At 40.4% G+C, this 115,544-nt stretch overlaps 3 protein-coding genes across 14 annotated transcripts in view; 1 reads left to right on the top strand and 2 right to left on the bottom strand.

Moving 5' to 3' along the window:
• Positions 1–15,108, bottom strand: part of LOC115030650 — a 575,682-nt gene extending 560,574 nt beyond the window's left edge. For all 5 annotated transcript variants that reach the window (XM_029475596.1, XM_029475597.1, XM_029475599.1 and 2 more), the window contains exon 1: positions 14,820–15,108. In XM_029475596.1, the coding sequence (XP_029331456.1) occupies positions 14,820–14,940 (121 nt within the window). In that variant the 5' untranslated portion in view covers positions 14,941–15,108. The remainder of the gene's footprint in view (positions 1–14,819) is intronic.
• Positions 15,109–38,409: 23,301 nt separating this feature from the next.
• Positions 38,410–42,434, top strand: Dnajc19 (DnaJ heat shock protein family (Hsp40) member C19). 3 transcript variants are annotated; one of them, XM_021158387.1, is made up of 6 exons: positions 38,410–38,578; positions 39,475–39,526; positions 39,603–39,676; positions 40,465–40,544; positions 40,955–41,025; positions 42,261–42,434. In XM_021158387.1, the coding sequence occupies exons 1-6, from the start codon at positions 38,576–38,578 to the stop codon at positions 42,329–42,331; spliced, it is 351 nt and encodes a 116-aa protein (XP_021014046.1). In that variant the 5' UTR covers positions 38,410–38,575; the 3' UTR covers positions 42,332–42,434. The 3 variants fall into 3 exon arrangements, with proteins under 3 accessions (XP_021014046.1, XP_021014045.1, XP_021014047.1); XM_021158386.2 differs by having other exon boundaries at positions 40,955–42,434; XM_021158388.2 differs by lacking the exon at positions 39,475–39,526 and having other exon boundaries at positions 38,416–38,578.
• A 6,662-nt stretch (positions 42,435–49,096) lies between these two features.
• Fxr1 (FMR1 autosomal homolog 1) lies at positions 49,097–99,741 on the bottom strand. Of its 6 annotated transcripts, XM_021157373.2 has the most exons (18): positions 99,636–99,740; positions 80,517–80,569; positions 78,944–79,037; positions 73,781–73,852; positions 73,301–73,449; positions 72,831–72,924; positions 72,143–72,259; positions 70,600–70,770; positions 69,778–69,856; positions 65,623–65,732; positions 62,631–62,717; positions 61,116–61,173; positions 60,966–61,028; positions 57,015–57,218; positions 54,738–54,938; positions 54,006–54,086; positions 50,827–50,918; positions 49,097–50,167 (listed from the first exon to the last, which is right to left on the bottom strand). In XM_021157373.2, exons 1-18 carry the CDS (start codon positions 99,684–99,686, stop codon positions 49,997–49,999), a joined length of 1,947 nt encoding a protein of 648 aa, XP_021013032.1. In that variant the 5' UTR covers positions 99,687–99,740; the 3' UTR covers positions 49,097–49,996. The 6 variants fall into 6 exon arrangements, with proteins under 6 accessions (XP_021013032.1, XP_021013030.1, XP_021013033.1 ...); XM_021157371.2 differs by having other exon boundaries at positions 60,966–61,173; positions 99,636–99,741; XM_021157374.2 differs by lacking the exon at positions 54,006–54,086.
• Positions 99,742–115,544: the final 15,803 nt, after the last annotated feature.

Here is a 115,544-nt window from a genome sequence, read left to right as displayed (position 1 = left end):
TAAGCCAGGATTCTTTTGTATTAGTTTCTTTTGTATTATATTGAGTTTAGATTTTGAAGAAATGAAGCATCGAAGCAGAACTCTATCCTCCCCAGGCTGCCATCTGGCAGTCTACAACAGCGCTTTTCTAACTGACACACACACTACATGGAACTTGCCATTCTGTGTATGTGAAAGCACTCGGTAGGAAGGGCTAGCTGAAAATGCCCAGGTCGTAAGAGCTCTTAAAAATCAGAAATCGATAGTTTCTTGGCCGTTGCCTAAATCCCAAGTTGTTAGAGACCTGAGTAGGAGACATTTTCATCTCCTGTGCATTGACAATTTCATACTTCTGAAAAAAACAAACACAAACAAAAGCTTACTTATATACCCACACCCTCCGGGTTTGCCATAAAGACCTAACTCTTGAAAAATTACACAAAGAAATTTAAAAACACAGTTCTGGGGAGACTTGGGAGCACTGCAAGCCCACACATCCGCCTATGTTCTTGATCAACCCTCTGCTAATAACCCCCTGTTGTTTTGTCTATGACGTAGCCTTGCCTTTTAGACACACACAAAAAGTTAAATCAGAAAAATCCAGTTTCACTGGAAAATTCAGATACTTTTGCAATTCTGCCATTCCTGTATCCCTGAAGGAATAACCCAACTGAGGCAGGGGGATGTCTGCCCTTTTCCCAAGTTGGCATGATGATACCCGTGTTGGTGTGGTGGTGACTGCCATTTGTCCATCAATCGAGACTGACACAAACTCCAGGCTTTATAGGATTAACAAAGCTGTCCATGGAGCCTGCCAGCTAGTCTGTGCCTGGACTGTTTCACAACTGACATTTGACAATTTAATAGTTTTTGAGACAGCCCAGACATATTGCAAGCTACCTCTGTCCAGTTATCAGAGCTAAGCGCTTCCTCATGCTTCATGGGGCAGAGATTCTCTGCATCATTCTTGCAAACCGACTCCCAACCACCAGCTCAGAGTGGTTCTCAACCTATGGATTGCCCCTTGGCAAATCTCTGTCTCCAAAAATGTTTATGTTACAATTCATAGCAATAGCAAAATTACAGTTATGAAGTAGCGACAAAAATAATTTTATGACTGGAGGTCACAGATTATCACATAAGAAACTGTATTAAAGTGTCCCAGCATTAAGGGGGTTGAGAACTACTGCCCCTCGCTTGTCCTCAGCATTCCAATGTCTGTTAAAAACCAGTTAACTCAGGGTGTTTTCTGCCATGTTTCTTCATGCATTTGAATTTCTGACCTCTTCTGATAAAGCACTTTCTATTTATCTCACTAACATGTGTGCTGGTTAGATTTATGCCAACTTGATACTATCTAGAATCATTTTGGAAAAGGGAAAATCAATTGAGAAAATCATGCCACCAAAGTGTCTTATGGGGATGCCTGTGGTACATTTTATTGATTGCTAGCTGATGTGGAAGTACCCAGTGCATTGTGAGTGGTATCACCTCTGGGCAGGTGGTCCTGGTGCTATAAGAAAGCAGGCTGAGCAAGCTATGGAGAGGAATCCAGTTAGCAGCACCCCTCTGTGGCCTCTGCATCAGTTCCTGCCTCCAGGTTCCTGCCTTGAGTTCCTGCCCTGACTTCCCCAGAAGTGTAAGATGAAAATAAACTCTTTCCTCCCCAAGTTGATTTTGCTGGTATTTTATCACAGCAATAGAAAAGAAATCCCAGAGCAAGATGTATTGTACATCCACTGAATTTGTATTTGGAGAGCCTGACAACAGCTCACTGTATAGTCCTGTCTGGCATGGAAGATACTACGTATGCCAAACTAGGCTGGAACTTACAGAGATCTGCTTGCTTCTGCCTTCTGGGTTAGATGATCAAAGGCATGCACTCAGGAGACACTAAGTTATAAATAAGTATGGAAAGTTAAATAGCTGACCCCAGAGCATGTCAGTGGGGGCAGCAGAAACTGAAGTACTCATGGTGATGATTCAGGGTGATTAGAGCTGAGTCCCCTGTCATGGATTCAAGTAGGGCTGTCCAATGATATTCCAATAGTGTGAGACCATATTTAATTTATTATTTAATTCTATAATAGTCATGTTGAGGGGATTTTAACATAAAATTGATCTAACAATATGATCTAGGTTAAGTAATATAACCGAATTAGTCCTTTACCACAAAATCAATAATGAGACATTTATAATCTGTACTAAGTCTTTAAACCAGTTTCTTACACGGGCAGAATGCTTCAACTTGGCTGCCCACAGTTCAAATGTTCAAGGTCCATACGACTAGTGGCAACAGGAAAATAGAGACCTAAAAGGTTCTAAAAGTCCCAGTGGTGACAGATGCTAAATAAAGCTTGAAGGCTAAAGAATCATTATGATAGATAGATAGGTAGATAGATAGATAGATAGAAAGAAAGAAAGAAAGAAAGAAAGAAAGAAAGAAAGAAAGAAAGATAGAAAGAAAGAAAGAAAGAAAGAAAGATAGATAGATAGATAGATAGATAGATAGATAGATAGATAGATAGATAGATAGATAGAAAGAAAGATAGATAGATAGATAGATAGATAGATAGATAGATAGATAGATAGATAGATAGATAGATAGATAGATAGATAGATAGATAGATGTGGATCCGTTGAGTTGGGCTGGCTAGAAAGCCAGGGGCATACCTTGATGGGGCCTGGCCTTCTCTGATTTGGGAAGCTAAGCAGGGCTAGGCTTGGTGAGTATCTGGATGGTGGGAAAACCACATATAATAGGATGAAGAAAAATAAAGTGGAATGCATGTTTATAGGATGGAACAAGAAGCAGGTGGAAGAAATGAAATTTCTCTAAAAGCGATGTTTGAACAAACTTATCAAGGACACTGGAAGAGTCTCCCCTCTGGGCAGCAGGTAGGCAGTGAAAATTTCGATCGAGAAAGCGCTTTATCAGATCCCTCCTTAAGATGGATAGTTTACAAGGCTGTAACTAAAATGAAATTAGTCAGGTTTGAACTCATGCAGATAGAGTTAGGACACAAAGACAGAGTCTCGAGAAAGCTGATGTCAGCCCCACACCAAGAGCACTTTTGTGAATTGTCAGTATTGCCCAAAGCACCGTGTGCTTGCTGGGAGACTGAAAATCCGACCATGGGAATGTAGACGTAGATGCCAGATAACTGCTGTCAGGAATCAGGCAGGGTAGCGGGAGCTCTTTTGTCCTCTGCAGCGCACAGATAGCACCCCGTGCCCGGTTCCTTTTGAGCAAGCTGTAACGTCTCAGCTTCGACTCCCATTCAACAGCATATTGGAATGCAAGGGAGAGAGACAGGGCTATTATTACCAAGATAACCTTGAGCCTGTTCTAATTTATTTTTTTAAAAGAAAATAAATCACTCTCAACCTCTGTTGCTTTATTATTAGGGGGTGGTTAGAAGAACACTTTATTCCCTTAGTAGCTAGCGTAAGAATCTGTTCTAGTGAGAGAATTGCCTTCTCCGGGAAAATGCTTTAGCAGGCTAGCTTGGGGTAGGTGAATGCTTTGGAGCAGGAGTGTCACAAGAGGCCAAGGATTCAGGGGACAAGACAGACCCACAGGGCAGGCAAGGAGGATGTGTGCAAGCCCTCGATGACAAAGTTCTGGTTTCACGTAAGGAAAGGCTCTGGGTTCTGCAGCCATGTGGACAGCCAAGAAAACTCCTGCATAAAACGATGTAACAGAGGACACCAAAAGACTGACCAACGCTGACCACAGAGAAAAGCCACAGGGAGCCCTGCAGCAGAGACTCAAGTCAGGCAACACAGTCCTTTTAGCAGCACGTGGTACTGTGTTACTCCCAATAGAGCTCACAAACACTGACACATAGGGGAACAAGACCCTCATCAAGGCAACCACAAAGGGCAGCCATACTGGACATCTTAGGGGTGACATCTCATCACCTTGACAAAATACAGCTTAAGGAAGACCACGGCTTAAGAACTCGGCAACAGGAAGGCATGGTAGCCAGTAGTGTCTCACCTCAGGAAGCAGAGAGGCAGATGAATGTTGCTGCTGGCTTATTTTTTTCTTTTTATGCAATCCAGGACCTGAGGTCATGGAACGATGCAGCCTACATCCAAAGTAGGCCTTGCCATCCAGGGGCCTCCCCACGCAGACCCAGGCACGTCTCCTGGATGGTTCTACATCGAGTACAGTTGACTCTGGAGAGGAACCAGCACCAGGTTGAATCGCCTCCCTTGGCAGGTCCTCCCATCCATCCCAGACCTGGATGTCAGGATAAGTATTTTAAGTGACCATGGCTTGAATATTCTGAACCTTGTCGGTTTGTCTCATCAGATGCTCTCTAAGTGAAAGGTGCAGAGATGCTGAATTGACAGGTCCTTGGGACTTCAGAAAATAATGTCATACTCCTGTGTAGGCTTTAACTAGGTAGGAAATGATTGGTACCTTGCCATACTTGAGTAATTATAAGTTATGTGATTGTTGTTGTTTGTGTGCGTACATGGGTGTGTATGGAGGTCAGAGGACAAAGTTGGCTGCCATTCCTCAGGTGAAGTCCATAGTTTTTGAGACAGAGTCTCTCAGAGGCCTCAAGCTCATGGATTTGGCTAGACTGGCTGGCCAGCAAGTCTATGGGATTCAGTTTCTGCCTCCCTGGTGATGGAATTACAAGGGCATACTAACACATACCCAACTCTTTCAAACATATGGCTTCTGGGAATAAACTCAGTTCTTCATGCTTGCAAGGCTAGCCCTTCACTGACTGAGCTCGCTCTCTCTCTCTCTCTCTCTCTCTCTCTCTCTCTCTCTCTCTCTCTCTCTCTCTCTCTCTCTCTCCCTCTCTCGCCAACTCAGACTATTAGTTTGTTAGACTATTAAAATAAGCATTCATGGTAAAACCTGGAGATTTGGATGAATGGTAAGCGCTGGTCATTCTGGTCAGTCTGCGCCACCAGACTGCAGGCTCACGCCGTTGCTGTCAGTCATAGAAAACCTTCCACGGACAATTTCAAGTTGCCTGGTCTAAAGTACACCAAAGGGCTTCCCACAGCTAGGCCCTGAAAATCAATTGCCACATGCACCTGTTTGTAAGCTGTCTTCCACTCTGTGCCATAGTTCCCAAACAGCCTTGGGGACTCACCTGGTGAACACCACATTACCTTCACTACCATTGCAATGTACCATTTAAAGGCTCTCAAATGCAGGCTAGATAAGCATAGATGTGACTGTGATGTGCAATCTCAGGCTTGCACTACCACATCGCATAGCTATGGAGTCAGAAAAATGTCTGCATGACGCTTTCCATGCTCTGACATGTCTTGGTTCTATTTCTATGAAGAGACCATGGAAACTCTTATAAAGAAAAGCATTTGGTTGGGGCTGTCTTACAGTTTCAGAGGTTTAGTCCATTCTCATCACTGCGGGAAGCATGGCAGCATGCAGGCCGACTCGGTGCTGGAGAAGGAGCTGAAAGTTCTACATCTGATCCACAGGCACCAGAAGCAAGTTAGTTCCACACTAGGTAGAGCTTGAGCATGTGGGACCTCAAAGCCCACTCCCACAGTGACACACTTCCTCCAACTAAGCCACACCTACTCCAACTAGGACACAACTCCTAATAGTGCCACTCATTATTGGCCAAACATTCAAACACACAAGTCTGTGGGAGGTCATTCCTACTCAGGACAGTTTTAGGGAAAGTTAGAAGATGCTAGCTGTCAAGCATTTACCCAAGGAACGTGCCCTATAACTAATATCCCCTTCTCCTTTCTCTTTCCCTACCTCCTCTTCTCTCTTTTCTCTTTCCTCTCTTCCTTCTCTCCTCTCTTCTTCCTTCTCAAATAGCTTAGCAATACACATATCCCTGAATACTGCAAATAGCTATGGGCACACACATGAGCGAACCTCATGACTAGAAATGGCCAGTCACATCAGAGAGCCTGTGGTTACGTGGAGGCAGCTGGGCACAACATTTAGAAAATACTGACCTGAATGACCTAGTCCCACTCATCCTTACAGGTTCTGCATGTTGTAGCAAATATTCAGCGTAAGCTACCCCGCCACAGGAGATAGATTATCAATAAGAAAGTGGGCAGAAGCAATAGGAAAGGTATTTGAGGAAGGTGGGGAGATGCAGAGAGGATTTCAGGAGAGTTTGAGGAAGGGATCGGGACGGGGAGACATCAGAGAAGTGTAGAGAAAGAAGGGAAATGAAAGATGTGTTTGTTGAACACTCCAGTTCAGCTGGTGTTAAAGGAACTTCAAACAACAACAGCAACAACAAAACAAAACAAAACAAAATAACCTATCCTTGACCTTGATTATCTTTCCCAAGTTCCTGGGTCAAGAGAAAATCCAGAGGTAAACCAACTCCAGAATGCCTCTACCTGACCCTATCTGTTGGGAAGGACTCAATTCAGAGACACCCTCTCTGGAAGGCCTTTCTTGCCCTTGCCACTGACTACAAAGGGACACCCTACTCTGTGCAGCTCTGGCAACCCCAACTTGCCACAAATTACCCTGCTTCGCCATCACTCACTCACTGGAGTAACTCCCCTCACATTTTGAACTTTTTGGTTAATTAATAATCAGGAATGAAGTCAAAATTCCATCAAATTGCAAAGCACGGAGTTTGAAGCAATGCCACATTTGTCTTGTGAGCAGACTCTGTAACCCATCTCCAGCTGAGGCTGTTTACTAATTACCATCTGATGGATCATGCAGTCAATGACGTTTCATCAAATACAGCCAGCACTCTGCACACGTCTGTAGTTTCAGCATCAGGAGGCCAAGGCCAGAGAATGACAAGTTCAGAGGAAAGCCAGGCTACACAGTGAGCCTAGGCTGCATAGTGAGACCCTGTCTCAGTAAAACCAAAGGGGAGATGGGAAAGGACAAGAGGAAATGGGGATGGCAGGGAGAGAGGGCGGGCAGAGGAAGGGGGGGGGCAGCTTCTGTTAGCACATGACTCAGATCTTGGATGTGCCTCACTCCATTCACAGACTTTAAACCACCTGGATCCCAACTCCATCGATCCTAGGGAATCCTTACAGGTGCAGAGTCCTCTTATTATTAAAAAGGGCAACTGAACGATTAACTCAGTACAGCATGGGGCTACAAGGAGGCAGGTAAGCATAGATCAACATATCTGAATACACTAAGAAGATGGATGCTGGGCATATGGCACACCCCTTTGATCCTAGGACTCCAGAGACAGGATTGCAAATCTCTGTTTGAAGCAATCCTGGTCTACATAGCAAGTTCCAGGCCATTAATGAATACAAAAGGTTTAACCCACACACACACACACACACACACACACACACACACAAAGTCACAGGTGCTGGGCTAATAAGATCACTCAAAGAATGAAGATGCCAGCTACCAAGCCTGAGGACCTGAGTTAGATTCTCCAGAACCCACATGCTGAAAAGATACAACTGCTTCTTGCCAATTGCCCTCTGACCCTACACATGCCATGCTGTAGTATATGTGCATACATATAAACATAAATAGATTAGACAGATACATACATACATACATACATACATACATACATACATAGAAAGAGAGAGAAAGAGAGAGAGAGAGAGAGAGAGAGAGGGAGGGAGGGAGGGAGCCCAGCTATCAAAAACAATGACTTCATGAAATTTGTGGGCAAATGGATGGAACTTGAAAATATCATCCACTCACTGATAAGTGGATATTAGTCCAAAAGTGTGAATACACAAGGCACAATTCACAGACCATATGAAGCTTAAGAAGAAGGAAGACCAAAGTGTAGATGCATCAGTCCTTCTTAGAAGGGGGAACAAAATACTCACAGAAGGAAATATGGAGACAAAGTGTGGAGCAGAGACTGAAGGAAAGGCCATCCAGAGACTGGCCCACCTGGGGAATCCATTCCACATACAGACACCAACCCAGATGCTATTGCAGATGCCTGGAAGTGCTTGCTGACAGGAGCCTGATATGGCTGTCTCCTGAGAGGCTCTGCCAGTGCCTGACAAATACAGAGGTGGGTGCTTGCAACCAACCATTGGACTGAGCTTGGAGTCCCCAACAGAAGAGCTGGAGAAGGGACTGAAGGAGCTGAGGGAGTTTGCAGCCCCATGCGGGGAACAACAGTGTCAACTGGCCAGACCCCACCCCCAGCTCCCAGGGACTGGACCACCAACCAAAGGGTACACATGGAGGGACCCATCACATATGTGGCAGAGGATGGCCTTGGACATCAGTGGGAGGAGCAGCCCTTGGTCCTGAAGGGGTTCGATGTTCCAGTGTAGGGGAATGCCAAGGCGGGAAGGGTGGAAGTGGGTGGGTAGGTAAGGGAGCACCCTCATAGAGGCAAGGGGAGGGGGGTGGGAGGGGGGTTTCCAGAGGAGAGACCTGGAAAAGGGACAATAATTGAAATGTAAATAAAGAAAATATCCAATAAAAAATTGAAAAAAGAAAGAAAGAAAGATAGATAGATAGATAGATAGATAGATACCATACATACCATACATACATACGTACGTACATACATAGAAAGAAGGAAAGGAAGGAAGAGAGAGAAAGAAAGAAAAAAGAAAGAAAGAAAGAGAGAGAAAGAAAGAAGGAAAGAGAGAGAGAGAGAAAGAAAGAAAGAAAGAAAGAAAGAAAGAAAGAAAGAAAGAAAGAAAGAAAGGAAGAAAGGAAGAAAGGAAGAGAAAGAAAGAAAGAAAGAAAGGAAGAAAGAAAGAAAGGAAGGAAGAAAGAAAGGAAGAAAGGAAGAGAAAGAAAGGATAGATAGAGATAGATGTACCTTTTTTTAAAAGTCATGAATGTATGAAGTTTTTTTCTGCCCTGCTTATTGGGGGATTTTTTAATTGTTAAGAAATAAATAACATAAAATTTACAATGTTGACCTTTTAAAATATATATATTTATTTTACTCAGTGTGTGATTTGCACACATGAATGCAGGTGCCCATGGGGTGCAGGGGAGGGTGCTCAGCCCCTAGAGCAGTGCACACTCTTAGCTGTTGAGCCATCTCTCCAGCCCCAGTGACAGTAGTTTTTCACCAAGTGTTCGACTAGTGTCACTAATTACATTCCTATTATTACCTGGCCTTCAACACTACCTATTTTCTTCATTTTCTTCATCTTTTTCAAGAAGAATTCTGCCCTAGCCAGAGGTCCTCTGGCTTCCTGGGCAGCCTCTGGCAGCCATTGTTCCCCTCCTATCCCTGTGAAGAACATATTTGCTTTCCTTAATACTTCATAAAATGTTGTTGCTGTTTTCAGACAGGATCTCACTGTGTAGCCCTGCCTGGGCTGGAACTTGTTATGCAGAGGAGGCTAGTTTTGAACTTGGGGTGCTCTTCATGTCTCTGCCTTCCAAGTGGAATTATAGGCAACTGCCACCACACCCAGCTTGTTCCTCATGCAGTTATCACCATACATGTTTGCCCTTTCGTCCAGCTTACTACACTCAATATGTTTTCATTGGTCATGCAGATTGGAATATGTTCACATCTGCTTCCTGTTTACGGCTGAGTAATATACTATTGATTCACAGATCGAATGTTGTCATCCATTCGGGATGCCGTTTGTAATGCTGCTGTGAGCACCAGTGTTCACACCATAAGCCTGCAAATCCCTCCCACAAAGCCTTTCAGCTAGTTACATATCTACAGATGAAGCTGCTGGGTCGCCGCACAGTGACTCTGACATTTGAGGAGATCTCCAGCTTCTCACAGTGGTTGCAACATTTCACATTCTGACTAGACGCCCCCACCCACCCCGGGGAGTGTGCTGACACCTCTAAATAAGAGGCAAGGTCCGGAAGCAACCTAAGCATCCAATAGCAACTGCTTCCATGATTTGTGGAGCATCCTCGGGGAAATCCATAAACACAGAACAGTGAGTCCTTTTCATTTATTTACCAACTCCTATGAAGAAGAACAGTTTCATTTATTACTTGAGAAAGCAAGGTGCCAGGGAGTAGACATGTTATGTCACCATTTACATAAAGGAGAAGAAAATATTTTATATATAGGGTTTGGCGAGTAACATGTCTGCCTCTTGAGCAGAAGGGCCTGAGCTGAGATCTCAGCACCCGCCTAAGTGCCAGATGTGCTAGTGTGTACCTGCAACCCCGGCTTGGCTGAGTTGAGATCTCAGCACCCACCTAAGTGCCAGATGTGCTAGTGTGTACCTGCAACCCCGGCTTGGCTGAGTTGAGATCTCAGCACCCGCCTAAGCGCCAGATGTGCTAGTGTGTACCTGCAACCCCAGCTTGGCTGAGTTGAGATCTCAGCACCCGCCTAAGTGCCAGATATGCTAGTGTGTACCTGCAACCCCAGCTTGGTTGGATTCTTGAAGATCATTGGACAGCCAGACTGACAGACTAACAGAGCCTATGAGCTCCGGATTCAGTGAGAGTCTCTGTTTCAAAACCGAGATGGAGAATGACTGAGGAAGAGATGGTGCTGACCTCTGGCCTCAAGGCATACACATGTGTAAGCACACTAATATTATATATATTATACACAGCACACATCACCCAAGGTTAAAATGTATTAATACAAATAAGTGTATCTGGTAACATCGAAACTTGGAAACTAGGAAACAGCCCTAAACCATCACAGGGGTTCATTAAGGCAAATACAAAGTTTACCATAGTTGGTATTTCTTTAGTGTCCCCCAGCACTTTGAAGGACAAAGAGTTTTATAATTTGAAGAATCTAATCTACTTGGTAATTAAAATGAAATAAAATTCACTGGGTTTCTGAGCATTGTACACGTGAGCCCTCTTCACTTTGGCTATGACTACAAGGTGGTCACCTTCAGGGATGTAGAAAGTCTTTCCCCTCTGTACCTCAGAAACCTCCTGAAAAGGTGTTCTCTCTTTCACTTATCCACATATATTCCCTTCTTCCTGTTTTCCAAAGCAAATACCAGAGGACGTTTCCCTCTCCACAGTGAGGCATAGCTTTATGAAGCCCAAACCCCACTCCAAGCCTCCCACCATAACTGTCTCCCCAAAGCCATGACATGAGCTAAAATATATCAACCAAACACACAGAAAATAATCACCTCTCCTAACACCATAAACTCACAGCACGGAAGCAGAGGCCCAAGAACAAGCCTTCTCGTATCCCTAACAGATCTTGCAGGCTGTGGCCCTGCCCAGGTAGCACTCAGACTAGGAACTGAGACGAATACTTTACTCATTATCTTTGGACAAACACAGAGACGCACAGTAGCTCATCCCCATAGAAAAGGCCACAATGTTGCCAAGGAACAAATGCCAAATGTGTGCCTTGGCTTCCCTACCTAGACCAGAGAATTCTGCAGACACAAACATTAAATGATCGCTTCCCACAGTTCTGCTGAGTCCTTAGTGAAACCCTAACTTCTGCTCCTTGCCGCCGCAGGTCCTGAGTGACATGGACTTCTCATCAGTCTGGGCTGCTTTCTTGAGAACCCACAGTTGATCATCACATGATTCCAGCAGAGGCAAAATATTATCAGTATTTTTAAGCACCATTTAGGCAAAAACATTCCTTAGGGACATACACACTGGTGAGTCATGGACTGTAGAGGCTATTTTGAGCTTTTCTTCCACTGTAGCCCAGTCACGTCTGGTCGCTTGTCAAGATAGTAGCTCATTAGAAGGACACTCAGCACTGGCTTCCAAAGCCATTGCCCTAGCCCAAGCCTCCCCTCCTCCCTTAGAGCACACAGAAGCAGGGAGAAACAGCAGCAGGGACACCAATGTGGAAAGCGCGTGTTCTCAGCACCCAAAGCAAGGTCCTGGGTATTCATCTCTTTAGTGAATCCAATCCATAGGAAATGTTATGCAGTCTTTAAAAATCTATAGATTTAATTTTTTTTTAATGTGATGCTCCAAGTTTTCAAGATGAAGGAAAGTGGTGACACTGAGGGGAAGGGAGAGAATGGAATGGTTTTTTGAAACAAGAAATGTACAATCAGGGTCTGCCCTGCTGGCCTGTGTGCCAGGGTCCCTGCTGATCGATCTACTCGGCAGCTGTGTAGCTTAACTTGCCCTGAGCAAGCACCTGACAGCAGAAATCTACATTTCTGTTCCTCCCCAGCATCTCCCTGCTCCTCAAACGCTGGACATCCCTGCAGGCTGAGGACCTTCTGTATCAGGCACACCATCGGTGAATGAGGCAACAGCGGTGTGCTCTGTGCCGCAATTCAGACCACTTCGCCTGTTCTCCGTCCCATAATTTTCATACTGAATCGTGTGTCATGTAATCAAACCTTGTTTTTAAATAAAAATGTAATTCAAATCATAATTTTAAATTGGTCGTTAAAATGAAATGTAAATGAACATGAGCCGTCATTTATAATTAATTTGACTCCCCTACAGCCATTCAGTTCAGTGCTTGGCATTTTACTGCCAAATGTTCAAAATTAAATCTCATGAATTACAATTAAAAGAAGCCAAATATTATAATAAGAGGGTTTTTTTTTTCTTTTTTAGAAAAATAATGATAGAATCAAAGTGTTGCTAACAGCAAGCATTGGTAAGGAGCTGGGAGAAAGCACATTCGTGCCTGTGGCGCTTCAGGTGGGCTGTACTTTATCATCAGAATATCCTCTCGGAGCATACACTGGATCCGCGGTTGGAACTCACTGCCTTAACCCTGATAGCGGGTGAGAAAAGTTTCTAGGCATTTTGAAGTAGTCAATATGAAACTTGTTTTTTAAGCATAAATGTTTATAGATCACCAGCATGCTCTAAAGAAAACAATAAGTAAAGCCAAAGTAACCAGAACCTCGGTTTGATTTCGGATTTGCTGAAAATGACATATTCACAGGTGAGGTGACAGGCCATCTCTTGTTTTGTGTTAATCAAAAGTCAAACTGGGAAAGGCGAGCAGAGCAGGAAAAGCCAGGGCTGGCAGAACAAGTCGTCTTAAATTTGCATAAGCAAATCACCTTTCCCCGTAGCAGGCAGACAACTTCAGCAACACCACAGCAGTTCACTCGTCAGAGAGTAAACACACTCCTTCAAAAGAGCAGAGGCACGGCCAGCTGCACGCTAAATAACTTACAATACAAATACATATCAAAGACAACTGCGCATTTGAAGTGGAAAAGAAAGATACGTTCAAGAATGAAACCTCGCAGTTGTCAGTGGAGGTTGAAGGTCGCTGTCATCATTTTATAGGAGCTGTGGGTGCTCTTTACTTCCTGGTTTCTTTGGTTTTGTTTGCTTGCTATTATTATTTATTTCTGGCCAGAGAATTAGTACTTGATCACTACGGTATCTCTCACCCGGGAGGGGGGGGGGAATACCTTTTTATAGAAACATCCTTCTCCCCAGAAACACCAGCATGCTTAATTCCTACCAAACCATAACAACCAGTGTGCTTAAACTGTATAGGTAATATGAGAGACAAATTACATTTTACACAGGCATACGAGACAGCTGCATATATACATTTACATCACTACCATACACTTGATCCCAGGTGGAGAACTCCACTTGAAACACACAAAGCCTGGGTGGTGATTGTAGACCACACTTAGGGAAGGGCAAATTGTTACAAAGACTGCTACCCTTATGGAATATGCCTGTCACATTTTTAACTTCTTAAATCATCAAACTGTGTTACTTCCATTTAAAAATTCATAATTTTTAATGTAGCTTGATGTTTTCTGTATAAAGTTTAATAATTTAGTATTGACAGCCAAACACATTTCCCTATATCCTACAGAAGGCTAAGTTTGAACCCTGACTTAAACAGTCCTTATTAAACACTGCATTGAACACACTCTTTACGCTAATCAGAGGAAAGGCAAATGGCACAGTAAGACTTATTGGGAGTTTGCCTCCCTTCAGTGGAGCCTGTTACTTAAGAAATTTGCTTATTAAAAGGGGAAATCTTACAAGGTGGAAAAAAATGTAAGCTCTATTCCTAACATTCAATTATTGCCCCAATCGGGTTTTTTTGAGTGGTACAAACTATTAATTTACAAATATGGAGCCTTTCTCAGTGGCACGCTTCCAAAAGGCACCAGGTGTCTGATTGTATTCAAAATCACAACCCAGGGAACACTTAGTACAGTAAATACACAAAGGAAAAGCCTACTGAATTCCAATGTTGTTTCAAACCCATCTGCAATCAAGTATTTTCGCAACCGAACATAAATTGCACCTACAAACGGGGAAAGGTTCTATGTGCATATAAGACACGCAACAGGCAACAGCCCTCGGAGGGAACCCACTCCTCTCCATACTGTCAAGACCTGGGGTGGAAAGGCAAAGTTACAGAGTAGAGATTTCAGTTCTTATTATTTTCCAGTTTTTCTGTGTAAGCAGCAGACTCTAAGAGGATCAGCCCTATTCCGTGCCATCAGCGTTTTCCGAGTGCCATGTTTAAGTACTTCTCTGAAGATGCGTGAGTGTGCATGAAGATGAAAGGCTTATGAATATCAATAAATCCAAGAGTCCAACTGCAAGCCTTATCATTTTCTAAAATGCATTCTGTTAAACACAGCTAAAGGATACTGGAATTTGGCTTTCTGGGTTCATACTCTCAAGGTACAAATAGCAAAATATGCATTAAAGACTTTAGCATGCGATAGGCTAAAGAAGAGGAAAATCAATAAGTAGCCCCAATTCAAAATAACAAAAAGGTCACTTTGCACTGCAGCCTACCTAACTGGATGGCTTCAACCCTCAAAACAAAAGTCATCACTATCAACCTTGGTTTCTGACTAGGAAGAGATCTAGGAAGCTCAACTGCTGAACACCCAGCAAGCCTAAACTTTCAAGACTGAGGTCTGGCTGCCCTTGAGGGTTCACCTTTATCTCCCCTGAAAAAAATGCCAATATAAAAATTCTAAAATACCTTCATAAGCCCCAAGGAAAGCCTGTGGACAGAGAGATGATGTGATAGACTCCTTCCTTCCTCTCCTCAGCCGCTTCTCCTCTGTGCGGCTGCGAGCGAGAGCATGGAGAGTCAGCCGCATATTTAATTAGAAGCAAGCTGCTTCGCTATCAGTGTGAGGATCTACCTCTCCAATCTCTTGTGAGTCAATCTTTCCCATCTCTGATTTTCTTTTATATTTATGCTAGAATATTTAATTGTAGACAAAAGGTTACTCTGGCTGTATTCACTGCACAGAGGCACAATAATCTGCTTTAAAAGGCTTGACATTTCAGGCTTTTCAAAAAGGCTGAAAAAATTATATCCCTGCTTTTGTTAATCAATGAAGTAGAACTCTCCTGAACAAAAGAATTAAATTGCTTGGTTGGTTTAATAAAACCAACAGAAATAGCTGCTTCCTTTGGGCTTTATTGTGTAGGCATGGCACACGCACCCAGCACTGTAATTCCATATGATTCAGGGCAAAACTCTAATTTCTGCACACAGTTGGGTTTTTAAATCCTATTCAGACCCTATCCATTCTGGCTGGCTCTCTAAGGCCAGATTTATCATTAAACTTGACTCTTTTTCTGAAGTGTGGCAACCATATAGCAATTTTAATTTTGTTCCCATGCCTGTAACCCTCCAAAAAACTGTCCATTAAAAATATATTAATCTAAATATTACCTTTTTGTTCTGTTTAGTCTGGAGCTAATGGTTTTACACATCTTTCCAGTTATTTAATTAGGAAAAAAAAAAGGATTGGAGGGAGTGAAAATGTGGCAGGAGCTTAGTTGTGAACCTATAACATAGTGCCTTTTTACAAAAAACACCCCACGATCAAACCAGAAAATAACAATTTTGTTAAATTCCTATTTGCAGCCTAGGTTTGCAAGTGATACTGGGTATTTATTGGCAAAAGACCTCAGAATTTCCAGGTTAACCAAGCTGATTGCAAAAGATGATGCAGATGACCACTGTTTTATCTAATCACAGGCAGGTCTCAGTTTTACTGAGAACACAAAACTGTCTAGGGAGGTGGCCCTTTCTCAAGAGCTTTCAGATGGGCCCTTTTGTTCTGTTTGTGTCAAACACGCGGAGAAAGGAACATGTTCTTCCAGGTTTCTATGTGGAAGGAGCTAAGAGTTCAGAGGGTTCAGGACACACTCTCGAGGATGTGGAAGAAGATCAGGGAAGTGGGGCATTGGTTGGATCAACCATTACCACCCAACCCCAAGCTTTACACATTGAGAGCTACAGAGAGCATTTTTCCAAGATAATGATGGAGATAAGCACCAACAGACATATTTATGCCAGACACTGCCTAATGCTGCTTCTGACCTAATCCTGGAGCTGAAGGTCACAAAGAGGTCATCCAATCCCTATAGGTTTTGTCAGCCCCCACCCCCCGTGGAGATAATGAATGGCTCAAACAAATCTAGCCATAGTAAGTGCTCAATAAATGGAGACTACCATTGTGCTTACAACTCCTGTCTAATCCATTTCACATTGGCAGGGATTCGCAATAGCTGGGCCTCATTACCAATCATATGCCAGTAGCTCAACTGGAGACCCTGATTTTCTCTAACAAAGACATGCCTTGCTGCAAACATGGGGTGGGAGATTACATTGTTGCCAACGTGGAGTAGGCAAGTGTGGGGAGGTGTCAGGGATATCCTAGCTCAGACATATAAAACTGCATCTCCTCACACTTTCCATTCTCTGTCACAACAGATGAGCTTTAGGCTACTTGTTAGGTTACTGCAAAGCGCCAGCTTTCTTCCTGAGAGCCTCTCCTCCTCCCCCTCCCCCTCCCCCCTTCCCCTCCCCCAACCAAGCATTCTGACGGACACTCAGATGCTCCTCTGGTTTCTTTCCTCTTTTAAATGAGTCCTGAGTTCTGAATGAGTTTAAGGTTCCAAAGGGTTGATTTTAACATTTGTCAGTGTAGACATTGCTCTTATAGTAAAGTGAGTTTTTAGAGTTTTCTGGAGAGCAGGCTGCCATTTCCTCAATGTGTTAAACACAAGCCTACCACACAAATGAGAAGTATGTTCCTATGCCATACATAAGAGAAACAAAAACCTAATCCATGACAAAAAAAAAAATGAGCACAGTTGTTCACAGCAACAGCATCTTTAAAAGTCCCTAAATCCCATATGTGTCTTTGTTGAGGAGTGGCAAAGAAAGAGAGACAGAGAGAGGGAGGGGGGAGGAAGAAAGGATGGAAGGAAGAGAAGAGAGGAGAAGAAAAAGAGAAAGAAAAGGAAAAAGAAAGAAGGAAAACCATGTGGCACACTCACGCAATAGATAATTATAAAACAATAAGAAGGAAGTTTTGAGCTGTGTTACAGCATGGTGGTCCTTAGAAACACTTCACTAAGAAGCAAGTCGCTGAACACCATGAGTTCAAATGACATCATTCATCTAAAATGCACAGAATATACAAAAATAAAGAGAAAGTACATTAGTGACTCCCTAAGGCTGGGGGGGGGGAGGGGCAATAAGTGAGTAGAAGCTAAATGGTGTGTCCTGTTCTGTCACAGTCCTATTGCTGTGAGGAGACACCATGACCAAGGCAGCTCTTACAAAAGAAAGCACTAAATTGGGGGCTGGTTCAAAGGGCAAGTCCATGAGCTATGGCGGGAATGAGACAGGCATGGTGCCAGAGCGGAAGCTGGGAGCTTTACATCTGGATCCATAGGCAGCAGGCAGAGAATGAGATACTGGTGTGAGCCCACCCCAGCAACACACCTCCTCCAGCTTAGACTTCCACACAGTTCATCAACTTGGGACTAAGCATGCAAACATGTAAGCCTTTGGGGCAGGGGACCTTCACATTCAAACCACCACAGGTGCATGGCTTCTTCTGGGGCTGGATATGGACAATGTTCTAGTATGAGACTGGTAATGGTTGAGTTGATGAAACCTGTGAAACTGGGCTTCTAAAGAGAGGGCTAAGGTGTGCCAGGTGGATTCCATCTCAGTAAAACTGCCCTCTTCTGGTGTGTGTGTGTGTGTGTGTGTGTGTGTGTGTGTGTGTGTGTGTGTGTGTGTGATCCTTTTTGCCTTTTGTCCAGGGATCTCTATATCTTTCACTCTAGTTCAGAGCCTTGGCTATAAAGATGGAGGAGTTCAGCTCTACCTCCAAATTCAGCCCACATCAGGATACTGCTCTTCCTCTGGAATAAAATCTAAAGGCAAGTCCTGTTCTCAGGCAAAGACTCATCACAAACTCAGGGTGGAAGGAACATGAAAGAAATGATGGTCAAGACTGTGATGAGAAACACTGATGGGAGCCAGTCAGTATCTATCCTTCTTGGAGCCTTCCATCATGTCCAAGGAAGGCCCACAAAGGAGCAGTGGACTGGCCTGTCTGCTCTCAGGCCTGGAACATGCAGATTGGATCCATTTGTTAAGTTGGTCATCTGAGAAGAATTTGTTGAAACTCTAGCTCTTATATATGCTTTTTCTGAAATTTTATTTTATTTTTAATTATGTATTTGCATGCTTGTCTGCTGGGAATTTGTGCATGTCGGTGCAGTGCCTACATAGGCCAGAAGAGAGCTTCAGAGCCCCTGGAGCTGGAATTACAGGCAGTTGTGAGCCACCTGATATAAGTGCTGGGAACCAAATTCAGGGCCTCTGCAAAAACTAAGTATCTTCTCACCCACTGAGCCATCACTCCAGACCCAACAGTTATATTCTTATTAGCTTTAGGGGAGTGTGTGGTGTGGTGTGGTGTGTGTGTGTGTGTACGCGTGTTTGTGTACAGTCCACAGGTCAGGCTCAAGGGTCATTTCTCAGGTGCCATGTGTCATCCACATTTTTTTTTTTATTCACAGATTTATTTGGCCACAAATGCATTGAGAACACTGAAGAAATTCAGATGAAATAATATCAAGTAACATGTGTCTCTTAAATTGCTGACCACTTTTTTCTTCCTTTTTTAAATTAGATATTTCATTTACATTTCAAATTGTATCTGCTTTCCTCATTTCCCCTCCAAAACCCCCTATCCCATCCCTTCTTCTCCTGCTCACTAACCCACCCACTCCTGCTTCCCTGTCCTTGACATTCTCCTACACTGGAGAATTGAGCCTTCACAGGACCAAGGGCCTCTCCTCTTATTGATGTCCGACAAGGCCATCCTCTGCTACATATACAGTTAAAGCCTTGAGTCCTATCATGTGTACTCTTTGATTGGTGGTTTAGTCCCTGGGAGCTCTGGGGGTATTGGTTAGTTCATATTGTTGTTCCTCCTATGGGGCTGCAGGCCCCTTCAGCTCTTTGGATCCTTTCTCTAGCTCCTCATTTTTGAGGCAGGGTCTCTTACTGTGTCCTGGAGCTTGCAGTAAACTGACCAGTAAACCTATTAGCCTGATTATCTCCACTGTCCCACTGCTGGAATTAAAGACACATGTCACCAAGACTAGCTCTTTACATGGATTCTAATGGGTCCTAGAGACAGAACCCAGGTCCTCAGGCTTGTATGGCAAACACCTTACCAAATTAGCTGACTCCCTAACTCTGGGAGTTGGGTGTTTTACAATCCCAAGTCTTTCTTCTCAAACCACACCATGGTTAAAATAAGTTCGTGATTAGTTTTTCTTTCTTTTTTATTCAAATTAAAGTTCTTTTCCACATTGATTGATTGATTAATGATTGGTTGACTGACTGACTTAATATGAGGGGTGTGGGAACTGCAGTCTGTGCGTGGCCATCAAGAGACAACTTGCAAGAGTCAGTTCTCTCCCACCTCCATGTAGGTTCATGGAACTGAACTCAAGTCGTCAGGCTCCACAGCACGGAGCCATCTCTCCTGCCCCTAGCAGAGTTCCTTGCTCCTGCCCCTGCTCCTGCCCCTAGCAGAGGTCCTTGCTCCTGCCCCTGCTCCTGCCCCTAGCAGAGCTCCCTGCTCCTGAGTTCACACATTTACTATGACCTTGGCTCTTTGACTTTATGAAAGCCATTTTGTGAAGTGTGTAGTGCCAGCTCACTGTCAAGTGGGACAGTAGTCACACTGTCAGCAAGCCATAAGCCCAGCAGAAGCCCGTCCCACCCTGTAGGTTTTATGGGTCCTTTTATATCTTAAGTTACTTTCTTGGTCATCCTTGTGTTTCCACCAAGATCCTTGAGTGTATGTGTGAAACCTATAATTGCAATTTCAGGTCCTGTCTACTGATATTTATTTTTATCATTTCCGGCCATATTGGTTGATTTTCTTCCTCCGATGGCTCTTGTTTATCTGAGGGTTTTCCTACATCTGGTGATGATGTGAGATGTCGTGGCTTTACCATCTTGAAACATAGTTTTGTGACATGCTAGATTTTGCCATCTACCTTTAAAGAGAGCTGGCTTCATGTCAAGGCTCAGTGATGCCCCTCAGGGATAACCTGTCTTGAGGACCATTCAAAGAGGTCTTTCTTCTAGAGGCCTCATTCAGTACTGGGGCATTCTGAGAACTCTCTGTGAGACTCGGTGTATGATTTGCATGCATATGATGGAAATGAGGTCCAGGCTTTGAGGACTCAAGAAAGTGTTAGGCTGGCTCTTTCTGGGTCTTCTTTTCCCTGGTCTCAGAGAAGTGCCCCTCTGTGATACCCCTGTGTGAGCCTCTTAGCATAGCCCCTCTAATTTTCTGTCCCACAGACTTCAGGAGCCTTGGTCTTCCAGAGCTGTGACTGGCCCTTCAACACAAGAAAGCCTCCAGGTTGCCTTGGTTTCCCCTCCCAGCCCTGGGCTACTCCTCCAGGAAGAACTGCCAGTCAATCACCCTCAACTCTTTTCTGTCTGTCACAGACCACAGTCTTATTCTTCTTTTTAAGCAGCTTTCAGGGCTGGAGAGATGGTTCAGCTGGTTAGAGCCCTGGCTGCTGTCCTAGAGAACCTCGGCTTGACTCTCCGCACCCACATGGTAGCTCATAATCATCTGTAACTCCAGTGCCAGGGAATCTGATGGGTTTTATTTTGATTTTGTTGAATCTCTGAAGATAGTTGCTTGATTTCCCAGTAATATGCAACGTAAAGAAAGTTTTCACAGCTGTTAATTCTTATGGAAGGAAGTCAATCTATTTTACCAATAGATTTAATGACAAATCATAATTACATGCCCATTTGGTGTTATGTCTAGCACAGTTTAAAGGGGGACCTCTCTAGGGTGAAGAAAGTACAATCACATATAGATACCCAAACAAAAGCAGGTATCATGTTGACTGGGCTCTCAGGTGGAAAAACTGCAGCACCCTGAGATCTCAGAGGATTTATTACATAGGGGAGCACAGAGAGTGGCGCTATTGTATACAAGGAAGCTGGGTGTATCATGGAGACAGGTTTTGTTCATCTTAGTAGTAGCAGTCTCTGCAGGAGAGCAGTCTTTCAGCTATAAACATCCAGGGAAGCAAAAACAATGGTGGACATTTACTTCACACACCATCAGCTTCCACATAGGGCTCAAAGGAAGGCTTTGTCAATTCTCTCTGAGCCTCACCTCCAGGCTTGCCATTACTCCATGGATCTGAGGATCCAGTGTCTTTGACATTGGTGACTCCTGTTGACACACAATCACTCAGGACTGCACTCACTCTGGCTTTTCTCTGCTTCCTTGTATATATGCAGGTACACATGCAGGCATGTGCAGATGCCAAAGGCCACCCTATTTTTGAGAATGCGTCTCTCAGTGGTATCTGTGCCATGACTAATTCAGTTGGGCTTGGTGGCCACCAAATTCCAGGGATCTCTAACTCTGCCTTCGCATGTCAGAAACACGTGCTTCTAATGTCTAGCTATCTTTTCTCTTCTTCCTTCCTTCTTTCCTTCTTTTTTTTTCTTTCCTTTCATTGGCTTTTGTTTGTTTGGTTGGTTGATTTAGTTTGGTTTTATGTTTTGTTTCTTTTGGGGGAGTGTTTTTTTTAGACAGTCTCTCTACAGCTCTGGGTGTCCTGGAACTCACCATATAAAACAGGCTGGCCTTGAACTCACAGAGATCTGCCTGCCTCTGCCTCCCAAATGCTGGCATTAATGGCATTTGCCTCTAAGCCTGGCTCACTAGGTTCAAATAATTAAATAGGTCTTTATGCTTGCATGGCAAATTCTTTACTACTGGCTGAGCCATCTCACCTGCTCACTGATGCATGTTTAATAGCAGGTAGACTTCTCAGTCTTGTCTCCAGCTTTTCTCCATTTGGAGCCAGTCCACAAACATTCAGGATTCTGCCTGAGGCACTCTGGCAGACCTTGCCCTCCTATTCCTACCCAACTCAGGTGGCATCCCCTGCTCTATGTCCATCCTAGCTGGATTCTTTTGTGTCTCCAGTTCCTGTTTTCCAGGTCTCTCCTCCTCAGATTGGTATTTGATAATACTGCATCTTTGATAATACTCTATCCCAGGAACTGTTGAGTAGCAGTTTCCTCTGGAATTAAAACTTGCTATCTTGGAGGCAAGCTTGTTGAAGCACTGCATGTTAAAGGTGAGGTGAAATTGCAGGATGTTCTAAGGGATGGCAAAATTCTTCATCCTGTAGGGAAATCCAATAGAATGAGGAAGTAAATAATTCAATGGCTTCAGACAAGCCCTAAAAATGGCCAGATTCACTAGGTCCCTCCCTTCCCAAGCTTACATAAGCTGCTGAAAGACACTCTCAGACAATCTGAGCTGCCTGGAAGAAGCAGACAGCAACTGAGGTGCCTAGAAGAGACTCAGACCAACAAAGCTACCTGGAAGGATGCTCTCCAACATGTTGAGCTGTCTGCAGGTTGTTCGGTGAACTCCAGGTTTTCAGCCTTTATGGGCTGTCACTCGGGTGGGTGGGCTTTGAGGATGTGGTATCTTTGAGCCATTTCTGCTCCTGTAATTCTTCACCCTTGTTCCTTTAAGAAACCTCAATAAAACTCACGGGTTTACAAAGTTGGGCTTTGTGGTAACCATACTTTGGTCTGTCATTGGCTCACTACCTGAGGTGAGTAGACATGTTCATTCCAGAAATAGTGACACATAATATAAATGATGCCTGAACATGGAAAACAGAACTGTTGATGAGTTGGGGTGGTGATTGCAAAATTCTGGTTATGACTACAAACTCAGGAAACTGAGGCAGAACAGCCTTGGGGTGAGTCATTTATGAGGTGGAGCTGCCTTGTCTTGCATTGTTTGGTCCTGAAAACCTGATGGCAACAATGGAATGAAGAAAGGGCAGACACATGTATAGAAAGCTAAGATGAGGTGATGAGCTGTGGTCCCTCTGAAGAGCCACACCAGCTGTGAAACAACCCAGGACCTCATTTTGTGCATCATGTACTGTACAGGGAGGAGGAGTGAGCTAGCCTCAGTAGGAGGACCACTCTCAAGCTGTAGAGATAAGGGAGGAGGAAGTTGCAGTGGCTGTTTTTTGCACACACATAGATCAGATGTCTTAGCCTTTTTCCTGAACCTGACTCTAGGTAGGCTTTGTCAACTCCCAAAGGTCTGAGACATTGGTCTGTCAATAGTACCCATTCCCTTGGGATATCATCCACTGCAGTCTTCCTCAGCTCCCAATAAGGTTCCTGAAATGGCTACTTGCTATGAGATGGTGTGCATGCTTGTTACATTAGCAGTTGCATGGGTGCTGAGACGTGCAACTAAGGCTGAGTTCTCCATGTGAAGGAAAAGTCCAGGTGGGGAGACCATGAGGAAAATACCAGAGAAACTATTTTCTTCTATGTGGTGCACGGTGGCTGTCTGCTTAATGAGTAGTACTCAGTGTGTGAATACAGATGCCTGGGTCTGAGGCCAAGAAGGCTACTCAGTGTGTCCAATGCTATATGTACCATGATCATGTGTCTAAGGCCAAGATGTCAGCTCTGTGTGGCCACTGTTGTGTCCAGTGGACATGTGTCTAAGGCCAAGATGGCTGCTCTATATGGCCTTTGCTTGTGCTCAGTGGACATGTGTAATAGATATGTGTCTAAGGCCAGAATATGTCAAAGGCTCAGTGGGGATTTGCTTGTGTAAGAGGATGAAATGAAGATAATGCCATGCTGTGGTGGCTTGAATATGTATGGTTCCCATAGACTCATGTGTTTAAATGCTTGGCCCACGGAGTAGCACTATTAGAAGGTGTGGCCTTGTTGGAGGAAGTGTATCACTATGGAGTCAGGTTTTGAGGTCTCAGAAGCTCAAGTCTGGCCAGTGTGGCACAGTCTCTTCCTGCTGCCTGCAAATCCAGATGTAGAACTCGTAGCTACCTCCCCAGCACCATGCCTGCCTACATGCTGCCATGCTTCCCACCATGATAATAATGGACTAAACTTCTGTAAAACACCCCTAATGAAATGTTTTCTTTATAAGAGTTTCTGTGGTTCTGGTGTCTCTTCACAGCAATAAACCAATAATTAAAGCACATGCTGAGTCTTAGAGGATACAAGAAAAATTACCAGTTAAATCTGTACTAAAGAGCTCTTCCTGAATCCAAAACTTAGAGCCCATGGAAAGAGTTTGATAGTAAAGAGAGAGAGAAAAAATAAATAAAGATAATAATAAAAACAAAACATAAGAAGGTGTTTGAGGCTCAGTTCACAGTGTCAGAGAAGACTTCATCCATACAAGAGTTGAGAAAGGCGAATTTATCAGGGACCTTGGGACAAGAAAGGAGTGTTAATTGCTTTGTTGGGTCCCATGGTTTTTGAAAAGTGAGATAGCTTTCTGCAGACCAGAATTGCCTAGGTCAATATATAAACAGCTCTAGCTACTTTTTACGGAGTAGACAGGACAGGAGTTTACTTGGTGCTAAAACAAGTAAAAATGATAAAAAGAAAAAAGCCAAACATGTCACTTAGAGACTAACATGGACAGATTTTCAGCAAACTAGAGTCCCTAGGAAATAAGCATATAACATACCAAATTTGGTGCTGGTGGGTCTTTAGAAGACCTTCAGGACTAACAGTTGACTGTAGTTGTAAAAAGCAAAAGCCTGAAATTGCAGGTGATTTCTACTCTACCTCCCCATAGAGCAGGGAGTCTCAGCCTTCCTAATGCTGTGATCCTTTAATACAGTTCCCTCTTACTATGGTGATCCCAACCATAAAATTATCTCATTGCTATTTCATAACTGTAATTTTGTTACTGTTATGAATCAAAACATAAATATCTGATATGCAGGATATTTGATGTGTGATTCATCTGATAGGGTCATTCGACCCCAAAGGGGTCACAACCCATAGGTTGAGAACTGATACCATAGAGAAAGGAGGTCTCCACTGGTGAGAACCTTCCCAACTCCTTCTCTAACAGTGACCGGGGGCAGTAGAGGACCATGAAGGGTGACTGAATGCCCCAGGTTACGTTGTAGATATACTGATCTTCAGTTAATGTTAAAAAATATTTAGTGGCTGGAGAGACTGCTCGGTGGTTAAACACTTGCTGCTCTTGCATAGAATCTAGGGGTTCAGTTCCCAGCACCCACGTGGAAGCTCACTATCATCCAAAACTCCAGTTCCAATAGATGCAGTGCCTTCTTCTGAACCCCATGGATATCATACACCCACATGGTACAAACATGTACAAACATAAAAGAAAAAAATGAGCCGGGCATGGTGGCGCACGCCTTTAATCCCAGCACTCGGGAGGCAGAGGCAGGCGGATTTCTGAGTTCGAGGCCAGCCTGGTCTACAAAGTGAGTGCCAGGACAGCCAGGGCTACACAGAGAAACCCTGTCTCGAAAAACCAAAAAAAAAAAAAAAAAAAAAGAAAAAAATGGATTCCGTTGATGCTAGAAGCAGGCATTCCTTACATTCTGGGGCCCTCAAAAGTATCAAAGACAATAAGCATTGGTTAGTAAACATCTATGTAAAATAATACAGGCAAAAGAGATTAAGCGTGAGAAGGGACAGACAGCTGTTTCTTCCAGTAAACTATGTATATTTCTCTTCTGGGAACTTACACTGCTCCTCCAGCCAAGGAGACGGAGATGGGTGACTATTCCTCCATTGACCTAGGCTAGACTAAGCAACTAGTGTCTGCTACGTTAAGTTCATCAGGGTAAAGGAAAAACAGAGGCCCTACATATATACTCTAGGCTAAAACAGCCAGATAATTAACATTAATAAGCAAAATATGTTTATGCTGCACTAGACATTGCTAACAATTTAGTATCTTCTTGGTAAACTTCTATAATGACCTGATGCTTGCTCAGAACAGGTGACAAAAAGCTGAAAAAGGTGTTCCATCAAACTTATCTCCATAATCCTACCACAGTTCCTTATATGATGGTGGTTCAGGACTTTGCATCATTGTCCTATTCACTCTGTAAAAAGATGTCTACATTTTATCCAATCCAGGGCCCCCTGCCCAGAGACTGGCACTGCCTGAAGTTTCCATGAGTCTTCCCACATCAATTAGCATAATCAAGATAATCCCCACAGGGATACCAGACATCTTACTTAGAGTTTTTTATTGCTGTGATTAAAAAAAAAAAAAAATCATCACCAAAAGCAACTTGTGGGACAAAGAGTTTACTTCAGCTCATAGCTTGTAGTCCACCATCCAGGGAAGTCAGGACAACAACTCAGGCAAGAACCTGGAGACAGGTACTTGGCCATGAAGGAAGAAAGGTGCTTAACTGGCTTACTCCCAATAGCTTGCTCAGACTAATTTCTTATAACACCCAGTACCACAGTCCCAGGAGTGGTACTGCCCACAAAGTTCTGGGCACTCTCATATCAACTACTAATGAAGAAAATGCCCCCACAGGCTTGCCTACAGGCCAATCTTGTGGGAACATTTTTCCAATTGAAGTTCTCTCTTCTCAAATGATGCTAGCCTATGTCAAGTTGACATAAAAATTAGGCAGCACACCCAGAAGGCCTTTCTCAGTCCTCTCTGGTGATTCTAGGTTCTGTCGAGCTGACTCTTAACTCTAAGCATCACATTGAACACTGCTGCTCTGAGCTCTCTCAGCTTTATTTTCTGAAATCCAAAGTCTATTGTATATAACTCAAGTCAGGTCCCATTCCAAACAAGCATTCATGGGTCCAACATATTTAGAAGGAGAATAAAATAAATAATATATTGGAAATAAATATATTGTGTGGCCTTATTTCTCCATATGAACTAAATATATTTACAACATGCTATATATCCACATGTCCCCAAAATTACAGTTCAAATACTTATACCAAAATTTAAGTATTTTCACACCAGTTTTACCTCTTATGGGGTATGCCATTTTATATTTATAAATAAACTAAAGGAGATTAGTTAAACCACTAAATGATGATATTGCACAAGGGTATGCCACAATAGAAAGTGGGTGTATGATATATATACCCCGTATCTAAGTCAAAAGCAAATGCAACTTCCAATAGGCTTCAATTCAGCTTCAACAATATTACCTTCTTTCTTAAACTGAGTTACACGTATATTGATTTCTTCTGCATGATATTTTCCTGGTTTTACACTTTTATATTTAAATAGTTTTCCATTAATAAAAAGCCAACATCAAAACTCTAGGACTGGAGGTGCTGGCTGAGCACATACAAGGTCCTGGGTTATATCCTCAGCTCTGCCCAACTCAAAATTCAAATATAGTTGTGTAAGTGTATATCAAGTAGTTAAATTTCTTTAAAGATTTACTGTGTGACTCTGCATTTATTTGATAAGTGATGTCTAACATATTTAAAGATTTGATGCTTTCCTTCTAGTCTGCTTCCCCATCTGGGTCAGACCAGAGGACCAATAACCTCCCAAATCTTACAGCCTGCTTGCCTCCCAGGAGGTCTGCAGTAATCAAAGACACTGGTGAGAATCTCGCCCAAATACCCACACCAGCTGGGGCACCCACTGAGCCCAGCTAAAAGCTAGAAGACCCTGGACAGATGTTACCCAGACCCTAAGAGAACACAAATGCCAGCCCAGGCTACTATATGCAGCAAAACTCTCAATCACCATAGATGGAGAAACTAAGATATTCCATGATAAAATCAAATTTAAACTATAACTTTCTACTACTCCAGCCCTACAGAGAATACAGGAAGAAAATTTCAAACAAAGGGAGGGTAACTATATCCAAGAAAACACAAGAAATTAACATTTCATAACAAACCCAAAAGAAGAGAATCATACACACATAATGCCACCTCCATCAATAAAAATAACAGGAACTAACAACCATCTGTCTTTAATAACTCTCAACACCAATGGACTCAATTCCCCAATAAAAAGACACAGGCTAACAGACTGGATACATAAACAGGACCCAACATTTTCCTGCATACAAGAAACATACCTCAGTGACAAAGACAGACACTATCTCAGAGGAGTAAAAGACTGGAAAAAAGTTTTCTAAGCAAACAGCCCCAAGAAACAAGCTGGAGTTGCCATTCTAATATCCAATAAAATAGAATTCCAACCAAAAATTATCAAATAAGATGACACTTCATATTCATCAAAGGGAAATTCCACCAAGAGTAAGTCTCAGTCCTGAACATCTATGCCCCAAGTGCAAGGGTACCCACATTCGTAAAAGAAACTTTATTAAAGCTCAAAACTCACATTGAACCTCACACAATAATAGTGGGCGACTTCAACACCCCACTCTCACCAATGGACAGGTCATCGAAACAGAAATTAAAGAGAGACATGGTAAAACTAACAGAAATTATGAACCAAATGTATTTAACAGGTATCTGTAGAACACTGCACCTCAAAACAAGAGAATATACCTTTTTCTCAGCACTTCATAGAACTTTCTCCAAAACTGACCATATAATGAAGCCTCAAAAGATACAAGAAGATTGGAATAATCCCATGAATTCATCTGTGGTGGTCTGACCACAGATGAAGGCAGGGCTTCAATAGCAACAAAAACAACAAAAAGGCCACATACTAATGGAAACTGAAAAATTCTCTGCTCAATGATAATTTGATCAGGGAAGAAATAAAGAAAGAAATCAAACACTTTATAGAATTCAATGAAAATGAAGACACATCATACTGAAACTTATGAGACACAATGAAAGCAGTGTTAAGAGGAAAATTTATAGCACTAAGTGCCTTCATAAAGAAATTGAAGAGATGCTAGAGAAGCAACTTAACAGCACAACTGAGAGCTCTAGAACATAAAGAAGCAAATACACCCAAGAGGAGTAGATAGCAGGAAATAGTCAAACTCAGGGCTGAAATCAACCAGTTAGAAACAGAACGATTCAAGAAAAAGACATGCACAGTATGTACCCACAGACTGAAAGGCCCAAGTGAGGATGCTTCAATCCTACTTAGAAGGGGGAAGAATCATGGGAGGCAGAGGGAGAGAGCTGGGTGGGAGAGGAGAGTGGGAGGGGAAAAGTGGAACAGAATCAGGTATGGGGGTGGGGAGCAAGAGAGAAGCCCAGAGGGCCGGGAGAAGGAATGGAAATAAGCAGCCTGGGCATAGGGGTGAAAGTACCAGAGACCAGAGAGGTGACTCACTGGATTCAAAATGAGTGACCTTAGCCAAATGCCCAACTTTGGGGAGAGGGAACCTGAAAAGTCCACCTCCAGTAGAAAGGGCCCCAAGTGAAGGGGCTGGTTTACTACCCCGCAGTCAACATTTCTGACCCAGAATTGTTCCTGTCTAAAAGAACTGCAGAGACAAAAATGAAGAAGAGACTAAAGGAAAGGCAGTCCAGTGACCAGCCTAACTTGCAATCCATCTCACTGGGGGACACCAAGGCCTGACACTATTACAGATGCTATGATGTGCTTACTTACAGACAGGAGCCTGGCATGGCTCTCCTCTGAGAGGCCCTACCAGCAGTTGACTGGAGGCAGATGCAGATACTTATTTACAACCATTGGACTGAAGTCAGGGACCCCTATGGTTGAATTAGGGGAAGGACTGAAGAAGCTGAAGGGGAGGGAAACCCTAGAGGAAGACCAGCAGTCTCAACTAACCCAGGTCCCAGGGAGCTCCCAGAGATTGAGCTACCAACCCGGAGCATACACGGGCCAGTCCGAGGGTCCTGGCACATATATAGCAGAGATCTGCCTGGTCTGGCCTTAGTGGGAGAAGATGCACCTAATCCTGGAGAGACTTGAGGCCCCAGGGAAGGGGGAGGCCTGGTGTCCGGGGGAGCACCCTCTTGGAGGCAAGTGGGATGAGGAACTATGGGAGAGGGGGAACTGGGAGGGGGACAATAACTGGAATGTAATTAAATAAAATAATTTTTAAAAAAATAAAGATTTGATGCTTTGATACATATTCATGTTATTAAATGGCTAGTACCACCAAGTTAATTGATGTATCCATCAAGTAACATGGCTACCCCAAATGTGTTGAAAACACAATTCACTCCCAAATTAGTTACTTTTTTTGTTGCGTGATAAATACCATGGCCAAGGTAACTTATAGAATAAAGAACATATTTGAGTTTATGGTTCCATCACAGTGGAGATGCCTGGCAGCAAGCAGCAGGCGCGGCTGTAGGATCTGACAGCTGAGAGCTCAAGGCTTCAATAGCAATTGCAGAGCAGAGTGGAAGGACAGCAAGGCTCCCAGTTCTCAAATCTGGCCCCAGGTGACACTTCCTAGAGGAAGGGCATGCCTTCCAAACCTCTCCAAACAGCATCACCAACTGTGGATTAAGTATTCAAGTGCCCAAGACTACAAGGGACATCTCCTTCAAACCAGAGCTGTCGTAGTAACTATCCAGTATAGGATATATATATATATATATATATATATATATATATATATATATATATAGGATCAGAAGCCACAGTCACAATGCACTCTTAGAACCTTTCTGTCTTCTAAACGGAAACTGTACCCATGAACAGCATCTCCCCATGCCACCTGCTTCAGCACCTGGGAATCACCATGGAACTCCATGCTTTTGGGACATTCATATCATGCAGCACTTGTCTTGCCTCTGGCTGACTTCACTTGAAATAATATCCTCAAGGGCCACCCATATTAAAACATGTAATAGGAATTCATTCAGCATTCATTTTTAAAAGTTAATGGTTCCTTTCTTCATCCCTCCGTCCGTCTTTCCTTATGTATACATGTTTAGCCATTTAAATTTTTTTGGAAAAATATAACTTAGGTCCTTTGACTATTTTAAAATCAGGTTATGTGTTCCTAGTGCAATATAGTTGTTTGCGTTTCCTTATACAGTTTAGATATTAACTTCTAAAAATAGTCCAGTTTTGCTGATACAACAAAATATCTTATACTGCATACTTTAAAGGAGTTCATTTAGCTCGTTGTTTCTTTGTTTTAGACAGTATCTGCTTGACAAAGACTCAACCCAAACTCAAATCCATCTTCCTGCCTCAACATCCCAAATGTACCACCATGAAAAGCTAACTCATGGTTTTAGAAGTTAATAATTTATCAAGAAGCCACATCTGTTTAGCCATGTGGTTGATGATATTACAACCATGGGAACAGGTTCTAGTGAGATTCTATGACAAGATAGGAAGCTAGAGGAACACAGAGGAATCCAGGAGCCAAGTTTGCCAATGTTATAGCAACCACTCTAGAGGAAATTAATTAGAGCCCTTCCAAACTACATTAGCTCCCTGTGAGGGTGGGTCACCAACAACTTAATTGTCGTGTAATGTTTTCCACCTCTTAGACGTCCCACTAACTCTCAACATTAGCACACTGTAGACCATTCTTGCATCACATAAATCTTTGGGAACATAAACCATATCCAGAACATAACAAGCCTCAGCTATATGGCTTGCAGTTCTGTTTCCATCCTCTAGGCTGCTCTTCACTCTGCTGTTCATTGCTGTGCAGAACATTGTACTTTAATGTTATCCTAGCTCTTTCTGTACTTCTGTTTTCTGTATTTGGAGATCACATCTCAAGTATCACTGCCCAATCCAATGTCAAGGAGCGTTCCCTCTGCATTTCCTGTAGTTTTGCATATCAGGGCTTTACTTCTGTTTTAGTCACTTTTGAACCCAGTTTCTTTGGCTATTCTCTGTAGATATAGCTTCTTAGTCATGCATTTCTCTTATGGAAAGTTTTTATTTCTCCTTTAATTCTGATGAATATTTTTACTGGATATAATAGTATGGGTTGATGTTGTGGTCTTTCAGAACTTGGAATATATCTTTCCGAATCCTTCCAGCTTTAAAGATTTCTGTTGGATAATAAGGTATCATTCTAATTATAAGTGACTTAATCTTTCTCTCTTGCAGCTTTCAATACCTTTCTTTATTCTGTGTGTGTGTGTGTGTGTGTGTGTGTGTGTGTTTTAAATGCTTTAACTAAACTACATCATAGAGAATTTATTTTTTGGCCCTGTCTATTTAGTGTTCTATAGGCTTCCTGTACCTGAAGGTGCTTTTCTTTCTCTAGGTTTGGGAAATTTTCTTCTATGATTTTACTGAAGATATTTTCTATGTCTTCACTGTGGCATTCTTTTCCTTCTTCTATGCCTGTAAAAGGTTGGGTCTTTGCATGGTGTATGTCTTAGTCCGGGTTTCTATTCCTGCACGAACATCATGACCAAGAAGCAAGTTGCGGGAGGAAAGGGTTTATTCAGCTTACACTTCCATACTGCTGTTCATCACCAAGGAAGTCAGGACTGGAACTCAAGCAGGTCAGGAAGCAGGAGCTGATGCAGAGGCCATGGAGGGATGTTCTTTACTGGCTTGCTTCCCCTGGCTTGCGCAGCCTGCTCTCTTATAGAACCAAGACTACCAGCCCAGAGATGGCACCACTCACAAGGGGCCTTTCCCCCTTGACCACTAATTGAGAAAATACCTTACAGTTGGATCTCATGGAAGCATTTCCTCAACTGAAGCTCCTTTCTCTGTGATAACTCCAGGCTGTGTCAAGTTGACACAAAATTAGCCAGTACAGTGTACCAAAAGTACCTCATGCCCCATTATTTTTGCTTTGATTTTTTTTCATTGCTATATACAGACTGAACCAATTCCTCTACTTTTCCTTTCATCCCTGACTGTTTTTGTCAAGATCCACTAAATTGGTAAGACTTTCCACTGTGGGTTTTATTTGGCTTATTTAGTTTTTTCAGTTTGGGTTTCCTTCAGCAATTTGAACTCTTATTTTTATGCCTTGGGTTTGATTTATATCATTTGTTTCTCTGTCTTTGTTATCTTTGAGTTATTGTTGTTGCTTTTCCATATTTATAATCATTTTAAAAAATTATTTTCATGGAAATTATTTTATGTCATTTTCATTTAGGCCATTACTATGTGATTTGTATTTTTAGAGGAAACATGTTAATTCTCTTTTTCATGTTCTTTTTATAGCTGTTTTGGTATTTGTGCATCTGCAGTTCACTGGTTCAGGTTTTCCTTCTTTGTTTATGTTGTCTTTCTTCTATCAACAGAGGTCTTTACATTGTTCAAGGAGGAGCCGATTCATAGCAGAGCTGAGATTTCCACATCCTCTGTCTGTCTGGCATTTAAGGCTAAGCCTCTATTTCCCATTTTCTGCTTGTCACTTACAGTCTGGTGTCTTCAGCATCTTGGTCAAGGAGCATGGAATACATTTCCCCTGGCACTGTGATCTAGTCTACAGACAAGATGGATTGACTGGAGTGTCAGAATCAGGGAGCTGGCAGGGCTCTGACTAGTTCCGAAGGGAAGAAAATGGTCCAGGAGTAGGCTCTGGTCTCTGGCAAGTAACTAACTGGGCTTTGAGGCAACATGAATAATGGGAACTGTAGAATGGGATGTGGAAGCATACCTGGGTCTCTGGGACACTTAGGAAGGCTGACATATTTTTACCTGTGTGTGTGACATGAGTGTGTGTGTGTATGTGTGTGTGTGCATGAGTGTGTATGTGTGTGTGTGCATGAGTGTGTGTGTTTATCTGCCATGTATGTGCAGTACCCATTGTGCCCAGGAAAGGGCATTAGATTCCCCCTCAGCACACTTCCCTTGGAGCTGTTGTTTTGGCCATGGTTAGCAGAAAGCTCCATTCTCTGTTCAACCCCTGGACCCAATTGCCATGACCCTCTCTGTCTAGATTGCCTGATGCTTGCTGCCTACAAACTACTCATTGCTGCCAAACCCCTCAGTACTGCAAGTGAGATGAGAAGTCAGTAAGCTTCTTGGAAAGTGTTACCATCACTGAGGAGGACACCAACTCACGACAGTTGAGGGGATGTGTTACTCCATTCAGTGTACCTCCATATTTGTTCATTTTCTTCTCCCTTCTCACCCCTTTTTCTCCTCTAGACTCCTTGGCTCATACAGAGGAACTCTCATTTGTTAGTGACAACCAAAATTGGCATTCCTGTGGGGAACAGGGACTAAAGACTATTCTATTTTGCTGGCATCATTCCTGGGCTCTAATACAAACATGATTCCATTTCCATTTATCAAAGTGTGGCTACTAAAAACAAAGTGTTCTATAAAATTATCATATTCAAAAAGACAGTTCAAGAAAATACAAGAATTTTGCAGGCTGGATTGGATCTCAGTGGTGCATTATTTATCTAACATGTGTGAAGCTTTGGTTTCAACTGCCAAAAGAAGAATGAGAAGAAAGAAGTTAGGGTTTTACTAATGTGAACAGACACCATGACCAAGGCAACTCCTGTAAGGACAACATTTAATTGGGCTGGCTTACAGGTTCAGAAGTTCAGTCCATTATCATCAAGGTGGGAGCAAGGCAACATCTAGGCAAGCATGGTGCAGGCAGAGCTGAGAGTTCTACATCTTCATTTGAAAGCTGCTAGTGGAAGACTGGCTTCTAGGCAGCTAGGATGAGGGTCTTAAAGCCCACCCCTATAGTGCCACTCCTACTCCAAAAAGGCCACACCTCCTAATAGTGTCACTACCTGGGCTGAGCATATACAAATTATCATAGAAGGATAAAGAAAATGGAAGAAGAGAAGGTAAAGGAGGAAGAGAAGAGAGGGGGGAGACAAAAGAAGAAGAGAAAACAATAATAGTGGTTGAGAAAAGACCCATTTCAACATTTTCTTTTACAAATGAGGCTTGGAGGCAGGAGAGCAGCTTAGTCATCATTGCCCAATGTGTCTGCCAACCTAGCTCTCATCATTGCGTCCACGGAAAAATATCAAGCCTAGGGAAACCTCTCCACAACAGGGATGTTATTATTCCTAAATTGATTTCTGGGTGCTGCTCATGTCTCAGCATATGGTGTTAGATCTACAGAATCAGATCTGAAGGCTGTCAAAACCCCATCTGCTTGACCCCTGAAGTCAACTGGCAGTATATCAAGCATTAAAATCAGAGTTGGGTAAAAATGTAGGCAGACTGTGGCAAAGCTTCAGTGTATTTAGGAGAAGAGGTCACATTTGAACTCATCACCTTTGGAAGCTTTTTTCTAAGGGAACACAGAAAAGTCTCAGTGGGTATGGAAATCAAAACTGTGTCCTCAATAAGCTGGGGATGGAATAGCAAGCAGTCACTGCCTCTGTATACCAATCAGGGTTTTAAAGACACACTTGGGATTCCATGGAATAGCTGAGGTACTGGATTGGAGTGAATAGTTAAGACCAAAGCATAAGAGCAATTCTCTTATTCAGATCAAACAGTGTGTTGTGCATGACTTACATTTAAGTGTAAATTTCAAAACCAATTACAATTTCCAAATATTCAAATATTCCGTTAGTTGCACAATCAATGCACTATGTGGTTCATCAAACAATGCATTTTAGAAAAGCAGATAAAGCACAGGTCATCCTGCTCCATGTGTCAGAGTGCATGTGCACTGTGGATTCCCAGCCATGCTCTCATCCGGCTAAGTCCTGACCCAACCAGAGTACAGAAAACCCAGAAACAACCCATTCCAAAAGAGGTTCCTCTGCAGAAATAGGCCAGGCCGAAAGAGGGCAACTTCTCACTGTCATGAACCTTAAGAGACATCTATCAAGTGACACATCATTTTCCCAGAATCGACTGACCAATTTTTTTCTTTTAAATTTCATCTAGAGCAATATTGTCATCCTCACGATGTGGTACAAAGGTGAACAAAAGGGGCCACAGCTTTGCAAAGAAAACTTAGAATCTGGCATTAAAGATGAGTCCCGGTTAGCATCACCTGGGGGGTGGTTTTTTTTTAGCTGCTATTTAACTTCTGTTATCACTTCTTTGCTTGTAAACCAAACCAGTGATCAGTTGGAAATATTCAGTTACTGCTTCCATGAGATAAGGACTTACTTTCAGTAGTGGGAAAGCAAAGCCAAGAGCAATTCTGACACACTGCTGTTATTCGGCCAGACAAGACTAGTCAGAAATGGCCGCAAGTAAAGTATTTCTTTCGAGAGGATGATTTTAAGTTTTCCTTTTTTCCTCCTTTTTAAATTTTACAAGTTGCTCAGGAGAGAAACTACACCTGCCAGTGCCCTGATCTTACATGTTCAGCCTCTAGAATTAAAAAAGAAAAACCAAAACATTTCTATTTCATAAACATCCCTGCCTGTGGAAATTTGTTATGGTTGTCCTAGAGAACAACAGCAACAAGAGATGTCAGATGCTCGCTAGAGCTCTCCCCACAAGGTGGTTTCTGAAATCTCTCCTTTACCTCTACCATTTAAAAAGTAAAGTGCTATTTCCACCAGCAGTGCTTGGGCCACTACTCACATGTATGCAAAATGAGGGAGCCATTTGCCCAACATATTGAACAGAAAAGGCAACTCAGACTGGATCAAAGACTGAAAAGTACAACATCCCTAAAAGAAAACCTAGGGCAAATCATTCATGCCATGGTTTTGTGTGAAACTCAAAGGCTCAGGTCAGAACAACAACAAAGAACCAAAAGGCCAGACAGCTGGACTTTATAAAAGTTTTAGGATGCTGAACCTCGAAACACACTGCCAGCAGAGTAAACATGCATCACATAGATGGGAGAAATAATAGCACACCATATCACACTGAGAAGTGATACCCAGAACACACAGAGAACTCCTGAATCTGAACAAATAAACATCACTACCCCAAAAAGGCGCGGGCAAAAGACTTGAATAGACATTTTTCCAAAGAGGCACATACATATTTATTAAGCATATAAAAAGGCATTCCATATTATTGATCAAAAGAAACTCAAGTCAAAAGTCCAATGAGTTACCACCACCCCATACTCATTAAGATGCCTGCAATTCAATAAAAACCAGAAACTATCAAATATGGCAAGGATGTGGATCGAGGCCTTCATCCACCAACTACCTTCCCTTTCAGGGATATAACAGTAACTATATTGATCACCTTTCCTTTGCTGTGGCAAAATGACTGGCAGAATTAACTCACATTGGAAAAGAAACTGCTTGGCTCACAGTCTCAGAGCTGACCATGCATAGTCATCTGGTCCCATTGTTTCTGGATGTGTGGTGACCGCAGACCTTTAGGATGGGGAACATCGGACCTTACAGCAGAGATGAATGATGGCCAAGAAGCAAAGAAAGGGAGGAGCTAGAGACAAGAACCTGCTCTGCATAACTATGATTCAGTCCCCATCACCTCCCCACCATCCACCAAGCCAAGACCCAACTGATCAATCCGCTCATCTTCTTAGAGCCCTTGCGATCCAGTTACCTTCCCAATACCATACCTCTAACACATCCCTGCCATGAGTTCTTAACACACACACACGAATCCATGCATGAGCCTGAGAGACAGTTCAGATTCAAAGCACAACAAGTTAAAGTCCAATCCTCACAGCATGCCTGGATTTCATGTCTGCCAACCTAGTCAGAATGGAAATAAGTCTCTGCCTAGTTTCTGTGCATCCATGACCACAGACATGACATTCCCCACAGCTACACCACAGAAACAACCCATGAGAAACGGAAAGATAAGCAAAATATGATACATCCACACAATGGACTTCTGACTACAAAGGGGAGAAGCTTGGGGAAGCAACAGGCGAAGACTGGCAAGATTAACATGAATTCATTGGCAAAGAACAGCTATCTTAGTTTCTAGCTTCCCTTGGGGTCACATAAGGCTTTTATATTCTCACAACTTACAGCCTTTATGCAAAAAGACAGCTCCTAGTCACTTTCCTTCTGGTCAAGTGCATTTGCCATCCTTGGGCCAAACAACCACATGCTGTGAGCAACACAGGTACAAGAAGCTCTTTTAATTACAAAAATAGTAAGTCAGGCTAAAACAGGAGAGAAAAAACACATGGTGAACACACAGCAGGAGCTGTATTTCTAGCGAACAAATCTACATAGCCTAAAGCAGACATCAGGAAGGAAGATGAAAAAAAAAAAAAAAAGACTGGAAAAAAATCATTTTCCATATAGTTTCTGATGTTTATAGATCTATGTCCCAAGCCAGAAGAAGAAAGATGCCTCTGCAGGCCATGAAGATCAGCCTTGTAGGGCTTCTTGACATCTACTGGCGACAGCCCAGGGCAGCAAAAGATGCACAGAAGACAAAATAAATGCCTCATGTGATAAACAACGCTACTTCCACGGGGTGGGAGGAATAACCTATATAAAGCAAAGTTAGGGAGATAAGTTTTAGCGGGAAAACCTGTTTTAGGGCCGGATATTGGACTTGCAAGTCAGGAGTCCAGGGCAGAGGGCATGGCCAGCCCCGCCCCAGTCCGACCTCTCGATCAACCGGAGTTGCTGAGGCCCTTTGTGCGGCACTTTGTGCGACAGTTCCGACGCACTTTACGGCCCCCCTGCCGTGTTGCGCGGCGCTGGTGGAAGTGGCGGCAGCGCTGGCTCGGCCCCGTCCTTCTCCACAGGCGTACTGTGGCGGTGGGCTCGCGCTGGGATGAGCGCGCGGTGCCGAGCGGCGGAGTGGAGTCATGGTGAGTGGTCGGCGCTGACGGGCTCCGAAGGGGCGCTGGGCGGATGCGGAGACCGACCTTTACTCCGGCCTCCGGTGGCTCCAGCTGACACCCCTCATCTGCTTGCAGGCAGGCACACGTTTGTGCCTCCTAGGAGGTCGGGCTGTTACCCCACTACCATCTCCGCACTCCTCCCCTCTTTACGGTGGAAATACCTTATGGGATCAGGGAGCCTTTGCAAGCACTGTTTCCAAATCCAGCAGAAATCTTATTTCCACCGGTCTTGTCTAAACTAGAAAGGGGTTCAAATGCCTGAGGGTTAAAGTTCTCTTCCATGGCTGAAAAATCACCATCTTACTGTTGTGGGTAAAGACGACTTACCCCTTTCTTCTTGGTGAAAACCCCATACTCTGACAATAAATTGTGGATAAAAATTGCATTAGTTTTTAATTTTTTTTAAAACAGGGTTTCACTTTGTAGTCCTGGCAGTCCCAGAACGTACAGAAATTCACCTGCCAATGTCTCCCAAGTCCGGGGACTAAATGCAGGCCGCCAATGTGCACCACGTCCAATTGCAGTAGTTTTAAAGGTATATTTCTACCAGAAAAATGTTTCTTCCAGCAGACCCTGTGCTGCACTCTGTAAAGTCCCAGTTGCTTAGAGAGCTAGTCGCAAATTCGTGGGCAGCCTGGACAATTTTAGCAAAACTCCACCTCAGAATAAAAGTGTTGGAACTTTGAGAAAGGCTGGAGTTGTAGGCACCTTACCAGCATGAGACACACACTAGGTTCCATCCCTAATCCTGCCCCAAAAGGGAAAAAGAACCCATCTTTCACCAAAATGAAGGTCGTGATGAGTTTGGCTGCAGAATAGGTAGCAATCAATAGTAGTGAAGACTTACTCTTCTCCATTACCAGGCCAGCACAGTGGTAGCAGTCGGATTGACCATTGCTGCTGCAGGATTTGCAGGTTTGTTTATGGGCTGGGGGTGGAGGAGTAGACTGGTTATGGATGAATTTGCTTATTCTGTTGCTTTTGGTTTTAGGCCGTTATGTTTTACAAGCCATGAAGCATGTGGAGCCTCAAGTAAAACAAGTTTTTCAGAGCCTACCAAAATCTGTAAGCGAACCTTCTTGCTAAGTAAATTGCCTGTATTTGAAGCCCGGAGCTTGCCTGTAAGGTGAATTCCACAGGTCCATGGAGCTCAGTGTGGTGTTGCAAACCTTGCAATGGGCCACACTAGGAGTTGGTTTTCACACGTGACAACTGAGGGTGGGTGGCCTTTGCAGATTTAGAACGATGACAGAGAGTTAGCAATTAACTTTACTACACATACTGTTGACCCAAGTTTATCTGTCCAGCTGCCTTTCCTCGTCTGTTGTGTCACATAGGATAGCTTCGCAGTGATGTTAGATAACGACTCTGAACTGGTTGTAAAGCACAAAGCTGCTGCTGTTCAGGACTTGGAGAGGCCATGCCATGGATAGCTTGGGCAGGAGCATAGGACCTTGCTGCACATGATCTCTACTAAGGTTAAGATTCTGATGGCATAAATTTCCTTACCATAAAGTCTTGTTTTAGTTGTTGCCTTGAATCTTTTAAAGATCTCCAGGTCGTCTTTTGAAACTGTTTTATGGGTCAAGTTTCTATCTGGAATATGGATGAGAGTGGTTTCCATGCACTCATCCTCCCCCCCCACCCCCACCTTATGTTCTCAAGACACTGTTCCAGTTTAGTTGCAAGAAATGGATGTTTAACACATCTTAAAATAGTTGGCTACCCCTGGTCAAGCTAAAGTGCCTTGGGAAGTACACTTGTAGTTCCCTGAAATGTACCACTTTCTTTAATGATTTAACCAGACTTCCATTTACTTCATTAATCTTTTCTTCCAATTCAATTTCTTTCAGGCATTCAGTGGTGGGTACTACAGAGGTGGATTTGAACCCAAAATGACAAAACGGGAAGCAGCATTAATATTAGGTGTAAGGTAAGATTTCTACTCAATTCTGAGATGTAGGGTAAGGTAATTCCTAGTAGTAACTGAGAATGAAGTAGTTGTTGGGGATTGTTGATCAGTGGAGCTTGATGTCATTCCTATAGAACTCACACATGTAACAGCCTGGGACAGTGCTCACTGCTGCCTGGAGTGATCCACAGTAAAGTCTACTCTGGTATGCAAGCTAAGCGTTGACTGAGGACTATGATGTCAGCTACATTTTTTAAAGCACTTTTGGCTCTTAAGAAGTGCATTTTACATCTGTTTCATACACAGCTTTTCAGAGTTTTGTTGCTTTACTAGTTTCTCAGTGTTTAACTTGACTCTTCTGTAATAGTTCATGTTGTTTTGTTTTTTTAAAGCAAACTAAAGCAACAAGTATGTTTTCCTTTTCAAATTAGCCCTACTGCCAATAAAGGGAAGATCAGGGATGCTCATCGCCGGATTATGCTCTTAAATCACCCAGACAAGGGTAAGCAACTTTTATTAATATACTGGACTGTTAATGGAATAGCTAATTCTTGGTGTTATGAATGTCTGTGTGTGAGCAGTTTCCCAGTTGTGGATCACATTGTAGTGTCTTAAATGAAATTCAGTACATATGGTGACGTTCTCTGCAGTGACACCTTGTCTCACCAAAATAAAGATATAATGAACAACAATGTAAGAACGACTGTGATTTGGCAGGAACAGTAAGCACTAATACCACTTTTAGGTTCTGTGTTTATGATAGAATGTCTTCCAGTCATGGAGGTGACAGTTCTGCTAGATAGTTTGGTTGGTTGGTTTTTAGGCCATCTTGTCACGCATCCAAGGTTGGCCTAAACCTTGGCCACCCTCCCTCATCCCCAAAAGCAGGGCTTAAGAAGTGCACCCCAACTCGGCTATGTTTTCAGTTTTCCTTTTTAGGTTTGCATTATTTTTGTTTAGACTCATAAATTTAATTAAGAAAAACTTAAGGGGCCTCTTAACGTGGTGTGGACACTTGTGACAGAATGCTTGGAAACCTATGAGCTATATTTGCTTTTATTCAAATACAGACTTCAAAGTAGCTTTAACTGGTAAAAACAGATTCTTTGAGCAGACCACAAAGACCTGTTGTCATGCACATGAAATTTAAATAGAACTGTTTAGTGTGTGACTTCACAATGTAAGGAATTTAGCTTGCAGACCTCGAAGTATTCTGTTCTGGATGGTAGTGGAGTCCACGTGTACACATTCTACTAGAATCCTCTTGACCCCTCTTTGATAGGGTTAGGACCACACTGCTCCATCACTTTAGCAAACAGCAAATCTAGATGACATTACAAAGAGTCAGCTAATATTGAGAGGAAAACTGAAGCATTATAGAATAGAAAACAGATAAGTCTTTCAACATAAGCTTTGAAGCCTATGGGAAGAACAGTGGATTATATCCACATATGCAGTAATGAGTAAGCTTAGAGTTCTGTAAGTGTGTATGTGGGAGGAGCCAGATCCTATTTAGACTTTAAGATTTCTTAAAAATGGTAAACTTTTGTGTGAAAACATCTCATTTCCCATTGATCTGATATTTTACCCTGTAATTTTGAGACCTATTTATAGTATCATAGTTGCTTTTTAATGAAGATACCATTTCTGTTACACCCTGGAATCCTTGAAATGCTTCTGACAAGACTTAGAATCTGTGCTCTAAACTGTGTCTCCCCCATCCCCTTTCTTCTATAGGAGGATCTCCTTATATAGCAGCCAAAATCAATGAAGCTAAAGACTTACTAGAAGGACAAGCTAAAAAATAAAGTAATCTGATGAATTTTAAGTCCATTAGTCTACTTATGAGCATGTTTTGTAATAAAATGCCTCAGAGCTATAACCCATGAAAATTGCTTGGCAAAAGCTAAATCAGTGTCTTGGTATATTTTGTTCAAACTTAAGGATTTCAAGAATTATGATTACAGACACACAACATTAGACTATAAATGCTGTTCATTACTGACTTAGCAAAGAAATTTGGCACTTGTTATATTTTCAAGGCTAAGGCCTTGCTCTGAGAATACCCCACTACAGTCAATTGAGACAGACAACATTAACTATTGAAAGCGGGATTCTTACCTTTGGGAGGTAAAACTCAAGGTACAACTGGCCCAGGTACTTGAACACTGTACTTAAGGCATTTTCACTGGGCAATTCAGATTCTGATAAATTAAGACAATATTTTTTTAAAAAAAGAGACAGTCTCAACCAGTCTCAATTATTATATAGCTCTGGCTGTCTTGCAACTTGCTATGTAGCCCATTCTGGCCTTGAACTCAGAGATCCACTTGGCAGTAGATCTGTCAGCCCACCCAGCTACATTAAAACTGTAATAGAAACCTTCCAGTATATAGATCCTGTCAGTTTTGTTGTTTAGCTACTAGTCCCTTGGAAATACTTGATAAAGTGTTCCTTTGTTTTGATTTTCAGTTATGACCAAGCTTATCTGTGACTGTAAATTTCCCTCAATTTTAAAACTTGAGAGCCAAGTGTAACACACACCTTTAATCCCAGCATTTAAGTGCTTTTGATTTTCAACCTCAACTGTTAATATTTTACATACTATAAACCACCCAAGTTAGACGGTCAATACTAAAGTATGTAAGTTGACCTGTACAGGTCAGGAGGTAAAACCCCTAGCCAGTGGTCCCTGTAGCACTTAACCTGTCAGCACTTTAAGCTAATGAGAGGGCTTTGCAGAGATCAAGGTGTTTCAATTCACTCAAGCTCACTAAAAGTTATTTTCTATCATACACCCTCTCGTAAAATCCTTAAAGTTTTTCTAGATTCTAGAGATTTTATGTAACTAACTCTCTCAAATCCCCCTCATGCTGGGGGGGGGGGGGAGGGAGGAGAAGAGGGGAGGTCCAAAGGTACATCTCATTTTTAGTCACAGCAAATAAAGAAAAAAAGTGTTCCTAGGGGAACTGGTTGTGAGGCTCTAGTCACATGCTTCTGTTTGAACAAGCCTTATGTGTTTTATAATATTAAACTCGGAAGCAGTGTAGCCCAACTTTTGTCATATACAGCCTTTCTTGTTTTGAGAAACACAGTACTTAACCACTAGTTAGGAGGATTAGAGAAATTACAAATAGGAACACAGCACATATTCTATTGCCTTATCTGAACACATGGCATTAGAGATGACCAGCAAATCATGTTTAGTATTGAAGTTTTATGTTAGCAAGCAGGTAGGAGTCCACAGATGATGATATCTAAAGCATTATGGCTTACTAACCTTTTATTTGCCCCTTTGAACTAATAAAAAAAATTTCAGAATTACAAATATGGCTCATCCACTAAGCCCTGCCCAGGTTTGACCCCTGACCCCCATATAGCACCTCAAAATCACCTGTTCACTAGTTCCAGGGGACCTGATACCATCTTCTGGCCTCACTAGGCACAGTCTACACATGGTACAAACACACACAGGCAAAACACTCACACAGATTAAAATTTTAAATGTTTCTATGAATGATATGGCAGAGTTGGCTACAATATAAAAGCAGGTTTTTGAAAAGTATTATAAAATGCCCACAAGGAGTCACTCATTAGCTGCAGAAAGGACTGCACTATAGGTGAAAGTACCTTTGAATGTCAAATGCTATGTATGCCTGTTAGAAGATGGGTGTGTCAAATCATTGAAAGCCTTTCCTACTAAGGAGCACAGCCAATCATTCTTTATTTTGGAGTTGACATCACTAGGATAGAAGTCGTAGCTTAACTCTCTAGAAATTTTACTTCTTTGGTAATGCCAACTAGACCAAGTAGTGCTGAAAGACAATTATCTTTGACTACTATTGATTTTTAGCAAATCCCCCAGCCTTTGACCATTCTGCAAATGACAAGGAATACTTAAGGAAGCAGGAACACAAAACTACCCCATTTTGTAAACTATTCCAGAAGGCCCATGGTTGTATCTGAGACCTTTTATACCTGTAGATTCTAAACCACTGACAAGTACAAGGGGAAAATACAATGAGCTGCTGCTCAACAAGGTAAGAAACTACAGCCAATGAACAGCTCAGTGGGTAAAGACAACTCGCAAGCCTGGCAAACTCAAGTTACTAACAGAGAGGATGGAGTGAACATCTCCCAAAATGTCCTCTGGCACAAATGTCCCACACTCATCCAAAAATGTATTTAAAAAAATAAATCCAGGAAAAACCCTAAACCCGTGAACTGCCATCCTTTAAATATGCCCTACCTCATATCTTACATAGCAAACAAAAATAAAATGAGAAAATGTTTCACTTCAAATAACTGATAGTGATTTGGGGCCAGACCATAGTGCAGTCTCAGATACAAAAGAGAATTTATAACACATCTTCTGGTGATGATCACTATAAAGATTGTTTTCCAGTTCAGAGACCGAATGCCATCATACTCATAGAAGTTATGGGAAATTTACAACTTCACTCAAGTTCAAGTAGCGTATAAACAACAGCATATAAAGCAAATCACAGGCTAGGTTTTAAAGATATTTAATATGCTCAAGTAGCTAAGACACTAGAGCAAGTAACCCTGAGTGCAGAAGACATCAATGCCCTTACTTTCTGTTGCTGAGGCAATGCCTTTTATCTGCTTAGAGCAGATTGTTGGCCCTAGAGATGGGATGCTAGTGCTTCTCTTAATTCCTCTACCCCAAGGATAGGCTGAGTTATGGTACGGTGTAATCTGGAACCTATTGGTAAGTGCTGCCACCATAGTAGTATTCTTGATGGTGGAATTAAAATAACTTTTCTTAAAAAGTACCAAATCAAGGCAAGATAGCTCAATCGGTGAAGTACTGATTGCCAAGCCTGACAACCTGAAGTTACCTCAGAACCTACATACAAGTCCAAAGGAATGTAAGTTTGGGGTAATAAATACTAATTAGCTTGTAACTAGTTTTTGTTTGTTTAGAACTACAAGATTAGTAAACAGAACAATTTTAGAAGTCATTAAGATACAACTACCAAAATAGTTAAAAATCATCCACTAAGTGACATAGTGGCAATGGGGCTAAAGCCAACTGATAAACTTGTAGGAAGGCTGCCAGGCTGAGAAAGAAGGGAGCCTAACAGGAAATATCAGGGATGAACATACCCAACACACCACTGTGAATACTTTCATACTCACAAGGTTATGGGTACCTAAGGTTAAAATGTTACTCTAGATTCCGTACATTAACATCTGAACAGCAGGAGGTTAGCTAGTACAGACCTTGTGATTATAGAGAATAATTGACAACATTATGTGCTTTTTACCTATAACATCTCAAATGTTCAAAATGAAGAATTAGACAATGGAAACCATAGTCAGGTTTGCCTGTACTTTCAGGTACACAGAAGGGTGGGACAGAATCTTTAAAAAGTCAAAGCCAGAGAGCTAGAGTGATGGCTCAGCAGTTAAGAGCACTGACTGCTCTTCTGAAGGTCCCAAGTTCAAATTCCAGCAACCACATGGTGGCTCACAACTATCTGTAATGGGATCTGATGACCTCTTCCGGTGTCTTAAGACAGCTACAGTGTACTTACATATAATAAATAAATAAATAAATCTTAAAAAAAAAAAAAAAAGTCAAAGCCAAACCCAGTCAACATCTAAGTCAACCGGTGCAGCCAGGTAGGCATGGTAGTTCGATGCACGAAGACCTGAGGCAGGAAGATTACTGGGAGTTTAAAGCTAAGATGAGCTGTACTTCTCCCCAAAATTTCAAAAGCTTAATTACAAAGAAAATAAGGCAGGATACAACTCTATGTCAAAGCCTTTCATGCCCAGGGCCCTGGCCTCAACCCCTAACATCACCAAAAATGAGTAATTTTAAATGGCATTTTATTACAGTTCACATGTACCTCCATCATCCAGCTTTGATGGCTAACACCAACTCCTTCCTGAATTCCTAGTGCTTTTACTTAAAACGTATAATTTATTTGACAGAAACTGTCAGTAGTTGACCATCGTTGAATTCTAAGTGTAATAATTTAGAATAAATAACAATTAAGTTTAACAGGCATGTTTCAACCAATAGTAAGTACATACTTACAAGTTAACACCACTTGCTCAAGGACTGCTTGTATCAAACTGGAATTGATTTCAACAGATTAATGCAAACTCTTGCCAAGTATTAAACAGGTTAGGAGCAATACCCTGATTAAACCTGTTAGCAGGTAATGAAACTGGTGTGGGGGACTCCAAGCCAAAAAAGAAGCACATTAGGACTGGATGAGATTTTAAAATAAACATCCTATCCTTTTCAAATTCTACACAGCTCCAAGTAATAAAAACTGTAACCCTCCTTTAAAGATGTCGCCTTTGCCTTCACACATCGCCAGTCTCCTATTTACTTTTCCTTAGCACACACACACACACCAAGTCTTTAGGAATGCTAATTAGGATTTTTAAGCCACAAGAAAATTGGAATGTCTGCAGAGGACGTACCAACTTCTCCAGACTTTCCTCAGGCTATCTAATGCCCTAGTCAAGTCGCAGGCAGCTGTAGCAGCTGTTTTGGCTTAAGGGTGATGGAAGGATGCAGAAGAGTAAATAAACCATCTAGTGCTTCTCACCTCTCACTCAGTGCCTGATATGCTTGAGTTCTTCTGCTTTAAAAGCCCAGTATCGCCATCTGCACTTTTTAAAAGTAACTCATTTCAGCAAGCTCCCTTGCTTTGACTCCACAGCACCTAAAGTAAATCACTAAGAACCCAATGGACTGACATGCTGCTGAATTCCACATTAGAAATTTGTTTTTGCATCTCTACTTGGACTTTCTTCCCCGTAAGAAATTTCAGGAAACCCAGATCATTTTTGACCCTACCATAATCTGCATTCCCACTTCACAGTCAGTTCAGGTTTATATGGAATCCCATGTTGCCTACATCAGTGCTTTGGGCTGCACACACCCTTTTCAGAATACACTTTTCTGATTTCACATTTTGTGTAGTATGTGCAAGGATAATTTAACCAGGCTGGCATCCAAAACACCAGAGGCCAACCTGAATCGACATGTTAGCCCTGGGGAGGTGGCTTTTTACTGACCCTAAATAAAACTGACTAATCCATCTGTAAGAAAAACAAAAACCCAAGAACTTACAATTCTTTAGTGCCTCTTTGGGTTAAGTCACTGGTTGGTTATTTTCAGGTAATGAAATATCAGCTCTTGAAAGAATCCTTACCCAAACAAAACAAAACAAAAAAACCAAAAATAGCCGGGCATGGTTGTGCACGCCTTTGATCCCAGCACTTGAGAGGCAGAGGCAGGTGGATTTCTGAGTTTGAGGCCAGCCTGGTCTACAGAGTGAGTTCCAGGACAGCCAGGGCTACACAGAGAAACCCTGTCTCGAAAAACAAAAACAAACAAACAAAAAAGATTCCTTACTATGTCCTATTCAAGTGTTTCAGCTGTACTTGATTTTTAAGATAGTTTAATCTTTATGACAAAAAGATCTTGGAGAATTTTGATTAGGGATGAAAATAAAAAGAACTATACTTTCTTAGTGTCATATTTCCCAGCCTGGGAATTAAAACTCTTTGTGGGCTAAGGATGTAGCTTAATGGTAAAACACTTCAAGTCCCAATAGACACAAACTTCTCTTTGTTACAACTCATGGTTAAATTTGTAACTCATGTACACAGAACCAAGTAATTAAAAAGCCAATTATTTAAATTGTTTTCAATACTTTGAAAGTGAGGTTATGGTTATTTAATCTGGTATACCTGTTCTATACAGAGTGCAAGAATTTCACTATACATAACTCACTTCAAAGTTCTACTATCTGTACTTTACAGGTTTTTTTGTTTGTTTTTTTTTTAAATCTCCTATCAGTGCATGTTAATATCAATTAGAATGTACGTGACATCTAATGGCCCGTTTGTAACTATATGTGAATTATCCTTCATTTATAAAACAAGTTCAACATTTTTATGGACATAATTAACAAATTATGCACATAAAAAAAAACCTTCAAATGACACAAAGTACATGTCCAGTGGGAGCAGAGCCCTAAGTCCATAAATACGCAATTTACAACCATGGAAGTATATGTGTATCATTAAACTGCCACCTGAAAATGCTTCATAAAATTAAGTCTCCCGAATGAAAGCTCTTTAAACTTTTAATTACTGATTTTCAATCACTGGTACGAAAACCTTCAAAGTCATTTATCACTCAAAAAGCACATTATCAGCCTATTAAAAACTGCTTACCATAATTTAAAAATAGTTTTTAATAAAGAACTAAAGGCAAAAGTGAAAAGCTTATCTTCTGCCTCCCATATCTTCCACAAATTGCCTTTGATTAGAATTTAATACAAAGATGTTTCTCTAATGGCAAAGACATTATACATTTCCTACATCATTTACTAGCCAAAACCTTAAGTGTTAAGATTCTGGAGGGTTCATTACAAATGATTAAATGGTTAGATTTTAACACTAAATCTGAGAAACAAAATAACTGCTTCTGAAAAGCAATCAAAGAATGCTATCTATTCTAGGCCTGTAAGTACTCCTACTACTTTCAAACAATTGGCATAAAAAGTAGAAAGTTAAAAATCAGCAAATGGAAGATCAAAGTTTATTTTACTACCTGCATACAAAAACATATTGCACATCAAACAACCAAAATCAAAAAAAGGGGGGAAGGAAAAAAAAAAGAAAAAAAAAGGGTAGAAAGAAAATGTGAAAGGTACTCTACTGAAGACTAAACATGTAGTTTATACAGAATAAACCTTCTGGAAATTGATCTTTTCAGTAGTTCAGGCTATGTCTGAATGGACATGACTAGTCAGCTTAGTGTTTCAACTAAAGCTATGTTTGATTTTTAAATACTGTACACTTTAATAAATAAACCAAACAAAGCCTCAATGTAGAACAGTCACTGCCAATATCACCCAGTATCCCTGCAGATGAGTTAACATGTATTTCCAGTGGTCTGCAGAATTGCCTCTACAAACAGCATTTAAAAAACACATTAAACAGACCAGTTTCCAGACTAAACTAATGAAGAAATTACAATTCAGTGCAAAATATTTTAGACTGCTTCATTCTAGTTTTTCCTCGGGTGAAGAAGTGGTTGCATATTATTAAAAATGTAACAAAAGCAGCTAATGCTTTCATAAAGAATATTACGTTAGGGACCCCACCCCACCCACCTCCCCCCATCTCTGCCATATTTTGAAAACAAAATAACATTTCCTATAGCCAGCAACTTTTTTTAATGTTACATATACTATTCTCAAGGCACATCTGATGATATATTTTTAACACAGTAGGTGTCAAAGTATGTTTAACATATGATTTCTTCAGGATCCCTCCCCTTTCTGAATTCCAAATGGAGGAACTGAAAGTGCGATGTAAGACTGGCGATCCGTATTCTATCTTTGGCAAGCTTGTACAAGCACTATTGTAACTGTAATGTAAAAGAACTGTAAACTAGGAACTTCCTTCAGTTATGAGACACCATTCAGGACTGCTGCTTCTTGAGTGCTGTCTTCTTTTAAGGTCTTAGTCTTTTCTTCTCCCAGAGTACGCGGTAGCTTAGGAATTTCATCGCCAGAAGCGCTAGTTGGACCATTTATTGCCTTTTCTGAAGGACCATGCTCTTCAATCACATCTTTTGCCTGTCAAAGGGAGACAACTTTTTCAACATCTTTATAAAGAAATCTGTAGCTGAGGAGGAAAATAACTATAAACATTAGCTTTTAAAAATAGGATAACTTTCATATGCCATAAAGAAAGTATTTAATACTTAAAACAAATACCAATGCACTCCAGTATCAGGGTTTTAAAACTATGTATTATTCTAGTGCCTCTGAGTGCCCACATCACAGAAAGCACCTGCACTGTCCAATGAAACCTGTACCTAGTATTATGACCATTGGGACGTTCACCATATAAATGGTGTAAAAGAGTCAATACAGCAAGCAGAACAACAATCAGCCATTTTACTCACCTTTTTGAAACTCACGTATAAATCACTGAAAACATTGAATACAAATGAAACTTAAAAGGTCTATTCCCACTACTGACAAGAAGTACACACAGCCTTCTAATTATCAATCAAGTAAATACTAAAGTGCTATCTATCTGGCCAATGTCTTAGGCTCAAGCATGCATATCTTCATTTATCAGGGGCCTGGGATAGAAACAAGGATCTTCTTTAAATATCATCTCTTAAGGGAAACAACTGACCATACAGCAATTAAAAAATAAATAAATCTAAACAATACGGAAATCATAAAAAACGAAACAAAAACCCTACAGGTTAAATTCTCCTTACCATTTCTTTCTTGTTTTTAGCCAAAGTTTCCCTTGGGAGGTTTCTTTGTCTGCTCTGAGACTCAGCTCTAGAAATATAATCTGCAACTGTGACTGTTAAAGATGAGAAAAAAATTACAGGTGTTGAAAAATATTTCTAAGTTCTATTATGGATAAAGAATAATTTCACTATTAAAGTAAACTAGTGGTGGGTCACCCAATTTCAAAATTTTACGCTGGGTACCCACCTCCGAACAAAAGCAAAGCTTGAAAAAATGTGTCTGATTTTAGTACTGGCAATAGAAAAATCCTTCTCAGCTGGAACCTGAAGAAATCTAGACTAACGTCCTTTTTCCCAGGAATCCAGCTATCTCCTGGTTTATCTAAGGTTGTGGGACGAATGTGGTGTAGCAGCCCACCACCAAGAACCGCACTTCGAGTGCAGTGCTCTAAGTGCAGAGGCTATCTGCAGCAATGGGGGATGGGGCAATGGTGATTCAGATCACAGTGAGGGGAGTAAAAGTTTGAAAGCTTTGTGTTTTGGTTATCTCTCTGCCCCAGGAAAAAACAGCACAATCAAGGTGTTCAAGTGTGTTATTCTCTGTTTCCTTCCTAACATTTCATGCTAGACAGTAGTATTTAAACGAGTTGATGTTCTGACTTGAAGGAAGTACAGGCAAATTAAGACAATAAACCATAATCCTCAGCATGTAGTGGACACAGGGTGGGAAAGGAACACTGGTAACAGAGATGCTGTCCCATCAACTCTGCTATCTTGCTAGGTCTGAGGCATGAGATTAATCAAATAAAGCAATGACCCTATCTATCTATCATTCTAATAAATGGCCTCTGTTGTATTAGTACAACACTGGCCTCAGGTCTTGAAACTCAAAATCCTAACTTTGTATTATTTCCTATCGCAAACTAGATTTAAGAAAGCCCTAAATTAAAAATAAAAAACAAGTCAATTTTACATTATTTTAAGCCACTGCACTATGTTTGTGTAGAATTGGTCCACTAGACCAACTAACAAAATAAATACAGTAAAGGGCTGAATTGTATTTTACAATTCATTCATCTTAATAATGCATGACCTAACATAAAAACTGGAGAATTTCCTACTAACTCATTACTTAATGAACTTTAAAAATTTATTAAGCATCTTGAATCAAAACTTTATTAGAAAACTATAGATATTTGAAATCTAAAGCTGCTTTCCTTCAAAGTTATAAGGAAATGTTCATTATGAAGCCTTTAAATAGCTTCTCACTTTAAAATCACTGCCAAAAAATGTACAAACATGTTTAGCACTATGCTGGGGTATTAGTCTACTCTACAGGGTGACAGCACTGTCCTGAGAATGACTGTAACCATAGGTGGGAATAACATGCCAATGAATATGGTTTTCATGGTGCAGACCTCAGTTGACACCTGAGAACGGCATCTACTTCAGGATGCTGCTGCACAAACAGGCATAGTGCTCAATTTAAATGTGTGCAAACAGTTCTTAGGCTCTCGCTCATCTATCCCTATACAGAAAAAAACACTGTGTAGTTATTAGTAGTCCAAAGTTTAGCAAGTGGCACTTAGTTCTGTTCCTTGCCCCCAAATAAAAGAGAGCCAGTTAAGAAACTTGTTTTATAGTTCTTATGCAATACAACCCCTTAAAATTCAATAGAAGTTTAAATTTCAAGAAAAAAAAATCTAAGCAATTTTATGGTGTAATCGGGACCCTGGGCTTAAGAATCAGTTGAGACCACCAGAGTGTCATACTGTCTAAGTAGAAGAAAGACCACTCAATGGTTATTTACATAGACATAAGAACTAGAAATTTGAGCCAAATGAAAAACAACTATCAGCTGTTTCCCTGGACTGCTGCTGGGAAACAAGAAACTCTGAAGAAGGGGTTGAAATAAAAGAATTTGAAAAGAGAAAACACAATGGTTCCTAAGAACAGTAAAAACAAATCAGATATAGTATGCAACAGCACATCACTGTTAAAATTACCAAAACTCCAAATTATTCATTTTAGTTAATTCCATTCAAAATCATCTAACTCTTTTGGAAGAAATTCTGCTAGGATATTTTTGTGTCTGTACATTTAACTATGATCACTGGCTTAAGTTATAGTGAAAGTCATTCCAAGTTAGCGAGCCCATACTAATAGCCTGAATTTTCTATCTTGCAAAAAAGTAGGGTCAAAAAATCTTCACTGCTGTGCTACTTTCAAAGCTGAAATTTATGACCTCTTCAACTAAAATACATCCCTAACATTAAGAAGGAAAAGGAATATAAAGGGAAAACAAATTTCCTGGACACTAGCTTTGATAGTGTACAGTTTTAAACACAAACTCTTCATACTGAATACCCTTTACTAATTCCCAGGTCTCTACAACCTCTGCAGTGCAACATTTACAATGTCCATTATTTGGAGAGGGGGGAGGGGGGTAGAGAACACACATGAAAGAGTATGTTTTGGAAAGAATGCAAAAATTAGTTGGTTTGAAAGGGGTTTATTTCTACTATACACAATTTCTTCATGGTGAATATACAGTGATTCTCTGTACATAGGAAATGAATTGTGTTCAAAGTAATAGACATAGCAAACAAGTTTCTTTCCAGTTACCAAAACTTGTGACAACATAAAATACTGAATGAAACTAAGTAAGTACTATTTGAATGGTTAGTATGTGTCAAAGAAAAAGCACCACACTACAGTAACACAAAAACATTAACATGCATCCTCTTTTAAAGAAAAAGACACTTCTACATTTTATTTTAAAATTTTGAGTATTGTAATTCCCACCAAATGAAGAGCTCAATCTATAGTAAGCAGGCACCATGTAAAAAATTGCCTAGTTTTGCCAATCAACCTCAACACAATTCACACCATAGTCCCTGCAATGGCAGTTCCCATCTGAAAGCTGAAGAATCTGCCAGCTGAATAAAAAGTAAAGGTACTGAAATTCTGCCCATGTAAGAAATTAAGACACAACATTAGTTCACTTAAGACTAGATACTAAACATTTACACTGGGAAGGAAGAATGCATTTTCTTGAGCAGCATTATTAGTTGAATAAATTATGCAATGCAAATTCTGAATGTATACACACATGTGAACATATAACTATATTTAGAATGCAGACACATGACATTTTTTTCATGCTTGTGACCTGACACCAACAGGCCCACTCAAGTTACCTGGCTGTCTATCTTCTGCCTGACCCCTGAAACGACGCCTGCGGCTACGATTGCGTCGCTGGGGTTTTTTTTCACTATCATCTGTAATTGCAAAGTTTACCATCAACTATTCTGACAAAAAATAAACAAAAAACAAACAAAAAATTTCTTTCCTTATTTAATGAAGGGAAAGAGAAACTTTTAATTAAACATCAAAGATAAAGCATATACAATACTGACAAAGAATTATACACATTTTTTGCAGCATAAAGCACTGCCCTCTGGAAATTAAGAGGGCAAACTGCCATGTAATTGAAACCACCACCATCATTCAGAAATATAAGATATCTCTCCAACATTACCCTGGGTCTCAAAGCTAATGACATTTCAGCCCCTTATTAATAAATGCTAGGTTTTTGCAGCCCCCATAAATATGTACTATAATTATTAAAGAGGGAGGGACTAAAACAGTTAAGTTTTGTTTGTAGACAGATCAACTGAGTATTTAGGTTGATTTAATGGTATGAAAGGGCACTTTAAGGAATCCTCCCAGTTCAGATAGTCTGACAAATATGAAAATGAGTGCCCAAGATAGCAGCCATATCCCTCATTTAAAGTAAACACTAAAAAGAAAAAGAGGGGAAAAAAAAAAAAAAACATTTGTGAATTCTATAGAAAAAAAGAAAGGCTTCATCCATTATCAACACAATGCAATCACACACACTCTCAACTCTTCCCTAAATGCTTACATACCTAGCCCATTTTCATTAACTGAGGCTGTATCAGATTCAGTCATTCCATCCATCAGAACAGCATCTTCATCAGTCCTCCGTCTACGAGACCGCCTACGACGGTTAGTACTGTGGTGAGATTCGCTGGCGTCAGTGTCTGCAGTCTGATCTGATTCTGTATTATCAAGTAAGCTGTATGGATTGCTGTCTGGATCTTTGAGCACTATATTCATGTCAGAGGCAAGAAATATTCATTTAAGAGGACATCAGTTAAGAACGCTCCATCTACTGAATGAACTACATGCACTAATACCCCCCAATAAAATATAGGTCTGAAATTTAAATAAAAAAAAACCCTTAACACTAATTTATCTGGAAAGTAGTAATGATTAAATAAAACTTTAATGAGAATGAAAATTTGTAAAACAAAAATTATGCTTACTTTATAAGTTTCCTAATGTTTCCTTTGAATTGTTTACAAAAATAGTAAGTCTCTCTACATCTTGAGATCAAAATTACAAGGGAAGGGATGTATATTAAACATGTATGGTTCTATTTTTTCCCTATTGCTGTGCCTCAAATAAATGTAAACTATTTACATGGCATTTTCACAGTATTAGATATTGATAATCTAGAGATAATATAGAATGATATACAAGTATGTGCAAAGATCACTAATATATTTTTCATAAAGAATTAAAAAAAAACAAAACCACGAGTATTCTTGAGCTCAATCCCCCATGGATAGTGAAGGATGACTATATCAGAAATTACACTACCTACTAATTATGGCACTCATAAGTTAATCCTACTTAGAGTAGAAAAATAAAAACCAAGAGAAAGAATGTCATGATTCTAAGAGAACCATTGTTCCTTACATTGCTGATATTTTGTGCTATTAGATTATTCCAAATAAAAGAAAATAAACCATCTGCACCCAAGACCTAAGTATGAACTGAAACAACCAAACCAAGTCTATACAGGCATCTAAATCCGGCTCAAAGTGTAACTGGCTATAGAAAGGACAACACTGAAACACCTAACTTGTAATCCAACTTGAAAAACAAACCATGGGGTGAAGTTAGAAAAGAACAGTGTCAAGATACAAATAAAAAGAAAAGTGCCCATCTTACCTATATGCATCTACTGCTTCCAACATTCAAATTACAGAAGAAATTCACCTAATCACGATTACTCCTAAGTTTTCCTTGATAAGTTAGCAAGCTAGTGTCTTAGCAAAAAATACTGAGTTTACCTATTAATCATAAACACTAGGTAAAATACATTTACTTTGCAATTCCACAAAATAATTGTTTAATATTACAGTATAGAGTGCATTTTAATACAAAAATTACTTTTCTGAAAAAACTAAGTTAAAATTTCCTAGGGCCCAATGAAAATTGTAATCCAATTAGAGCCAAAGTCTTCCCTTCATTTTATGCCTATTTGTTCCAGTTTCTGTACATTTACATGTATTTTTAACATGCACAGACTATGCTAAGATTTAAGATAGAATTTTAAATGAGACATTTAATCATTATAACTATTAAATATGACCTTCTAAAAGGACAATGAATAATGCTAACACACAATGTATTAAACTAATCTAGGCTATGTATTCCTGGAAAGCCTCTCCTTCTGTCTAGTCTACTCAGAAAGAGAACTCTGTCAACAATTACTATTCCATGATAAAAAAATAATCAAGTGATCGCAGCCAACATATGCTTGAGCATACGAAGTCTTTAGTCATCTCTACACGGTATCTATGAACATATGGTGTGCCCACACACACCCACAGATCCACAAGAGGGCACCAGATCCTCCAGAGCTGGAGTTACAGTGTTGTGAGTAGCAACATGGTGGGTGCTAGGAGCTTAATTCTCTACAACAGCAGTAACAGTTCTTAATTGCTGAGTCAACTCTCTAGTTCCTCTATATGACTCTATATGGTTCAATTACTCAATAAATTTTTCTTAAGAACTGAGTCCACATGTTTCTTTCTTCAAAGTGTAGCAAAACTTTTTGGGAAAACAAGTAAAGTATTAGCTAATTGTCAAAGATCTCAAAAGGGGAAAGGATAAACATGACTCTCAAAGCCTGACTTCTTAAGGAGACCTTCACTGGGAATTACTCTTCACAACATTTACCAGATGAATTGCTATACAGTCTACTATTTACTCTAAGACAGTAAGCAGAATCACAAACTTCCAAATATATATGGCCCTGAAAGAAGGAATAACCTTTGCCGGATTATATTGTTTACAAAGCATGAATGCTGATGTAGTATGTAAAAGACTACCAGAACTGATGGAGGATTTGCCACCACGTGGTCCACCGCGACCTCGTCCCCCAGAAACACTTCTGCCTCTTCCTCCTGGGCGTCTCCTGCTGTCTCGCTGATGTCGAGTCTCTCGATCATCTTCTCCTGCCAATGACCAATCACTCAGCTCATCTTTACGCTCAGATTCTGTTTCGGAGGGGTTAGACAGCTCAGAATTTGTACCTTTGGGGAAAGACAATATATAAGCCAATTAGAAGCACATAAACAGAAATGCTAAAAAGTTTTTAAAACAGGATCTGCTAAGCATCATTTACATAAAGAAGTATAGTAACTGCTCCAAAGAGAGCAAAATTAAAAGTAAACTTTAAATTTATTTTAAGTGTAATTATCAGATTCAGCTAAGCAGTAAGAGAAAATGTATACATGAAAATGCAGTTAATAAAAAGGTTTCTGCCAATTTTAAAATTGCTAGCTTAAATTATCAGTATGTTAGCCAATACCTAAAAATTAACATTTAGAAAAAAACTAAGTTTTAATCAATAGTTATTTCCATTATTTCTGACTTGAGTATTTTTTTTCTCACACATTTTAATTTCTCTCCAATCAGAACACTTCTTGTAACTGATAATCTTAAGAAGTTAGGAATGTACTTGTCAGTTAAATGTTTTCCTATTGCCTCAGATCAGCATAATGATGTTGTTTCTGAGAAAATAGCTACTACCTAATAGAACAGAAGACACCGACTACTGAAATGAAATTTACATAATTATCTCCTGCAGAAACTGACTTCCAAATTCACACCAATTTAACTGAAAACAGAATCCCTCCCCTTCTTATTGCCATGTGGTTACTTTTCTCAACATTTTCCTCTATAGATCTACAGTGAAAAGGTCCCAAATGTCTGAGTGTGCAGAAAATTCCTTTTTATGATACATTATTTTGAAGTTTAATTGGCTAGACTTCCACATATGATTTCATGAAATCAATGTATTTAAACTACACGAGCATTTGACAGTAGTAGTAAACCCTGACACAGAAGTAATAAGGTGCAGGAAAAGTGGACTCTACCAATACAAATGACAGAGCAGAAGATGGAACACAAAAGACAGTTTAGGGGGAAAAAAATCCAGTTTTTCATTCAACTGTTTGTTGGAATGAGATCTCATAGAAGAGAATAAAGTACACATTTAACAATGATTTGTTCGAATGACAAAAACACTTAATACTGTCACTGTTGAAGTAGACGATTATCTAAGAAATAGTGAAACAAATTTGGGCTAAAATGTAAAGGTAAATCAGTCTTAATAAACTATTTTATCTTACCCAAGGATAAAAGCAAGGAAATTACTCTTTAAACTTAACCTAAATTCAGTGGGGTTTTTTTGTTTGTTTGTTTGTTTTTTTGAGACAGGGTTTCTCTGTGTAGCCCTGGCTGTCCTGGAACTCACTCTGTAGACCAGGCTGGCCTCGAACTCAGAAATCCGCCTGTCTCTGCCTCCCAAGTGCTGGGATTAAAGACGTGCGCCACCACGCCTGGCTAAATTCAGTATTTTATGAGACTAATATCTCACACACACAACATTGTTGATGGACTGGCTAATATTCATATTTCATGATCACAAAAAGTCAAGTGTAAGGCTACACCATGAGATGAGAAGATTGCCCTAAAATACTTGGGTGGGCTCCAACGGGCTCATGGGTCTATAAGACCCATGCCATAAAGATGGCAGAATGAAGACTGTTACATCACTGGCAATTTAGACCAGAGGCAGGCAGTCATAAGCCTGGAAATGTCAAGCAAGCAGGTTCTATCGAACTTCCAAACAAACAAACAAAAAAACCCAACACAACACCTGCAGTCTAAGTGATGGGTGCGAGGTTAGCCCAGTGCGACAATGGTCAGTTTTACAGTAATAAGGCTGTGCTGGTCATGCCTCTAGGTTGCTATACATTAGTGATTACAGCACTGAAAACAATATAGCCACTTCAACATCTCAATCTTATCGTACAAGCAGGATATAAGGAAAGAAATCACAGAAAAGCCTTTAAAAATGAGCCATGACACTCACAATCACAGCTTGCTTTCATCTAAATTCCATAATCAGGCTTTTCTCTACAACTTCTATCACTCTTTTTTTTGTTTGTTTTTTGTTTTTTGAGACAGGGTTTCTCTGTGTAGCCCTGGCTGTCCTGGAACTCACTCTGTAGACCAGGCTGGCCTCGAACTCAGAAATCCACCTGCCTCTGCCACCCGAGTGCTGGGATTAAAGGTGTGCGCCACCACCTGCTTCTGACCATTTTAAATGGTCATTTGATAAAAATGTACATTAAAAATGCTTTATTATAACCAAGATCTGATAAACTTCTAAGATTGAACTAAATTTAGCACAACATTAGAAATGTTGTACTAGTATCCATTTCTTAAAAAATGTTAATACTGCCCAGTCCTTTTGAAAAGTGCTCAAAAACAGCTGTAATTAAATTCAAATGGTCCTTTCTCTCAAGTTACTTCAAAACTACAATGTTTCTTGTTCCACAAACCTAAGCCTGCCATCTGCGGAGCATTTTCTGAACCAGATTTCAGAACCTTTGCCATTTCTCCATCTATTTATTATCTATACCTCAGCCACCTTACCAGAGTGCCTCCCTCATCAATAAGCAGAGGCATCAGACACTAATCAATCTGTTTAATGGCTTTTCACTCCTGCTATACAAAAGCCATATCTGATTGTCAATTTATAATTTTTTGGGGGGGGGGGGGAGGGGAGGTTCGAGAAAGGGTTTCTGTGTAGCCCTGGTTGTCCTGGAACTCACTTTGTAGACCAGGCTGGCCTCGAACTCTGAAATCCGCCTGCATCTGCCTCCCGAGTGCTGGGATTAAAGGTGTGCGCCACCACCGCCCAGCATTAACTACTAGTATTAAATACACTTTTGGACATACACCACTAGCTTACAATTCTTCATCTTTTACACACTCAACACTATATTAGAATTTTATTTGCAAACTTTAATACAGTGTTTATGAAAACAGAAATACACCAAGAAAATGAAATACTTGAACATAAAGTTGCAGCACTAGAGGGAAGGGATACTTCAGCCTTCCACCTGCACAGTGAATGTAAAAAGCACAGGTGCACTACATCAGTAGATTCCTTTGTTAAATGAAAAGTGTGGATCTGAACCTGCACTGTGCACACCTGAATTCACCTCTACTTTCTGTAAATGCTTCCTACTTTGGCCTAGGTTCATGAGTATTTTCTCTAAACAAGATGAACACAGGGAGAAGAGAAGAAAAGAACAGAAAAAGCAAATGAAGAGGGATGGGCAGGAGATCAGGTCACAGCTAATATCCAAGTCCAAATGAAGAAAGATGGAACAACTCCAAAGCTAAACAAGAATAAATGAGAATTTATGATTAGAGAATTGTTAACTACCATAGGATCCACTGATCTGTTCCTACCCTAGGCCCCAGCTTCCAAATGAAAATATAGCTTATAAAATGTTCATGACAGAAGGTTAACTTAAGCCTTCATCTTGAAGAAATGTTACTAAACAATTACATACAAGGTACTAAAACACTCAAACCCAGCAACATCAGCAAAGCTGCTGAAGGTTTATTATATGCAACACTGATCTAGTGATCAGTCTATTACTTTTCATTTGTGCTCATCTTATAGATAGCAGTAGCACACTAACTGGGAGTCTACAGAAAATGTACGAAACCACATTAGTTGGATCATAAGCCATATTCCCATTTACTCTTTATACATACTTATAACCTACTGTAACCATAATTAAAAATTATGCATTAGGTAACTATTTGCAAACTATACACCTTTCACTGTCACTAGTATGTCACATCGATGGGACATACACCTTAGAACTACCTTTCAGCCAAAATGTATGCAGCATCTAAACTAGAACCACTCCCACACACACTATACAGAAATAAATCAATGTTCTTTTTACCATAACCGGAGGTGTAATTAGGGCCCCGACGACCTCTGCCTCTTCCACTATAAGACCTAGAACCTTGTACAGAAGAGACGGTACTTTCATCAGTGGCATATCCTTTCTCTCTTTCAGGCCCTCTGGTGGAAGAAGGTCTGAAACCCATACCAATCTGCCGCAGCTGCTCATCAATCTGTAGGCGCTCCATTCTTAGTTGTTCCACTTCCTAGGATCAAAACAAAAATCCTTTTACTGTGTGTGTGTGTGTGTGTGTGTGTGTGTGTGTGTGTGTGCGCGCGCGCGCGCGCGGAACTGTACAATCTACACGAAAGGAAACAAACTATGATCTTTGAAATCATCTTCTCATAAAGCAGAATCGTATTCACAAGGTCATTTGCTGGTCAACTCAAGACACTGAAAGCTTTTGCTATAAGCAAACAGTATAGACAATTGTCTTTCAAGGAGCTGTTCTATTACAATAACTTATCTTTTATTGTTATCTAATATTACCAAATACTGTTCTTTTTCAATTTTGTATGCGTGTGTGTACATGCGTGTATAAGTCTGTATATGCCAACATGTGCCTGTGGAGATCTAACTATAACTTAAAGTAGTTGATTCTGTCCTACAATGTGAGATGTGTGTGTGTGTGTGTGTGTGTAAGCAAGCTTGTCTGCAAAAGACTTTATGCAAGGAGCCAGCCAGCTGACTGGCCAGATACTGTCTCTTTAAACAAGGAGTTAAATATTCTATTAACGGTACTATTAGCAAGCTACTTTATGTAAGATTAACAACATCTTCATTCACTACTGAGATGGACAAGCCATCCTGATCATTTAGAAACTGAAGTCCTGCAACATGTGAAGGTAACCAATCTAAACAGAGCTAATGGCTGGGAGGAAGACTACAGAAGATAAAAAAGCATTTGCTTACAAGGTCAGGATGGATAAAATGTAAATTAAATGGCATTATCAATTGTGCTTTCAAAATACATGTACAACAATGAGATCAGAGAGTAGAAGGAAAATATACTAGAAGTAGAGAGCAGTTTAGGATTATTACTATGAACAACAACAAAAAACAATGAAGAGAAAAAGAACAAAGAAACCATGACGCTTACTGGCAGCCACTCGTTTTCTGTAATCCTTGTGTACTGTGTTTAAACTGAAATTAACAAACGGGGGCTGAGGGTGGATAAAGCCCAGAAGCTGATGCCGGTTTGGTTTACCATGCACTTGGCTCTGGTTTGCATCTCTAGCAACTCACCCCTCCCTCAAAATTGATGGAACACAGTGTATTAGGGGCAAGGTAGCTGACTCAAATAATACCAGGGTTATCAAAGAGGCCCAATTTCACCTTGTGTGCAGATGGCTAAAACTTGGAAGCAGAAACAAACTGGCCCTATGAAAGCAGCTACTGTAACTGCTGAGCTCGTCAAACGTGAAGAATGGAACCTAAAGACCTCTCCTTCTCCTGCGGAAGTGAACATTTTATTCTTAAGGCCTTAACAAATAACGGGGTAAAACTTAATTAAAAACATTTAATTACCCAACAACAGTACCACAATAAACAAGAATACTCAACATGTGGGCTACATTGCCCTTGTATGTGTTAAGTATACAACGTTCACACAGAGCGTGCAGCAGGGATGACACATGACGACAAAGCGAGCTGCATCCATACCTTTAAGTAAGCGATGTGATACTCTAGAAGAACTTGCACATTCCCAATGCTTTCTTTAGTGCCAACAAATACAAATGGAACCATTCCCTGTAAGAAAACACAATGTCCTCAGTTTAACACACTAATATATAATTAGGTTCTTTTCCAACACACAGTAATTAATCTAAAATGTAGAGATTTTTCAATGCCTCATTTGTGCTAAAATTTACATTTCAGTTTGCTAAAAAAAAAAAAAAATTATCAGTTTGTGCTAGGTTTTCTGGGTTTTAGTCAATGTAATGTTTCAAGAATACAAACCACTCTTAAAACAAACTACTCAAACTGACCATGGTCTTTCAGACTAGAAAAATGATCGTGGTAGGCACAGCTTTAAAAATATTAATAAAAAGAAAAAAAACCAAACACCAAACACATAAATTGTGTTAGACAATTTATCCCCATAAGTGCTCAGATACCCTTGAGAAGGGTATGGTGGTTCATGCCTGTAATTTCAGGCCTTGGAAGCTGAAGCAAGGGAATTGTTATTAGTTCAATATAAAACAGTATCTAAAGGGGGGGTGGGGGGAAGCAAAAAGACTAAGTGTCATGTATTTCTGACCATGAAAAGACATTCTCAGGGCTGGTGATACAGCCTAGTGGGAATGGGCACTTGCCATCAAGCTCAATGGCCTAGGTGAATTTGATCCCTGGAACTCACCAAGTAGAACAGAAACAGCTTCTGCAGTTGTGCTCACCTTCACACACAATGGCAAACACACAAGTGCCGACATGTCACATGTGTACACAAAAACATATACACACATTCACAAAAGGAAAAAAAGTAAAGACATGCTGACTGCAGAGCATTATAATTTACACAGTGTAAGAATAAGAAGGTCATTGAAAAGCAGATACCCAGACACAAAAATAAACACTGAACAATAATCCCAAGCTCATGTTTATCTGGTTAAATTTCAGAACAAGGCACCTTTAAAAAGTAGAACAAAAGGGAGATAAAGAGACAGCTCAACTGTTAAAGAGTATTTGTTCAGATCCCAGTGCCCAAATGGTGGTTTACAACCATATTTAACTCAAAGTTTCAAGGGATCTGATGCCTTATTCTGATCTCCACAGGCACCAGGCACACATACATAGATGCACACAAAATAATTATTTTTAAAAAGCAAACCAAAATGGCTAAGTCAAGATTTTCTGCCATATAGCTTTCTACTATCAATTTAAACTCCCTGTCAGTTTCCATTTCTCCTCTCAAAAAATACTTCCAGAGTTTTTAAATAGACTAGCTCAATAATTTTCGGTTATAAATATGAATGCATTTTCAAAGTAACTTTATTAAAAACTCTAACACAGATGACTTATTTAGATATAGAAGGTTAAGTAGATAAAATACCAGGGCATAAGGATCCAGTACAGAAAGCTCCACTGACTGTAATTTCAACTACGAAGGTACAAAGTAAGAATAAAGTTCTGATGGTGTACTAAGAAAATAGCAGATAGGAATGCAGAACTTGCCGTGTGTGTGTGTGTGTGTGTGTGTGTGTGTGTGTGTGTGTGTGTACTTTTATACTGAACCATGTGACTTGTCTCAACCCCACAAAAAATTTCAAAGGAAAAACTTTATACATTAGAGCAGCATATGAGGTAGGCACTCCCACCCAGTATTAAGAATGAAACCAAGCAGCTTGTGTTGACAGAAGCAGTCTTATCCCTACCTGTCTTATATAACCAACTTCCTTACTCATCAAACATTCAGCTGCACCCTATGTAATGTATGGGCTTAGTGTACCTCAACTAAGTAATACAAAGAAATAAAGAAGTGCTATCTCCTGTAGGTATCTTGGGACACCCAATACTTGGTTGTCAAGACACTGATCTGATCTGAGCTAAATGTCTACAACTTTTCTCTATTAAAAGACTGACTTTCCAAGAGTTAGCAGATTCTCCAAACAGTTCTATAGTGAAAAACTGAACGAAGTTGTGTAGTGTCGAATTCTGGTTGATAATTTTAGGGACAACCGTTGGCTCATCTGCAGGCTTTAAAACCCCAAATTAGCTCTATCAAGCTGACCACAAAACCCACAGATTTAAACATCTTAATGTTTAAGTAGTTAATAACAGAACTGTAAGCAAAATATCAACATGAAAAAGGACAGAGAAAACAGTTTCAGAAAGGACAAAACAGACTAGCAACATGAAATAATGCATGCCAATCAAGGAATGTTCAATGTTTTTAGGTTCTACAAAAAGCCCAAGGAGCAATCAAGAATTGCTTCTGAGCCGGGCGTGGTGGTGCACGCCTTTAATCCCAGCACTTGGGAGGCAGAGGCAGGCGGATTTCTGAGTTCGAGGCCAGCCTGGTCTACAAGGTGAGTGCCAGGNGGATTTCTGAGTTCGAGGCCAGCCTGGTCTACAAGGTGAGTGCCAGGACAGCCAAGGCTACACAGAGAAACCCTGTCTCGAAAAACCAAAAAAATAAAAAAAGAAAAAAAAAAAAAAAGAATTGCTTCTGGACATCAAATTCTACAGCTTTATACTCAAAGAGTAAAAATGACCTAAGATGAAGCTTGATAGCTCAGTGGTTACGAGCATTTTTTTCCTCACAAAGGACCTGGTTCTGGTTCCCAGCAAAGTCAAACAGCTGACAGCCATTAATAAGTCCAATACCAGGGGATCCAGTACCTTATGACCTCCACAAGGGCAAGACATGCACATGATATACATATATGCATGTAAGCAGAATACTCAAACACAGAAAAAGAGGAGGGAGGACCCAAAAAGGAAAAAAAACATTTTTTAGGCCAAAACTTTTGTAGGAGCTCAAGAAGTACTGACAAACCAACTAAGAAGCCACACAGTGCGCAAAACTGAAAGATTATTCAAGTATGTAAAGTAACAGTCCAAAGAAGAATTTTCAAAAACAAGTACATCCACAGTATGGGAAACCAACTGTAAAGCTTACCAAATAGGCAAATAAACTGCATTAAACACTTACGTCTTCTCTAGGTAGTTTATTTTCATTGTCTCCTTCAATTCTTACTCGAACCACACCAGATTTATCCACTATTTCTTGAATAACTTTGCCATTTTTTCCAATTACTTTTCCTTTAGTAAGAGAAAACAGTAAGTTAAAACTTGCTATCCATCTTACATACCAACCTAGATTATGTATTACTTTCCTATCAAATGATAACCACCAAGCAAAGATGATTGTTTTTACTTTCAATAACCTCACCTAAAGACTGCTAAAGGAGCAGTCTCTTGTCTGAAATTTTCTTTGGCATATATGCCTAAAGGCTACTGACTTCAGTAGACCAATGCAATTCACAAGCAAGAGAATTCCCATGCCTAAACAGTTTTAAACATTCAAGCCATTTCTAATACTTTAAAATATAAACTCCATTTCAAACCCCTGCCGTGCCCATGAACTATATATAACAGAAAGCAATTCTACGGCTATTAGCCATGTCACTTCCTTCATCTCATTCAGACATATGTGTGCACACATCCATACGAGTATATTCTTGCAAGCAAAAATATTACAAGTTTTAAAAGTAGTTTATAGATTTACATAAGTGCATATAGCATGTATAGCCTGTCTTGCTAGGAATGTCATACTGTAAAATGATACAAAATTCATACCTTCAGACTTGACCTGTTAAGTCTTTCAAACAGCAGTTATTAAATATATAATACTTAAAAAGAAAAACTCCAAAGGTAACATGGAGGTGTTCTTTCCCTATTATAAAGCTTAACCCAAAGAATCAATGTTTAACTCAAGTATCTGGTATATTCTTGGGATATAAGTAACAGCAAAATTCCCTCTTATGTAGCAGCAGCCTTGCAACAACCAAATCAACATCACAGTTTTATTTTTAAAGCCGTTTACACAAAAGCTAGAATTTGGGGTGGAAGGAGATAAAGTAAGTCTGTCATGTGTGCTTGAAAGAACAGTTTCCATTACATACAGAACAGTGACAACAGTAAACAGAGTGGTAGAGCATAAACACATTCTTCTGATGGGCTTTTTCAACCTCTTACTCATCTCAAACCCCTTCCCCATCAGTAAGCCTCAATGTAAAGAGCAGCCACTGAGTAGGTTAGAACAGACATCAGAGTTCACATGACTGGGTCTTCTCAGAGAAGCCCTAGCAGCAGCACGTCAAAAGCAACCTTCACAGATTACACAATGAAGCTTAACAGCAGCTTCATCCTCCAACCTGCTAAAATAAATAAGCAATGCCTTTTCAGAAAACAAATGAGGTTGCTGGGCCATAAGCCCTTCCCGCAGAATCTTGTTCACTTGCTTCTTGGAACTACACCAGTGGTGAGTTAAGCATCCATCACCCTTCTGGGTCCTTGGCGGGGACCTACCTTCAAGTCTTACTTAGTCCCACCAGAGACCTTCAATATTTTAAATGATCATTTCCACAGTTTAAATTCCAGAGCATATTGACAAACTGAAGCAGACCTGTAGTATAAATTGAGCATTGAGTATAACGTTGAAGGGACAAAGTAAAGAAGTGATTAAAGGCTTCTTCTAAGAAGTGAATGATTTTGATCCATTGTCATTCAAATCAGTGGTCAAGAAATACTGTTCTGATTTTGGACAGGTGGGAATGATCAAATACTAGAATGCCTCAAACGTAGAAAGTGATCCATCCTCTCTGGAACTTACCCACCAAGTGGTCCTCATTCCCTCTTACTCCCCAGTTCTCCTCTTTCATTTGGATTAAGAACATGTACTTTTCAAAAGACTGCTTAACCCATCAAGTATTTTGGAAGACAATATGGTATTACTATACATGACAAGCACAGAAGCACCACAGGTTCAGCACTGTAAAGTCACTCCTGCTAATGCATGCTTTCTAAAGAGCACATAAGCAATTCAAATCACAAAAGCCAAACAAGACAAGAGAGTGGACAAAGGTACATAGCATGGATTCCCCTCTTTGCATTGATAACTAGATAAAGAGCCAGAACTACAAATATATCCAACTTCCGTATTTCTGAAATATCAGGGATTTTTATTCATTATTAATACTACAAAATCTTTTTTAAAAAGGCTTATCTTTGTAGAATTAAGCTGAACAAAAGTTGATTTCCTTTTTACAAAACCACCACCGAAACCCTTCATACTAGTGAGAAAGCCTAGTTCAGTTAAATGATGTTCTATAGAATAGCTACCAAAATCTTAGCACTTCATCCATGTGAATAATTGACTTTAAGAGCACAACAAACATTTTCAAAAGCAGCTCTTGTGGCTGGAGTATGGTTCAGTGGTAGAAGACCTACCTAACATGGGCAAGGCCCTGGGTTCAAACCCTTATAATGGAAGGAAGAGGAGAAAAGGAGGAACATAGCAGGAGAGTAAAATTACTATGTATGGCAGGGCAGCATGTTGTCTCGGCTCGTAAAAACACTTGCCATACAAGGCTGGCAACCTAAAATTAATCCGCAAAACTCAGACAGATGTACATAGAGAAACTGCCTCATAGTTCTCTCACCTTTACCCAGAGAGCCCAGGATTGTGTTCAAATAGTTTTAGAAATTCAAAAGTTCTTTTTGCCAACAATAATCTTTTAACAAAGTTTTACATTTTCATGTTTATTAAAATTATATAATATTCAATTTTATTATCTTCACTCATCACATAAAGCATTATGCAGTGAACAATGGCATACCAAAAAACTAACAGAATTTGTATTAACTGGCAATATCACAGCTACTTAAATGAACCGAAAAGCCTTCTACATAACTGTTAGTAGCAGAATTACAAGAAACAATTTTTTCTGCTATTAACCATTTTTCCTGTGTGAACTCCCCATGTGGTAGCCAGAGGTCAACTTTGGGTATTTTTCTTGATTTGTCCTTGTCTTTTTTATTACTTGTTTCTTTCTTTATTGGGTTGAGACAGGCTCTCTCTCTTAACCCAGAATCCATTTATTCCCAGCCTGACTAGCTGGCCATTAAACCGGCAGGATATGCTTCCCTACAGCAAGGCTAAAGATGTACTTGCTACAGCAGGCTTTGTATACAAGCCCAGAGGAACTGAGCTCAGTTTGGAAAACTAGCTTTCGACCCACCGAGCCACATGCCTGCCGCCCTACACCACACCACTTAAGTGTTCCAACAAGTATCTTTAAGAAGGTAAGTGTTTTATATCTTTTCCAACTTTATTTTACAGGATATGAGAAAATACTACATAGAGAGTGAATTACCCAATGGGCTCAAAGAAATTTCCTAGGGTCAAAAAACAAGGAGACAAAGGAAACAAATCTGTATGACTTGCTAGCAAATTCCTTCCTATTATGTTAGCACTTAATTTTACACTTACAATTTTGGAGAATCACTAACTTCTTAACATATATCCAAAGTCTTCCTTTCTCCATCAAATAGCACAAACAAACAAACCAAAGAGGCATGACACCATTCAGTACAGCACTTGAGGCCCTGGGTATGATATGATCCCCAGCCTCTCAAAGACACAAAACCAAAGACAGAGGGCACATCAACAGCAGCTTCACTAATTAACATACCTAAAAGTAAGGTGAACCACTGCAAACTCAAAACTGTCACCTTATACCTCATTAATATCATGAGGAGTGATCATCAGTGATGGAAGTAACAATGTAAGCATCCCTCCTGCATCCTCCCCCTCCCCAAGGCTTCTTACCCTTACTCTATGCTTTTGCCACAACCATCATCTATTCCAACCTACTGTGTAGAAAGGAGCTTATTACTCTATTCTTAGCCCAGGTTTACTTTTATTTCCACTCTAAACAGAAGAAAACAATTATCACAGATACTGGAAGACCTTCACCATCATAATTTTGATGGACATATAAATGAGAAAAGAAGACATTAAACAGGAATTAATAAGGGCCCAAAGGAGAAGACTTAAGGAAACCTTTAACAACAAATCATTACAGGAATTATGGGTCTTATTAATGGCACAGAACAAATACATCTTCCTTTCTAGATAGAAGACAAAGTTACAAGTCACATAAAATGCTTTCACAAAAAAAAACAATACAGGCTGTCTAACAACTTGTATTACACTAAGGTAAACAAATTATAAAGCTAACATCCAATTAAATAAATTAACTTACATGTATAATATTCATTTAACTTTTATACAAGTACCTACCAACAAGATTCCTGGGAACTTGAATAAAATCTTCCACAAATTCCAAGAAACCTCTAGCTTTTTTTACAGCCTCAGCACTCTGGATGGAGGAAAGACAAACAAACTCCTGTTAACATTTTAAAACACCAAGCCCAAAATATATAAAAAGGGAGAGAACTCTTAATTGTAATAGTATGATACAAGTCCTGCTCCGTCTACTCCAAGTTCAGGTTAGGTTGTTAGGTAACTCAGTGAGAAGCGCTTGCCTGCCTTATACAAAAGCCCGGGGCTCTCTCTTCCCAGCACCATAAAACAGAAAAGAGTTAAAGCTGTAAGCTGGCCACAGTAGGTAGCACAGCAGCACAGTCATGCACTGAGCTCAGGAGGGAGAAAATCACCTTCCCTCATGTGAAGCTAGCTTGTTCTACACAGCAACAGCCTGTACATAAAACAAAGTTGCTTTGCTTGTCCAGAGACACATTTTTAAAAAGACCTACTTATAAGATTACTTCAATTTTATATTGTGGATGATTACTTTCATTTCTTGTTCCTTAAACATAGTTCAAAAATAAATCTTCATGAACTATACGGTAAACACCATCATCATTAGACAATGGAAAGAAAGTTCAGTAAATTTCTAAGACTCTACTCCAGGCAGTACAGTTCAAAGCCTGTCCTCCTAATGAGGTTACACTGGCTACTTCTGAAGATTTCAGAAATAAACATTATGTTATGTGAATTCTTATCTCAAAACTGAAAAATAAAATTACAGAAATAAATATGATGGAACAGACTACTAAAATGCCAAATTAAGTGAGCAAAGGCAAGAAGCAGACAACTTGCCTCTCCATAGATTCTAAACGTTCCGGTGTCTTCATCTAACTCAATGGCAGTTACTCCAGGAACCTTCCTAGCTTGCTGTATGTTACTACCATGTGTTCCTATTGCCAGGCCCATTAAATCTTCTCTCACAACAAATTCTTCATGAAAAGCTGCTGCAAGTTGTTTTGTGCACTAGGGAAAAGAGAGAAATTAGGAATGTTTCTTTTGTAAAACTTTAAAAAATAAAACAAAACAAAACAACCCTGATGTTCAATTCACCATCATTCAAAATAATCAAGTAGAGGGGAAAATCCATGTCAAACAACTAATAAATGCATAACATGTGGGCTAGTCACACAAAGCTAACACCAACAGAGGAAAGTGGCATAGGTGACATGTATGAAAGCCAAGAACATTAAGATTACTGTCCTAAGAGGAATACATCAGTCAGAAAATACTAACATCACTTACAATGACGGAACCAGTTATCAGTTAAAAAACAAAGAAAACAAAAACCAAACAAAAAAAAAAAACCAGTGTGCTGATGGCTTCCCTAGCATAAGCAAAGTACTGGTACACTGAGGCACACCTCAGTGCTTGAGAAAACATCTTTCTTAAAGTATGAAAATTGTTATTGGGCACGGTGGCAGGGAAATCATGCATTACATGCCAGTCTCAAACAAACAAGCAAGCAATAGTTTAAAAGTAGCTGTGCGGTGTGAAGGGAGGAGGAAATAGGAAGCTGCTGTTCAAGAGTTTCAGTTTTTAATATGACAAGTTCTGGAGATTGACCAAGAATGCTAAATATGTGAACGGAATGGGCTAGTCAAAGATAGTAGATTTTCAGTATATTCCATTTATGTTTAAAGTCAAGACAAAAAAAAAACCCTAAGTTTAACAAGGTCAGCAAAGAATCTATTACAGAATAAAGGAAATTCATCATAAAATTGAAGAAAAATAATTTCAGTCTATTTAATTCTAGTCACAGGAAACTAATTCTAAAATTATTTTCATGAATTAGATACCAGCTCAGATGGCTGTTTCAAAACGCAGTTTAGACTGTTTAGAACATCTAAGTAAGGGCAGTCACAAATCTGAGTTATAAAACCTCTCAATTTTTCCAGGGTCAAGTGTGTGTGCGTGCTCACTCGGCTGGGCAGAGTATCATCACAGTGGCAGTGGACAAGTAGGTGCAGGTACAGAGCACTGCCACAGCAGCAGTGCCAGCCTCTGTAAAGTATGCTCTTTCCCCTTATAGAACAACTGCTACCATAAACTAAGGTCACATCTGACAGGTGACAGGGTGGTAAAAATCAGATTAAAGGCAGAATAAAGAAAAATAAGTAGTTTTTCTAGGTATGCCCAGTTACTAATCTTCTAAGCCCCAAAAAGAAAGCTAAGCAACACTTAGCACAATGAAATGTTAGGTTTGACATAAGTAAAACAGAAAATTAATTTTCTTAAGAACTCTTGGTATTAGCCATAAAAACATAGGTCTTAGGTGGCTTTCTGTTGTTACAAGTCATGTATGTAGTTTGAGACACAGAAAAGCAAACCAACTTACTTCTAAATGCTTAGTGGCCTCTTCATTTCTGGACATAAGCATCAACTTCGTCCGAATACTTCTCAAATGCATATCACTTAAGATATTTACTCTCTTCACAGTCGCTTCACTGGCCGACTATAAATGAACATGTTAATCACTCAAAAACTTAATTTTTTCCAAATAATTCCAAAATGAAAATCATTTAAATGAAGCCACCCTTGATTCCTACCTGCGGCTTATTTATTTTCATCCTAAATTCTCTCTCACACGTAATCTTACTTTCCTTTCTAATCTGCTGAACTTACATCTATCTGCTGCTCAGAATGTGTGTTAGCAGGCGGAAAAAAGGAAAAAAAAAAAAAAAAATCAAGGATTTTACACATTAAGGATCTCAAGATGTCATGGAGACCGATACGTAATTTATGAACCAGGCATGATAGCCCACCTTTAATCTCAACAATTGGCAGACTGACGCTACAGGACTGCTACTGGTTGGTCATAGCCAGCTGGGAGTAGTTTTATCAAAAAGTCAGCCAAAATAAAAAACCAAACCGAAATATTTGTTTCTAACTTACTAAAGGAGAGAAAATTAACATAGCTTAAAAACAAACAAAAACCTATTATTAAAAGTAAATTCACTGTACACATTATAGCTTAGAAAATATGGCTGGTCATTAATTAACTTAAATTATGGTCTTTATCTTACCAGTATCATTAGCTGGGTAGTTTCAGGATGATAAAAGATTCTGCATGCTCCTACTGCTTTCTTAAAATCTTTATGGGCATTTTCATTAGCACACCTAGAGAGAAATTAATTTGGATGCAAGATTTCAGTAGTGGATTAAATTTAGGAAGAGCATTATGCAACCTCAGTTTAATAGCGCCCATTAGAATTTAAAAGTTTTTTTCTAATGCTTACTTTAGTATTCCTAATTATGTGTCTTCTGTGGCAGTTAAACACACTTGAGTCCAAGTGCCAACCAGAGGCATCAGAAGCCCAGGGATCCGAGTCACCCAATTTTAGTGGTGGAAATCAAACACTGTCCTATCAAAGATGAGCAAGCGCGCTCATCTGCAGAGCCATCTCCCCGCCCTTTATTTACTTCTGCAAGGTTTTGATTGGTTGACTGAAGAATGAAGAGCTCAGCTTATAAACAATGCAATAAGACTACTCACGCTTCTCTCAGGTCCTCAGGAACATCCACTGTGCACTTAAAGAAGGTATTTTTTTTGACAGTTTTATTTTGATTGACAGGCCGAAGTCGTTCAAATGTGACTATTTCGTTGTAAGTGGCATCACAAGCAGCATATTCAATGACATAAAACTAAAAGACAAAATTCTTTTAAAAGCTCATGTGAACAGAAGTGCTGGCCTTCAGACGATGCTCTAGAACCCCTCTATGTACAAGCACTAAGCATACCTTTACATTACCAACATCGTTTACATAATAAGCCACATTACAAACGTTTACAAGCATGAACCTTTACAGTCGTAGTCTTGAGGAATACGTCTAAAAAGAATCCTTGGTGTTTGGCAATAAAAAACAAAATTGAAATTAACAATATAGGAATGTGTTAACAACAGATTAACGCTATCGGAGGTGACAGACACAGCAGCTCAGAGTTAAGGTGCCTCCTTGGAGAACAGTCACTTACCTCTCCTTTCATCATCCGAACTTTAGCCAGCCACCATCCACATGGCTCTTGGTCATTTGCTCTTGAATATACCTGAGGAGCAAAAACATTCAATTATCTATCCATCCCATAAGATTTTGACATTAAAAATGTAAATGTAAATGTAAAATCTAATTGAACTCAACCAAATGTTATTACTGAAATGAGCAAAAGAGAAATGCACTTTAAGACTGAAAGCTTGAGTAACAGTTTTCGGAAATCTATCTTAACAAATAACTATTTAAATAGTTTTAAATAAATTAAAGACATGCTTCTTACAAGGCAACTGTATTAAAATATGTATAACATGTGCCAACACTGCTCATCAAAATTAGGTTGTTTTGAAGAATTAAAAATATTTAAAACTTTAAATTTCAAAATATTACAATTTTTACAATAAGGAGGATCATGACCACCAACTGTCAAAAACATAAAGTACAATGTATTACAAGTGTTTATTTGAAAAGTAAAACATAAGACACACTCAATTCATCTAATATAGTAAACATATCTTACAAAAACAACAAAAAGTGATTTTCACATTTTATTATTTTGTTGTTGATTGCTTTGTTTTCAGACAGCGTCCCTAATAGCTCAGGCTGCACTGAACTGTTTATATCAATAACAGTGTTGACCTGAATTCCTGATCCTCCTGCCTGTACTTCTGCAGGCCATTTTTATAATTTCAACTATTTGGACTAAAACAGAAAACATCACAATTCAGATAGTTGTTCTGTTGCTGTATTTGAATCTGTGAAATCCTTACCCTGAAGGTTGGCTTGACTAATTAACCTGGTAGGCACAATCAGTCACCTGTCTAGTAATTACTCAGCCTCTTGTGGGTATAACTTATGTACTGAAGTTCTGATTGCTGGGTTTTTATCCCTAAACCTTCCATTTGGCTGTCCATGATCCCTTACAATTAACCAATTAACCAATTAACCAGTAAATCAACAAGCCTTCCTATCTATCCTAGAAGGATATTCAAAGAATGTCAGCTACCCTCTACTAATCTGCAAAAATTCAAGATTTAAAAGAACATTCATAAAGAAAAAATGTATTTCATAAAACTATCAAATACAGGACTTAGCATATCATTCAGGAGTAGAACATATGTAAAGCATGTTCTTTTGTTTTCATAAATAACTTTCACAAGCAGCACACACACACACACACACAGCTTTTCTAATTCTGTGTTTCTGTGGTATGTATGCCAAGTGTTCTTATCTATTACTCTCTGACACAGAAGCTCTCTCTGAACCTAGAACTCCTATTTCTTTTAGGGAGATTGGTGACAAGTGAGTACCTGTCTCCTCTCCCCACCAACCAGTGAGAAGCTGGGATTAAGGTACATGCTAGTATTGTTACCTGAGTGCTGGGACCCAACCTGAAGTCTTTCACTTGTGCAGCCAGTGCTCTTCTAAGTCATTCTCCCTAACAAGTGACCCTCTTAAAAAGATTTGGCATAAGCACATTACTGCTTTTTGTTGTAAAAGTAGCAATTCTGATCTTAGTTTTGGATACATCCATACCACGGAATTTTTTGTTTGATTAAAAATAAAACAAGTGTGAGCAAACATAACAATCTCTTTGATGCCCTCATCAGTAGTTACAATTAGTACATAAAAAAAAAAATCACAAATATGTAATATAGTCAAAGTTCTTACATCCTAAAATTATTTATATATGCAAAGGAGAATCTAAAACACACTCAACTCTAGCCAATTATATCTGTATATAAGTATTATAATATGTTACTATTACTTAAAACATATTTAACGCCGGGCGTGGTGGCGCACGCCTTTAATCCCAGCACTCGGGAGGCAGAGGCAGGCGAATTTCTGAGTTCCAGGCCAGCCAGGGCTACAAAGAGAAACCCTGTCTCAAAAAAAAAAAAAAAACATATTTAACTTAAACTTTTTCCTTAAAATTTCAAGTTAACAAAGTATGATTACATCTGAATTGGTGCTATTTCACAAAACCGTAAAGAGCAAAGTTTTACTAGGACTGAATCATGAAATGGAAAATGAAGTAAAACAATCAAGGAACAATGATTTCCAAATCTCTGGCATGTTTTTGTCACAACTAGGAAAACTAAGTCACAGATGATTTAAAGTCAGGATAAGTATTCCCAGGCAAAGATTAGGGAAAACAGTGTTAAATAAAACATCTTTAGCCCTTCACCAATGAGTTGTGGGGTTTGTTGCTGATTTAGAGTGCTCCCCCACCCCTTAAACCAGAGGTTTACAATATTATTTTAACAGCAAAATAAAAAGAACAAAAATTATTTAAAACAAATCAAATCAAATCAAAACAAAACAAAGCAAAACACCAGCCAGGCATGATGTCACACCTTTAACCCCAGCACTTGGAAGCCAGGCATGATGTCACAGCTTTAACCCCAGCACTTGGAAGGCAGAGGCAGGCAGATTTCTATGAATTTGAGACCAGCCTAATCTACAACGTGAGTCCAGGACAGCCAAGTCTATTACAGACAGAAAAACTCAGTTCTGACAAACAAAACAACTCTTAAGTCTGTCCTCCAAACACTTCTAACTGAGAGCACTTTGACCTTGAGACGTTTTCCTCTCCTGACTCCCTGATGTGGAATTCCAAAAGAGGAAAACACAACGCTAACAGAATTAGCTTTTAAAAGCCAAAGTTAAACTTCTGCCCTCATACAAAAATATTAGAGAATAACACAATTCTGAGAAAGCCATGTTTGATGAAGTATAAAGACAACACTACCATGGAAACTTCCAGCATCACTGCCATAATTGAGTGTCTCGGAATTACCTCTGCTGGCAGTCCCTGTCTACCCAGAAGTCACTTGGCACTATTTTCTGAGGTCTTACCACATCTCTCAAGAACTCTACTATAGTATACTGGTATACTGTATTAGTTATTTTCATATTGTCATGACAAAACACCATGACTAAGCCAAGTTATAAAACAAAGCATTTATTGGGGGGGGGGGTGGTTCCCAGAGGGTTTTGAGACCATGACCATCAAGACAGGGAGCACTGCAATGGAGTAGTTCTGAGAACTTTCATGTAGAAACAACAAGCACAAAGCAGAGAAAAAAACTAAGTGGGAATGGCATGGGCTTTTGGAACCCAAAGCCTATCTACCACCATTGACATACCTCCTTCAACAAGTTCATACCTCCTAATCCACCTCAAACAGTTCTATCAACTTCAGAATAAGCATTTAAATATTATAGGCCTATGAGGACCATTTTTATTCAAACTACCACCTACATCTAAATTACAGTTATGGATCTCTTTAACAAACTTAATGGGCTTATTTTGGTAGAAGTTAACAAGAAAAGAGAGGAGTGACTGCATTTATTACTTAAGGCTCATAGTACTGACTCAAAATTGTAACATAGCTTTGTGTAAAAGCAAAATAAAATAGTAAAGCCACCTGCTGTTTTACTATCTGTGATGGTTAATACTGTCAACTTGACAGGATCTAGAGTCACCTAGGGAACAATCCTCTAGCTGTGTCTATAACAGAGCTGGGGACAATGACCCTAAAAGAGAAGTACCATCTCATAGCCTGGGATCATGGGCTGAGTACAAAGGTGCAGAGCACAAGCATTCTCCTCTCTGACTGCACAGAACAGGAACAGTAGCCTCAAGTTGCTGCTACTATGCCTTCCCTACCAATATGAACCATACGGGGCCAAAATAAACACATCTTTAAGTTACTTGTTAGGTTTTTCAATGAGGAAAAGTGAGTATACTATCCAGGCTCTATAAACCAGGCAAAAATGAGACTGGAAAAAAACTCTTTTAAAAATAAAGTAAGCATAGAAAAATTAAAAATTTATACCCTAGCCTTCCAGTCTACCATCTTTAGATCAATGCATCTTCTCAAAGATTCTGTTTACAGTAGGCAGTGACAGAAGAGACCCACAACTAGCCAAAGTGCAAATACAAGACTGCAGACTGCTCAGCCCGAAACGGAACAGTATCTGCTCTTTCCAAGAGATCATGATGGAAGAGGGGGCAGAAAGAATGTAAGAGCCAGAGACAGTAAATAGCTACAAAGAAACAGTATCTTCTGGTCATAGCAAAGCAGCTGTGTACTCATGAACTCACTGCAGCTGTGACAGCTGCACAAAACCTGTGCAAGCCCGAGCTAGACCAAATCCAAAAAAGTATCTGTTGACCAAGCAATCCTGCCCCTAGTTATAGATCTATTAACAACTGCTAGCTGCTAGGAGAAGGAGAAATGGTTTTCAGAGACTAACCACTCTTCTGTGGAAGATCATATCTCAGAGTATTTGGTCCTAAAGCATAAATTAGTCTTAAAGATTTGCTTTGTTTTTTAATGGGTGGGAAAAAAGATAGTCTGGTAGATAGGTGGGGGATAGCAAATATCATCAAAAATTTTGTACAAAACCCTCAAAGAACTAAAAAATAAAAGTTTAAATAAATAAAATAGTATTGTGATAACATTTTCAACTTGGGGAGGTGGGGGAGGGAGGTTGAAAGTACAGGATTTTATACATGGCCCAATATAGTCTCAAAGGAGTACAAGAGATTATACACCCGCAACACTATGCCCAGCAACAGCAAGCACATTCATCAAAAATAGCTAATGCTGAAGACAGGGAGCAAGTTACAGAAACAGCAGTGAGTTCATCCAACAGTGGGGAAAGGAGGTCAAAATGCAAGATGAACAATGAATGCGCTAAGTAGTAGGATTTTTGTGTTTTGTCATTTTTTGATTTTCTGTAATTTTTCTAGATATTCCTACAGTATTCCACAAAGCAGTTCATATATACATAATATATAACCAAAGGTATTGAAGCACAAACCACTAAAACTAGCTTTAGAAAGTGACTAACACTATATGGTTCTGTTCTAGGTTTCTTCAAAAAACTCAAATGCAATATCACGTAATGTTTTAAAAAACTTTTTTGAAAAACTTGATCAAGCCCACCAAAGCTAAAAATAGCAACATTGACACATGAATCTATTTCTGACTTAAGTCTCCAGTAACACTACCTCATAGTCACTGCCAATAACTAACAGGAAAAGGAGCATGATTGTCCATGAGCTGAAGATGTGCTCACAAGGATATTTATTTAGAACAAAAAATAAGGCAGAATAATGAAAACTTAAATACACATACCTCTACTTCGTCTCCTTCACTAATTTCTTTTTTTATATCAGGTGGTGGTGGTAATCGTACTTCATTAAACGGAACCTGGCGTTCTGGTTGCCAACTGAAGGATTAGAAGAAGAATTAGTACCTGTATTTTAGCAGACCCTAATAAGGAAACACTGACTAGTGCTATGTATTTTCTAAGTTAATTTTATCATTCAGAATGTTCCAAAGAGAAAACCGAACCCCTTATTCTTTAATTCATTAAGCTGACAGACTTTTGTATGATTCTTGATAAGCTTTATAACTAATTCTGATAGATGCTAAGAAGGGCAAATACATCATACCCTGCAATCGAAATGGGCTAATTTAGCAACAATGACTAGGTCCATTCACAGCTATCAAACAAAAGTGGTGAGATCAAGAATATGACATCAAAAAGATCCCAACTTCATAAATTACAAAATAATAAAAACTAACTTTAGTGTACATGCTCACAAAAGAAATGATCAGCTCAGGAGCTGAGGAGATGACTCAGTGGCTAGAGAGCGCCTGCTACTACTTTTCAGCACACACACAGTAGCACCAACTCCAGATGACACTCTCTTCTGGCCCCTGACGAGAATGGGCATGTACGTGGTACAGATATATATGTAGAAAAAACATTCATACACATAGATTTTTAAAGGACATCTTTAAAATATACAGTTCAAACTCAAGAGTTTATGTCCAGATGGGAACTTTGTGCTTCGCATGCTCACAGGGCCTAGGTTAAATCTTAGCATATACATCCTCAATAAAGTTTAACTTGTAATTAGAATCTAGTAAGGGCATAATAATCTTTACAGCAACATAAACTAACTTAGCTGCTGTTACCTGACAAAGTTTTATAGTCAAATGTCATTTTCAAGTTTCCATAGGCCATCTAACACCTGGGAGAATATCCCCCACATAAAATGGTGCTAAGTTGAATGCGGAGCAAGGAGTCAGCTTAGAGTCTAGGATTTCGCTGCCCTTTCTTTTCTCCCATTATTGTCTACATGGAGCTCACAAAGACAGAAGCTACCTTGACATCTGTTTCTCTATAAGGCAGCTGTCAAGCACATAGCTCTTCAAAAAGTTCAGAGCCATTCACAAATTCAACAATTCTTTGACCTTCAAGTTAACAGGTCCTTCTACAACCCTTCCCAACCCAGCCCAGTATATTTGTCTTCCTCACTTATAACTGCCTAGCTTCTAGAATATGAAGAGAATTACTATCAATTCTTAACATCAAGCAATTAAAGATAGCCTCAAACTCACTACTGTAACTATTTGTACCACTGCTTCAACTTCAGTCTTAAGAATTATGCTACTTGTACATCTACTTCTGCAAAAACAAACAAACAAACAAAAAACTGCTAAATGAATCATATCCATACATATTTTGACAAAGGACATAAAAATGTCAGGTAAATTGTAGATAAAAAAGCAAGTGAAAGATTATCAAAACTGGACTTGGAAATCATGAGAATCAAACACTAAAAAAACAGAATCATTTTCCTATTGGCATCAGTAAGAACAATCAGCTCTTAAAAGTTAACATCTACCAATAACTTACTTATTTTCAAAAACAACTGTGAGGGAGTCTTCGTGGACATCTTTGATAAATCCCTGCATAAAACAAAAAGTTGTATCAGCATTAATGTTATTATGTAACTCTAAAAACCTGTAATAGTGATTAAAAACTGTAGAATGACAAAAGAACACCGGTAAAGGAAGACCAGGGGGCACCAGTCTGTCTCAGCACCATGGAAGCTACAGCAGGAGGACTGAGCTAAGTTCTAAACCAGACTAATCATACAGTGAATACCAGACAAGATCAGGCTACACAAGACAACCCTGTCTTTAGAAGGAGAAAAATAAAATACCCAGGGCTAGAACTATAGCTAAGTTGGTAGAATACTTGCCTCCCATTTTCAAACACTCAATCCACAGCACACTATAAAACAGTAGGACAGACAACTCCAGGAGGATCACAAACTCAAAGTCATTCTTGGCTACACAGCAAGCTGAAAGCCAGCCTAGGGTGTGGGAGAGACTGAAAGAGGGGATAGAGAGAGGACAGACAAAGACACACACTTTCCACCTTACCCACAAACAAACCCACACTCCCCACCCACCACAGAGTTTACACAGACTCTTCAGATGTGAATTTGATTTTCATTTCCACCATTTGTAAAAAGCTGTTCTTTAGCCCCCTTGAACTCTGGTTATAACAAAAATGTACACAACAAACACAACACATTCTCATCCTTGGAGCACTGGCATTAGTTGGGTGAAGTAAGTTGTTTGAGAGTTCAGTAATTCAGTAAGAGCTAATGACCCAAACCCTTGTTGCCAGGTAACATCCTAACTCTAACTCACATACAATTGTAATCTATAGAGTTAATTAGTTCTCATGTATCAGAAATTAAAGTTTAAGTAATAGTCAACAAAGTACCTAGCACTATAACTATTACATTACAGCCCAACTCTGGAAAACATGACATCTGAAAACTAGTCAGATTTTTTCCCTCCGAGTTAAACATTTCAGAGGCAGAAAGACAGTTCAGCAGGTAAAAGTACCGGCCATGCAGGTATGAGAACCTGCGTCTGATCCTGGGGACCCACAGTGGAAGAGAGGACTCCCAAAAGTCCTGTTACTTCTACACACACGCTATAGAATACGAGTGTCTGCACCCACAGTTCACAGCTACTTTCTCAAAATGGGCTAGAGTTAATACAATTCCTCAAAACCATAAATATATTACCAACAAACATAAAATCCATGATCATTTTCTAGCCTTAAAAGGTAAATTTTAGAGTAACTGTGTATCTTCATTTGACACAGAGCCACAATTAGAGCTATAATCAGTATATAATCAGATGGCTAAGTAAAACAGCCTGGGTTATCATAGACTCCAACTATCCAATCAACCAACATCAGTCAACAAAGAAAAAAGTATAATGGATTGGGGGGGGGGGGGTAATAACATACCACATAAGATTTGTTTTTAAGTGAAACAGAACTGCAAATTCCTCTCTAGTCCAGTGCTTCTATACATAATTTAACCCACCGGTCAATTAGTAAATATTTTTCAACACTTACACACACTGCACTTGGTACTTGGGTAAAGCAAAACAAAGAAATCCTTCTATTCATGCTCCCTTAAAATCTGTTTAACACCAAAGTGTATGTCAAGATAAACTTGAAAAAGACAAAAACAAAAAGTATAACTGTTGTTAAATAACAGAGCAGTTTAAAAGAGCAATATTTCAATGTCTTACTATCTATTAACAAGCTAAAGACAAGCATAAACCAGCAAAGGAAAACCAAACAGCAAGCTTAGTCCGACCACAGAAAGAGCTCCTTATAATTGAACAGTCAGCCATGCCCTATGAAGGAGAGCTAGAAGAATCTTAAGGATTCCATAACAAGATTTATTATCTAAATTTAGCTGGAGTTTTGGCTAGAGACATTTTTCCCCATGTTGGGGAACCAGCAGATCAAGTTACTTGTCCTGCTGCAGTCTTTCTTTTCAGTAGTTAGGATCCTCAGGGGGTCGTCCCCTGCCATATCTGATCCACATCACTCTGGAAGGGGTCCTTTTCTCCTTTCCTCTCAACACAAATACAGAGCCTCTCTCCCAAAATAACATGTCCTTGGTCCAGTAACCAAAAATCATTAAGGATATAGAATGAATTAAATTAATAACTTGACCTCTTCCAGAGGATTTTAAATATCATAAATACCAAACTTATAATCATCCTCATTTTGGTAACTAAAACAACTCAAACAATCTAAGCAAACATCTGTTGGGATAGTGCTCCACCACTATCTCCTGTTTTATTCTTACAATTATTTTTTTTCCTTTTGGTTTTTTTGTTTTTTTTTCGAGACAGGGTTTCTCTGTGTAGCCCTGGCTGTCCTGGAACTCACTCTGTAGACCAGGCTGGCCTGGAACTCAGAAATCCGCCTGCCTCTGCCTCCCGAGGGTTGGGATTAAAGCACAATTAATTTTTAATAGTGAGATTAATGTCTAAGTTTCTACTGTCTGAGATAGCTTAGGCTGACTATCCCCTCCTTTTTGACCTATAATTTAAGATCAAAACCCTCGATCATTTATTCATCTATGTATATTTAAAACCTCCCTTCAGTGGAAATTAGTTTCTCTCTGTGGTACACATGTCCCTTTCTCTTTATTTAACTTGAATTAACATAAGTTTAATCTAAGGAGTTTTTTATTTATCCCCTGCTTTTTGACCTATAATTTAAGATCAAAAGTTCCAATTAGTTATTCCTCTGTGTTTAACATTAATTAAATCCCTCCTACTTACTGTGTGAGCCTAGTTCCAGACTCTGTTTTTGTCACACCAGGCTAAGTAATCCCAGAATTCCCAAGTTCGAAGATCCAGAGAGCTGCCCTGGCTAGATTTTTTAAATTTTTCTTTTAATGCATTTTTCTCATTCCTTCTATTCTCCGTCTTTGCCTCAGAGTAGCCTGCCTTTGTTCCCAGCACCTCCAAGCTCAGCTCTTTGAGACAGTTAGAAACCTATTAGAAGGGCCCAGGGTAAATCCCCATTGGCAGTTGTGTTCCTTGTTCTAGTTTCGTGGACTCAGCTTGGCTTGCTGAGAAACCATTTCTCTCCTCCTTCTAATCTTATATCATGATGCGTGTGTATTCCATTCAGGAATTTCCAATTAATTTTTAAAAGTAAGTTCTTGCCCCACGTTGGGTATCATCTGTAGCAGTGAATTAGTTAAATCCACTTTGGTTCCTGGCTGCCTGAGCTGGACTGTGAACAAAAAACACAAACACACACACCAGCTAATTTTGATATACCTTGACTAGCTCAATGACTGGGCACTTTTAAACCTCCCCCAAGGCAAACACACTCCCCTCCAGTATTCCCAAGTTAATATCTTTTAAAATCTGCATTTCATCTCTGCTACTGCAGACCCAATGGAGGAAATAGCCCCTCAGGCCACTTTCCAGGAATCTTCCATGTTGGCAGGACTTTAAGCTTGTTCTCCTTGCTCCCGAAATGGCTGTCCTAGAACCTCAAGCTCACAGAGCTCCACTTGACTCTACCCAGGAGTGCTGGGATTAAAGGCGTGAGCCACTCTGCCTGGCTTTAGAATTTTTTTAAAAGAGGGTAAAGAGAGTGATTTACTTTTAAGCAGTACTCATACCTTTGGCTAATTCTTATGGAAAATGAAGCTGGGTGTGGTGGCACAAGGCCAGAAACACCAACTCTCAAGAGGCAGAGCAGGGTCAAAGCCAACCAAAACTGAAAAGATCTAGTTTCAAATTAATCAAGGGATGGGAACTGCAGCTCAGTGGTAGAGCACCTGTACTCAATTTTCAGCACCACCACAAATTTGTCTTCACAAAATTAATGATTAAAAGACTTAATAAATTTCTTCCAGGCTAGCATGTGCCTCTTATTCCCAATGTTCAAGAAGCTGAATCAAGAGAAGCAGCTCAAGGACAGTCCAGACTACATAGTGAGTTTGAAGGCAGAATGAACCAAACAGAAAACCTGCCTCAAAAACGGGGTAGGGTATGGAAAAAATTTTTATTTTTTAAAAAAATGGGGGGGGGACAGGACATAAGTAAATTATTCATGATCCCAGTGTAAGGAAGTCATTTCTAATCAAAAATTTTGAGACAAAACAAAACAAAACCTACCTAAAAGACGAGCCATGATAATCACAAAGGAAAGAAGGTGGGCTGGGGGTGGAAGTTAACTCTCAACTAAGAGTTAAATTCTTAAGTTTCCCAGCCAATAAGAACATCAGGAAAGACCAAACAATGAAAGTGAGACTGTAGTTTTAATATATACAACTTTTAAGATGTTACATGTGTTACAATTTCTTCTACCTTTGCTCTTTTCCTATTTCACTTTGTTTTGTGACCCACATTATCAACATAAACAACTTTGCTTCGGTTTTCAAGTATTACCCTCAGATGCTTGGCAGTTTTGATATGGAAGCATAAACAGCTTGAAGAAAGTTCACAGTACAACACAGAACAGCCATTGAAGATACAGTTTTGAAATGATCTTCCAAATCCTCTCATTTTAGAGAAAGAAACTGCAGCAATTCATATCAACACCAACCCAAAGTCTCACTTCCTGGAAGGTTATAAACAGTGCTTAAAAAAAAAAAGCTCATTCTTTTTTAAGAGCTCTTTCCATTAAGGAGAAACAGTGGATTTAAGTCTTAGAACAATACTACCAGTAGAAATGCTGGAGACTTTCATATTTACAGAAAAAAAAAATCATCAAAACCCAATTTGTAACAGGAAAGCAGAATGGGGGGTCCTTGCTAGAACCACCATGCATTTGAAATCTGTAGATCTGAAGCAGAAGTAGGGGAATCGGGTATCAGATACCCAAGGTCATCTTTGGTCAGTTAGGAGTTCTACAGCAACCAGCCCTCTCAACAAAAAATAAAAAGGCTATAGACAGGAATCCTTTTGAAACCATACCACTAAATTGGAGGCAGAAAAGAAAAGACAGGGAAATTAATGAAACCTGGAAAGGGGAAGGAGCCATCAAGTTGATGAAGTTCCTGGCCAGCTTAGAGTAAAGAATTCCAGCCTAATTAACATTTGCTAAGATTGCTTACACACAGCAAAGGACCTTGTTTAAAGCTTGAATGTAGCATCATCAATATAGCCACACTCCTTTTCCAGCCACAAAGTTTCAATTCTCCAAGTATCTCACAAAAACTCCACTTTACAGAAAACAAGTCTTGACCTCCTTTTGATATGTGATTTCACCTCATCAGACTAATCCCTTCAAATCAGCTCCAGAGACACCGTAAACCTCTCTACTCAAAGAGAAAAGAATCGTAGCATCAAGCTAACTTCGGAACTACCAAAACTGTCTATGGCGCTTGCTGACACTCTCTCAATAAGTTTACACCTACACTTAGGTGTATCTTATTGTTTCCCTGAGCACCTCGGCAGTAAGGCCTTACGCTTCAGTCTTATGTTAAAATCTTTAACTCAGGTACCTGAAAGAATTCTTAAGGCTGCAGCAGATGACAGTATGCAGTAGTGTCTCCAGCTCCCAGGCCCCACAGCCACTGCCTTAACCCATTTGGAGAATTATATGACCAAGCTCAATTATTACTTTTGGTTGTTTAAGACCTCATCAAATGTCTTCCTTTTACGCAATCCACTACAAACTAATGTATACTCCTTACAAAAGGGGAAACAGAAACTAAAACCCCCACAGCTAGCGTTCAGCAAACAAACCACCAACTGTATGTAATCAGGAACTAAACAGCTAAAAGCTACAAAACTGAGTTCAGGATGGTAGTCTAGATAAAAATAAATAAATAAATATACTAGACTTACATGCTATAAAAACTCAAACTCTAAATTTGTTAGAGCTAAGGTTTCTACTGCAAAACAAACTACTAGCAACAAGAGAAAAGCTAACACAGCTTTCTAAAGTGAAGACATGCCTCAGCCTAATCCTTAACTTGTTTGTTTGTTTAATGATTTGTTTATCTGTTACAGATCTGCTTACTTTTTAACTTGTATGTGTGTGGACCTTCGTGAATGTATATACCCCATATATATGCAGAAGTCAGAAGAGCAACTACAGTTACAGGTGGTTGTGAACTGCCACCTGGGTTCTGAGACCCAAATCCAGGTCCTGTGAAAAACCAGTATGCAAGCACTCTTGACTTGCTGAGCCATCCCCAGCCTCTGATAGTGAGTGGTTCTGATGTTTAAAGTCCAATCTATTAAAAATCCTCATTGGTTGAGCAGGCAAATAGGCAGTTACTGCCAAGCCTGTCCACCTGAGTTCTATCTTGGGAATCCACCCCCAACTCCCAGTGGAAGGAGAAAAGTAACTTCTAAAAGTTGTCCTCTAGTGTGTGTGTGTGTGCACACACGCACACACACACTCCTTAAACAAATTTAACTTACAATTTTGGGAGCGGTGAGAGAGATGGCACAGTGCTAAATTCCCAGATCCCATGTTGGGCAGCTCATAACCACTTCTAACTTCAGCTTCCAGTGGGATTCGATTCAATGCCTCTCGCCTCCCCAGAAATCTGCACTCACATATTTCCACATACATAATTAAAAATAAAAACAAGTGGCTAGAGAGATGGCTCAGTGGTTAAAAGTACTGACTGCTCTTCCAGAGGTCCTGAGTTCAATTCCCAGCAACCACATGGTGGTTCACAACCATCTGTAATGGGATCTGATGCCCTCTTCTGGTGTTTCTGAAGACAGCAATAGTATAACTCACATATATAAAGTAAATAAATCAAGAAAATAATTGCTTACTGAAAAAATTAAAAATAAATAAATAAATAAATAAAAACCAAGTATGGTAGGTAGCTCACACCTCTAATCCCAAGGCCAGCTTGGTGTACATAGCAAGTTCCAAAACAGGTAGGACATAGAGACTCTGTCTCAATAACAAAAAATAACAAATCAATAATTAATTAAAAATAAAAACAAGTCAGGTGTTATGGCACACACTCTTTTCAATCTCAACATTCAAGAGACAGAGGCAGGCAGATCTTTGTGAGTTCAGGGCCAACCTCAACTACATAGCAAGCTCCAGGATATCCAGACCTCTATAATAAGACCCTTTAAAAAAAAATAAAGTAATTGTAAAAAGAAAAATAAGTCTAGTCTCTAGTTCACAATTATCTTCATGAGCAAGCAAATATACTACTAAACTGGCACTAATAATAATAATAATTTCAAACGACAAAGCATTCTTTTTAGTAATGGGCTTATTTTTCTGCCATGTATTAGTGTTCCTGAGTAACATTTTAACATTTTTCTAGATTTGGAAAAAAAATAATTTTATGTGTTTGATTTCTTATCAAAGGTAATTAAAAACAGGTCTAGTTCCTGACCTGAAGCAAACTTGTGGTGAAGTACTGCAGTTCTAAATACCAATTAACTTCTCTACTACTAAAAGCACCGGACTCAGTGTTAAGTGCTACAGCACTCTTTCCCTCATCCTATCAGTTGAAGATCACTGCTGGCATAATTTACACAACACTTAAGGATTCTATTTTTCTTGAATTGGTAAAATTGCATTAGATTATGACTTGCCAGGCTTTGGGCAATTGATAAGTTTATTCAAAGGTTCATTTTCCAGCTCCTGTCTAACTTCCCAGTCTCAAGTCCAACAATTCAGCATCTCTGAACCCAGGATGCTTCTTAAAAATGAGGGCATCTTAGAATAGCTGACAGCCACATGTCACCACTTAGGCATGCTCAGACTTTTGTTTGCTTGCAAATTTTCTGCTGCACTCAAGTATCATACTAAGGAAGGATTGAGGCTTCTTAGCAGAAAGTTGTTGATATCTTCTCATAAAAATCAAGAAAGTACCAGCACCACTACTTGCAAAGTAAGTGAAAATTCATGCAAGATATCTGTTTTTAATGGTGTTTTTAGTGACTTATTTAGCCTGCATTTCCTATTTTTGGTACCCAAATTAAAAATTATTTCTTGTAAGCTACTAAATGATTGCCAATCCTTGAAATATAAGCAAGCAATTTTTCTCTTGCAGTTGGCATCATTTTAGGTTATAATAAAATGGCATGGACCTTTCACAAAACATCCAAATCTTTCTGTAGAAATAATCTATTCCTCCTAATTAACTGTTTCTTTTTAAGAACACCCTCTGCAACAGACTTGATTTGAACTTGCAGAAATGTTCCTGCCTCAGCCTTGCAAGAGCTGAGATTACAGACTTGCGTTACCTACCACATTCAAATTATTCCTTGGACTCTAAACCTAGGTCAACTAGTTTGACTTCTTGACCATGGCTTATGTTTCAGCCAACATGGATAAAGACAGAATATCACCTTATATCATTTTCAATCCTACCCATGTATGATCCATCCACTTTACAGGATTTTCTAAATACAACTGTCTTTTCTAATCAGGTTTCCAATATAGCCCAACACAGGTATTAATCCACTGTGTGTAATGAATTAAGGTTTTTCTCACATCTCTAGAATATTATCTAAAAACAACGTTTCTTGTCCCAGACCTGGGAGCAACTTTATGTAAAACGAAAAACAAAACAAAACAAAAAAAAAAACAAAAACAACCTGCAAGGGACTGGAACTTGTTAATAATGAGGCACCCTCAGACACTCAAAGCGATGCTCAGGAGCATTAATGCTGCTGGCTCCATACTTCCAAAACACTACAGCAAATATTAATTTATGACTCAAACACCTTTATGTTCCTGGACTGTCTGCAGTTAAAGATACAAGGGGAAAAGATCCTTATCAGGACAAGGAAAAGACAACACTGAACGGTGACACTACAAGATAGCAATTTTGCTATTAGAACCTAAGAAAGCAACAAAGATTCCTTGTGAGTTTTCTCAACAAGCAAGCCATAATTTTCCCTCTTCTGAGCCTCTTTTCAAATCTTCCTAGAGTACCCAAGATTTTGTTGAACAATTCAAGGAGTTCTTTATCAATCCAGCCATCCTGGATACCAGATGTCATTCTCATTCCAATCCTAGAAATTGAAAAGTTGTAACCAGTACCAAGGGTTCTCAGTTCCCATATGTTTATATGTTTCCATATAAACTCTTTCAAACTGTGGAAACCACTGAGTATTATTTAAATACCTGGTGCTTGCACAAATGTCTATCTTTGTGGGGATGCACTCTTACATTAAAGGATAATATACAGATCTCAATAACTGACAAAGAACATCTCAATAGAAAAATAGACTAAAGACCTGGCTAGCTGTAGAAGAGCAAATCCAAAGGGCAAATAAACCTTCCCTAGCTGGGATATAAAGAGAACGGAGTTATCAACTATTAAAAGAAATAAGTTTTCTTTTTCAAAAAAATAACTTATTATTAGAAGCTTTTGTTTTCTGCTATTTTTAAGTTCCTTTCCAAACCATCCTATTCTTTTTTTGCACCTATGTTGTATGCATGTATATGTAGGTGGGCAATGCCCATGGAGATCAAAGGTTAACATAAAGTGTTTTCATCTTTCTCTACCTTATTCATTGAGCCAAGGTCTCTCACTTGAACCCAGAGCTCACCAATTCAGCTCCCCTAGACAGCCAACTTAACCCAAGCCCCCCTAAGACTCTGGTCCTTAAATTTCGATGACAAGCATTTTATCCATTGAGCCATCTCCCCCGGCCCTAAATTATCCTTTCTTTAAAATCTATCTAATAGAAACATGGGTATTGGGGGGAGGGGGTTGCATAGGTTAATGACAATTTTATACTCTTATAAATTGTTATGTAATCACTATAAATTATACTGTACATGAAATCAAGTACATGATTCTAGTTTTTCATGGGCACACTGAAAAACCCTACATTTGTTTCTGAATGTTTCCATACATAATGCTAAGGAAATAGAGAGAAATCTGGAATTACATTTATCTAGCTATAAAGACAGGCTTACCTGAAATGGAAGGAACAAAAAACACCATCAGGAGAAAAAAGGAAAACATTTGGACTGAACCAAGTTTGTATAGCACACCAATAATAAATCACATATGCATATGATATTGATACACATAGGTGCTTTAAAATGTGTGTTGCTAGCAGAGTGTGGTGGTACTTGTCTTTATCCAAGCACTTAGGAAACAGAGGTAGGAGGATCTCTGTGAGTTTGAGGCCAGACTCATCTACAAAGTGAGTCCAGGAAAGCTAGGGCTGGTTATACTGAGAAACCCTGTCTCAAAAAAACCAAAATAAAAAATAAGTGTGGTTGAGCATTTAATAGTATACAGCTGTAATCCCAGCACTTTGGGAAACTGACATAGAAGAATCATGAGTTAAGGGGTCAGCATGAAGGACTACATAGTGAAACTAATTTTTAACAACAAAAAAATTTGTCCTTAGCCAAGCACAGCAGCTTTGATCAATAACAACTGCCTTATACATTAGCACTGAGCACCTAACTGTTCTAAACACAAAGCAACAGGGATAAGATTGCACAGATATCAGCCACTACTTGCACTAATATAAAACAGTTCTTGAGGGGGCTGGTGAGATGGCTCAGTGGGTAAGAGCACCCGACTGCTCTTCCGAAGGTCCAGAGTTCAAATCCCAGCAACCACATGGTGGCTCACAACCATCCACAACGAGATCTGGCGCCCTCTTCTGGAGTGTCTGAAGACAGCTACAGTGTACTTACATATAATAAATAAATAAATCTTTAAAAAAAAAAAAAACAGTTCTTGAAATAAAATGCCTTAATGGTTCTACACAGCTACTGAAAACTCCAAATTTCCTGTTGCAAAGCACTGAAGTTTCAGTTATCCCTGTGTGTGTCAGTAAGTTTCTTTTGTGACAATATCAGAACTTATGTTCTTATAAATATATAAAGATTTGTTTATTTTATGTACATAAGTACACTGTCGTTGTCTTCAGACACACCAGAAGAGAGCATTGGACCCCATTACAAATGATTGTGAGCCACCATGTGGTTGCTGAGAATTGAATTCAGGACCTCTGGCAGAGCAGTCAGTGCTCTAAATCACTGAGCCATCTCTCCAGCCCTATAATCGCTTTTTTAAAAAGCCATTTAAAATGTTCAATTTGAACCAAATCAGAAAGATGTAACTTTTTATAGAGAACTACTAAGATGGCACAACAAATCACCTGTGTCCAGAAAACAAGACTAATTCTTTTACTTATTCAAATATATACTGATGCTACTATTGCAAATGCCATCAATATTACCAAGAACTCTCCAGTCACTCTCCCAAAATACTAAAGGTGAAACAGAAGGGAATAGTTAATAAAAAGAACCTCATGCCAAAAATAATCTTGTTTCCTATGAACAAATGAACAGAAATTTACTCTTAAGTCAATGTGAGATTTAATAGTCAATTTTACCATGGCTTTCAATCTGATTAACAAAGCAATGATCTGCTTTCATTGCCTAATTTTCTTATATTCCAGCTATTATTTTGAAAACCTAGTCCCAGAAAAGGGGTCCCAGCAATTTGTAGTTTGTTCCTATTCATTAGCTAAACACCCTGACCCTCCCCCCAAAAACCCAAATAAACAAACAAAATACACCATTTTTTTAAAGACTTGATCTTAAAAAATAATATAGGCAAGGCCCCAAAATTCCATTTCTAGCATGACCAGAAAAAAAATTTTTCCAACAGGCAGTTCATTTAAACAAATATGTATGTGCACTTTAAATATTTCAAAGTATTTTTGCATACTTAGTAATGCAAAGGTGAACTATGAAGATGTAATTATCTCAAAAATATAAAATATGAATCATGTACTTAAAATAGCCATATCAAAAGTAAAAACAAGTTAAGTTTTAATTGCTTAAAACCCAATATACTCAAAATATTATTTCAATACATAATTAGTATTTTTAAACCTATTCCGTTTTATAGTCTTTTTTAAAAGACTACTACCTCAACTCTGACTCTCTTTCAGCTCAATGGCTGCCATTCTGCTACCATTCTTAGAAAGCAAAAGTCACAGAAAACACCCAAGTCATTCTGCAACACTCATTCATCCCAAGTCAGTCCTCCTTATTCCCACTCTATCAGTAATAGTTGTACTTAAGAAGATCATACTATACAGCATGGTAGGTAGCACAAGCCTATAATCCCATCATTTAGGAAGTAAAGGCAGATTAGAAATTTCATTTCAGCCTCTTACCAAGTTTGAGAACAGCCCTGACCCTACCTCAAAACAAAGTGTTTTGGGGGAGGTGGGAGGGGATATCTATACTATATGTTAAAAAAATAAATAAATAAACTCCAAGGAAGCAAAACAGACTAGGAATCTTAAATAAACTTGATTTGTGGAGCTGGACAGGGCCTCAGATCTCCCCAAATGGTTGTTTCACTGTGAGACTAAATTAGAAATGCAAGTGTACAAAAACATTTAAGAAACAATCTGAAGGCTAAGCACTAACTGTTGTTAGGGCCTGACAATATAAAAAACGTCCAAATATTATCAGCTTTTACAATGTAAATACATATACAACTGCCCACTACAAAATTAAGATATTTATTTATTTATTTATTTATTTTGGTTTTCTGATATAAGGTTTCTGTGTATAATAGCCCTGGCTGTCCTGAAACTAGCTTTGTAGACTAGACTTGACCTTGAACTCACAGAGAAAGGCCTGTCTCTGCCTCCTGAATGCTGAAAGTAAGAATCATACTTGAGGGCTGGAGAGACGGCTCAGCGGTTAAGAGCACTGACTGCTCTTCCTAAGGTCCTGAGTTCAAATCCCAGCAATATCATGGTGGTTCATAACCATCCCTAATGAGATATGACTCCCTCTTCTGGAGTGGCTAAAGACAGCTACAGTGTGCTTACATATAATATTAAATCTTAAAAAGGAAAAGAACCTTACTTGATAGTGTGATTGAGAACACAATCACTAAGATATAATCTAGTTTAATTCAAACAGACAAGATGGCTCAGCAGGTAAAGGCATTTGACATAGAAGCTTGGTGACTTGAAGGAAAGATCTTTGGAGTCACACTCATCCACAAACACATATACAGTTAAACACACACAGTCCATTACTCAAAACTATCATGTAAGGAGGTGTAAGAAAATATAAACTAAGTAACAGGAAGTGAAAACCCTGGTGTTAAATGGCACTTCAAATAGAGCGTAATCTTGGACAACCTTTATCATCATAATCAGTTCCTTGTCTATCAAATGAATTAGGTGCACACCTCCTAGTCCATGTATACCTTTAGATCCCAACATTCCAGAGGAAGAGGCACCTGGATCTCTGTGAGTTCCACTAATAAGATCTACAATGAGTTCCAAGCCAGCCAATGCTACACAGTGAGACCCTATCTCAAAAACAAAACCCCTACACAAAACCATACCTCATGAATTTCCTAAGTATGCAGGAAATGCATGTGGAAGCCTAACAGAACATCTAATAAATAACAGGCTGTCAAGTTATTCTCCTACAAAATACACAAAAAAACATGACACTTAAAATATATAGATATTTTGGAAAATATTAGAAAAATATTCCTGAGTTGGGCGTGATGGCGCACGCCTTTAATCCCAGCACTTGGGAGGCAGAGGCAGGCAGATTTCTGAGTTCGAGGCCAGCCTGGTCTACAGAGTGAGTTCCAGGACAGTCAGGGCTACAGAGAAACCCTACAGAGAAAACCAAAAACCAAAACAACAGGCCTATAAACCCAATATTCAGTAAGTTAAGGCAGGATTGCAAATTCAAAGACAACCTAAAACCTGTCTCAAAACCCAAAATACCATTCATTTCCATTTACAATTAACATGTACAAAGCCTATATTTTAAATACATAGAAATTCAAAAATCATCTTACTATATCTAACTGTATTTTAGCAAAGAGCCCTGATACTAAGATAGCTACCATTGCTCCCTCAAATACTAAATTAAGAGTCGTTGGTGAGGAGTTTGACAAGGTTGCTGCAAGGTTTGATCTACAGTAAACTGGAACTTTAAAAAAAAAAAAAAAAAAAAAAGTGTTCTTTCCATCAGGTGGACTGCCCAGCTCAAACTCAAAATTGTCAGGCTAGGCAGCAAGCACCTAGCCACTCTTCTCTTTCTGACCTAGGATTCTGATGTTCCTGCCTCTACCTCTCAAGTGCTGGAATTTCAGGCATTTGCCACCGGGCCTGACTTTCAATCAAGATTTTGTACTCACTGTCAAGTCATTATGTCCTCAGCCCTCTACTCCACTGTTAATTTAGTTCATCATGAGTGATAAAATAACCTACTACTGCACAACTTTGTTATTAATCTGTTTTTATTTTTACTAGTAAGCTTAAGAAAGGAGGATATATGGATCCATTACAATACTTTGAGATGTGTCAATTATATGGTTAAAGCACAATGAAAGGGCCCCAAACTTCATTTCATTTGTACAAACAGAAAAAATCCTCCATATAAATCAGAAACTGAATGATTTGCTCTACTTCTTTTTCAAACTGTATTTAGTGTAGAAATATACAGGTCAGACATAAAACATTAAAACCATGGGTTCGCTGGGCAGTAGTGGCGCACACCTTTAATCCCAGCACTCGGGAGGCAGAGGCAGGTGGATTTCTGAGTTCGGGGCCAGCCTGGTCAACAGAGTGAGTTCCAGGACAGCCAGGGCTACACAGAGAAACCCTGGGGGGGGGGGGGGGAGAGCAGCCAATCATGGGTTCAACTACCAAAACCTTATTTGTGTTTAGTCCAAAACTACACAATGCAACAGCTGGGCAGGACAGTTGAGACTTGCACTAGCAGACGTCAGTCACTGAGCTCTTCTTCACTTCCAGAGACTGAGACAAGAGGATCACATGAACCCAAGGGCTCCCTTCAAACCAGAGGTCCCAAAGTTTAGTATCACATGCATCAGTTAAAATACATATTAATGATGAAAATGGGCACTTTTGGGGGGTGGCAAGGTAATGGAATATTCGATGACTGGTTTTAATTATTAACTTCAGACATTCTAGAAATCCCCTGGGAAAAGTCTCAATGAAACATTGTCCAAATTAGTATGGTCTATGGCTCTGTCTGTGAGGTGGTTATTTTGAGTAGCTGGAAGACTCACCTTCTGTGAGTAACACCAGTCCCTGTCCAGGACTGAGACACAGACTGCTTAGAGGAGAGAGAGAGAGCTGAGCACAAGCACACATGCATTAATTCATTGCTCTCTGCACCTGCTAGATGTAATATGATGAGATGCACCAAATTCCTGCTGCCTTGACTTCCCTCGATGATGACCATAACCTTGAATTGTGAGCCTAATAAAATATTTAAACCTTTTCTGCCTTAAGTTGTTTTTTAGGGTATTTTATCACTACAACAGAAAACGAAACTAAGGCTATTAATTGAAAATGGGATGGCAGCAACAGATGCACAACTAATTATCCCTGCAAACCATCCCGTTTTTCCGATGAGTTATATACAATATACATCACCTCTTCCCAGTCTTTTAGCTCAGGGTATAATACATTCTACCTCTAAGTTTTCTAAGAAAGGCACTTTGCTTTAGGTAGGAAAGGAACAGAAGCAGGTATTTTTTACCAAATTATATCCCACCACCAAGTGTTTCACATCTTCTCATTCTTTCCCATCCCTAGATTAAAGGGCTGCAGAGACATCTCTTATTATAAATACACTGTTAACAACAAGAGCAATATACTTAGCATGGTTACCATGCTATTATGGATGTATGAATTTTTTTACTCCATGGAGCAATGCATCAAGGCAATGCACTGGCTACAAAGATCAAAGCATGATGACACCTCTCAAACTCTTAAATCACAATTCACAGAGCCAGATGTGTGTACTCCCTATATTTCTGGGGAAGTAAAGGTGTAAAAGTTGGTAAATTCAGAATTTCAGAATCACCCATACATGAAAACCTACCACTGAGAAAAGTACAACAAAATAAAACGATTTAGAGCTCTTGACTCTAAACAACTTCTAGTTTTTAGCATTTCCAAAATTCCTTCACTATTATCTTCTAAATTAGAAAAAATTAAATTCCTCTAGGCTAAACAGAAGCCAGGCTGAAAACTCTCTAACATTATTTTGCTAAATTCTATGGGTATGGCACTATTGAGACAGGACACCCTAAGAACAGTAGTTCTCGATCTTCCTAATGCTGCAACCCTTTAATACCTTTTAATTCGTGTTGTGGTGACCCCCAATCATAAACTTACTTTGTTGCTACTTCATAACTGTAATTCTGCTACTGTTGTGAATTGTCATATAGATAAATATCTGATATGCAACCCCCATGAAAGGCGAGCCTGAAGGCTGAAGGGTCACCAAGGGAAAGTTAGAGATGGTGCAACTATTCTATCATAGAGGTTGTGTTTGCACACAATTGTCAGCCATTTATCACAACATTTATTATGTTTATTTTTAAAAAAGGAAACGAAAGCTGTTTTGCAGTATACAAATTAAATTAAAAATTTAAGTGACAGAAAATAATAAACCAGTTGTAAGAATTTTTTTCAGTCATGTGTGGTGATACATGCCTGTAATCTCAGCTATTAAAAGAGGCTAAGGAGAAAGGATGGCCAAGTTCGAAGCCATGTCTCATTGGAGTTTTTCTCAAATGAGGTTAAGAGTATAGGTCAACAGTGAATCTCCTGCAAAGCATGTGTGGGGAAGGCTCCAGCCAGGTTCAAACTCAAAAGGAAAAGGCATTCCTCCCCTTGTCCTTGGGAGACCTGTCCACCCTAAGGAGTTCCTCCTCATTTTTCCTTAATAAATCTACTTTTGGGGGAAGCAGGGGACCAACCCACATGGATAATTTCACTGCATAAGATATGAAAGTATTTTAAAGCACTGTATTTCAAGTCCCTGATTTACAGGAATCCAGTGACAAGATAATGAAGTATGCCACCTAGACTTCCCATTTGCTTATTACTTCTAGTTAAGGTTCTTTTCCTTTTACCATTTTGATGTTCCAAAGTCCTGAAGACTACAGCTTGTACAAAGTACACATACAATTGATTACAGAAGGAAAACTTTCAAAATACACAAAAATGTGGCTAATGTCCTTCCCAACCTTTGTCAGTAAAATGGTGAGGTCCAGTCTAAGTATAACCAGATTTGCAGAGTGTGAAAGGGATAGAGACCTGGAACTATAGCTACCCTGGAGGCTAAAAAGGAGGAATGCAAGTTCAAGTCCAGCATGAACTACACAGTGAGTTCAGGACCAGCCTGGACAATTTACTCAGACTATCAAAGAAGGGGGGGGAAAAGGCATCAGAGCAGAGCTTTATAGCAAAAACAAATACCTACCATACTATGTACAAGCCAAGGTCTAGGCTCAATTTTCAATACAACCAAAATCAATTACTAATACTTCAAAGTTCCAACATGGAGATACATGCTTGTGAAATTAAAAAAAAAAAAAAAAAAAAAAAAAAGACACCGAAGGATTGCAAACCAACTTTACAGAAGTCAAACTGATTATGTTGTACTACAGATTGCCATAAAATTCAGTCAAAGAAATGGTTCCCTATTATCTACACGATGAAGAATTTGTTGAAACAATCACTTTTCAATGTTTTCAATGTGCAAGGAAAACCTGCATAATCTGTATTACCTAAAATGTGTGCTGAGAATCAGTGGTTACTGAGCCTTTTCCACAGGGTAGGGAGTGATACACACTAATGAACTTTATCTAGGCAGGAAAAGTATTTAAGTCCAGTCCTTGTGGCACAGTTCACCATATCTGCAATCTTGCAGAGAAGGTTACCACTAGGTTTCAGTAAGAAGTATCTACTCAAATATTGCTTGAATCATTTATGTGACATGTTTTAAACCTGGAACACCAACGAAGCCAGTTACACACTAATAGGTGATACTAAAGGCTTCAACACTCACTCTTACTACTTAGTTGGCCACCAGAGATTTTACAGTCAAAATTTGCAAAACAAAATTTTAAAAAGTATATTTATCATTCTTTGTCAATGAGCTACTGCCTATATTATTACCACATGACAAATCAACTCCATACAGCTAATAAGCAAGCTAGAAAGGGAAAAGCAAAACACTGAAAAATTAGGAGATCGTTAATACCAAACAAAATCCTCTGGAATAAAGGAACCACTGAAATGAAAACCTGTGAGAAACCATTTTAAGTACATACAATACTCATGTACTAGAAGAGAGCCTTCATAAAAATAGCCAAGACTCTCAAACATCTGAGATGCTGGCTTGGAGAATGACTGACAGACAACAGCTGAGGAGGTTTTGTGTTGATTTGTTAAGATTCTCGCACACTTTGGGGAGAAAAAAAAATAAGGAGAAGGGGCCGTTACTATGGAAAAACTGTTCGGCCTTCGTGTTCTGCTTGGTGCCCCCTCCCCCTTTTCCAATAGAAGCAAGCGCCTTACAAATTCCTCCACTCTAGAATCCTCCCTCTGTCTCCGAGGCCAGCCTCCACGGCAATGCATGGCCTCTTCTCAAAGGAAACAAAAAGAACCTCGTGGAAGAGGACTTAAAAAGCAAAAAAAAAAAAAAAAAAAAAAAAAAAAACCCACCTTCCCAGGGACTGGGAAGACACGCGTCCCTCCCACCTGCCGCCTGGCCTCGGGTCACCTTTGAACCCTTCCTTCGGAATTCGCTTTTCTCCCGGGCCGAGGGGCGAAGGGGCCGCCCGCTCCCCAGGCCGCAGCCACCCGAGCCCGCCGCCCGTCCGGGTTTCCACGCGGGCGGGCGCCGTGGGTTCGCAGGGCCCCCAGGGCAGCACAAGCCGGGGTAGGCCGGGGAGTCCGCCACTCACGCCGCGGGCGGGCGGGCGGGCGGAGAGGAGCCTGGCGGGCCCGGCCGCCGTGGGGTCGCAGTGAGCTGCCCGCCTCAGTCCGCCCGTCCGCGCCCCCCACCCCGCCAGGCCTCGGCGGCGCGCCCGCACCACAGCCCGCCGCTCCAGCCCGCCCGCCCGCCTGCGTCCGGGAGGCCTCGACCCAGGACGCTCCGGGACAAGAGGCAAGCCAGCACCCGCCACCTTGTTTCCAAACATAACGGAGCCCGGGCCCCGAGACCGTTAAACCGCGCCGAGGGCAGAGGCCAGCAGCACGGCCCAGCTGCCTCCCCCGCCGCCACCTGCCACCGCTCCTCGGCCCCCGGGGTCCCCGGCGCCCCTTGACCCCGCTCCCAGTGCCCAGCTCCCATCCCCGGCCGCCCCGAGGCCCGTACCTTGTAGAAAGCCCCGTTGGAGCCGCGAACCTCCACCGTCAGCTCCGCCATGTTGGAACCGCAAAGGCTGCTGGGAAGAGATTCTAGAAACTTTCCAACGCGAGGGGAGGAGGGGGGAGGGGCGAGCGTCGCGGGGGAGGGGCGGGCGGGCGGGAGGGCGGGACGCTCCCGGCCCGCTCCCGGGCTCTCCGCTAGCGGCGCCGCTCTGCGCGGGTCCTTGGGCGGCTACCCAGCGGCGGGCCGGTCCGCCCACGCCCACGCCCACGCCCGCGCGGCCCGCCTCGCGCACAATGAGTGAGGCGGACCCGCCCGGCGCGCCACCCTCGCCCCAGGATCCGTGCGGCCGGCGACGCTCCCTACGGGCTCTTCCCGTCAGGAAGCGCGGCCTGGCGGGCGCTCGGGCTCGGCCAGAGCGCATGGCCGGCCGACGCTCTCAAGAGGTTTGCCCTCATGGAGCCTCCCCTCTGGAGCCTCGGGCCCTCCCCTTGAAGAGCCTTTTCCAGGACGAACCCGGGACTCGGGGCTTCCCTGAGCCTCAGGCAGTTCAAGGGCCTCGCCCCGCGCGAAGGCAACTCACTTACCTGTCACCGACCGAACACGGTTACCTTAATACGTTATTAAAGGCTCGGGAAACCTAGGCTAATTTTGGGGGGCGGGGGGGGGGATCCTGTTTGAGACACAGTTCTCTATCTAGCCCAGGGTGGCCTTGAACCCACAGAGCTGCTTCTGCCTCTGGCCATCGGAGTGCTGGCGTTACTTTTTAAAATGTTTAAACAATGGGAAAGTGTATTCCTCCTACCCCTGATATGTTACACGTGAGAAGTTTTGCAAAGAGGATCCAAGAACCTATTGGGTTTTGTGCTGTGTGACTTTACCAGAAACGCCACCAGTTCTTAGAAGCTTTGTGGCACTCATACTTTGTTTGATAAGTTAAGGCCAACTTCTGAAAGCAAGGCTTTTGGAAATAGTACTTAAAAGAATTCATTTGTATGTGCATCTTTACATAACTTTTCAGCGAAACGTGATGTATTTGTCTTTATTTGGAGCTCAAATTCACCACCCTGCCTCCCACCTCCAGGTGCCAGTTGGGCTAACAGGCTCAGTTCCCCACGGTTACCTGTTACTCTGAGACAAGTCTCACTAAGCAGCCCAAGATGGCCTTCGATTTACCCCCCATTCTCTTGTCTCAGCCTCCAGAGTGCTGGCTTTACTGGTGTGAGCTCCTGGCCCCTAGCAACCTGGTTTGTATAAAGTATATTTTCTTTATACAAGATTAGCCCATTTTAAAACGTACAGTTCAGCATCTATCACCAGGATCAGTATAAAACATTTTCATTACAAACAACAATAAATAAGTAAAAATAAAAAGCACTTGTGCTTGCTGCTGTTCCCCAATTCACCTGAATTCCCTGGATTCTAGGAAACTGCCCATGTGTTTTCTATGTAGAGATTTGCCTAGCTCGATCTCACATATGAGTGGGATCGTGATGTGAGAGCTTCTGTGATTGGCCTCTCTCGTTTAGAATATTCTTGCAAGATTCATGGTATAGCAGATATGACTTGGTGTCCGTTTTTGTCACAGTATTACACTGCATAAGCAACCACACTGTATTGCTGATAGGGGTTCATTAGTATGTTTGAGGGTGGGATGCAGAGGATTGAAACAAGGTCCCTGAGCTACACACAGCACTATCTTCTTTAGCCCTTTATTTATTTCTCGTTTGAAGGCCCATGCCTGTAATTTTGTGGAGAATGCAAGAGGATCAGGAATCCAAGGTTATCCTCAGCTACATTACAAGTTCCAAGTCTAGCTACGTGAGACCCTGTCTCAAAACAAACAAAAAAACTCCACTGTTAGCTGAGTCAGATTCTCTTTTAGCTAAAAGTAACGCTTCTGGGGTAGGTGCCCAGTGTTGTGGTGAACACCTTCCATTCGTGTTCTCAGAAGACAAAGGCAAGAGGATCTCTGAATTCAGGGCCAGCCTGGACTACTATATGGAGTACCAGGACAACTAGAGATACATAGACCCTGTCTCAAACCAAAAAGCTGGAGCAGGAGAGATGGCTCAGCATGTGCCCTTGCAAACAGCTGGGGTTTGATTCTCAGCTGCATGGCAACTCATAACTGTATATAACTCCATTTCCAGGATAGCCAACACCCTCTTCTGATCTCCAAGACTACCAGATTCACGTGTGGGCACAGACCTGCGTGAACAGATGTATACTGTTGACACACCTTGCCAATGACTGTGAGGCTTCAGACCCATGGTACAATTTGGCAAAGCTTACCCATATGGGCCAGGCTCAAGAGGAATGGCAGAATTCCCGTTACTGATCAGTATGTGAAAAGACAACTGACTTTGACTTCCTCCTCCTGGAGGAGATGTACAGACTCCTACTGAAACTAGCTAGCCCCTCCCACTGGGTTGTACCTAGGAATAAACATGCTGAGTTCTAGGTTGCAAAGGTAGCAGAACTCCACCTGGCCCGGCTTGCTGGATGTGTGTTTCTTGGTCTGTCAGTTTTAGTTTTCTTTTCTCAGTGCCTCTAGTAATGATCCCAGGATGCAAGGTGCACCGGTCACAGCACTGCTATGAAAATTTATGCTTCCATTTTTGAAGTCCATCTCTTTTGGCTGTATACCAAGAAATCCACTTGCTGACTCCTGTTGTAATAAGTCAGTGTTTAACCAACTTGAGAAATTGTCACACTTTTCCGAAGTGTGACGTGCTTGGCCACCTACAGGCAGTGTGTTCTCTGACTTTGCCTTAGGAAGGTCTCCCTTTCCCATGTCTTTCTCTCTCCCTCCCCCTTTCTTGTTTTGGATGTTGCTTGTTTGTTTGGAATAGAACTCTATAAAGCTCTAACTGAACTAATCTAAAGGATTCTGGATGGTCTAAACTTTGAAAAATAAGAGTTGGTCTTCAGCCCTGGTATACTGAAAGTATTTTAATTTAGACTCCAGCCAACATTTCACTACTCCTTTAAGGTCATTTAGGTAGAGTGGTTTTCATTTAAAAACTGAGCCTATCTAGCATCTCATGACCCTTGTAAGTTCACAGTGCTAAGAGACAGAAGTTAAGATGCAAACCCTTGATTTCCTGCTTCCAACAGTCATATTGGTAATTGCAGCTCCAGTAATCACGTTTACAATGACATGTGACATACATTTAAAACAACTTTATTGTTTACCATTATTATTTAAGTGTGTCTGCACGTGCACATGCGAGAGCATATGGATGAAAGTTCAGAGAACAACTTTACGGAGTCAGTTGTCTCCTTCCATCTTTAACATAGGTTTCAGGGATTGCGCTCAGGTCTTCAGGTAGCAAGCACTTTGACCCACTTTTTGTCCTCCCTTAGTTTCTTTACCAGTCCTTGGGATACAGAAGTCACTCTGGAGTCATCTGTTTCAATGACACCTCAAGCCAGCTGGATGTAGCATTCAGAAGGAGAGTAATATCAAAGGGCTATAGGGAGGAGGATGGATGACCTTAAAGCAGCTGCAGAGGAAGTCTGTACCCAGTACAGCTTCCCCACAGCTATTGTGGTGGTTTGAATGAGAACCTCCCCACCTCCACCAGACTCCTATATTTAAATACTTGGTTCCCAGTTGGAGGAACTGTTTGGAAAGGATTAAGAGCATGGCCTTATGGAGGAGGTGTGCCACTGGGGTCAAGCTTTAAGGTTTCAAAGGCCACACCATTCCCAGTTAGCTCTCTCTGCCTCATGGTTGTGTCTCAAGATGAGGTTCTAAGCTACTGTTCCAGTACCGCGCCTGCCTGCTGCCATGCTCCCAGCTGCAACAGCCTCTGAAACTGTAAGCACCGCATAAACTCTTTCTTCTGTAACTTGTCTTAGTCATGGTATCTTATCACAGCAATAGTTAGGAAACTAAGATTGAAGTTGGTACCAGGGAGCAGGCTCTTGCTCTGATAAACTTGATTGTGTTGTTTGGGGGAAGAATGTGAAGGACTTTGGGAGTTTGGACTAAGAAAGTGTTTGAACACTGTGAGATTTAACAGACCATTCTAGAAGGATCTCGAAAGACAGTATTGCTGAAAGCAATGGGCAATATGGAGACCCAGTTCAAACCATTTCAGAGGGAGGCAAGATAAGCTACGGGGTTAGGGACCATTCTTGTGATATTTTGGCAAAAGATATAGCTGTCTTTTGCCTAGATCATAAAATTCTACCTGAGGTAAAATTTTAAATTTTTGGAGTAATTTTCTTGATAGAGGAGATTTCAGCACAGCCTATAATTTTGACTCTGTCACATGGTTAATGAGTGATCACTCTTATCCAGGTCTACGTGAAAAAGAGCAAAAAGAAATGTAGAACATACAAAGCACCAGGCAACTGAATGTTGTGCTGAAAGAGATAAGAAGAGGCCTGATGCAAAAAATGAAATTAAAAAAAAAATGGTGTCTCTGACAAGGCCTACCTAGGTATGTAAAATATTAATAATTACGCTTAACTCTGTCTAACTTTAAATGAATGAGACTCAAACTATGATATTTTAAAATTAGGTTTTGCACAATTACTGGGGGTTACCCTTAATCTAAATCTCTAACACTAACTAGTGTGGCTACCACCCCAACTGTGTTCCCCAAGCACTTGCTGTTTAGAATTCTCTGCACTATCCCTGCTTAAGCATTCTGATGTGCTGGGGAGGCATTTCACTCTGGCACATCCTGCTGGTCCATCATGACTCCTGGAGACCTCCTTTTCCCTCTGTCTTCCCCCCAACACTTGTGCTTGCTCCCCTCCCCCCTCACCTCTTTCTTCTCTCTCTTTCTTCTTGTGGTCCCTACCTACAACTCTCAGCTCCCATAGTCCCCTAGTCCCTCTAGTCCCCCCCAGTAATTGGCTGTTGCCAATTTTATTTAATCAATAGTTTTAAACTGCGGAGCAAGATTTACACAACAAAGGCTGGTATGTGTGAGGATCTGCTCATCTTGGAGCAACCAGATCTTGGGGTACTGAAGTGGAAATTTCTGTTTTCTTTGGAGACTCAGTTGTGCCACGTGATGTTTTTCTGGAAACTCTCTTAGAGGATGTCTTGCTGAGAACAGGCACGGTGTTTTTTTTCTGGAAGCAGCCTTGGAAAGAGTCACGTGGTGTTTTGCTAGAGCAAACACTTGAGAGAACATGTGATGTTTGGAAACAGTATAAATATAACCCAACAGTGGACCACACTGTGTGGCATTGGTTCACCTTGCCACTTTGGGCTAACACGGGTCTTCCTTGATGACACTGTAGCATTGGTTTGCCTTGCCTTTTCCCTCATCATCATTTGTTGTGACTTCATAGAGAGAAACGGACCAATAACTTCTGGTGGTGGTCCAGTTTCTTGCCACTTTTGGGGACTTGGGCTGATTGGCAGAGCCTCTCATTTTCTTCTGAATGGAATGGCTGTTGCTGATTCCTGTAAGTTGAACTGCTACTGTTTTGGCAAAGAAGATTGGGATTGCTCCAAAGAACTATTTCTAAACAGGTCCATATCCTCCTTTGCCCTATAACCTTTCCTTTCCACTCCCTCTGGTGGGTGATGGGCTAGGAGGGTGGTAAAGCATTCAAGTTCCCTTATTAAAGTAGGTTTTGAAAAATATAAGTCTGCAGGATACAGAATTTACCATGTGAGTACAAGCAGCACCAGACCAACCCCTACCCAAATAGCTTCCAACGTGTGAAAAGAAGAGGCCTGGAAACTTCAGTCCCTAAAACAACAAGGAAAAGCTTATACAAAGGTGTTCAAGGAGGAGGCCAGGCACCATCCCACAGAGGCAGTCAAGTCTGGCAGTGTTGTTTATGTGGTCAGACTTTAGAGTCATAAAAGATTCAGGAATAAGAGAGTTGTGAAATCTTTCTCTAAGCCTGTGGTTCTCAACCTGTAGGTCTTGATCCCTCTGGGAGTTCAACAACCCTCCTACTGGAGTCACCTAAGACCATTGGAAAATAGAGATGTTTACATTGCAATTCACAATAGTAGCAAAAATATAGTCATGAAGTAGCAATGAAAATAATCTTGTAAACCAGGCGTGGTGGCACACGCCTTTAATCCCAGCATTCAGGAGGCAGAGGCAGGTGGATTTCTGAGTTCCAGGCCAGCTTGGTCTACAAAGTGAGTTCCAGGACAGCCAGCGCTATACAGAGAAACCCTGTCTAAAAACAAAACAAAAAACAAACAAACAAACAAACAAAACAAAAAAGAAAAGAAAAGAAAAGAAAAGAAAAAAGAAAAAGAAAATAATCTTGTGTTTGGGGGTCACCCCAACATGAACCGCCTAAACCATCACAGCATTAGGAAGGTTGACGGGAGGTAGGAGGGTACTTCTGTGGAGGTTCTGAGAGGTCAATTCATGAAGCTGTGACATTGACGCCTAGATTGTATGGGAGATCCCAAGATGTTGGAGATGCCAGAGCCATGAAACATCTGCCAAGAAGAATGGCACACAGTGGGCAGAGGCAGTCCAAGAGAGAAGTCTTGCATCAGTAAAGCTTGCAGGGCAGAGCCAGCGAAGCCCTTTCACACTGGACACAGAGCTTCAGGATTTGGTGTTTGCCCTGCTGGGTTTGGGTCCTGCTTTGGTCCACTATTTTCCCACAATGCCCACTTTCCTTCATTTTGGAATGGTAATATGAATTTCACACCATTTTATGTTGTATGTAATTTGCTTTTCAATTTTTCAGGAATTAACTTGAGGCAAGAGACTTGGGCTTTTAAACAGTGTTGAGACTGTGAAAGACTTTTGAGGACTTTTGAAGTTGGACTAGATGCATTTTGTATTATGATGTAGCCATAGGCTTATGGAGGCCAGAGAATCGAAGGTGGTTTGAGTGAAAATGGGCCCTGTAGGCACATGTGTTTGAATACTTGGTCCTAAGTCTGTAGAACTATTTGTGAAGGATAGGAAGCATTGCCTTGTTGGAGGAGGTGTGTCTTCTGGGGGTGGGCTTTGAGCTTTCAAAAGCCCATACTGTCTTAATTGATTTTCTATTGCTGTGAAGAGGCACCATGACCAAGGCAACCTATAAGGGAAAGCATTTAATTTGGAGTTCAAAGTTCCAGAGGGTAGTAGAGTGGTGGTGGTGGGTCTCTGAGATTACCATGGCCAGCAGAGTAACAATCTGTGGGAGGCAAGAAAGTAGTTTGGTTCAACATGACTCAACAGCTGATACTGGTTCAAACTTTGGGAGTCTGACCCTAAGTAGTTTATTTTAGGCACATTAAAGCACAGCACAGTTTGGTGAAAATTTTTCTGGTGGTCATTAGCTCAATCCCATGTGTACACTAAAGTTTAAGGTATGACTACATTGGAACTTTTTGTAAAGTATTGTCTTAGTCAGGGTTTCTATTCCTGCACAAACATCATGACCAAGAAGCAATTGGGGAGGAAAGGGTTTATTCAGTTTACACTTCCATACTGCCGTTCATCACCAAGGAAGTCAGGACTGGAACTCAAGCAGGTCAGGAAGCAGGAGCTGATGTAGAGGCCATGGAGGGATGTTACTTACTGACTTGCTTCCCTTGGCTTGCTCAGCTTGCTTTCTTATGGAACCTAAGACTACCAGCCCAGGGATGCCACCACCCACAATGGGCACTCCCACTCTTGATTAGTAATTGAGAAATGCCTTACAGCTGGATGGATCTCATGAAGGCATCTCCTCAACTGAAACTCTGTGATAACTCTAGCTTGTGTCAAGTTGACACACAAAACCAGTCAGTACAAGTATATAAAGATAGGTTCTATAGATTGACTACATGTGACACCTTCTGTAAAGATATGTTACATAGATTGACAAGCTCATGGTAAGCTTCCCACTGTAGAGTCCATGACCACCATGGCAGGGAGCACGGAGCAGACAGCCAGCTATGGCAATGGAGCAGTAGCTGAGTATGCCAATAATAATCAAGACAATAATCACAAGGTAGAGAGCAAGAGAGCTCTTGGAATTTTGTGAGCTTTGAAACCTCAGAGCTTTTGAAACCTCAGAGCCCACCAATGACACATCTCCAACATGGCTACACCTCCTACTCCTCAGACAGTTTCACCAACTTTAGAATAAGCAAGACTATATGAACCACATATATGAACTCTGGGAACCATTCTCACTCAGAGCATCACACATGCCATTGCAGTTAGTTCTCTCCCTACCCCACCCCAACTCACGGTGTGTCTTAGGATGGAAACTCTCAGCGACTGCTTCAGCATCATACCTGCCTGCTACCATGATCTCCTTTATGATGGTCATAGACTCATGCTCTGAAATAAAGAGCTGAGAACTTTACATTTTAGAAGCTGAATTTTGAAGAGACTGGATGTGTTTCTACACTGAGCATAGCTTGAACATTTAAGACCTCAAAAGCCGCACCTTCACGGTGACACACTTCCTATAACAAGGCCTCCAATAAAGCCATTCCTCCATAAGTGTCACTGCCTATGGCCCACGAATTAAAAAACACGAATCTCTGGGAACCATACCTATTCAAATCACCACAGAGTTATACATTTAAATTTGGCGTAGTCTATTTTTTTTTTTGACAGATCTGGCCAAGTTGCTCAGGTTGGCCTCCAACTGAAGCTTCTTTGACCTCCCTAGATGCTTGAATCACAGGCATATGCCCTGCACCAGTGACAATGGTCACTTTCTATCATCTTCAAAAGGTATTCAGTATTAAAATGAGAAAAGCTACAAAACAGGACATGCATTTAAAGTGTATGTGTGTGGGAGGTGTGTGGGGGTGCTTGCATGTATATGTGTGTGTGTATGTATTTGTGTGTGTGTGTATACATATACATACACACACACACACACACACATATATATGTTTGTGTAGCTGGGAATTAATATTTCTAAATATTGACAGAATATACACTATGGTTGACAAACATGTTTTAAATTTTTTGTTCTAAGTTTTTGCATTGGACATATGTGGTTACCAGAAGATAAGAAAAATTCATTTTTGGGCTGGAGAGATGGCTCAGTGGTTAAGAGCTCCGACTGCTCTTCCGAAGGTCCTGAATTCAAATCCCAGCAACCACATGGTGGCTCACAACCATCTGTAATGAGATCTGATGCCCTCTTCTGGAACATCTGAAGACAGCTACAGTGTACTTACATATAATAATAAATAAAATTTTAAATTCTGTATCAGGGAAAATTTGGCGGCCACTAGAGATAAAGTTACAGAAAACATTTTTGCTGGATGGGAATATAACTCAGTCAATAGCACAGAGCCCTGGGTTCAATCCCTAGGACCACACAAACTAGGCATAATGTCACATGACTTTAATGCCAACAGTCTGGAGAGAGAGTCAGGCAGGGGTATCAGAAGTTCAATATTATCTTGGTTACACGACAAGTTTGAAGCCAGTCTAGGCTCCATCGAACTCTGTCTCTGAACAAAGAGAGAAGCAAAAAGAGTGGTCACAGGGAAGAGAGGCATATTTTAACTCATACAATAAAATTCCAGTCACCGAACTATATAAAACAGACCAACAAAAGCTACACATGGAGTCGGTCTGCACAGGCAGTACAGTGCTGTGATGGCTTCTACAGGGTGAGTGTGTAACTCAGTGGTAGAACACTCAAGTCTTGATTTCATCCCTGCACCAAGGGGCGCTGGAGCTTGGACCCAAATGTTAACTGTGCTCTAGAGAGCAGTGCCATTATAATTAGTTTTTCTTTGTGCTTTCTTATGTTCTCCAAGTTTTCTACACTAAAGAATGGCACTACATAAATAAATAAATAAATAAATATCCGCCCCATTAATTTTTTTAAAGTGCATATTAAACTGAACTTACAGTGGAATTTTAGTTAAGTAAAAATTGTAGGTGGCACCACGGCTTTGCCCTGTACTGGACCACACAGACAAGCTGACAATCAAATTGGAATCACCCACACTGAAGTTCCATGTCCTCAAACCTAAGTTGTTGGCTCTCATCAAGAAGCCAAGTGGCCACCCTCTACAGCACTCCAGAGCCTGGAAGGGGGATGTCTCTGTTTCAGTTGTGATCTTTCATCTTCATGAAAGGAAACCTGGAATAATCTGATGCCTGTTTGTCATTTGTTTGTTTATTTGGCTGATTTTGTTTTCATCCTCTGTCCCCATCATGGGAGGGAAATGACAGAAATGACAGATCTTCTATTTGTGCTTTCTTTCTGCTCTCTCCACACCTTCTCTGTCTGTAAAACAGAGAAGACAGCTCATTTGTTCAGCTCATCAAACACAGCATTTAATGTAATTTACAGAACGAAGTAATGGCTCCCAATTCTAAAATCAATAAAGGGGAACTGAAGACTACATTCCATTGGTAAAGTGCTTGCCATGCAATCAGGAGGACATGAGTTCAGATCCTGGCACTGGTATAAAAGCTGAGCATGGCCATCAATACCTGTAGTTCCAGCACTGGGAATCAGACACAAAAAGGATGCCTTGGGCTTGCTGCTCAGTCAGCACAGTCCAACCAGGAACCTCCAGGTTCAGTGTGAAACCATGTCTCAAAAACTAAAGTGGGGCAGGCAGCAAGATGGCTCAGTGAAAGCACTTGCTGCCAAAGCCTGAAGACTGGAGTTTGATCCCTTGAAAACTCAGGGGGAGGACTGGCCCCTGAAATCTGTCCTTTGTCCTTTCCATGTGTGCTGTGGCACTCGTGAGCCTCCACCATATATCATACACACATGGTAATAAGAAAATAAGTGGGGGACATTTGAAGAAGAAACCAGATGTCAACTCAAAGATGTCTGTCATTCACAAAGATGGTGGTGGTGGTGGTGGTGGTGGTGGTGGTGGGTGATTGATGATTATATGATAATGAAAGTGGTAACAATGACAATGATGACGATGATGGTGGGGGTGGTGGTGATGGTGGTGATGGTGATGATACAACCCAACTTTAAACTATCTGTGGTCATTTTTCTCTCTTTGTGTGTGAACCTAGGGTTACCATAAACAGGTACTTTTTTTTTTCTTTCCTTTCTTAGGGTAGAGACACAATGGAGTCCTCAACCCAACACAAAACCTCCCTTTTAGAGACTGGGTTTCTTCTACTACATAGCCCAGACTGGCTTCCAACTTGTGATGCTCCTGCCTTAGCACCCAAGTTCAATGTACTACCATGCCCAGATCATTTTCCTTTGCTGCCTATACACACAGCTCAATAAACACAACGCTAGGTTTTGACCAGCTTTGTGACAATGTTTACTTTAAGTTGTCTTAATGAAATGTTATTTTGAAATGTTACAGAAGATGGGGGAAATTGCATTCCTCACTTCCGAAAACATAAAAAGAATATACTACCCACCACCTTGATTTTAAATCTTCCCAAAGTGGTACATTTGAAAATAAATTAAACTTGTCTAATTGAGACTACACTGTTTTTTCCTCAAGAAATCAAAATTTGAGATGTCTAAAATAACTTTTGAGTTTTCAAAAAAAAAAAATCTCCTAGAACAAGTTGTGCCAAATCTTGCAAAAAGCTACTCAGTGGCTGGAGAAGCATAATTTACAACAGGCACTTCAACCAGACCAACCCCCTGACCTTCAGAACGGAGGGAAAGGGCCCTAGAGACTAATTGCGTAAACACTGTCCACCTTGTGATTTGGTGAGCTGCTGGGTTGGTGACCAGTGAGTGCTGAGTGTCAGGAGCATGGTGTGCCCGCTTACCAGGCCACCTGTCCTTTTTCTCATTTGGACGCGTGTGACTATTATTAGCATCAGTCCTCAAAGGCCTGGTCGTTTAACACAGAAGCTGAAATTGGCTTAACAAATGCACACATTTCCTTTACCGTTTCCATCAAAATCTATTCCAAAATCAGGCTTGACTTGTTCACAGTTTTAATCTCTCAGAGGCAGAGTAATCTCTGAGTTTGTGGCTAGCCTAGTCTATACAGCAAGTTCCAGGCCAGTTAGGGCTACATAGGGAGACCCTGTCTCAAAATTTGAAATAATATAGCTGTCCAGGGGCCATGAACAAACTGAGTTTACCTGAAATGGGGACTGGAAACGAAAAAGAGATGGGGGTGTGTGTGGGAGTGGGGGAGTGCAGTGTGGGTGGGGGGTTTAAGAGAAGAATGAAGTTGAGACAAGGCTCCAAGTTTTAAATTCAGCCCACAGACCCCACCCTTTGGTTTCAGCTGGATTGTTTTGCAAAGCAAGGTCAGTGGGCAGTCTATTCTTTTAAGTTCCTGTGGGAACTTGCACGTGCAAGTAAGGCAGGTGACTCTACCAAGGTTGATAATGTCCTTTGTGGCAAGTGCTCACTGTCTGTTTAGCCTGGTCAAGGCTGGGAAGGCCATAAATAAAATAAAATATTTTCTAGAAAGGACAAAGATTTAAGCATAAAGGTAATCGTGATTACTGAGCAAGGAGACACAGGCCTATAGTACCCCTGAGGGAGACACAGGCCTATAGTACCCCTGAGGGCTGAGTCCAGTGTACTCAAGAACACTCGAATCTGCAGGTATCCCAGTACCTCACAAAAAAGAAGGGGGTATTTACATGTAATCCATATACACTATCCTTTATATTTATACAATTTTTATTACGTTTATTTTTGTTGGGGGGGCAGGTGCAGCATATAGGACATTTGTAGGGGTCAATTCTCTTCATCTACCATGTGAGGGGATCAAACTCAGGTGGTCAGTCTTGGCGACTGTTGTCAGGTATCCACCAGAGAAAACTACTCAGATGCAGGTTTGAGCCAATTTAAAAAAAAAAAAAAACAAAACTTTATTAGCCAGTTGGTGACTAGCCTAGGAACTATGGAAGCCAAAAGGCAAGGTTAGCACATTTAGAGACCATGTCAGAACTATGGACTTTGTTTTTGTTTCAGCAGGTAGGGTTGTCTACTACATGCTGAGTTTTATGGCCTGAATGGTATTTCCATCATGGAGTGAGTCAGTTGTCTTAAGGTCTTGGGGCCTCCTCAGGTCTGGGGAGCTGTTACAATGACAAGCACCAGTAGCTGCTGAGCCATCAAAAGCCCTGTGTTACGGGCAGCCAATCATCTCTGCGGAGTGTGTAGTAACCAATGCAATAGAAATGGTATGCAAGTAAGGAGTTGTTCCAATATCTTGCTTAGCGAATATTGACAAGAAAGTTTCTGCAGATCCCAGTTCTGACACAGTTATTTTTGAACTGAGGTTGATTGAAACCACATGGAATCCATAGATACAGAGGGCCAGGTATATGTGTAATCATTTATTATAATAATTCTTGGGATTAAGTCCAGAATCTTGCACATGTTAACACACAATCTTACTGAAGTAGAAAAAGATACAAAAGGATGTTGATTTATTAATCTCTTTAGTTACTTAAAATATTGTTTCTACTGCCTATTCACCAAGTCTTGACTTCACCTGCTACCTGGAACAGAATGACCTGGAGAAATAGCTGAGACAATGGGCTGTTGTTGCCCTTAGCAACCTGCTGACTGCCCTGTGAGCTTTTGTAAATTCTTGCTTGCTTGCCCTCCCCACCTTGTGGTTTTAGAGTACTGAATGGGAATATAAACTAGCCTGGGGAGGAAGCCTTTCAGGAGCTGTCCTGGCTTCCACCCACCGGTGACATCTCCTCACTTCCACTCTCATTGGTGTCACAGTGCTTATTCCAGAAAGAGTCCTGCAACATCACTACGGTCTGGGGAAGATTTTACCCTTTCAAATCATGTCTGCCACAGCTTAGCACCCAGAAGCCACTGCTCAAGACTGGGTACCTAACTAAATATTTTAAACTTCTCACTAGGAGAAAAATTTCCATGCGCATAATCAAAAGATGGCATGGCAATAAAAATAAATCATATGAAAGAAAAATGGCTGGTTCTTTAATAAAATATACTATTATTGCTGGGTACCTATACATGATGTTTGGTGAGTGTGCACAACAGAAGGCAACTTTGTGAAGTTTGTTCCTCTCTTGTACTTTTATGTAGGTCCCAGGAGCAAGCTCAGCTCAACAGCCATCATTGAGTCATCTTGTTGGCCCAAATGGCTATTTCTTTAATACTTGCTTTTATTATATAATTTTTTGTATGTGGGTATTTTGCCTGAATGTATGCTTGTGCACCACATGCATGCTTGGTATCCACAGAGGCTGAAAGACGGTGTGGGGTCTCCTGAGACTGGAATTACAGATGGTTGTGAGCCAACATGTACATGCTGGGAATTGAACCCACACCTAACGGAAGAGCAATCAGTGCTCTTAATGGCTGAGAAAAACAGTGACATTGTACAAATGGCCATCTCCAAGTAGCTCACACTTCTGATAGACCAAGTTACACTCTGCTCAATGATATCTTTGATCTTAGTACTTGATCTTGGGAACAAAGATCTTTTCTAAATCATAATATGCAAAAAAAACTCATAGAAAATTGGAGGAAGGGCCTAAGTAACAGATAATTCACAATAATGACCAATAAACATATTTAAAAGGCCCATCTAAACCTTCAACAGATGAAACACATATGAGACCATCACTCCAATTCTACTTCCTCCCTTTCTGATTGATAAAACTTATAAAAAGCTGTATTGACACACAAATGAATACTTTTGCTGAACATCTCTGACGATGTATTTTAATTGTTCTTGCTATTTAAACCATTAATGCAACTTGTAGGCATTTACCTGACATATGGACTCAGTATGTTTATGAGTTTTCTTGGTAAAAATGATCTTGCAGTCACAATAAGAGGGGGAGCATGGGAGAGGGAAAGAGAAGGAAGGAGGGAGTGAGGGAGAGAGGCAGGGAGCAAACAGGATAACCCTAGCAGAGAAGAAATTGAAGCTTATCCCAGGGGTGCATATGTCAAACTGCAGTGTTCACATGTGTGGCATTGGCAAAGAGTAGAGAAAACATACTATGTTTACAAAATAAACAAGCTTATTAATTTAATTGAATGATACACCCCAGTTAAAAGGAAAGAAACAGAGCCACAGCTGAACAGGCACTGGGATGTGTCACAGAGCTCTACAGAGCTGCTCAGGGCACTTCACAGTTTTGAGATAAACAGTGACACCTAGATTATACAAATGGCCATCTCATCTCAAGGCAGCTGACACTCAGATATCAGATCAAGCTTCGCTCTGTTCAAAGATTTCATAATTTTGCTAGCATAGAGTTTTTAGTCCTTGAGGTGACAAAAGTCACAAGCCAGCGTGGGACAGGAAGTAAAGAGGGTGTGGTCTTTCTCATTAGAGCCTTACTAATATCTGCAAACCCCTAAAACCTTTGTGACATTCATCTGGTGTGGAGCTTGTTACACAAAAGAGCATGGTGCAGCAGAGGAATCAGAGGGGCAATCTGGCAATCAGAGTGTAAAGACCACAGGATCTCCCGTGGTTGAGAGTCCATGAAACATAGCTTTAGCCAGCGAGCCTTTCTTTAGAGTCCCTATTTGTTTATCCACCAATTCATTTTCTGACTTCTAAAAAGCCCTTAGACCACAACCAGGGCACACAGTACACTGTGCATGGGTGCTGCCAACCTTATTCGTTTACTTATTTGTCCTTCCTCCCTCCCTCCCTCCCTCCTTTCTTTCTATTTATCAAAAATGTCTCCAGCATCCCAGGCTGGCCTTGAACTCTCCTCGAAGCTGAAGATGACCTTGAATTCCTGGTCCTCCTGCCTTTACCGTCTTAGTGTAGTGCTGAGGGCCATTAAACACCAACAAACCAGGTTTGTTTATTTTTAGAGATTTATCTATTTATTGTGTATATGTGTCTGCCTGAATGTATGTTGTGTGCTTACAGGCACCCTCTGAGGCTAGAAGAAGGCATTGGATCCCCTGGAACTGGAGTTACAGGCAGCTATGGGCGGCCTCATGCGAATGTTGGAAACTGAACCTGGGTCTTCTACAAGGACAGCAAGCCTTCGGGGCAGAAACTGCTTTTTTTTTTTTTTTTTT

The sequence above is a fragment of the Mus caroli genome, chromosome 3 (genome assembly GCF_900094665.2).
Source record: "Mus caroli chromosome 3, CAROLI_EIJ_v1.1, whole genome shotgun sequence".
NCBI lineage: Eukaryota > Metazoa > Chordata > Mammalia > Rodentia > Muridae > Mus > Mus caroli.
This window is presented reverse-complemented; position numbering and strand designations above follow the sequence as displayed.

Excerpts from the sequence above, each read along its gene's own strand:
- Dnajc19 (XM_021158386.2), top strand. Across the intron at positions 39,677-40,464 it reads TTCAGAGCCTACCAAAATCT|GCATTCAGTGGTGGGTACTA; the intron begins GTAAGCGAACCT and ends AATTTCTTTCAG. Across the intron at positions 40,545-40,954 it reads GCATTAATATTAGGTGTAAG|CCCTACTGCCAATAAAGGGA; the intron begins GTAAGATTTCTA and ends TTTTCAAATTAG.
- Fxr1 (XM_021157371.2), bottom strand. The coding sequence starts at position 99,686 with ATGGCGGAGCTGACGGTGGAGGTTCGCGGCTCCAACGGGGCTTTCTAC. Across the intron at positions 72,925-73,300 it reads CCTGAGGACCTGAGAGAAGC|GTGTGCTAATGAAAATGCCC; the intron begins GTGAGTAGTCTT and ends ATTTCTCTCTAG. Across the intron at positions 65,733-69,777 it reads AGTTCCCAGGAATCTTGTTG|GAAAAGTAATTGGAAAAAAT; the intron begins GTAGGTACTTGT and ends CTCTTACTAAAG.